The 144,179-nt window shown below is 34.2% G+C and overlaps 3 protein-coding genes across 3 annotated transcripts; 1 reads left to right on the top strand and 2 right to left on the bottom strand.

The window, feature by feature from the left end:
* Nucleotides 1–14,248: 14,248 nt before the first annotated feature.
* LOC118071449 (glutamate receptor U1-like) lies at nt 14,249–121,079 on the top strand. The gene is made up of 7 exons (XM_035090615.1): nt 14,249–14,933; nt 15,012–15,182; nt 85,908–86,161; nt 86,555–86,763; nt 86,830–87,098; nt 120,691–120,885; nt 120,942–121,079. The coding sequence occupies exons 1-7, from the start codon at nt 14,818–14,820 to the stop codon at nt 121,036–121,038; spliced, it is 1,311 nt and encodes a 436-aa protein (XP_034946506.1). The 5' UTR covers nt 14,249–14,817; the 3' UTR covers nt 121,039–121,079.
* Nucleotides 121,080–127,121: 6,042 nt separating this feature from the next.
* LOC118071447 (uncharacterized) lies at nt 127,122–129,161 on the bottom strand. The gene has a single exon (XM_035090613.1). It carries the CDS (start codon nt 129,159–129,161, stop codon nt 127,122–127,124), a length of 2,040 nt encoding a protein of 679 aa, XP_034946504.1.
* A 117-nt stretch (nt 129,162–129,278) lies between these two features.
* On the bottom strand, nt 129,279–131,650 carry LOC118071448 (uncharacterized). The gene is made up of 2 exons (XM_035090614.1): nt 131,575–131,650; nt 129,279–131,386 (listed from the first exon to the last, which is right to left on the bottom strand). The coding sequence occupies exons 1-2, from the start codon at nt 131,648–131,650 to the stop codon at nt 129,279–129,281; spliced, it is 2,184 nt and encodes a 727-aa protein (XP_034946505.1).
* Nucleotides 131,651–144,179: the final 12,529 nt, after the last annotated feature.

Genomic DNA, 144,179 nt, shown 5'->3' on the forward strand with positions numbered 1-144,179 from the left:
TTGATATTCATATTCTTCATAAGATCTCGAAATTCCGTCTAAAAAATAGTATAATTTATAAATTGCAGAATTTAGGTAGTTCACTATTTTTTCAGTTTTTTGATTCTGCATAAAAAATGGCTGGACCGATTGTGCTGAAAATCTAATCAGTTCTAAGTTACGTAATTACGCGTCGAATGCAATTGGTCTCACGTCGATATCATCTTTTGTTCTCGAGATAATCAAGGCGAAAAATAATTCCGAACGCACGTACGAACATACGAACATACACACACACAGACGTCCACGTAAAAACTATCGCATTCAACTCTGGGGACCTTAAAACGTGGAGATATGTCAAAATTCGCGATTCGCAAAATCGGACCCATTACTATAACTTCCCACTGGGAAGTTAAATATTAACAAAGACAACTATTCGGTAATTCTTTAAATAATAATTCGAGTAGTCTTGGTGTACTTTTATATACACGTTCAGCAATCAGAATTTTATTACCTTGAAAACGGACTTTAGAATCTCCTACTTACAGTACATTTCCTCGGAGATTTCTTACATCACACTTTGTATCAATATTTCTGTTATTATCTCTAAGCATCTTTAGATGTTGTAATGCATCCGTAATTTTGAGAGGGGTGCTCGATGTAATTGCTGTAGATTTTTCTCTGCCCAAGGCTCTCCCTTTTTCTTCTCTCCTAACTGCTCATTCTTTTTCTCCTCCTACCGCTTTTCCTTTTCCCTTTTCATGTACTTGTGTATTTTTTTTTATTCCATGTATTTTATTATTTTCAGGAATCAAGAGCTTGTTCATAGCTCTTAATATTACTTTAATCTCTGTCGATTGATTGTATCGTTCACGTTTCTTCTCTTTAAATTATCATAATAAGGACAAAAAACATCTACTTCATTACGAAATAATTTTCTTTTCAATGGAATAGCATTTCGTTTCTTTTTCATTGTTACATTTGTAGTAGTCTCTTCTTTGACGTCATAAAAAACCTGATGCTATATCACCATTACTTCCAATATTTGCTGGTTCAAATGCTACAGGTGCTCTAGCAGGAAGTGCTGCTAGAATTGGTATGGCTGTGAATAGTGCTAAAAAGAAACTAAACAATTCAATAAACTCAAACGTCACAATAAAACAATGAAGGCTATAGCTATGGGTGAAGGTGCATATTTAAATCGATATAAATCGAGAAAAGGACTGAAAGAAAAAAAAATTTGATAAAATTACCAAATCGAGCATCATCGAATTTTGATTTGTGGAAATATACAGAAAAATTTAAAATACCATATTTTGGAAATGTCCTCATGAGAAATGATTTACCATCATCAGGACCTTGGAAAAATGAATGATCAATAGTGAATTTAGATGGATCTGGAACTCATTGGGTAGCATATAAAAAAAGGGGTGAAGGAGTTGTATACTTTGATAGTTTTGTTGATTTGAAACCACCTAGAAAACTTGTAAATTATTTTAATGTTAGTCATATATTATATAATTATAAAAAATATCACAATTATAAGACAAGTAACTGTGGACATTTATGTTCAAAATTTTTAAATGATCAACTATCAATATGATGTAGAGAAAAATTATAGTTCATTTACATTTCAAGTGTTATACAGTAAACATCATGGGTGATTATTTGATATTTACACTTACTGGAAATTCATTCTTATTGGAGGTCATAAGTACCAGTATTCCAACTGGTACTTATGACCTTAAAGATATTCATATACTTCTAACTGTGACAGATCTTAACTTGAATCTTTCATTAGGAGTAGAAAAAAGTACACTTGTTACGGAACTAAATAGTGAAAAATCAGCTATTGACTTCACATCTGAAGATTGTATTGAAGAATTTTTAGGTTTTGAACGAAAAAATTTATAAAGCAAGAAAAATACTTTAATCAGAAAAACTAACATCAATATTGAGTGTTAATGCTATATGTGTAGAGTATAATATCACAAGTAAAGCCTACAAAAATAATAAATTTGCTTATACAATTCATGCATTTTTCCCATCAGTCCCACCAGGATATAAGATTATTGAGTCACCAACACAAGTCGTTTACCTTCCAGTCACGGTGAGGGCAATACATAATTTACAAATATAAGTTGCAGATCAAGACGGAAAATTAATGAATAATCGATCTAAAGTAACCACTATAAGGTTGCATTCGAGAAGTCTGTAATGGTCATTGTATATTATACAGATTTTGAAGAGAAAAGCTATAATATTCCATAACCATGTGCAAATCTACACAGTTTGAAGAAAACAGTCGAACAAGCAACACTTCAATAGAGGAGAGCAGTGATACAACTAACTCATCAGAACGCTCAGTTTCTAAAAAAGCTTGGTTTCGTGCTAAATTAAGAATTGATAAATTTAAATTCAGTTTTCCGTGTATGATACCATGGAGGCGTTGACGTTAAAAATCGACAGGAAAATTATGGAAGATAAATCCATTTCTTATTATGAGATTCATGCACACCATACCTATGGTTCATCATAATATAGAAATAACGATGAGATACGTATCGCTGTACAACATCAAAATCTATGTGTTTCACCAAGTGAAAGTTCAATACATATTACGGGTAAATTTACAAAAGAAGATGAAAGTACTACATCAAACAGATTTTTGCTTTCAACAATATTTGCATGTTTCTTATTTGAAGAAATAAGATGTGAATTAAATAGAGTTAAAATTGATCGTAATAAAAATTTTAGTATTACAGTACTTATGAAAGGATTTCCATAATTTACATCAGAACAAGAATATTCTTCGAAAACAGTGGAATGATGTGTCTATAGAAAATTATGTGACTCAAATGGGAATTTCGATGTAATCATTCCATTAATATTATTATTAGGATTCGCTGAAGATTATAAACAAGTTATTGTTAATTGTAAACATAAATTAAAACTTGTAAGAAGTAATACTGATTTAAATGCTATGTTTCAAATTAAATGCGATGTTAAATAAAAAAATTTCAATCATGCATATCAAAAATAAATAAAAAAAAGAATTATATGAGTTTTTTTTAAATTTATTTATTATTATCCCATTATTCAATTATGCTTTTTACATGGTTTTAAATTTTCAACTGAATTCATTAATACAAATTTGTTAGAAACTTTAATTACATTTTATTTAATATTATGATATTGATGATGATGTTGCTGATGATGAACAATTGCTCAATATTCTGTAACATATGGCGATCAATGATTCCGGTGTTCCATAATTTATCATCCGTTGAGAGTTTTTTTCTTGTCGTTCTTCAGTTTAAAAATTATAATCCTTGCCTCTATTGATATCAGAATAATATCCGCTAAATAGTAATATTTTTTTTTACATACTGTATTATTAAACATCAAATCGATAAATTTAAAATATGATTTGATAAAATTTTGATTCTTCCTGAACAACTCATCGAATGTTTCTTCTGAAACTTCTACATAGATAACTTGTGAAAGAATTTTCTCATGATTATACACATGCATATATGCTCTCATATTAAGAATTTTTTTAATATCACAAGTTTGATGATTTGATGAATTTTGTCGTAGTCATCATAATTTATAACACATTCAGGATGAATAATCCAGTAATCAATATCTGTATATCTATTAGTATACCCCAATAAGTATGATTCAAATCCACCAGCAATGATTGCTGGTTTTATTGTTTTCAATTCTGCATATATTTGTAGTGCAGTTTGTTTTCTCTAGTAAAGTTTGATTTAATGTCAGTCTGTTTTCAATGTTTAACTTATAATATTGATCATATCTTAACAATTTTTCAATATTTATAAAAGATATTTAATATTTAAGAATCATATTCAACTGATAGATTCTCAAATTTAATTTCTATATGTTTGAAATTATACTAATGCTCTTCGGAAACAAATCTCACAATGAATACTCCTGGACAAATGGTACTTTTTTCTATTTTTCTTTCTTTTTTTCCTTTTACTTTTTCAAATTTCATGTATCGTCAACTGAAAACACATTATCAGTTCGCGGTATATTATATTTCACAAAATTTTCTAAAATTACCTAATTATATAGATAACCTGAGTAGATTATTACAGGTAACAAACCAGAGGATATCCTATGGCCTCGAGGGTTTCTTTAGAATTGCCATCTATAGTGACAATTAAATCGTCCGCATACGCCACATAACGTTTTCCATGTTCGGATTGATCAAGTGTTTCAACAGATTATCGAACATAATGTTTCAGCACAGTAGGCCAAGCACAGATCCCTAAGGGCATCTACACGTGGCCACTTCTGTGACTAAGCTAGTTCCCCAAGATAGGCTAACTGTACGATCTGTAAAGTATTTTTTGTATCACTTTGTAGATAACTTTAGTTGCCTCTAAGCCATATTATCAAACGCACCTGAAATATCAAAGAGCAATGCAACCACGTTACGTTCTGTGGATTCTTGCACTGCTCTTCGCACTATTAGTATAGCATCTATCGTTGATCGCCCTTCTGTGAATCCATATAGGTGATTTGAAATGTTTCCTTGTTTAAAGACGCTAGTTGAAAGACGAATTTTCATATGGAAATATACACAAATGGACAATGGAAATTTGAAACATGTATCCATATCTATTTTTTATGCCAACGATATTCTCAGTAATCGTCCGAAAATGTCTCGTTCTATTCGAATTGTGGTACGTATAGTCCACTTTATTAGATTTATTTGAAGATTTGCTTGCGAAGTTTAATATTTAATTTCTTTTTAATGGTTTTTTCAAATCTGATTCGATCAACTGTACATTCTTCGATAAATAGTCATTTCTGTTCCATACTTTATTTTCACGCTCAATAAAAATTCGCTGATTTCGTCAGATACTGCTTTACCAGTAGCTATATTAAATGAATAATCTGAATCTATTGTCGATTTAAAAGGATTGATAGATTTTTCGATGGCATCAGATAAATCAGTAAATGTGTTCTGACTTCGAGTCGGCCGGACGAGCAAACTGAAAACTAGTGGACTGTAATGACTAAGAGCAAAATAAAGAAAAAAGGTTGGATGCTAGAAGGTTGCTTAAAAAGAGTTTATTCACACCAAAACTGTATGGTTTTTTCACTTTTATTAACAATTAACAATTACTAGTACAATAGAGAGCACTAATCACTAAGGTTCATTGAGTTGTCCGTAATTCAACTATTTTTTCACTTGTAAATTGTTTGCTGGTTAATGTTTCACCAAAAAACGTCTCAAAACAGTGAATAGCAACAGGCACACTATACACCTGAGTTGTTCGAGTGTGTGATGTATGTGTGACTGTCCGTGAGGCACTATGGCGTCGACGCCAGTTCAGCTCCGCGCCCAAAGACACTACAACTGACTTTACTAGAACACTGGCACTGATAAGATTAATTCTGATGATTCACTTAGGTTCGTGAGAGTTGTCTGAGTCTATTTGACCATATTTGCAACTGCAAAGGGTGAGCTGACTGCAAAAAACCGCGATTTGACTGCGACAAGTTATACAGAGATGACCGCGTGATTTGCCTGAAGCTAACTGACGCCACAAGTGCTCGACCGCGTGCTTGTTGGCGTCACTAGGGCCGTAGAGTTGCCTTCTGGGCCATGAGGGAAATACTTCCCGATGATTGGTCCAGTGAGTTGACTGACGCGCCGGTGAACAAGTCCGGCATTAACAATTTTTTGAATATTTCCCGACTCACTGACTTGGGCCCCTCCAAGTCAGAACAAAATGCCTTACGATCTTTTAATATTCTATTCTGTTCCAATTCACGATTTATATCATCTGATTCTGTCAAATGTGTAGATTCTAATAATTTTGTAATTATTTGGGTTCGTAAACTATGACTGAAGGCCCATCGTTGTCTAGCCGAATTAATGAAATGCGAAATACCAATTATAGTGTTAGCTGCGTCTGCACTAATCGTTTGTTCCAATGTAAGATCAACAAGAACTCTAGCTAAATTTTTATTTGTCCACTTGATTCCAACGGCACCTCGCAGAAAATAATAAAATAGCGGACTATTATTGTCTCTCATGTCTATTAAATTTTTATGGTATTCTAACTAAAAATTTTTGGCATTTATAAAACTATTCACTGAACCAGGAGCGAAAATTTCACATTCTTCGAGTAAACTTTCGATACCACAAGAGTCAATGTATTTACCAAGGGCCTTGAAAAATGCCATTTGTATATGAAAAGCTCCGATGTTGATGAAAATATTGTCGTATGACGGACTTTCAGTAATTTGAATTTTCATAGCCATTTTTGCTATTGCTAGATTATAAGAAACTATAATGTGCCCCCGTTCACACTATCTAGCAACTTTTTGTGCATTTTTTAGAGTTTCTAATACTACACTATAAGACGTTGGAGAATGATTTATTTGTCGTAAATAATCAACTATTATCTATTAAAATCTGGCTATTAAAACCAATCCATATTAGAGTTTGTGGCACAAAAGTGACTGAAATCGCCCAAATAATATCTTGGAGAATTGCATCTTGCTTAAAATTATAATTTTCTGCTGAAATATTTTCCAAATATTCATACAGATGAAGACACATTCAGCTCACACTTTAGATTCAGCATCTTCTTCATTTTTTTCTGCTATGAATCGTGTATATTTCATGTTAAATGCATATTTGCATGCACTGTGATAAAAAATACGCGATGATTCATCTATTCTTTGTTGAATATCTACTTCTTTTAACTCATCCAGCATGTCTTCAATTTTTTCTATGTAATTATGAGTGTCATCAATAGGGTATTCTCAGTATTTTTGCATTTTTTCCCCAGAATCCGCGAAAAGCGCATTTTTGATTTATGTTATTATTCTCTACATCCCCATAGTTTTCATCTGTTTTTTCTGAGATTTCCATCGGTTCTTCTGGAAGATGACCACTTAAAGTACTTGGTTGATTTTGTGTATAATCAAGTTCTATATTTTTACATTGAATAATAATTTTTTATGGTTTAGATATTATTTAAGTTGAGGAAATTAATTATTCGAATTACTTCACAGGCGTCAGTATGCCTGAAATAACAATAAAACTTTTTCTAAATTCGTCACGAACCGTTTCATGTTCTCTACCAGAAGAGGTACTGTCATCATCAGTTGCAATATTTTTTATGCCAGCGAGGCATTGAGGACATTCATTTCTCGGGTGGAATAAGAGCAAGACCCTTGAACCATCATCACTAGGAAAGTAAGTGTTATACACTACTATCCTGATAATCCCTAAGACTCGTGTAGAACACGGTCACCCCGAGAACGTAAGACGTTCTCCTCCGCCGCGAAGTTCGTCGTATTGCAAGTCGGATACTTGCTCGCGATCCGCTCCGCAATAAATAGCTCTTCAGGCTACCGGATAATCATCTTTATCTTTCTCATTTACACAGAGTACTAGCCGTTTGCTTCAAATAATCATTTATATAAAAATCATTTACTTCTTATTTTTTAATTATCACAATTAATATATAAAGAAAGGTAGCTACGATTACCGTAGGATTGAGTGCGAGTAACGCTGAGCCTATGTTGGATTCTTATAAATTTTCTTGTCTTTACTCCGGAAACGTTGGTTATCCAGCCCTGTTTTAGTGACTAGTATCGAGGATCTGTATGTCCTGTAGATTACAAACTGAATTAACTGTCATCGAATTGATTGTAGCTTAATAAACTTTTTTACAGAAAGAAAAACAATATTAGTTTATAAATTCAGAAAACAGAAAAACATCACACGTCTTTTGAAAGGTAAAACTAAAAAAATTTCATTCGATTATTAATGAATTCCGTTTATGAAATGAATATTTCTATAAAATTGCACAGTTCTCTGTATAAAATGATGGAATATTCGACACTAAATGAAACAGTAGACTGAAAGGACAAGTTAGCTCCAATGTTCAAAACGCCCTAGGACAATCTTACCTTTTTCGGAAAAGAGAAATGCATATATATTTCTTTCTTGTCTTAACGTATTATAGGTGCCCGACAGCAAATTCAGGTAAATTCCAAGTGCAGAGGTAATGGAAAAAGAGAAATCTATATAAATCCTATCTGAACAAAACATCTTTCTCGCTTCCACTTTTTTAAGAACTACGGAAACTATAGAAACTATCGTAGTTCTTCGAGGTTACCTCTACAGCAACTGCATTATGTATATGCAAAATAATATACAAGATTAATTGTATAGAAAAAAAAAATATTGATAAAATATATAAAATTGTAATCATTATAGAACAACAGTATTTTTACAGAAAACATTTAGTCTAAAGTATATTTATTGGTTATAATTCTATTTATCGAGATGAGTCCGGAGTAAATGGATTTTAGGCTTGTTTGTCGGATATTTTCTGCCATTTCTAAGCCCGCAAACCAAGATATACATGAGTTCTCCCATTTAGTCTTTTCTTTTGCACGTATATTCGTCTTAGCCGAGGCTGAGAACTCAATGTAATATACGTGCTTGCTGGTATGGTCGAAGAGAATAATATCCGGCTTATTGTGTTCAATGCGTTGAACATTTTTCAGGAAAAATCACCGAGGGCAACGGTTACTTGATGTTTTAACCTTTTTTTAAAAAACATATATTCTCTGCATCATATTGTTTATAACAAAATAAATGCTTAAAGAATCATTCAAATAAGAATTTATGAATTTTTTAATAGTATTCAAAAAGAGCACTTAAATTTGTAAAAAGTGATTGAATATAAATTCATAAAATTCCTGAATAACGTTTTTGCTATAAACAATTAAAAAAACAAGGTCGCGATAGAGTTGAAAAAAAGTTCAAAGATAGAATTAATTAAAGAGATTAATAAGATATATATATTAAATTGTTTGTATGTCTATCTATGAATAGATTAACATACGACAGAATTTATCGTTAGCAACGCGTAACTGGTTTGTTTATTTTAGTTTTTGACTGAGACTAGCTTCCATTAGACGTGATATCTAGGATTCTATATTTGAATTTGTCATTTTAAGAAACGTTTCTCATCAGTATTTTTTGTCCTGTGCTTATATTTTACATTTGATGTCAAAAGCGATTAGTCTCACGTTACAAATATGCGTATCCGGGAATTTTGTGTCTTCATGAGTCGTTAAATCCTCCAAGCAATAGTATATGTGAGGTAGAACCAGGGTATTGACAAGAATTTTGTGCAGTGCATGGTCTGTATATCTTGAAAGAGAGTAAAGATTTTAAAAGACAGCGTTGACTTTACTAGCCGCATGCTTCACATGTCTATAAAAAAATCTAATGACGTCTTATGATCGTCCAATGAGAATAAATAAAAATTCATTATCATAGAAAAATAATATTTTTTAATTCTGGTATTAAATTTATAAGATGCAATGAGAACCAACAGTATAATATTCTATGAGAACTTCTTGATTAACACTTTTTAACGCCTTGACGACTGTTTTTGTGAGAATCCATCGGAATTTTTGTAGTGAAATCGTATAAAAGTCTTCTAATAAATAAATGAAGAAAGAATACTGTATGTATAAGTACCGTGGTATTTCATCCTTGTTTTGCTATTATTATCTTAATACGTATCCAATCGTTTGTAATTGTTATTATAGTTCTTTTTAATGTTTAATATGTGATATGCATTATTGTATGAATCTAATAAAAATGTTGTAACACTCAAATTTGTTCTATTATGTTCTATACAGAAGTCCATTATTCGCCCGATTGTATTGTCTCTAAAATATACAACATTTTTGTCTGTTTGCTTTACTTCCGTTTCCATATTGCATTTAAATTATTTACCCCTACATATACATCGAGTATATGACAAGTTGCTTTTATCGTGTGATCTTAATCTTGTATTATTGATCAATACTGCTTCATTATTGCTTCGCATAAAGTTATATGAAACTTCTCTTTCTTCATTAATTATTTTTTCACAAAAGTTCCATGCATTTGTTGTCTGGTAATATCGATGTATCATCTAGTAGCATATTTCGTCGTAACATCCCCGCTTAAATTATCCTATTGAAATATACAGAATCCTACAGACTTTTGAGAAGATGTCAATAGTCGACGAAAAATTCAAATAGGTTCACTCGCTAAAAAAATATCAGAAAAATTTTACTTTTTTTTAACTTTTCACTGGGAAGTTATAGTAATGGGTCCAATTTTGTGAATCCCGAATTTTAATTTTGTGTGTATGTACGTATGTGCGCATGAGCGTACGTTCGTTCGGAATTTTCCTGGTCGATTATTTCGAGAACAAAAAATGATATCGATGTGGGACCAATTGTATTCGACGCGTAATTACGTAACTTAGAACTGATTAGATCTTTAGCAAAATCGGTGTAGCCATTTTTTTGCAGAACCAAAAAACTAACAAAAATAGAAAATGACCTGAATTTCTCAATTCATAAATTATACCATTTTTTAGACAAAATTTCAAGATCATTGCAGAAATATGAATATTGAATGATTGGAATACTTGTATGGATATATGATGACAATATTTCATCGAAAAAAAAAATTTAAAAAACAAAATCAGCAATGAAAGAATTTTAAACTCGTGTCAGGATTGAGAAAACAGTATTAAAGACGCTATAATAATCAATAATAATTGTCAATAATATGGAATTGTGTTTATAACATTTGAACATTGTTACTAACAAGTGAATATTGATCATAGTAATATTTAGATAATAAGTTTTAAATTGTTATAAACAATAAAGATAGGGACCCTTTCTACATATATGAGTACTTTTAACGCATAATTTTTTCTTTTACTAAAAAAATGTTACCAACCGTATGACATAAATGAAAACATACTTTTTTCGTGTATAACAATGAAATTCGTTGTAAATAATGAAAAAAAGGATCTATAAGGTACATTCGAATTCTTCTAACGCACAATTTTTTCTTTTACTGAAATAAAGTAACTAACCATATCAAATGAATAAAAACACACTCATGTCGTTTATAACGATTCCATCGTTAATAAATATATTTTCAACATGAATATCAAGACAAAAAGTTCTGTGTCGTCTCTAAATGTAAATATGATGAATATGGAATCAACAGAAAAATCCGTAGGTTATAGATAACTTTTTTTGAGATAAATTATATTCTCATTCCGTAGATATTGTAAGGATGTAATAGGTTGTATTGTCCTTCTATCAATTTCAATATTTTTGAATGTGTTCTGACTTCGAGTCGGCCGAATGAGCAAACTGAAAACTAGTGGACTGTAATAATTAAGAGCAGAATAAGAACAAAGGTTGGATGCTAGAAGGTTCCAAAAAATAGTTTATTAACACTGAACTGCTTGGGTTTTATAGATTTTATTCAACAATAACACTTAACATACTCAATAGAATTTAATAATCACTACATATAGTTGAGTTGACTGTACCATAATTGTTTGTACACTTATGAGTTGTCTAATGGTTATTTTTTCACCAAATAACATAGTCTCAAAAAACAGTGAATAGCAACATTCACAGTATACACCAGAGTTGTTCGGGGGAGCGATGTATAGGTGAATGTCCGTGAGGCACTATGGCGTCGACGCCAGTTCAGCTTCGCGCCCAAAGACACTACAACTGAATATACTGGACCACTGGCACTGATGAGAGTAATTTGATGATTCACGTATCTTCGTGAGAGTTGTCTGAGTCTATTTGACCGTACTTGTAACTACAAAAGGTGAGCTGACTGAAAAATCTGCGATTCGACTGCGAAAAGTTATACAGAGATGACCGCGTGATTTGCCTGGAGCTAACTGACTTTGTAATTTTCTACAGAGTTGACCGCTTGATTTGCCTGGAGCTAACTGACGCCACAAGTGCTCGACCGCGTGCTTGTTGGCGTCACTAGGGCCGTAGAGTTGCCTTCTGGGCCATGAGGGAAATACTTCCCGATGATTGGTCCAGTGAGTTGACTGACGCGCCGGTGGACAAGTCCGGCATTAACAATTTTTGAATATTTCTGACTAACTGACTTGGGCCCCTCCAAGTCAGAACAGAATGAAATAAATAAGAATGTATGAATTTAATCTCTAATCATCAGATTATATACATGTATTCGTGTATATATAGATATATAGATATGTCATCTCATTCACTAGTCTAATGAGTCAAATTTACTGGTTCGATTGGTACCAATTGACTTATTCAACTAATAAAGTTTTATTCTACTGGCTCAACCGGTGAAATTCAAATTCTTTTTATTGTCTTTGCTCCGAATGACCAAGAATAGATAATCAAAATTTCGTTGTTTTCTTGTCTAAATAATTATGTCACCGCACGAGATCTTTAGTAAGACAGCAGTCAGTGTCTTGTTTGATGACTTTAATCGAACAGTAGCTTCAACCCAACTCGTATCACTAACCCGTTTGTGTAAACAACAGCCAACGTAATAAACCACCAAAGACGCAGAATTTGATCGATTTCTGACGTCCTGTTGTAACACGACGTATCTTTTGAGGATCATCCGTCTCATATCCTCTTACTATTCTGTTAGTTGAATGAGGAAATAGTCAGCTAAGAGACGATTTATAGCACTAGGGGGCGTAATTAAGTTCTTCGCCCTACTTCTAATCAAGAAGCAATGGATGAACGATTGATTACCAGAAGCTTCACTTGGCGGTTGCCTGTCTAGTTGAAAAGTCGTCACTGGGCATTGCTTGTTGTGTCGAGAGGATATCACTGTGTTTTGTGAGTCTTACAATTAATTGCAAAAAAGTGAACGTTCGTGAAGTTTAAGAGAGGATCTATTATATCATCGAGTTCATTCTTACTTTTGGAGAAGCCTTTGGTTGCCAGGAGGAAATGGTTGAAGAAAGTACTTAGTTAACCTGGATAACCAGGGGTTGGTGGTAGAGCAGATGAACGACAGCTACAAAGGGATTGATCATACTATGGTGAAACACTTCTGGAAAAAGGGGTAAAGCCAAACCCCAGAACGAAAAAAAAAAAAAAATTTTTTTGGGAAAATATGGAAAAATTGTAGAAATGGGGGATGATTACTTTTCTTTTCTGAGGTTTCGGAAGATTTATTTAACCAGGTTACAATTCTGTTACAATCTTTATTCAATCTCGAACTAAATATTATAACAACAATTAATCGTGGGAGTTATTCACCCACTTTGATACTGCAGCGCCGTTAGATGTTAACTTAAGCATCATGTGGAGTGAAAATCGGCTGTTATCCAGGATCGTTCCGGTACCATCATTGGTTCTGTAGACGACTGTTGATGTTGCGGGACTCTGACTCTAGAACAGTCAGGAATTCGCTCCCAAACATATAGATGTTAGCAACATTTTTTAACCTTGGTACTGGAGACGTCGCCCTTCTGTGAAGGGACACATTTCACTCTTCATGTGACAATAGATTATTTCTTTGATTGTTCACAATATACATATATGTGTATCATACATAATTGTTTTCACTTATTCTGGATCCAGTACATTAATTCGTATCCTTATCCTCTCCTTCCTCCATTAAACCGATAAGAGTATTCACGTATCTTGAGACCGTAGGAATCTTCTTATCCGCGCTCCTCTACCTGACAAAGAAAGCTACTACAGGTAATAAATCGTCTTCGATATCATTTATCGAAGCACGATATACCCTGTACAAGTCGAACCAGTTGTCTCAATAACACTTCTAAGTAAGTAAATGTAACGCAGTCGGTTACCATTCATCCTTACGCATTACCTAAGAAAGAAAAGGGAACGCCTCAGCTCATTATTTATGCTTGCTCATCATAATCTATTATTTCTTACTTTCAAATAGAGCGTACAGTCACGACAGAGCTTACCTGGTTTGACCATAAAACAGTTTAAATACTAAACAAGCAAGAATAAATTCATATACCTTCGATCTATTTAATAAAATTATAATTATATGAAAACTAGGATCGAATATCACAGTTGAGGAGAAATGCTATGAATACTAAATATATTAAAATCTGACGTGATTTAATAGGGAAATGATATTTTATGGATTATGCTTTAATTATGTCTTCGTCCAATGGGGTGATGTCTCATTGTATAAGCGGAAAAGAAAATAGTTTCTATAGGATTCAAATGACTCCAATGGAAAAATAATACTCAGAAATTATTTTCTTTGCTTCAACATTTCTATTAGAAAAGGTTAAATCCTGTAGGCTTTTTCTGAATTTGAATAAAAAATCATATTTAAATAGGAAAAGTTAAGAAAATTTTGCTACTTGAATAATGTCTAATACAATTATACAAATCTGAACAATTATAACAATAAGCTTGCGATTGTCTCCATTGGTTCTGATGTCATTAAATGGTTAAAGTAAGGCAGTTTGAGTGCTAATTCCTGGTCAGAAACCGCATAGCAGTGGATCGAGCAAGTTGTGTCAATTTAACTAAAACGAGATCTGCTCAAAGGCTAGTCACTCCAACATCTTAGTAAAGAAGGGAATAGCGTGATGAGTTTAAAGTCCGTAGGCGACTTCAGAGTACTGATTTGATTGATTAGGACCACCAGAGCACACTTCCAGGAATCAGGAAACGTATTTTGGTCAAAAGACTGATTAATTACAGTCACAAGTACGCTGACAATTGTTGAAAGCGCCGTAGTCACTATTTTTCCAGAAGTGCCATCGCACCCAGTTACATAGAATTTTATAGAACACACTGCTAGCTAAACCGAGTCTTTATTCACATCCCAAAAAGTCGTCTACACGGTAGATTACCTTATTGTCTCAGAAGTAGACAACAGTGCAATATAGAATTAAATATTAATTGTGAATAAATATACAACAAATAAATGGTGACTTTTTATTACAGATGATAAATCCAGATACATTGAATCACTTAAGTGACTTTGCAGACAAGAAAATCGACGGTGTAACGAAAGCGAACTATTTTTGGATTCAGCATCTCGTTCAAAGGATGAATGCTACGTACGTACCACACATAAAATTGATCACATTATGATTACTCCGCTGATGATACATAACTTTTTCATCGTAATATTTTAGAATGACTCTTACCTGGGAAAATACGTGGGGATATCAAGATCAAAATGGTACGTGGAATGGTATGATCGGCTTACTAGATCGAGGTCAAATTGATTTTGGAGGCACAGCAACATTTTTAATTCCTCAAAGACTTGGAGTGATCGATTACATTCAGCTGTATACACCAGTGTGGTAATACTTTATTAAATTCTTATTGATTTTACTGCATAAATCTTGAGTCAATGAAATTGAACTAAAAAAAATAGTACCTAAACAAAGAAAAAATTAGAACTTGCAGTTCATAAAACATTTACAATTCAAACCACAGCGGATTTCGACTAAATGCATTCATGATGAACGTTACCTGTAAAAAATGAAGAGCAAGTTGAAAACCTGGTATAATAAATTCTTTGATCATTTTCAGGCGTACTTTAGAAACAGCAATATCTGTGTTTGAAAAACTTCTCTCTTTACTTTTTCTACTTTTGAAAGAGTTGAGTAGAAAATTTTTACCTGTAGCTGCAAAAAATTTTTTTTACCATACAATGTAATGTAGATGGATCCTACTTAAACTGCGATTATCGAATGTCAATGAGACGTCACACCATGTGTACGTCTCAAATGAGTCTGTAAATAAACAAATTCTCCTTTTTTTATAATTATTTGGAAGAATTGAAAAACAGCAAAAATAATTAAGATTAAATGGAATTTAATGTCATCTGTCAAATTAAGTAATTTTTTTTTATTAATTTCGACGGATTTTTCATCCTATATATCATATTATTACTAGAATAAGCCGGAATTGGCGCAACTCTATGATTTAAAACATTTTTTGCATGTAGAACAATTTGAAAATGTCGGACTTTCCAACAGCAATGACGTGGCGCCGTTTCTTTTACAGATATGAGACGATAGCTGATTTTCTCTACACGTACTTATATTCATCGTGGTCCGTTAAGAACTCCGCTGTCTCTCTTACGGCATTTTAATTGAGCAAATTTGAATATTCACTGAATTAGCAACCGGGGCTAGGGGATATATTTTAGATGTTTACCCTTTTTTTTATTAAGTTTTCATGTCAGATTGAATAGTAATGAAATCGCGAAATTGACATGGTGACTTTATTGTATACGAAAAATCAATAAATATCAAAAAATGTTTTTTCTTCAAATTTATTTCCATCCGTTAGTATCCTTAATTAAATCAAAGCTCGCGTTTACGGTAAAACGACTCAAATTTTCCGTGATTTTCTCGAGGTCGATTATTTATTTTAATTTCTATTAGTATTGAATAGAGTCGTTTATTCAAATTTATTTCTCGTTTTCAGCAATGATTACATCAAGGCAAGTTGATTCAAAAAGAGTTGATCGAAGTCGAAGTGATACCAATCTTTCCACCGGGGCAAAGAAATTAAGTCTGACAAAAAGTATAGCCGTAGTCCACATCAACGTAAGATTCACGGATGTTGCCCTAAGTTTGTCGTTCACGAACACTCGGCATCGTTAAGGCTGGGCTGAAGTCAGAAATTTTCCCGAAGTTGACTTTACGCCCTCGCGTTGTGCGGTAGAAGGCCGACGCTCGATTTCAATTAAAATTGGGTAGGTAACAGAGAAATCGTTCAAAAAATGATAATTTTCAGGGATGCATTAAAAAAGAGAAGCCTTAGGACAGCACAAAATTCACAAATTTTTGAATCATCTGTTCCGAGCAAGACAGAGAACAAAATGTATACATCCATCTCCGTCTCATTTTTCAGAGAAAAGACTGCGAGTTCGGGCAGTTGACAAGCACGCTCAGCCCCCACCCTCTGTTACCAAGCCTGAAGCTTATGATATCTAAACGTAAACAAAGCAAATGGAAATATACTAAATTCGTAGTCAGAGCGTTCAACATTTATTTTACCGAACGGTGTTCAATTTCAATTACGGAAAAATTTTCTTTTTCATTTAAATTGCACGTAATTGAAATTTTATCATGCAAAAAATGAGTTTTAAATTTTAATTTTTATGTAAAATTATTTTTTCATCAATCGATGACAAATGAAAAAATATTTGAACAGGGCCATAATCCTTTTTTTTACAGATACAGAATTTTTTTTTTTTTTTTCGTTTAAGTGACTTTATGTGCTCATAAATTAATTCGTATATTTCATTAAATTATTCTTCAATTAATTTCGAAAAAAAAAAAAATTACTCTTTTGAAAATAAGCTGAGGGTGAGAAACGAGTTACTATGGATTCTCTTTTTTAGAAAATGTTGTCTTCAAAAAACAATAGGAATTGATTGTGAACTTATATAAACAACCAATTCATATGTTTTTCGACTCGGCGTTGATCAATTACATAAATAATTGGGGAAAAAAAATCAAATCATTAGTAAGAATTCATTTTGGCATGTTAATGTTATAATTACATGCAAATCTAACAAATAGAAAAGAAACAAAAACTTTACCATGACTGGAATCGAACCATGCCCATCAAAATAAAAGACTGATGCTCTAACCACCGAGCTATCATACTTACAATCCGCTGATTTATGCTTGTAAATTAGAAGCTGCAGGCTTGGGCACAGACAGTGAGGGTAAAGCTTGCCGGCGAAGTGCCGGAACTCACCACGTATTGTTTAAAGTACTTTTCAATGTTTATAATAATATGTTAATAACATAACATTGTGAATACATGTAAAGATGTATAAGTCGTAAACACAGGCTATTTTCAATGTATTTATACAAAAAAAAGGTTTATGGCTCTGTTCAAATATTTTTCGACTTAGCGTCAATAAATTCAATGAGTATAGAGATAAAAAAATCAAATTGTTACAAAGAATGAATTATGGCATGTCAATATTACAATTACATACTAATCTAACAAATAAAGTAGAAAAAAAAGTGGTTATTACTGGGATCGAACCCTGCCTGGTAAAGTAGAACTATGACGCTCTAAGCACATGGCCAGCATAATCTCAATATTGAGTTGATGTGTATTTGTTTTTACACTACATGCTTGGATACGCTGACTTGGAATTGAGCTTCCTTATTAACATTTGTATCTAATAAAAATGATAATAATGGATGAATGTATGTATTAACTTCCCAGTGGGACGTTATAGTAATGGGTCCGATTTTGCGAATCGCTAATTTTGACATATCTCCACGTTTTAAGGTCCCCAGAGTTGAATACGACAGTTTTTACGTGGACGTCTGTGTGTGTGTGTATTGTTACGCCGTGACTACCTCACACCATACGTGTATTTAATTTTTGCTGACTGTAATATTATTACGCCTGTGTCTCGAGACTCATGGCAACTCTCTTACTTATTTTTCTCAAGCGCAGTAACACATTAGTAGCACTACTTTTGTATTTTGATATTTTTTCATTTTTGTTATTCAGTCAGTCGACAGGAAACTATCATTGAAGTAGAAACAGAAATAAATAAAGTTTTCTCAATTCATGTGAAGAATAAGAATCAGAATATTGTTAATAAGTTTAGAATATTCAGTAATAAATAGAAGTGATTAATTAACTGTACTGTTGTTAACTATAATTTTAGTGCTAAACATTTAAGTGTAATTAATATTAAAAGTGACAATAAATTTGTGATCACTTAAAATAAATTTTTGTGTATTTAAATTGACTGAAATCCTGGAATTTATCCACGGCATAACAAAATTGGTGGCAGCGGTAGTATCTCAAATCAGTTCGAAATTTGAATGCTTGGATTGATAAAGGATAAAATGATAATAACAACACTTCTGTAAGTACAATTACTTATATATGGAAACACATATGACGGATAACGCATTTTCGGAATACAGAGAAAATAATAACGATTATTTCAATAGGGACGATTCTAACGAGTCTACGGAAGATTTAAACGAATATCGAAAAATTCAAGTAACAGAAAACACGATGGAAGCTCGAATTACAGATCTCGTAAATTCAGTACAAGCATTACAGAATTAATTAACTACATTACATTCAATAATAGAAAATATAAATGCACCGGCTAACAATCACACGTCAAATCACGATACAGTCGATCACGCATCTACAACGCAAGACAGCGTCGCGACGGCAACTGATATAAAAAATCTTAAACAACAACTCGAATTAATTACGGAATTCGAAGGCAATAACATAGCAGTTGAAACATTTATTTTCGAAATAGAATCTATTATTGATGATTTGCCGGAGGAGCAAAGAAATACATTTGTTCGATTGATCATTTCAAAAAAGATTATTAAGGGCGCACGGAAAGCTATCGACGGGCACGATATTCGATCGTCAGATGATCTATATCAAGTTTTACGTAACAATTTTGGCGAGTGTAAATCTTACGATATCGCTATTCTTGAGAGAAGCCAATGTCAACAAGGATCAGAAAAAGTAACCCTTTACAATAAACGATTCACTGAATGTCATCTTAATATTAAGAGAGCAATAAATAGTAATGTTGATTATGATAAAAGAGATCGCGCCGTTATATCAGCAAATGATGAAAAACAAGGACTGATACAGTACATTCGTGGTTTAAAGCCGAGTGTCAGATTATTTGTCAAAGCTGGAAAACCTACAACTATTCGAGAAGCTCAAAATTTAGCATTAGAAACAGAGAAAGAAGAAGAAATATCGCGCGTGGTTTATAAAAATTCGAATCACGAAAACAAAAAACCTATTAACAAAAATTTGAATAGAAACCCGAACAGCATCGATAATGAAACGCAGAAAAATCTGGCGCAAACAAAAAAGCGATTTCCATGTCATGGATGTGGCAGTTTAGACCATTTTATTCGAGACTGCCCACAAAAACCTACTAATGCAAATTTTCCGTCGCGCCGACAACCAACCGTGCCCGATCCCATCAAATACACAGAATGTCAAGGAACTCAAGAAACCCAGGAGCAACCTTTATGCTCAGAATCAACAGCCAATTCGGACAGCGATACTATTCGTTCTTGGCAGACACAGGAGCAGCCGTCAACGTCATCAAATTAAAGTGTACTGTCGGACTACCAGTCAGGAAAACCTGGGCGCAGCTAACGGGTATCAATGCTACGCCTGTGAATTGTACTCAGGAATGTAAAATTGAAATAGATAACGTTGAACACATTTTTCTCGTAGTTCCTAACGAGTTCCCCCTGGAAGAAGACGGTATTGCTGGTCGTCCATTTCTTGAGAAAGAAGATGTTATAATATTAGCGAAACGAAGAACAATAATTTTTAATAGAAAAATACCAGAATTAAAAATGTTGAAAATTGAGAATAGAGAATCAAACAATTACACAATAGAGAGAAGTAAACTTTTAGAGGAAAATACACGTCTAAATCATATTTTGGACGAGAAAGCTAAAGAAAATATATGGGAAATAATAGATTCATATCAAGATGTGTACTGTTTGCCAGCAGATCCGTTACCAGGCACAGATTCAGGAGATCATCCACTTGAAACAACAGACGAAATACCGGTTTTTGTTAAACAATATCGATATCCACCTGGACAACTTGAAGAAATTTTGAGACAAGTGAAAGAAATGAAAGAAAAAGGACTAATTACAGACTCGGACTCTCCATATAACTCACCTTTGTGGATTGCCCCCAAGAAAAGTGACGCTTCAGGGAAACAGAAATGGCGAGTTGTAGTAGACTATCGAAAATTGAACGAAAAAACTCGCGCAGATGCTTATCCTATACCAAACATAGAAGAAATTTTAGACCAGCTTGGTAACGCTCGCTATTTTTCAGCTTTTGATTTAGCAAGCGGGTTTCACCAAATCCCGATGAGAAAAGAACATCGACATAAGACGGCTTTTAGTACTCCTCAAGGCCACTACGAATTTGTCAGAATGCCATTCGGGTTGAAAAACAGTCCTTCAACCTTCCAAAGAATAATGGATAAAGCTTTTAGAGGGTTAATTGGAAAAGTATGCTTTGTTTACTTGGATGATGTCATCATATATGGATCAACCTTGGAAGAACACAATAATAAATTACGTATCTTCCTACAGAGAATGAGAGATGTTAACCTCAAACAGCAGCCTGACAAGTGTGAATATTTAAAACCTGAACTACAGTTTTTGGGTCACGTCATTACGAAGGATGGTGTAAAACCTAATCCTGAGAAGTGTAAAAGTGTTCGAGAATTTCCTCGTCCAAAAAACATGAAAAACATCAAACAATTTTTGGGACTTTCAGGCTACTATAGAAAATTTATCAAAGATTACAGCAAAAAGGCTAAACCATTGACACAATTGCTAAAGAAGAATGCACCTTGGGTATGGGAAGTAGAACAAGAAAAAGCATTTACAATTCTTAAAGAAGAATTATGTAATAGCCCAATCCTTGCATACCCAGATTTTTCAAAGGAATTCACCTTAGCTACTGACGCATCTGGAGTTGCAATAGGTGGAATATTATCGCAAGAAAAAAATGGAAAGGAACACCCAGTGTCTTATACAAGTCGGGTACTCAATGCAGCCGAACAACGCTATTCAACTATTGAAAAAGAATTATTAGCAGTGGTATGGTGTGTAAAACACTTTCGCCCATATTTGTATGGTCGCAAGTTCAAAATAATAACCGACCATAGGCCTTTGGTTTGGTTAATGAATCTAAAAGATCCTCATTCACGATTAGCCAGATGGAGAATCATGCTAGAAGATTATGATTATGAAATTGTCTATAAGAAAGGTGTTTTGAATACAAATGCAGATGCATTATCAAGAAACCCGGTACTGGCGTACCGAAAGAAGAAGAATGTAAATTCAACTAGTAAAAAACGAAAAGAGATAGAACGAGAAGAATCAGAGAACCAAGTTAGGAAACGGAAGAAGTTGAGTGAAACTCAAACAAAAAAGAAAGAAGAAAATGAGGAATCAGTAACTCATGATAAGAAACGAAAAAGAATAGAAGTAAACATAGAACAAAATAAGGAAAGAAAAGTAGAGGAAGAAAAGGAAGATAATACAGAAGATTTAGAAAGACCAGAATTAGCCTCACGAGCGAAGCTAGGAAAACAAATAATATTGACGAATGATCCAATACCTGAGGGTAGTGTGGATGTATTGTTCATTGAAGGAGAAAATTCACAACCCATAGAAGTCTACTCTGAAGAGGACAACCAAGAATATCACATTATTGTGAGAATTAATTTAGAAGGAGAAATTGAAAGAAAAAATTCAAGAAATAAAACAAATAGCAGTTAATGAAGAACTTGAAGAACTCCACGTTAATCACGATGGATGTATCCAGTTAAGTGGCTTTTTGAGTAAAGCTTTGGAAAAAATTTGGATAAAAGAATTTTGAAATAAGAAAATCACAATTTATCTTCATGATAAACGTAGAATGATTCCAACAGAAGAAGAGATACCGAAAAAATTAAAAGAAAACCATGACAGCCTTACTGGAGGACATGGAGGAATTAAGAAAACCTACTATAGAATTGCAGAGAACTATTTTTGGGAATCGTTAAGGAAAGATGTTGATAATTATGTAAGAAATTGTATAACATGTCAACGAAATAAAATCAATCGACATCCAACAAAAATGCCAATGGTGATCACCGACACACCAACCAGATTTAATACGAAAATTGCCATGGATATTTGTGGACCTCTACCTTCGACAACAGGGGAAAATAGATACCTTTTGACCTTGCAAGATCAGCTCACAAAATATCTCGTCGCCGTACCGTTAAAAAATTTCACAGCCGCTACAGTTATTAATGAATTTTTGAAACATTGGGTCAGCTATTTTGGAGTACCACAAAACATTTTAACAGACAAAGAAACAAACTTTACAAGTGAATTAATGAAGAATTTCGAAAAATTGTTGGGAATAAAACAAATAACGACAACAAGTTTCCACCCTCAAAGCAACGGAAGCCTCGAACGTAGTCATCAGGTATTAAAAGACTTTCTGCGACACTTCTGTGATGAAAATGCTCAAAACTGAGACGAAGTAATCCATTTTGCAACACTATATTACAATACATCGAAACATGAAGGAACTAAATTTACACCCTGTGAACTAGTATTCGGTCAGAACGCAAAAGATGTATCATCAGTCAAGAAACGTCATAATATACCATATACTGAGTATCTCAATGAATTAAAACGCAAGTTATCAAAGAATCTAGATGAATGCAAGAAAATGATATCCGAGAGTAAACAACGATCCAAGGACAGATATGATAGAATGAGTAATCCTCAAGAATTCAAACCGGGCGATTTGATTTGGTTACGGAAAGAAAGTGCAGCTAACAATAAAACACATGCACTCAACCTACCATGGGAAGGGCCATATCAAATATCTGACAAGACGTCTGACGTCAATTATGAGATAATAAAGAATAATAAAAAAATTATCGTTCATGCAAATAGATTAAAATACGCTAATATAAATTTGTTTCAGAATTTCCCTGATTGAATTTTCTGATGGTAACAAAGAAATTTACAGAGAAACAGGTTTTCCTGTATTACCAAATATCTACATGGAGTATTTGGGGGACGTAAGATTCTTCCACGAGACCTACAACGTAGTATCATATATCAACTTGGATGAATTAACATTCCAGGAATCCGAAATCATGAAAGGACTCAACATGGTCAACACGTTTTGTAACGAAAATTGTACTGAAGCGAATCTGATAAAGAAAATACGTAGACAAGATAAGTATAAACTGTTTTCTGCTATAGGAGTTCCAAATCTAGTTAGAGAAAAGAGAGGTCTATTCAATTTTGTCGGTCAACTTTCCAAAATTTTATTCGGAACTATGAGTTCAGATGACGCAACTTATTACAATAATGAAATTGATGCTATTCATAGGGATAATAAAAGAATAAGTGAATTATTTCGAAATCAAACATACATATTGCAATTAACTATTCATAAAACTGAAAGCCTCTTTAGAGAATATAGTGAAAAGTTTAATAAAATAAATTCTAATTTTCAAAGTATTGATAAAAACATTCAAAAAATCTTAGAGACTGAAAATATCATTCAAAAAGATACTGTAATCACAGATATTTGCTTAGAAATTGAGTTAGCCCTAATTGAGTTTAGTAGAAATGTGAATATGATAGTTCAATCTATTAGTTTTGCAAAAATTGGTCAAATAAATTCCCAATTATTAACACCAGATTTACTTATGAGTTCAATAAAATTGATAAGAGACGAAAAGGGAGCAAACGAAATGCCAATTGCTCTTCATCAAGGCAACTATTTTGAATATTTAGAAATAAGTGACGTATCAATAAGTGTAATAGGATATAGATTTGTTTATGTAATCAAAATACCGATTTTAGAAATAGGAAATTATAAAGCATACAGAGCAATTCCTGCTCCTAAATTAATAAGAAGTAATCTATTGGCTTATATATCAAATCCAAACGATTATATAATTACTAATAATGAAAGACTATTATATACCCCTAGCGATAAATATTTTTTAGAAACTTGTAAAACCCACAAATCACTCTATTTCTGTAAAACGATATACCCAAAATACTTTATTCAAAAACAAGACACATGTATGAGCAAAATTGTAAACGAACCTGTAAATTTAAGCGAAAATGATTGTGATATTAAACTGATTAGTGTAAAAACTTCTATTTGGATGCAATTTAAAAGTAATGACAAATGGTTATATTCGGCCCCTAAACCTGAGACTATTAAAATTATTTGCAATAATAAGGTAACAGATAAAATTATAAACGGAACAAAAATATTGTGGATGGCACCTGGATGTAGTGTTGTCTCTAATAGTGTCATACTAAATTCTTACAAAAGTACAAATTACGACAATAATCAAACTTTTATACCATTGATTAATTATAACTTTAACCGAAATTTCCAAATGATCAATAATTCAATTATGAACCCCAGTTTATCCAAAATTTATTCAATAGAGACACCTGATGTAAAAATTGAGGATTTAACTAAATACGGAACTAAATTAAATGAAATTAAAAGAGACGCAATTGCAATAGGTAACCATGAACGAACAAAAACCACTTATGAAAAAATAATGTTTTGGCTAACTTATGCTATGTACGCTTTAGGTGTGTTAGTTATACTATATTTAGCTTACAAATTAAGAATCTTTCAATTGATTAAATTCATAGTGAATAAGTTCTTTTCACTATACAATAAGTTAATCAACCTCCTAAAACTCAACTCAATAACAACGAAAATTATTCCAACGAAATTCCAATGAGGACAATATGTTACGCAAATTCTATTTCTTCAGATTTAAATAGCATTTCAGAAAATAGTCAACAAAACCATCATTCAAATCAGAGAAGAAAACTAACTAAATCAAAATTACGCATATCAGAATTTGAAGACTCAACTTAACACTTTTTTGTTTTGAAAATCTTTTTCTTTTTGGAAGATTTTCCAATTTAAGGGTGGGGGTGTTACGCCGTGACTACCTCACACCATACGTGTATTTAATTTTTGCTGACTGTAATATTATTACGCCTGTGTCTCGAGACTCATGGCAACTTTCTTACTTATTTTTCTCAAGCGCAGTAACACATTAGTAGCACTACTTTTGTATTTTGATATTTTCTCATTTTTGTTATTCAGTCAGTCGACAGGAAACTATCATTGAAGTAGAAACAGAAATAAATAAAGTTTTCTCAATTCATGTGAAGAATAAGAATCAGAATATTGTTAATAAGTTTAGAATATTCAGTAATAAATAGAAGTGATTAATTAACTGTACTGTTGTTAACTATAATTTTAGTGCTAAACATTTAAGTGTAATTAATATTAAAAGTGACAATAAATTTGTGATCACTTAAAATAAATTTTTTGTATTCAAATGGACTGAAATCCTGGAATTTATCCACGGCATAACAGTATATACGGATGTGCGTATGTTCGTACGTGCGTTCGGAATTATTTTTCGCCTCGATTATCTCGAGAACAAAAAATGATATCGACGTGAGACCAATTGCATTCGACGCGTAATTACGTAACTTAGAACTGAAAAAGTTTTCAGGAAAATCGGTCAAGCCATTTTTTTGGCAGAATCAAAAAACTGGAAAAAAATAAAATTACTTGAATTTTGCAATTTATAAATTATACCATTTTTTAGACAAAATTTCAAGATCATTGCAGAAATATGAATATTGAATGATTGGAATACTTGTATGGATATATGATGACAATATTTCATCGAAAAAAAAAAATTTAAAAAACAAAATCAGCAATGAAAGAATTTTAAACTCGTGTCAGGATTGAGAAAACAGTATTAAAGACGCTATAATAATCAATAATAATTGTCAATAATATGGAATTGTGTTTATAACAATTGAACATTGTTACTAACAAGTGAATATTGATCATAGTAATATTTAGATAATAAGTTTTAAATTGTTATAAACAATAGAGATAGGGACCCTTTCTACATATATGAGTACTTTTAACGCATAATTTTTTCTTTTACTAAAAAAATGTTACCAACCGTATGACATAAATGAAAACATACTTTTTTCGTGTATAACAATGAAATTCGTTGTAAATAATGAAAAAAAGGATCTATAAGGTACATTCGAATTCTTCTAACGCACAATTTTTTCTTTTACTGAAATAAAGTAACTAACCATATCAAATGAATAAAAACAGACTCATTTCGTTTATAACAATTCCATTTGTTATAAAGAATAGAAACGAGTTCTATTCGACGTTTTTCCGTTTTTTCCACTGGGAAGTTGGCCGTCTGGGGCTTTCGGATTACACCCAGACCACTGCAGAGCACTGATATTTTTAAGTTATTTTCAGGTATTATATTAATTAATGTGGAATGAGTATCATCATTTTCATTTATTTTAACTGCAATAGTCATTAAAGTGTAGGGCATTGTAAAGTGACACACTCTATTCACATCACATACATGATTACCTGACACACACACACAGACACACATACACAAATTACTCACCAAAATGCTCGGTACCATCAGTTATGGATACGGATTAAGCATTTTTTCAATATGGATGACTAGGGTCAACTGTGATCATGGTGCTACTATCTGTCGGACTTATTTAAACTAATTTCTAATCATAATCATCCCAAATCGTGGGATTCTAATTTCTCCATAATTATCCAATTTCATCATCTGAAATAATTCTCTTTATGCTCAGGAATGTTGCAAGAAGTACGCTAGACAACATTTAGGAGCTAGATTAGATAGAAAATAAATAATTCACCGTTTCTTTTCACATCCTTGTAGCAGCCATCTTGGAACTGAAGCGCGGCAAATCAATTCATTATTACTCAATTTTCTTTTTTATTTTTTAATTAAAAAATCAGTCGGATGATTGAAATAATAATCGCTATCTAGCGCACTTCATCATAAAACAAGTTGTAATTTGAGACCAAAATTTTCAAGTGAAAACCTAAATTCGCGGAGAAATTAGAAATCTACGATCTAATGTGTTTAGATAGGAGGGAATCAGTCGCCTCCGTGACTTCAGCCCAGCCTTAATGCCTGGTTTGTGCCCGAAGTAAATACCGACCGCGGGTAGGATTTTTTTTTACATTAAGTTTCCAATCCATAATTTTTTAAACTCGGGATGAACTGATAAAACTATATAATTTGAGATAACACTAAAAATGTGACGTTTTAGTACATAATATAATTTTTTTTTCATTTTAATAAGGTACGATGTTCTATCGTAATTATCAACAATTAGAAAACATTCCATAAAGAAAGAGTAATCAGTTATTTATTTTGCATGTCTCGGAATTAGAACACTCGTGGGAACATGACAATAGAAATTTATGATTTAACTATTCCTCAAGAAATTTTCGTTGATTATTATTATTAACGACAGACCTTTCGACAGTTCTAATAAAGGAAACGATATTTTTTCGTTTTTTATAAAACAATCTATGCTACGATACTAGCTTATTTTCACGACTAGACGATGTGACATAATTACATAACATAAGAATCGATTGATTGAGTGAGGTTTTAAATGACAATTTCGTCGTTTGAATGTTCCAATTCCAAATACGTAATACTTTGTGAAAAAAATATCAGTGCTCTGCAGTGGTCTGGGTGTAATCCGAAAGCCCCAGACGGCCAACTTCCCAGTGGAAAAAACGGAAAAACGTCGAATAGAACTCGTTTCTATTCTTTATAACAAATGGAATTGTTATAAACGAAATGAGTCTGTTTTTATTCATTTGATATGGTTAGTTACTTTATTTCAGTAAAAGAAAAAATTGTGCGTTAGAAGAATTCGAATGTACCTTATAGATCCTTTTTTTCATTATTTACAACGAATTTCATTGTTATACACGAAAAAAGTATGTTTTCATTTATGTCATACGGTTGGTAACATTTTTTTAGTAAAAGAAAAAATTATGCGTTAAAAGTACTCATATATGTAGAAAGAGTCCCTATCTCTATTGTTTATAACAATTTAAAACTTATTATCTAAATATTACTATGATCAATATTCACTTGTTAGTAACAATGTTCAATTGTTATAAACACAATTCCATATTATTGACAATTATTATTGATTATTATAGCGTCTTTAATACTGTTTTCTCAATCCTGACACGAGTTTAAAATTCTTTCATTGCTGATTTTGTTTTTTAAATTTTTTTTTTTCGATGAAATATTGTCATCATATATCCATACAAGTATTCCAATCATTCAATATTCATATTTCTGCAATGATCTTGAAATTTTGTCTAAAAAATGGTATAATTTATAAATTGCAAAATTCAAGTAATTTTATTTTTTTCCAGTTTTTTGATTCTGCCAAAAAAATGGCTTGACCGATTTTCCTGAAAACTTTTTCAGTTCTAAGTTACGTAATTACGCGTCGAATGCAATTGGTCTCACGTCGATATCATTTTTTGTTCTCGAGATAATCGAGGCGAAAAATAATTCCGAACGCACACACGATATCAGCAAAGATAAAGAAAACGATTGTGGACGTTACGGGAAGGATTCGATTGCTCAATTAATATATGAATTTAATAATAAGAAGTGAAAAACATTCGTGCCGATATTTATTATTGAATTGTAAAAGTGAACGATTTAATACGACGTAATCATGAAATTATTAAACTCGAACGAAAAATAACTCAACGATCTGTGAACGAAATGTTTAAACCCGTCATAGCTCCTCCACAACAATTAGAGGACAGGACACCAATGGAAACAGAAAAATTTAATGTGAAGAAAGAATAGCTTATCAAGAAAGATCCAGTAGAAGGAGCCACAAGCTTCCAAGCAACACATGATGATACAGTTAATTATCATGTAGATAATAGTGCATTATCTGATGATTAATCGTTCACAACTACTCCTCATCAAATTACACCAATGAAAGCGTTACCTGCAGTATCATATTTGAAAAAATTTGATTCGAAATATCAAGAGGAGAACATTTAAAAATAAACTGATGATTGGTAACTCTGAAGCAAGATATGATAATAAATTTGCTTACATAGGTAATTAAAAAGATTAAAGTACTTCTGGTCTCTCGGAGTTGCTAGTTACGGAATTGCATAATTCCAAAATGACAACAAAAAGTTCTGACTTCGAGTCGACCGGACGAGAAAACTAAACTCTAGTGGACTGTAACGATACGAACAGAACAAAGAAAAAGATTGGATGCTAGAAGGTTCCTTAAAAATTGTTCATTAACACCAAATTGTATGGGTTTTATAGATTTTATTAACCAATAACAATTAACTAAAACAGTAGAAACTAATAATCACTAAGTTTATGTGAGTTGACTGTGAATTAATTGTTCATACACTCATGAATTGTCTGATGGTTATTGTTCCACCAAAAAAAGTAAAAAGAAAACTTATGAACAAATTTTAAAAAACACTTACGCTTATCATAAACATTATCATTCTGATAAAAGTCTCAGAGAGAATAAATATTCAGAATAGTATCAAAGTATGTTCAGTTAATATTCATCGGAAAGTAATAGAGGTTTGCCGCAATATATAATAAACCATGATTGACCTCTGAACAATGTTCATTTGGATAATTACAAAAAACTTGTTGATTGATTACGTCTACTTGTTTCATTACGTGCTACTGGTAATTATAGCCATAACAATAAAAAAATGTCAATTATCAAAGAACTACGGGAAGCTGGTATGTATTAATTAGGTGCTTGATATCATTACTCATTGATCAATCATCTCTTGAACAGAAACGATGAGTGCATACATTTTCTAAAAGTAAAATAGAGCAACTTTGATGGACCCCACTCACAAAGTAGGGATAAATTTGCACCCGCTGGAGGATATTCACGAGTGGATAGTGGCCTTGTAGCACAGGATGAGATTAAAAATTGCATGGTGGGGGTTGTATCAACTAAGTTTTAGTTATTTTTTTTACTATATTTCTACAATTATTATAATTGCTTAAGGCTATTACAAAAGGCTCTCGACGCGCTATCGAAGATGACGAAGTTTACTGAAAAAAAGCTGCGAAGCATGTGATTCAAGACGTTCGAAAGCGAATAATAAGGCGCAGAGTTTTGGAGTTGACGGGGCTCAAAGCTATGCAACTGCAGTTTCTTGCACTCAGACACCTTGAGACAGGCCCCACCGACGGGTGAACTGCTACTTGAAGATACATTTTTTTGAATGTGTATATAGTTGCTCGTGTACTTCCAAGTGAAGCACAAATGCGTTTGAATAATTATACTTATACGTGTATTACAAAGAACCCCTTAAGATACGGGAGTGGAAGAGATCAACCCCATGAACGAGACTGATATGTACACGTGTTCATGTGAAATGATAAAAATAGCCTTTTTACTGATCACATTTTTTTTCATTAACGTGTTGTTTAATACATATTTTCAATATCGCAAGAAATATTCTCAAAATAATAAATTATTAACGGGAACTCAGCTACAAAAAATTATAAGGTACAGTTTATAGTAATCTTAATCGCAATTCATTATTTCCTCGACAGCAAAAGAATTGAGAAATTATCAACAATACGTCGTTTTTTATTTCGTGTTGTGGTTGTTTCAGTTTCACGGCGTGTGACGACTTGGTCAATAGCATCAAATAAAATACTATTAGGTCAGGGCGTTTACCGGTAATTAAAAAACGTATTGTGTAATAGTTAATGTAATTCCTATTAGTAGAATTTGACGTATCACCTTGTACTTTACATAGGGTCAGATTTTTGTACAAGATATAAGTTTTTGTACAAGTTCGGACTACCCGAAATAAAAGATTATATATAACTATCAGTATCATAGCCTTCTAGCGGAATCAGTGTCACAATACAACGCTCTGTCATCTAATGTTTGCAGATAATAGAATGATTCTAATTGATCCTGGGCAGTGGTGTAAGCGGTATCGGGTGCTTCTACTTTTTTACATGTAATAAGTACAAAACAGATGGTTGTGGATCAATGCTGTTATTGACATGAGTGTTATCATTAGCTGGTTTCAGTAAATTAACGATTCTGGTTGATTTGGATGGTCCTAGATTTTCGATCTTGACTATGTTGCTAATAATGTTTTCTCCATCTGCAATTTAAATAATAACTTGAAAAGTCAAACATACTATGGTTTTACCGAAAATTCAAATGATCGTAACGTACATACTATCATAATTCAAGAACGGCAAGACACAGGCTGCATTTCTTTTATCACTGTTGACTAATGAGTTTGTCACTTAACGGATTCTAATAAAATAAGCCATAAATATTCCACGGGTATGTGCTCGCTCCCGATAAATTTATCCAATTATATATACATTTAGAATGTTATATAGAATTCTATATAATCCTTGAAAAAAAAATTATTTTATGTAGTCATAAATCTAATCAGAGTGCCATTTGGGGACATTTCTTAAATACAAGGTATTATTTGAGCACATTTGTATAGTTTGGGGACAGTCCCCAAAAAAAATCACGTATCCAACGTATTATTTGAGCCACTGGTCTATATACAAGGTATTATTTGAGGACACGACGCTGCCACGTTGTAGTAGATTTTTTTTTTGTTTTTTAAAAAAGGTGAAAATGAGGGCAAAGGTACACTGTAATTGCATACGCTGTCCTTGCAGGGTTATTATCTTTTCTGTAACCGTGCGGCCTTCAACCGCACGGGAATTTTGAAAATCGAGAGGGGGATACCAGTCCCCTGTCCCCAAATAATACATTAGATGGATTTATATATATATACATTTATGAAGTTATATATAATTATATACGATCTTACAGAAATATAAACTTCTATATCAATGTATATAAGTTTATAAAACTATATACCGTTATATACGTTTATATTCAACTATACTTATTCTAGGTTTTCTACATGTATGGCATTCCCGATGTCAAAATTTTATAATTTTCTTAAAATAATGAGAAATTAATTATTTTCAAATATTTTTTTAAAAATAGATCATATCATCATGAATATTGTGAGACATAGACCGCCAATTTTTGATACAATCGCAAAATGTATTTTATGGATTGCTCTACTAAACATACTCATGCACCTGTGAAATTTTTCACGAATTTCAAAAGTTTATTCTCAAGTATTTCTTTGACAATACATTTTGGCATACATACATTTTTTTTACAGTAATTTCTATTTTAATATCATAGATAGTACTTTCTTAATTTATCATACGTTTCTACTCGTTATTTAAATTAATTTTAGCTTTTTTCATTTGCACTGCAAATAGCGTAATATATATTCTATGAAAAGTAATGAATAATTTAATATTTTCCCATAATTGCTAACTACAGATTAAATTATTGCAATGAATTTCTAAAATATTTCTTACTCTTCATACAATCTAACTTTTAATACTCTTCTTTTTAATACCTCTTCTTCGTTTTACTAACTCGTCACTTTTAAGAAACTAACGATCAGTCAGTTATACCGAAAACAATGAACAGATGTGTATAGATTCTACTTAAGCAAATTTATATATATATTTTTAAAATTGTATATCCTACGTACCCAGGTATTTACACAGTAAAAACAGAAATTGAATAAATATTAAAATATATCAAAAATGATCGAAAACGTATTTACATTCGTAACAACTGAACAACATATTTACATTTGTAAAAAATTAACAAAACATATTTACAATTATAAAAAAAGTGAAAATAGAAAATTATAAAAAAATATCAAAAATGAAAAATTATAAAAAAAAAATACATTAATTAAAAACGCACTAAACGAGAATTTTATCGTTTGAATAAGCCAATTCTGATATGTGGTATAGACCCCCTGTTTTTTATTGTTCAGAACAAATTTGATTGTTAGAAACAATAAAAGTAGGCTCCTATACATTTTACAAGGTTAAAAGAGCTAAAATATATTGAATTGATCTCGAACATACGTCGTGACACGAAATTCATTTACGACCAAAACAGCTGATTACACAAAATTAAAAGAAATAACCGATGACATTATGCATGCAATAGTTTCAATTAATTTATTATTATTTTATTAATTTGATAAATTAGCATGAACATAGTAAAAATCCAAAACTAATAACATCTATTAGTACTGAAATATCAGTATTGTGTGTGGGTGTGTGTGTATGTGCGTGCATGTGACAACACGTGTCAAGATTATTCTATGATAGTCATTTATTTCTACATATAAATGATTCGATTTCACTATCAATAGATGTTATTACTTCTTATTCATCCTAATTGTAACGAAATACAGTACTTACGATTATAAAATGACGATCTAACGCCAGTTTTTTTGGCACTTGTTTGAGCACGTGTTTTACTTGTTGCTGTTTTGACAAAAAAGGATTATGGGAAAGGCAGTAGAAAGCAAGATGCTCAACGGAGAGCGCTGATTAGTGGAGCATCTCGTTACTATAGCAACGTACCCATGTGCACACTCACTTAACTATACCTTTCTTATAAAAATGTCTTCCATGTAATTAATTATTGTCAATACATAGGAAACTGTAGCGAATAAATAAAAAAGAATAAAACTCATTTTCGATCACTTGAAATACTGATATACTCAGCTCATTACAAACTGAAGTGTGTAACGTACATTACCTATTTTGTCGGTCTTTTTTATTTGCTCACTGTTTTATCCGCATAAATAGCTTTATTCTATGTATGAAAAAATTGTAACGACTATCTTGAATTAGCAAAAAGGTTATCTTTATGCAACTTCAATAAACTCGGCCATTTAATCGTTTCCACAGACAATAAACTATAGAAAAATATGATACCAAACAAGTTGAATAATATAGTAAAGCTGGGTTTTCTATTCATAATTAAAGAATTAGCATTGTATACACAACCTGATAAGGGCTTTACTTTCAATTGATCAATTATTTTTTAATAGACAATTTACACAGATATAGAGCACTAACGGATATTAGACGGAAATATTCCATTCTTAATACGAAAATTTATTAAATTAATTATATAAAATTTGTCCAATTGAATATGAAACGTTCTAAAAATTGTATTTTGGAGAAAACTTACGCGATAAATGATACAATTTCAGATAACCGTGTTTAAATTGTGCACTAGATAGTGTTTTATAAAAGAGGTATTGAATATACAAGGAATAAATTCATTCTTTTGCTTTTGACATTATTTATCTAATATTATAATCAATTGTTTATCTAAAATGAGAAACTTTACAAGTTAAGTAATCATAAAAAAAATTTTATTTATTTTTTACTATACTGTTTGCAATTCAGTATTTTTTATGTTTGATAGAAGAGTAATCATCTACATTTGAAAGCATATTAGTTAGTTAGTATATTTTGAACTACCATAGTATAAATTTGAAGACCAACATAGCGTATACTATGAACAAGATTAACTGTATTGCTAATCAAATCTTCGAATCGAAAGCATGATGTCACCCCCAACGGTTCGAAGTCTTACAACTTCTGATAAATGTTAAAGAGAGTGAAGATTGAATGACATGTGTTGAGGAGCATACAAATATTGAAATTTCGAAATGAATGACTCGAGAAAATATTGACTCTGTTGTGATTCAATCTCAGTGATACTACTTTGATTTGAAACATAAATTTCAAAAACTAATTGAGAATAATGATTAAAATAATCCGCTTTTAAGAAATCGTGTACTATGGGGATTGAATAATAGAAAAACCATGCTTTCAGTTCGCTCGCTTTTGAATGTTTTAAATAATAGTTCTCGATTAGAATATAAAGAAAATAGTTCATATGTGTATGAATTATCTAACCATAATTCCAGTACTCTTCTAGCAAAGTCCAAATAGACAAAATGCATTACATCAATAGAAGTTCTACGGATTATGTTTGGTAAAATATAGTTTATCATAGATGGACCTTCAATACTATATTAAGGGAAGTTTTCTTGAATTTCTAATTCCGCGTGTTGCTTGTGCTATTCATGCAATCGTAGTGTAATAGGTCGATGCCCACCTTCAAATAGATCAATATGAGTATTTCCACGATTATTCTCTTCTCGGTGAGTGTAACCTGATATTAAACATATAAGACAACCATAAAATCCATTAAACTGCATGTAATTCAAGAATTCAGCTTTCGCAGGACTATTACCAGTACCACTAATCAAATGTGCTGTAACCTGCTTCAATATGTTTGAGCTTGGAATTTTCAATTGAACTCTATCGTGAAGTATTTGTAACTGGTCATGTAATAGTCGCAAAAACAAATTTACATCTGGATTAGAAGGCCCAAACCAGATTCCAGAAATAATAATATTTACTTTCGTTATTTTTTTAGAGTACGGCAATTCATTTATAATTAAATAAAATAGCCATACGCTATATTTACGGGATTTAAAAACTGGAACACGATCTGTACGCCACATAAATGGGATGTCATAGGGACTTTTTCTAGATTATTTCTTTCAGTATGTTGTATGTATATTTGACCATCATATATGTTTTCAATTGCTTTGTCATTATGTTTTGTGCGGTTATTTGGATACAAAAGGTCATCAATGAAACCAAGTCGTAAAATGAGTTGTTGTAATTGTTCTTCAATAGGGATTCCAATGAAATAGAATTTTTCACTATTTTCAATACCACATTCGCAAGTTAAACTTTCCGTTTGTAATGATGCATTACACACTGAACAATAGAAATGTTTTTTCAATGGAATGTTAACATTTTTGAAATACCTATACTTATATGTAAAGAAATTAGAGACAATAGATTTGCTAAAGCCTGTCTAATTCAATTATTTTTCAATGCAAAAACAATGTACACATTAATTATCATATATAACGTATGTGTATTTATGATTTCATTATTTATATTTTCTTGTAAAAAAATATAATAAAATTAATTTTATGAAACGAAACATTACTACTTATATATTTTGAATGTATTCTTTTCGACTAATATCTTCAAACATGCAATTATTATATTACCTATATAATGAATATTGTGGCTTTCTTTCCATTAGAAAAATGTAACAGTACTAACAGATTTAAGAATAATTATATGTTTGCCAAGATTCAATCAACAAATTTAAATTATATTAAATTCAAATTATAAATTCAATATATTTTTTAGTCACTGCAATAACTCATATCGTCTACTTCGGCTGTAGTCATCGAGATTACTTGATTTATTCAACTTTGGCATTTTCCCGATAAAAATGTGTACTTTTGTTGTTTTATCATATACACCTTAAGTAATTACTTACTATTCAAAAGATAATGTAGATGGCACTTTTGAAATTTTTTAGTTTTAACTAAAACGGAACAAAAACAATTTTGAGTTGTTTTATGACACTTATACTTAGGTCATTCTGTTTCTCATGAGGAGCGGTTCATTGCTAGCAGGTACTCGTCCTGTCAAAGTGTTTAGTGCTATTCTGTGTTTGGTATAGATATTTCGTTGTAATTGATGAAGTGTAATGCGTTGATGTCTGAAAAATAAAGAGTTGTGGGCCATTATGGTTCATTTCTGTTTAATATTTTAACCTATCAAGAGTGCCTTCTAAAACTCACTCCCAGTGGGAAGTTATAGTAATGGGTCCGATTTTGCGAATCGCTAATTTTGACATATCTCCACGTTTTAAGGTCCCCAGAGTTGAATACGACAGTTTTTACGTGGACGTCTGTGTGTGTGTGTATGTACGTATGTGCATATGTGCGTATGTACGTTCGGAATTATTTTTCGCCTCGATTATCTCGAGAACAAAAAATGATATCGATGTGGGGCCCATTGCATTCGACGCGTAATTACGTAACTTAGAACTGAAAAAGTTTTCAGCAAAATCGGTCCAGCCATTTTTTTTGCAGAACCAAAAAACTAGCAAAAATGGAAAATAACCTGAATTTCTCAATTTATAAATTGTACCATTTTTTAGACAAAATTATGAAATCATAAAAAAAAAATGAATATTGAATAACTAGAATACTTGTATGAAAATATGGTGATTATATTTCATCGGAAAAAAAAATTTTAAAAAACATAATCAGCAATGAAAGAATTTTAAACTCGTGTCAAGATTGAGAAAACAGCATTAAAGACGCTATAATAGTCAATAATATGGAATTGTGTTTATAACAGTTGAACATTGTTACTAACATTGAAAATAGTAATATTTAAATAATAAGTTTTAAATTGTTATAAACAATAAAAATAGGGATCTATTCTATATATATGTGTACTTTTAACGCATGATTTTTTCTTTTACTGAAATAAAGTAACTAACTGTGTCAAATGAATAAAAACAGACTTATTTCGTTTATAACAATTCTATTTGTTATAAAAAATGAAAACAGGTTTTATTCGAATTGTTTTTTCATTTTTTTCACTGGGAAGTTGGTCGTGTGGACCTTTCGGGTCGCACCCAGACCACTGCAGAGCACTGATATTTCACTATAAAAATCAACAGGGGCAAAAGTTTCGAAATTATTTACAAAGTGATCACGCTTCCAGCTAAGTCTTTTCATCTGAAGATGAGTGATCACGGTGGTTGTCGACCGCCAAGGATCCAAAACTGATGTCTAATGAGTGCTAGAGTTAAATAAGTGCCACCGTGAAGAGTGCGTATATGAGCATCAGAGATTATGAGTTTAAAGAGTACGGAGATTAAAATTGCAGGATATTTTGGGTCATGAGCTAAGAATGAGTTCTCAAATCTACCGCTCACGCGGATGACTCCATGAGCATCAAGATAAGCAGTGAGTCGAGCAAAAGCATGACCTTCCGGCCAGATCATCAACGTCTTGTCAATGTCCACGGTGTTGATTGGCTGGTTGAGTGATGAGTTCTTCTGCTTTTTCATGAGTGCTACCGCTCTAAAGATGATGGCTGTAACTCCGAGTAGACGATTAAGTGATGAGTATTTTTGAATGAGCTCCCAACTCTCAACAAATTTTGTTGTTAAGATGGTGTTGACTATTTCTGGTCTTTCTTCTAGACTAATTTGCGGGTCAAGATCAAATTCATGATTAGGCCAGAACTTTGAGTACTTGAGCAACCATGGTAGTCCAGACCACTATAGAGGATGAGTTTCGAGTGCTAGCAGCGTTAAGCCCCTTGATGCGCAGTCGGTTGAGTTTTCTTCACCAGGAAATAATCTTTAACTGCCGTTCGGAACGAGTTCATCTATCAATGCAACTCGGTTCCTGTGAAAGTCCTTCTAACGTGACAGTGATGAGTGTAGCCACGTGAGCGTCACAGATGAATCAGTCTATAAGTATGTTGGTACATGAGTTAGATTAAGTGGCTCCTGACAATATTTAATGAACTTTGCTAACAGCTAACCTAGAGCTACCTTAGTTTTGGAACAGACTAGAGTAGAGTGAGTGCCTGAGTGCAGTTTGTGAACCTTAATATACACAACTGCCGCAATTGCCTATTGTCATGAGTCCGAGAATCCATGGATTCATATCAGTGAGTCCGTAGTAAGTCGAATCTATCTTGGTATTTTGATTTTGAGAATTTCCATGAGTTCTTGTTCGAATGCTATTCACTTATTACTTAAGATATAAGGCGAGTGGTCATCCCAGCCTAATTTTCTTTATCTGTAGTTAACTCTTTGACTGATGATACAGGAACTTTCTCTTGTGTCCAGAATTTTGTGAGCAGCTCCTGGAGCTGATGAGTGTCTGTTTCAACCGTTGCTTGATGAACATGAGTAAGAAAGGAGTGTGATGAGTGTATGGGATCAATGAGAATCCAACCAAAAATAGTGGACTGGGTTATGACCATACCTGCGGCCTAAGATCTAACTGCAGGTTTGATTATCTGGCCACATCTGAGAAGCATTAGTAGGAGTGAGAAGGACGGCTATGCGAGTAGAAAGGTGAACTTGTGAGTGTTGATAGTTGAGTGAGAAAGCATTTGATAAGTTCGAAAATAGAGTACTAGGTTTTGTGAGTGCAAGTGAGTTAGGATGAGTATTAGTGAGCACAGGAGCCTGTAAAGCAGCCTTAGAAATTTTTTCAGCATAAGTTCGCTTCCTTGAGTGAGTGCCATGAAAAGTTGATTGAGTACGTGAGTGCACTCTGTCGTGACTTCTGGTGAACTTCAGGCAGTTGTCTCAGAGCTTCTTATAACGTGCATGATTTAATCAAAGTGGTCTGGTCAACCTGAAGATGTAATGCCAGGTGACATTGTAATGGTCAGGGTCTCCACTTATGTCAGATGGGTACTGTAGTTCTTTACCAGTACCTTACTTCTGAGTGCATCTAGAGGGTTGTTAAGCTTTAGCTGAGTGGTGTTGAGTATCGGTTGAACCACTTGATGAGTGTAGTTGAATGCTTGAATGTGGTTGAGTACTGGATGAATGTGATGTAGTTATCTGAAGTTGAGTGCATACTGTATGAACTCGAACTGACTTGTGAGTCTTGTGTGAAGATGATTTGGAGGATAAGGTTGTTGATTTTGCTGAAGGAGCACTCTCCAGATGGTCCTGAATTCAGGCTCTGCCCGTGATGATTTCAATGAGTACCTGGAGCTCTGGCATCTCCGTCGAGGCACCATGTCTTTTCTCTTAAACCTCTTTGGTGCTAGAGTCAAGCTTGGTCACCAGGGGAACTAGAAGGTGATCCCAGTGTTGTACTGGTGAGCCTAGGGCATTAAGTGCAGTGAGTGAGTCTGTGAGTGTATTAATAAGCTCATTGAGTACGTCAGCTGACTTGCTGGTGAGACTAGGCAATTTGAGAAGTCTGTCGACTTGTGAGCTGATAAGGAGTTTTTGATAAAGTGGTCCTTGACCATGGTTACGAATAAATCAAGGAAGAGCGCCAATCACCATTTTAACCACTGAACTTTGGGATTGTGATTCTTGAATGATTGTACTATGCTCTACAATTTATCAAAACGAGCGTAAGACGTGGCACGCTTACTCACGTGTGTTAGAAAGGTATCTTCGTCCTATCAACAATGAAACTTAATCCACGACGGGTCAAAATTTAATTCAGAGCGATAATGGAAAAGTTCTACATGATAAAACAGGGCTATCTATGAACAACTTTTCTATTTTAGATAACCATAATATTGATTAGTTTGTCACTGATAGTGTACTACAAGAATTCCGAACGAAGGCAAAACGTCCTCACAAACGTTTGAAAAACATGCTTCACGATATTATCTCTTGAAACAACTCAGGCGTGGTTAGTATTGGTGGTAGTAATATACTAGGCTCAAATATTACATATTTTTCATACGATACCATGAGGTCTACAATTTATGAATACGCAATACGTAGAGCTCAGTTTGCCCGAGTTACTCATAGAGGATATGTGCTACGCGAGTTCGTCGGAAATAAAGCGTTGTTCGGCACTGAAACGATAGAAACATCTTCGTCGACGGGTGTGCGGCAAACACGGCGTCCAATAATGCCCGACGTGATAGCTGAAAGTACGTCGTCGATGAAATCACAGAGTAATTCTGAAGTAGATGAGGCTTGCATTTTAAGTGCTACTTATGGTACATCACAAAGGAGTACTGCACATTTACAGAAAAGATTTTAAAAAACACCGCTGAGTGAAATTTTTACTCAGGTAATGACGTCACTAAACAACATATACTATAACTCTTAACATCCTGCAGGTTTCGAGGGTGCAACACAATTATCAAATTATGCAAAAAACATCCCCCGTAATAATGTAAAAACCTGGTTAATGAATCGAAAAGCCCATTCGTTACATCATATGACACGCTAGCATTTCCCAAGAAGTACATATAATGTTTTACATTTTGACAATGTATGGGAAGCTGATTTCATTGATTTACGTAATATTTCTTCAAAATTTTATCAGCCGCATGTTTATATCTTTCAAGATCTTGATCATTAGGATATTGATGGTGTTTTTATGCAGAAAAACTGTCAAAAGTTGGTTGAAACTTGAAACCAATAAAATAAAAACAGCTCTAAAAAGCCGAGTTTCATATAATACTACCTAGTCATAGAAGTATGTTTCTTTTTTTTGACAATACTACCACACACTTCATCTCACAGTGGCCACAAGCTCTCCGATTACCTGGTGAGTGGAGCGTGACTTTAGGAGAAATAGAAGAAGACTTAAAAAATTCCGATGAATTTTTCAAATTTACCTGTGAAACACCGGTATTTCGCTCACATGACGCCGATATTCAAGATTTTGACGAAGACAATATCGTTTTACAAAATTTTAAAAACGTTAAAAATTATGACGCATCAGTGCCTGCAGACGTGTATCGAACGCTTCAGCAAACAACTGTATGTATTAAACGCCTTGATTATCATGACGAACCATATAAAATAGTTTGTAAATCATGGCGGTTATGTTGAAACCACACTGCATTCCGATAATAAATGTAATGGTGCTCGTCTAGTTCAACTATCGCGGCATCTTCAGCAGATTCGTAGATTTTTCTGTTTAAGTATATTATGTAGCTTGGTGAAGAGCTCCGTATCAAGTTGAGTGTTGTTCGAACAGACTGTTTGAAATGATAATTCATCAACCAGTGATTAACCGTCGGAAAGTCAGATTCTGAGATCTTTTGATAATCGTAGAGCATGTTATGAATACCCTGTGTTCTGACTTGGTCTAAGGTACTCTATCGACGGCCTAACATTTTTCTCCCTACCGAATAATTTGATGACTCGAGGTCTGTCCTGCCAACTCATTTTCGCCAATTAGACAACTCTAATTAATTCCTAGACGTATATATCCCTTCTCGAAGGGCCTAGAAGCTTCGAGAACGCAGAGTTTTCGAGAAACACGGACCGTAGTCTTCTGTATTCGCCGGTTACGGCGAGTATTCGTACGTAGCTCGTACCCTAACGACTCCTGGGCATCATCGGACGATGCCAACCCACAGACAACTCGTAACAGTCAACTCGGTACGTGTGTACCAGCAGAGAGCTCACGCAGTCGAACTCTCTAGTGAAAACCCAGACAACTCCTCTGACATGGACTAACTCACCAGTTAATCATCTATAGTGATTAATCTGAACTCATCAGGTAGTCTACCTCTTAGAAGACATCCTCAGGAAGCTTATGTTGGTCCTTATCAGCACCTTCTTACAAAAGGCGCGAATGATGTCGGCTTCGACGCCTCACGGCCTCTTGGACAGACACACACACAAGATCCATACACGAACAACTCGCTTGTGTCTGTGTGGCTGACGCTAACACAATGAAACTCAGACTACTCAAAAAAATCAGGCTACTCCTGGTGCAGAGACCAGTACAGGAAAACTTACAACTTTCCTGTGATGCTCTACTTATCAGTCAACTCATCAGTGAACTCTGTGTGAAATTTCCGTGAACTCAAGACTGTACAGACAATTCAAAGACTCTTTTATTATTATTTTTCTGTTACTGTGATTTTAGTGTTAATAAGTCGTTCACTGTTACTGTTAAATAGTGTCATTTACACCGTTCAAAAGTCCCGACTGTTCTAGCATCCAAACATCCTAAAACATACAGTCCACAAAGTCCCGACTTCTCACTCAGCCGACTCAAAGTCAGAACACACTGCATATCTTAAAAGTCCTACGGTCTATCCCAGATCATACTATAGATGTATCTCCAGCCGACAAGATCCCGAAGATAACGAAACTAATGGCTTTTGTTGATAATACAGATGGACACAAACAATTAAGGCAACACTGGGTTGCTCTGTACGTTAATAGAGATGAAGTCAGCTGCAACTTCGACAGCTATAAACTGCCACCAATTATTCCAGAACATCTTAGACGACTTAGAAATAATAGCGAATGCTTCCGACACACCGTCAAGCGTTTACAACAAGATTTTCAAGTTTGCGGCTATATATTCTGAGTGGTTAGGATCTAATGGTGAGCACAATTGTTGGATAGCTGCAAATAATATTTTTTTTGAAAAATTGTAACAATAAAAAAAGAATTGGAAATGTAATTTAGGATTATAATAATTAAATTATGTCAATACAAATTTATCACCCTATGGCAAAGTATCAATTGTTCGCTTTGATAGTTCTCTTCTAGGATCTTATTAATTTAAGGACATTTTTGTCCCAGAAACAACACATATTCTATTTTCCTTACTCACAATACAACATCCATTTTTTTTTTTTTTTGAATTTCTCTCAGAATTTCTTTTTTGGTAAACCTAGACTGCTAACTAGATCGTTTACTTCTTTCTGTGAATACAATCGTATACTTCGTATATCAAAGTATTCGATTATTAAGTATACAGGGTGATTCAAGATTATGTAAAAAAAATTTACAGACTGAAACTAGATTGAATTTGAGATGATATGTATTTTTTCGTTTCGCAAAATATACAATAATAAATTAGTTATTAATTCATTAAAACGACCACTCAGAGAAAATAGATTATAAGTAAAGTTTAGGTAAAGAGAGAAACTTCCCTTTGTTTGAAATTAGTCACCGTGTATTATTGTTAAGTAGCTGTGACCACTTCTCAGCAAATTAGGTGCTACAAATATTCACCTATAAAATAACAGAATATTCGAATGCCATAAACCCCTATCAACAACATTAGGAATATGATAATGAATTAAAAAAAAGTGAGATAAAAGATAAAATAATAAGGTGAAAAAAAGGTAAATAAGGAAACATTCTAGGAGGTACTGGCTGTAGATTATTTTGTTCAGGTCGAGTCATTTTTCTCAGTCATCGATTTTAATCTTCACAAAATTATCGTAGATTTGTTCCTCCAGTTCTTCGTAATATCAAATAATATTTCCTCGTTAATCATGACTCCAGACCCTGATATTAATTCTCTTGTATTGTCAACAGCTACATCATTATATACTGATTTGTAAATAAAAGCACATGAACTGATGGTGATAGAGAGTCAAGAAATATTAACTTAAAGTACATTAACACCAAAAAATAAAAACGAAATAGAAATTACCATGAGACTGTGAACTCTGAATAAAAGTTGGGTTAGATATTTAAGGTGTTAAACACACCGTTGATGAACGTACTGCACATAATAAATCAGTGTTGCTTGACTCTTCAGATCTAGTCATGATTTCATCTCTATTTACTATTAAATTATCCAACCATGTTCGACTACCTATGAAAAAGGAAAAAAGCAATATTTTTGACAAGCAATAGTATAATGGATAGTAATATATTGGAGATAAAAGATTCATTCATACAATTTTCAGCAACTACATGAGCAGAAAATGACAATCCTCCGCATAGAGATGATTTAGTTGCTATTCAACCATCTAAGAACTTCCATTTTTATTTATGATAGAAATACTATGATTAGATTCCGATACAATGAGATATAATATGTTTTGGATGTAAAGTGAAACTGAAATAAGTCTGTACTAATTTCAGTTAGATGAATTCAAGACAGAACGATGCACAATACGGATTATACAAATAAAAATTATTAGTAAACAGCATTCAATTTGTTGTGAACAACTTCATAATAAAAAATGGTGCACAGAGCAGATATCATATAAAGATGCCCTGAAAAAATGTGTTTGACGATTCCCGAACTACAATGTTAGTCTAGAAGGCTCCCTATTACATAAATTTATGATCAAAGCAAGTAACTAGCTTGTTCTGACGTCTAGAAACGCTTTAACAAGTTAACCTGAATGTTTCATGGCATCTATTCTACTTCACAAAAACTTCTACTATAATCTTTTAGTATTATAACACGCAACCAGCTTGTACCAATCCCTAATGATGATCTGGAAAATATGTCTGACTATTTTTAGACTCTGATTCTAGACCGTAAAGTCTTTAATCATGTTTTTTTAAATATGAATACGATTAACCAACTACATCTCACTTTAATTTTTGTATACTGGGAGTTAAAAGAATTTTTTACTTACTTTTCAATATAGCAACCTCTTTTAATACCTAAAGAGACTCTGCAAAAATAAATTAATCTATTTGTTGAGAAAATCTCAACTTGTAAATTTAACCTAACCGTTTAAGAATAGGGATGATTGTGCCGGAACGGAGCAAACGGAAGTCAGGTTTTGAAAAAAATAAATTATCTTTATTTTAAGCACTAACAGGTACACTAAATACACAGACAACTTTGTGTGGTGAACTAGGAAGACTGAATGTCGCTCAAAATCACTGAATGTCTATTTTTAATTATTGAATCTGAATTGAATGTCCAAAAAATACTCAACTTAGTGTGTTCGGTATTGTTGACCTCCCACACGAGCTCAGCACGCTTCTCAAGTTGAGCAAGAATGTGATTGTGCACGTGGCGTTAGCCTATCAATGCAATGCAAAATGAATCTTGATAAAATGTCTTGAATTACACTGAAAAGTCTTGAAATATTACTTGATTCTAGTTTTAGAATGAAGCTTGAATGGCTCTGATAATTTTCAATAGCACTAGTATTGATGATTGGCTCAAACTTGTAAGATTTGTTAAGAATGAATAAGAATGGCGTGTACACGTGAACGAGAACAGTGAAAGAATGGCGACAGGAACTTCATTAGTCAAACGGGACACTGAAAATCAGTCAAATGATTGACTAAATTAAGAATTGTTGATTGTTTGGTCGATTGGTTACCGACCCAGTTCCAAGATGGCCGCCGAAGTTCCTGTCAGCTGGCTAATTCAAACTGGGAATTTATTAATTCTCAACACTATTCTTTGACCACAATTTGAATATACCAAAGCTCATATGATATTCTTTTAGTATTGTGTCAAGTTCCTAGGTACTTTTAATTATTCCAAAAGTTTTGAAAAATGTATTCCTTTTCTTTTCTTTTTCTACTACATTTAGTTTGTTTATTGATTAACATTATTTAAGTCAGTCTGTATGCATTGATATTTATAGTGACGATAAATGTTTCTATTTTTGTCTATTTTAAGTAATTTCGACTTAAATTAATTTAAATAATTCAGTCTTAAATCACGCAGATTCAAGCCAAGAATATATCGATATGGTTTTGTCATACGGTTTTGTGAATCGCAATGCTTTTAAAACGATGTGACTTTACGTCGACCGTTTTCCACATCGTCAACATCCTGGTGTACATGTGATTCTTGGAGCCCTAAATCGTCTTTAAAATAGTGGTTGTGTTATACCTAACTATCATAATGCTGGTGGACCACATCATGTTCGTAATTCTCGAAACGAAGAACGCATTATTTGTTCAATCGTAAATGACCCGGAGACAAGCATCTGTATCGTTGCTTACTAGATAACTTTTGGCTACGGTACAGCGTAGCGAATATTGCGTTAAGAAAGGTTACCTGCTTATCATTATACACTGATCAAAGCCTCCAACCTTGAGATTATCAAGAAAAAATGGCTTTTTGTATATGGTTAATTAAGTGTCATAACGGTGATAAAAAATTTTAAACACCCTCCATACCAATGAATGCTCTTTTGGACGATCAAGATCTTGAAATTACCACAATAATGACGTTTATGGTTCTAAAAACCCCAGGCATGAATTACTGGCAATCGATTGGTAACGTCTTACTGATTAATTTTATCAGTAAAAATCTGTGCTCAACGTAACCGGGCGCTGGCTTATGTCCGCAATATAAACCAAAACTGGCTGAATGCCAACCTCCCAAACCGCTACCTCGGTCGTAGAGAAGTCAGGAACCTCCACGATCTCTAGATCTAGATCCATGTGATTTTTTCTGTGGAAATTCATGAAATCCTACAAAAATCGTTGTGAAATTCATAAGATCAACGAATTACAGGCAAGATTAGAAATAGCACGAATGCCCATAACTCCAGAGATGTTAGCTAACTGTGCAGTGAGTATTCTAAAACAAGCATAATGCTGCATCCAAGTACAACGAGGCTACTTTGAAAATGTACTGTAGTTTATCGACATAAAATTTTTATGTACATTTTAGTCATAAGCTATAATCGAATAAATGGTCATAACCATGAATAGGAGATTATATTCATAGTATAAGCAACCACTAGTAAATAATAAAAAATATTGCAGATAGTTTGAAAATTGTTGCTAGCAACACCCTTTCTAGATCTGCGTTTGTAAATCAAAAAATTCATTACAGCATGCCTCGTTTATAGGTTTTTCCGCCCATTTTCTAATACATCCTCTCATTCGTTCTCTTATGACTTCTTTTAAACACTCTCTCATCAATTCGCTGATCAACTCTTTTACATCTCTTCTCATTAACTCCCTGACTTATCATCTATTCTCTCTTCACCCTCTCTTAAATACCCTTTTATTCAGTCTCTCAGATACTTTTACATTTTATCTTATATTTCCTTATATGAACTCTCTCACAACCCCTCGAGCATCTATCTAGCATCTTCTCTCATACACTCTCTTAATTATTCTCACATTAACTTTCTCACTAATTATTTATTTTCTCATTCATTTTGTTAATATTAGGGTCAACTTGAATATCCTAACTGATTAAGGTTAGATAAGATTGTGTTGGATCAGAGCAATTAGGGAGTCAGGCTTTATAAAAAATATGTAATCTTTATTTTTAATACTAGCAATGAACAATATACGCTGAAAAGATATAATTGTGCACGTAGCGTTAGCCTATCAATGCAATGCAAAATAAATTTAAATTAATTACTTGAATTTACTGTGAATTGTACTTGAACAATTATTTATTTACTTATAGAATAAATTAGTGAATGTTTCTGTTGATTTAGAATTGTACTAGCACTAATGATTGACTCAGGAAGGATAGATTTGTTAGAATGAAATTAGAATTGCGTGTACACGTGAATGAGAACAGAAGATGAATGCCCACAGGAACTCCATTAATCAAAATGGACACTGAAAATTAGTCAAATGAGTGACTAGAATTAGAATTATCGATGGGTTAGTTGATTGGTGATCAACCAAGTGCCAAGATGGCCGCCGAAGTTCTTGTCAGCTGGCACTTCAAAACTGAAAATTGATGAATTTTTACATTTTTTCATTGATCCTCTTATCCATTCTCTCATACATCCACTGATGTTTTTTATCATGAACTCTTCTACTCCTCTCTGTTATTCGTCTTTTTTGTTAGAGCCTGATAATTCAGAGCTCCATATTCTCTTGAGTCGCCACTTGTATTGACTATGGAGAGTATCTTTGATGACAGACACGTCCTGTGAAGGAGATTGTGCCTGTCCAAGATATCAGTATGACTCTCCAGCATCCAGATGTTTTATGATGCTCCCGTCTGTAAGCTCGACATTATCACTCCAGTTCGGCGATCTCCCTTTTACTAAGCGGGCAACTACGCACTTGTCTAACCCAAACTCCATGCCGATTGCACTGGTATACTCGGACACAACCTCTAGGGCTGTTCGGAGTCTCTCAGGACTTGCCGCGTACACTTTCAAGTCATCCATATAGAATAGATGTTTGAGTTTGTGTACGCAGTTGGAAACTCGTCCGGCTTTATATCCAGGCGTTCGGCGTAGAGTGACAGATAATGGCAGCAGTGAGATGCAAAATAGAAGAGGACTCAGGGTATCTCCCTGGTATACGCCTCTCCTAGATGGCACTGCTCTGGTAGACACTTTCGTTTCACCGGATGTTACGGTGAAACGTGTCCTCCAGAGCGGCATCAGATGTTCGATGCATCTCACTATTTGTGGGGGTAATGAAAGGCATTCGAGTAGAGGAGAAGCTTGTGTGATGTTGTATCAAATGCCTTTCTGTAATCCACCCAGGCCATTGACAAGTTGCACTTGTAGTAGTATGCGTCCATTGTGACGCATCGGTCCACTAGCAAGTTCTTCTTGCAACCTGTCAAGCCACGCTTGCTGCCAGGTTGTTCGTTTATCTGTCTCCATACAGGTTCTATTGCAGTCAAAACCCTCTCGTTCAAAATCTTCGTAAACAATTTGTAGAGAGTATTTAGACATGCAATAGGCCTGTAGTTTTTAGGGTTAGACAGATCACCACTTTCAAGGATCAGCACAGTACGCCCTTCAACGAGCTATCCAGGAATAGGTGTATCTCCTCCTAGATATTCTGAAAAGATACGAGCCAGATGCTGGCGAGATGATGTCAATTTCTTTCACCAGGTGGGGATTGCATCTGGCCCAGGGGCAGCCCAGTTCTTTGTGCCTCTTAGAGCATTCTACGTCAACTTCTAACGCACTAGGGCGACCATATATTTCGCTCCAGTAGGATTCGACTCTTTCTGCACTTGTAGGCTCATAAGTGACAGGGGCTTGCGGCTTAAGAAAGCGCGAAGGGTCAGATTGGAACAATCTGTTATCCCTTCGCCGCTTGTATCGCTTTGCTAATAATCCGTGCAGTCAACTCAAATCTCAGTCAAAAACTGGAGATAAACAAACTCTCCCCTCGTTGCTATGAACAAACTAATCGTCAAGTAAACGCGTTAACTAACAAACTGTCGTTAGTCTAATAGTCATCAGATGGTGACATACAAATATTTTACAATACATTAAAGAGCTTCTCGTTGTAGGATGCAGCAATCTAGAATATGTTAGAGTTATTTATACTTGACCTGCACTATTTCACATAACGTCAATAAGCCAGATATTTCAATATCAAAAAGTCCTATATCACACTAAGTGAAATCAGTACAAGATTCTTGTGTATCTACTAAAAATGATGTCAGGTATTTTTAAATAAAAGGACATATAATTAGAAATACAATATAAAAACATACATATTGATTCAAAGACTGAACTAAATCCACTATTCAACTGATAGGTGAAATCTTCTCCATTTTCAACGACAGAATCTTTCGTATTCCTGCCTTGTTTTTTAAAAGTCTCTTACGTTTAATTTCTTTGGTTTTCTGCATTTTCGATTTGCGTTGATGAATTATTCCTTTATTAGCAGGATATTTTTTTGTATAGCTACCAGGTAAAAGTGAAAGTTTTTCGTTTACTTTAACTTTGTACTGAAAACCAAGATTCTTTTAACAAACAGCACTAATTACTCAAAAATCTAATGACTCTGATGCTGCATAGTGTCGGTTCTTCGGATGATTATTAGCAACAATGTTATTGAACGCCTTGAAATGAGCCACAAGGTGCCAATTTATCTACATTATTTGCAAATTGTCCAAAAATCTACATTAATGAAGCTCGTTGTTCCACATCAGTGGTTTTTTATTTGGAAGACTACTGTAGGGCAATTTGTCCTCAGTGTCAGGATGTTCACACCAGTCCCCAAATCCAGCATGCTCATCATAAGCATGTCAAACAATATTTAATGAAGCTTTCCTTGAATTTTCTTCATTATCACGATTCTATTCTAACGCAAAAGTATAATATTTGGACAAATAACTAATTACTTCAGGTTTTAGATCAATAGAGTACATTGCACTTGAAAGTGATTTTTTCGCGTGATACACGTCAGACTACTTATGTACAGGAATCGTAGGTTCTCTGCGTACAGCAGAAATAGTGCTGCTGTTATCGTCATCAATCAATACAGAGATTATGATATTTTGATCCTGCAGGAGTTGATTGTGATTAACCAGTTCAACTGCCATATTGCACTCCATTACTTCAGCAGATCGACTGTAATTTTTCCTGCAATCATGATCGTCAGACTTATAACCTCGCTTACATTTTGCACATCGTTTGCTTCACGTTGTGTAAGATAGAACTCTACTAGTATAATAACCTATGAGAAAACTATGACCTGTTCTTCCACAAAAAAGAGGATGAATTTTAGGGATGATAAAAAAAAAATAATAAAAAGTGAAAAAAAATAAATAAATAAAATAATCAATTAGAAAAAAGTCATTGAGCAAACCAGATCATTAGTTATAAGCGCGACCAGTTCCTCTTCGTTTTCACCCAGCATCACATGATGCTCGTAATTTTACTAGAGAATCAGCTTTCACAATGTTACTCTTACATTCATTACCATTCACATCATTCTGTCTACTATCCCTTGTGCATTTCTTATCACTTGAAAATAAAAATAATATCTCTTATTGAAATCAATAGGTCCTTTATTTATAGATACATTTTTTTTAATCTGAAAATATGCTATATCATGTGCTCGAACAGCAGCATCTTATGGATTGATTCCTTAATCACCTCGAGCCAATCGTTGTTGTAATTTTGAACCAGGTTCACAAAATTACACGTATATTGTATATTGTAACTCTTTATACTCTTTCAATAAAAATTAATTCCATCAAAAAATAATTTTTGGTTTTTGAGCTATAGATTTTTTCAGGAAAAATAGCATTTTTGGCATCTCCAGAGAATCCTGTGGGTAGACGAGCACTCCAATAAAATCCCATATCAACTCACAACAGTCACGTATGGTACCAGATCAGCTCCATTTCTGGCTGTTCGCACAATGATCCAGCTAGTAAAAGATGAGGGTCAAAAATTCCCTCTAGCTGTTGATCCATTATTAAAAGAGTGATATGTGGACGATATTTTTAAAGGTGCTGACGCAGTGCGTCAACTTATAGACATCTCAACTCAAGTCAGACAACTCTGCATGGCAGGTGGCTTCCCGTTGGCGAAATGGCACAGCAATTTAATACAGTTTCTTCAATTAATAAGAGACAACTCATCGAAAGAACAAATCCATTCATTTGAGAGCTGTAAAACAAAATTACTTGGGCTCTCGTGGATTCCAGCGAACGACTCATTTAAGTTTAACTCAAAACCTCCCCGTGAGAAGTCCAAGCTCACGAAGAGAATAATTTTATCAAAAACAGCACAACTCTACGATCCACTTGGATTTCTAGCACCGTTCATTGTCAGAGCAAAGATGTAGCTACAAGAAATCTGGCTAGACAAACTGTCATGGGATGACCAAACCCCAGATCACATTATCACCAAGTGGACCAGCTTCAGATCGGAACTCTCACACGTTTCAGACCTCTCAATTCTACGATGGTTAAAGATTACTCAGAAATCTACCGTGGAACTTCATGGCTTTTCAGACGCCTCACAACTAGCTATGGCAGCAGTTGTTTATATACGGGCTACTCATCCAGATCATGGAACTTGTTCAACTATAGTCTGCTCAAAGTCTAAGGTTGCTCCATTGAAGAAGATGTCTATTCCTAGACTAGAACTCACCGCAGCATTGCTGCTTGCCAGACTAATCACTTATGTAAGGAACAACTTAGACATTCAGCCAACTCAACTAGTATGTTGGACAGACTCCTCAGTGACTTTGACCTGGATTCAGTCTCACATATCCTGTTGGAAGGAGTTTGTAAGAAATAGAGTGTCAGCAATTAAAGATCTCACTCCAATCAGCGTTTGGAGGTTTGTACCTGGCAAACAAAATCCAGCGGATTGTGCTTCTCGAGGTATCAGCATATCCCAGCTTCGGAAGCACCCCCCTGTGGTGGACAGGTCCACAGTGGTTAACAGCAGACGAATCATCATGGCCAACTCAATCATCAGTGTACGATTTAAAAGCTCAGCAAGAAGAGCGACCAGTGATTACGCTAAATACTCAGACAATTCACCATGATTATCATTGGGATATGATATACAGACATTCTCGTCTAATCAAATTGCTCAGAGTGACTGCAATTTGCTTCAGGGTCAGCCAACTCCTTAGACGAGTACCTCAGTCATCTCTTACCTTTCCTCTCACGCCACGAGATTTAGAGAGAGCAAGGATTTTTTGATAAAGGCAACTCAAGAATCGTACTTCTCACAGGAAATCAAGCAGATCAACTCAAACTCACCGCTCGTCTTACACCCCCTTACACAATTAACAGCATTTATTGACACTCAAGGAGTTATACCTGTTAGGGGTAGGTTAGCAAATGCTTGCTTGGACCAAGGGGCCAAGCATTCTGCAATCGTACCACAGAAAACTCATCTCTCTAGACTAATCATTGCAGATGCACATAAAAGAACATTACACGGTGGGACGCAGGCAACTCTGAACCTCATACGATCATCATACTGGATCATCGGTGGACGACTCCCAGTACGATCCTATATTTATCATTGTATGAAATGTGCTCGTTTACGTGGCGAACGAGCGAAGCAGTTAATGGGTCAATTGCCGTTGTCAAGAATCACTCCAGCCCGACCATTTGCCGTCTGTGGTGTGGATTACGCTGGTCCCATCACGCTAAAGACTTGGAAAGGCAGAGGCGCCAAAACATCTAAGGGTTGGATGTGCATTTTTGTGTGCTTCGTTACATCTGCACTGCATTTAGAGATTGTAACAGATTATTCAGCAGACTCATTCATTGCAGCGTTCAGACGGTTCACTGGACGTCGAGGTGTCTGCAGAACTCCCTACAGTGCTCATGGTACTCCATTTCAAGACGCAGACACTCTCATCAGACAACTCTCCAAGCAGGGGACTCAACAGGCCAGTCAACTCGCAGCTGTATTTTCAAAGGATGGAACTGAGTGGAGGTTTAATCCACCAGCTGCACCACATATGGGAGGAAAATGGGAAACTGCAGTCAAATCTGTAAAGTTTCATCTTAACAGAATTATAGGCGACTCACTCTTTACATATGAAGAGCTTTCCACACTGCTTGTCCAGATAGAAGCAGTCCTCAACTCCAGACTACTCGAACCTCTCTCAGCCGACTCTACAGACATCTCAGCGTTAACTCCAGCACACTTCTTAGATGGTGAACCGCTCGTGACATTACCAGAGCCTTCACTGGGAGATGTGCCAATGCCACGCTTGTCTAGGTAGCAATTTATTCAGCAGCGACTCCAATCGTTTTGGTCAACTTGCTCAAACCAATTCCCTTAGCAGCAACTCGCCATCTCCAATTGGAAAAACGCATCACATTAAATCACAGTCGGCTTACTTGTACTTCTCACTGACAAGAGGTTTCCACCAAGAAGACTCATCAGAACAGTCAAACTCAGGACAGCAGCAGCAGAACTCGTCAGAACACTCACAAAACTAGTCATCTTACCATACACTCCACCAGCAGAAGATCAGCAAAGGCGTTGCTGATGGTGGGACAATGTTTTGACTTGGAGGGCCCCAAGTCAGCAAGTCTCAGAATATTTGAAAATTGTTAATGCCGGACTTGTCCACCGGCGCGTCAGTCAACTCACTGGACCAATCATCGGGAAGTATTTCCCTTATGGCCCAGCAGACAACTCTACGGCCCTAGTGACGCCGACAAGCACGCGGTCGAGCACTTGTGGCTCCAGGCAAATCATGCGGTCATCGCTGTATAGTAGTACCAAATACAGTCAAGTAGACTCCGACAACTCTCACGAACATAAGTGAATCATCATAATCAATCTCATCAGTGCCAGTGGTCCAGTAAAGTCAGTTGTAGTGTCTTTGGGCGCGAAGCTGAACTGGCGTCGATGCCATAGTGCCTCACGGACATTCACATATACATCACACACCCGAACAACTCTGGTGTATAACGTGAATGTTGCTGTTCACTGTTTTAAGACTTCTTTTGGTGAAACATTGACCAGCAGACAATTCACCAGTGTAGAAATAGTTAAATTCCGGCCAACTCACTGAATCTTAGTGATTAGTGTTTTCTATTGTACTGGTTTAATTGTTATTTGTTAATAAAAGTGATAAAAACCATACAATTTTGGTGTTAATAAACTATTTTTAAGGAACCTTCTAGCATCCAACCTGTTTCTTCATTCTGCTCTTATTCATTACAGTCCACTAAGTTTTAGTTTTCTCGTCCGGCCGACTCGAAGTCAGAACACATAGTAATAAGTTTTTGTCATGAACCCAAGTTCTTCAAATAAACTATATATCATTCATATTAATCCAACTATTGTGTTTATTGCTAAATCCTAACCACTTTACGTATGCTTGATTTCCACGTTTTTTTAAAAACTTTTTCAACTAGATAAACATCAGGATATCGGACTCCAGTTAATTCTTTCTCACGGAAACCACCCTCTATTGGTTGATTTTGATCATTGTTCGATGTATAAGATACTGGATGAGTATTTTCGACTTTGCTGACAATAAAAATTTCAGTAGTTTAATTGGGAGTGTATCTTTTCTCAGAAACATGTTTATATGTCCTTATTCTAACTTTGTCGCCGATATTAAACTTATTTTTCTCCTTAATTTTTACATTCTTGAGCTTTCTATAAACAGTATCAAATAATTGCATTTCAATGGCTGAAGTTACATCCATAGGTTTTATCTTGATTGTACAATGTTCAGTATTATTGTAAGATGTTAATGATTTTGGTGAAATGTCTATCGACTTGTAATTTCCATACAAAATAAAATTTTTCGACATTTTATTTTTAAACGTTCGGTTGAATTGCTCTCAAATTGATGCTTTTAGATTGCTAAATGTCGAATACATGTTGATTGTATTTTTTTTCATAAGTCCTCAAAATCTTTATTATAGCACTCTTTTTCTCTGTCCACATGTAAATACTTAGGTATTCTTTGTTTTAATATTGTCATCATTGCAGCAGCGACATCTTTACCTTTTTTAGTCTTAATTGGTATAGCCCACGCAAATTTGAAAAAAATATCAATAACTTTCAACAAATATTGATGTCCTTTATTGTAGGATTTATATGCAGTCATATCTGACTTACATATCATTACTTAAAGGTTGGTAAAATTAAAACCGGTGAAAATATTGAACACTCTTGGCGTACGATAAAATTCAATTTTTTTTGAATTTTATTTTTAATGGAATTTTTTTTTTAAATCAAATTAAATTAGATATTAAAAATTATTTCATTCTTTAATTTTTCAATAAACACAATTTTCTATGTTGATATTGGTTTTCTTCATTCGTAAAGTAATAAGATGGGAAAAAAAATTTATTTCAAATAAAGTTCAATTTATTATTAAAAATTATTACATACTTAATTCTTTAATTAAATAAATTTGACGCTCGAATAGTTTTTTTATATACTATTTAAATAGCTGTTTGTAATTATAATAACAATAGATACATAATATTCTATTAATTTTATTATAATAATTAATTTATTTATGTATTTATTATTGTTTGGCTTGAAATATTTTAATTTTTAGTCAATTGGAATAAAACTCAATACATTTAAAACTTAAGAATGTGTTGAAAAAGAAAACACTGACCTTGTGCGTCAGACATTTCCTGAGAAGCCCAAAATCAGTCAATAAGGCTCTCTTTTTCTTACTTATTGACTTTATGTATCTTCTCTTCTTGTTTTCTCAGAGGGCGGAGTTCAACGTGTACTTAGGCCCTAAAACATGCAATGAAAGTGACAAGCGCTAACGTATCCCTCTATCTCTCTCACAGCAGTATCGTACGCCAAGGGTGTTCAATATTTTCACCGGTTTTAATTTTACCAACCTTTAGAGGTCGATAACTTTTTACTTATTACAGGTAAGGGTGCAAAGATGCAGACTTTTCTCATGTAAAAACATAGCCACTTCAACATCTATTTAAAACATTTTTTTATATTTATTATAGTTCTAGTAAAAAAAATAAGAACAAACGTGAAAAAATGCATAAAAAAGCTTTTAAAGGCTGATTTCAACGCTTTCCCGGTGACGGAGCTCACTTTTTTTTAGGAGAAACTAATTCTACATCCCCTACAAACATTCTATTAAAATTTCATCCATTTCAAGATTTCCCGATTTAAAATCTTATATGACTGGACTACAGGCACACAATTACAGCGGAGTTGTTTGGGTGTGTACTGTAAGTGTAGACTGTTTGTTTTAGTTTATGTTTACTTTTAATATTTGTAGCAAGACGACTGATCTGAATTCTCACTAAAAAAACGAGAGTCTATTGCACAAATATGCGATTTCACTGTGAGAAATTTCGCAGAGTCAACCGCATGATTAGCCTGGAGCCACAAGTGCTCGACCGCGTGCTTGTCGGCGTCACTAGGGCCGTAGAGTTGTCTGCTGGGCCATAAGGGAAATACTTCCCGATGATTGGTCCAGTGAGTTGACTGACGCGCCGGTGGACAAGTCCGGCATTAACAATTTTCAAATATTCTGAGACTTGCTGACTTGGGGCCCTCCAAGTCAAAACATTGTCCCACCATCAGCAACGCCTTTGCTGATCTTCTGCTGGTGGAGTGTATGGTAAGATGACTAGTTTTGTGAGTGTTCTGACGAGTTCTGCTGCTGCTGTCCTGAGTTTGACTGTTCTGATGAGTCTTCTTGGTGGAAACCTCTTGTCAGTGAGAAGTACAAGTAAGCCGACTGTGATTTAATGTGATGCGTTTTTCCAATTGGAGATGGCGAGTTGCTGCTAAGGGAATTGGTTTGAGCAAGTTGACCAAAACGATTGGAGTCGCTGCTGAATAAATTGCTACCTAGACAAGCGTGGCATTGGCACATCTCCCAGTGAAGGCTCTGGTAATGTCACGAGCGGTTCACCATCTAAGAAGTGTGCTGGAGTTAACGCTGAGATGTCTGTAGAGTCGGCTGAGAGAGGTTCGAGTAGTCTGGAGTTGAGGACTGCTTCTATCTGGACAAGCAGTGTGGAAAGCTCTTCATATGTAAAGAGTGAGTCGCCTATAATTCTGTTAAGATGAAACTTTACAGATTTGACTGCAGTTTCCCATTTTCCTCCCATATGTGGTGCAGCTGGTGGATTAAACCTCCACTCAGTTCCATCCTTTGAAAATACAGCTGCGAGTTGACTGGCCTGTTGAGTCCCCTGCTTGGAGAGTTGTCTGATGAGAGTGTCTGCGTCTTGAAATGGAGTACCATGAGCACTGTAGGGAGTTCTGCAGACACCTCGACGTCCAGTGAACCGTCTGAACGCTGCAATGAATGAGTCTGCTGAATAATCTGTTACAATCTCTAAATGCAGTGCAGATGTAACGAAGCACACAAAAATGCACATCCAACCCTTAGATGTTTTGGCGCCTCTGCCTTTCCAAGTCTTTAGCGTGATGGGACCAGCGTAATCCACACCACAGACGGCAAATGGTCGGGCTGGAGTGATTCTTGACAACGGCAATTGACCCATTAACTGCTTCGCTCGTTCGCCACGTAAACGAGCACATTTCATACAATGATAAATATAGGATCGTACTGGGAGTCGTCCACCGATGATCCAGTATGATGATCGTATGAGGTTCAGAGTTGCCTGCGTCCCACCGTGTAATGTTCTTTTATGTGCATCTGCAATGATTAGTCTAGAGAGATGAGTTTTCTGTGGTACGATTGCAGAATGCTTGGCCCCTTGGTCCAAGCAAGCATTTGCTAACCTACCCCTAACAGGTATAACTCCTTGAGTGTCAATAAATGCTGTTAATTGTGTAAGGGGGTGTAAGACGAGCGGTGAGTTTGAGTTGATCTGCTTGATTTCCTGTGAGAAGTACGATTCTTGAGTTGCCTTTATCAAAAAATCCTTGCTCTCTCTCTAAATCTCGTGGCGTGAGAGGAAAGGTAAGAGATGACTGAGGTACTCGTCTAAGGAGTTGGCTGACCCTGAAGCAAATTGCAGTCACTCTGAGCAATTTGATTAGACGAGAATGTCTGTATATCATATCCCAATGATAATCATGGTGAATTGTCTGAGTATTTAGCGTAATCACTGGTCGCTCTTCTTGCTGAGCTTTTAAATCGTACACTGATGATTGAGTTGGCCATGATGATTCGTCTGCTGTTAACCACTGTGGACCTGTCCACCACAGGGGGGTGCTTCCGAAGCTGGGATATGCTGATACCTCGAGAAGCACAATCCGCTGGATTTTGTTTGCCAGGTACAAACCTCCAAACGCTGATTGGAGTGAGATCTTTAATTGCTGACACTCTATTTCTTACAAACTCCTTCCAACAGGATATGTGAGACTGAATCCAGGTCAAAGTCACTGAGGAGTCTGTCCAACATACTAGTTGAGTTGGCTGAATGTCTAAGTTGTTCCTTACATAAGTGATTAGTCTGGCAAGCAGCAATGCTGCGGTGAGTTCTAGTCTAGGAATAGACATCTTCTTCAATGGAGCAACCTTAGACTTTGAGCAGACTATAGTTGAACAAGTTCCATGATCTGGATGAGTAGCCCGTATATAAACAACTGCTGCCATAGCTAGTTGTGAGGCGTCTGAAAAGCCATGAAGTTCCACGGTAGATTTCTGAGTAATCTTTAACCATCGTAGAATTGAGAGGTCTGAAACGTGTGAGAGTTCCGATCTGAAGCTGGTCCACTTGGTGATAATGTGATCTGGGGTTTGGTCATCCCATGACAGTTTGTCTAGCCAGATTTCTTGTAGCTACATCTTTGCTCTGACAATGAACGGTGCTAGAAATCCAAGTGGATCGTAGAGTTGTGCTGTTTTTGATAAAATTATTCTCTTCGTGAGCTTGGACTTCTCACGGGGAGGTTTTGAGTTAAACTTAAATGAGTCGTTCGCTGGAATCCACGAGAGCCCAAGTAATTTTGTTTTACAGCTCTCAAATGAATGGATTTGTTCTTTCGATGAGTTGTCTCTTATTAATTGAAGAAACTGTATTAAATTGCTGTGCCATTTCGCCAACGGGAAGCCACCTGCCATGCAGAGTTGTCTGACTTGAGTTGAGATGTCTATAAGTTGACGCACTGCGTCAGCACCTTTAAAAATATCGTCCACATATCACTCTTTTAATAATGGATCAACAGCTAGAGGGAATTTTTGACCCTCATCTTTTACTAGCTGGATCATTGTGCGAACAGCCAGAAATGGAGCTGATCTGGTACCATACGTGACTGTTGTGAGTTGATATGGGATTTTATTGGAGTGCTCGTCTACCCACAGGATTCTCTGGAGATGCCAAAAATGCTATTTTTCCTGAAAAAATCTATAGCTCAAAAACCAAAAATTATTTTTTGATGGAATTAATTTTTATTGAAAGAGTATAAAGAGTTACAATATACGTGACTTTACAATCTTTGGAATAACATTAACGACAGTAAATAGAATCGCAATTTAAAAATTGCTAATCGTTACTGAACGAAACGTTATGCTAGCATTTTGAAGGAATGTGACATATTTAGATTTTTTAAAAAATTGTAACATTTTTTTTCGCATCCATCTTTAACACTATAGTGAATGGATATTTTTGCATGTTGCATTCATTTTAATTTTGATTAATAGTCACTATTTTATATGTGTATGAAATCGTGTGCTTGAAATGAAAATATTATTATCTTTTATTCTAAAAATTGTGTTACACTCAATAGTTGAGAATGAAAGTTAACCCCCTTAATGATATTCGGTTACTTTTATCAACATTTCAAACTATGAACATTATGGAGACACCTGTAAATGATGCTAAAATAGAATTGAAGAATCACTCTTAACAGATATTATTGAATGCAATGAATAGGTATACTGATATCGAAATGATGGAGGAGAATTTATTACATTCTGAAGAACTCGATAACGATCGGAAACCAGAAATCATAGAAGACGAAGAATATGCAAGTGCAATCTATGAACTAAAAGTATCTAAGTATCTGAAAAAGAATATAAGTAAAGATAGTGTTAAGCAAAAATTTAACAAAGTATAGTCTACGTGACAATTAAGATGCTCGGCACATCAATTGAACCGAGGTGAAACATACGAAGGAAAAATAGCTCAAATTTGCAAACATACTTTGGAAAATTTTAAAACTACGATCGATGCTAGGATGATGGTCTATGATTTCGATTGTAGAAAATAGGCATTATTAGCTAGAAAAAATTGACAATTCGACGATCTCCGTTTTCAAACATCTTCAACGTTGATATTATCATTCTAAAAAGCTCATGGTATTGTTTCTCATGAAATTAACAAATTTAGAGAGAACTTTAGCTCCAAAAGAGAAAAAAAATAGAGTGCACAGTTCAATCGGTATTTTCGACAACTTACAGTTATAATATACAACCAACGATATCAGCTGATAGAAAACTTCTCACTCCCCATTTTCTTGTGTTAGAAGAACCAACTAGAGAACTTGGTCCACGCGTAGAAGCATCGCTTTTTAGACCAGATAATGTACACGTAGAAATATTGAAATCTAAAGAACTTACTTCGTATAAAAAATTTAATTCAAATGTTGTATTATATGATATTGTGAAATATTTGTATGTCGCCATCTAATGACTATTAGACTAACGACAGTTTGTTAATTAACGACGATTGCTCAACGATTAGATTGTTTATAGCAACGAGGAGAGAGTTTGTTTAGCTCCAGTTTTTGACTGAGACTTGAGTTGACCGCACGGTTTCTTTCGTTCTAATTAATTGCAGTCAATCTTTAATGAATTTTTTCTTTATTAATTCATTTCCTGAAGTTGTCATTTGGTCTTAATTTACAATATATTGTGAAAGTTCATATACTAATTTTTTTTAGAACACTTCGAAATCTAGTTGAAGGATGTACTTTTTCCGAATGTATTACTTTTTTTTTATGTTATTACAAAGTATTATGTATCTAGAATCAGGACGTTCAAACGTCGAAATTCTTTTTTAAAACTTCCCTCTATCAATCGATTCATATGTAACGCAATCATGCCACATCGATTATTCACAGTGAATAAGCGATTCTATTAATTGGCTGAAAATGAATGGTTTCTTATTTCCGTCTATCAGTTTTCTTAATTTATTGCTGTTTATACCAGTCGAACAGTATTTACGCCGACAAATTTGCGAGAATAAGCTGGTATCGTAACATAAATAGAAAAAAAACAATACATTCTATATCTTTTGTCAGATTTAATCTCTCAACCCTGGTATACTGCAAATTCCTAGATTCCAAAAACGTGTCAAAATAACACACATAAAAGGTATTCAATGTAAAATGTCCATAAATAAACTATACATTATTTATAAACACTTTTGACATATTTCATTGTGTGTGAAAAATCTATAGTTTGTTTCCGGCATTTAACATTATAAAGGCTTTGCGTGTTGAAAGTGCCTACAAGAGTAACAAACTTGGATTTTCAGTGTGGAAAGATTGGTTTCACTTCGACTTCGTTCAACTTATCTCCAATTAACTTACCTTGCTCAAATCATTGCTAAGAATGGAAAATCAATTTGAACAAACGTCTATATTTAAAACTGATACAATTCTTTATAAGTAATCGAACTCGAGATCATCACGAAAAATTTAAGTTGTTTAACCGTAAAAACGAGCTTCAATTAAGTTACCGACGAAAAAGAATAAATTTAAAAAAAACATTCATCGTCATCTATTCATCTTTTGTGTAAAGTTAAGTTACTACGGCAATTCCGCGATATCGTAAGTTTTAAATTTTTTTTAAAATCAATATTATCTAATCAAATATGAAAACTAATTAAAAAGAGTAAGTGAAATCCGTCAAAAACAGATATCGTTCGATACCTGAGAAAAACGGCGTCATGTCACTGTTGTTTAAGAATCCGATGTCTTCAAATTGTTCTACATGCAAAAAAATGTTTGAGATCATAAAATTGCCCCAAGTTTGACATGCCATAATCGCAAAACCATAAGATTATTTTTATCAATTGTTTAATAAACAAAACCACATAAGTGTGCGTAAGAAATTTTAGATTCAATGTTTGATCAAAATATCAATAAACATTTGATTGCATCAATCTTATTCAGAATTTACCTGTAAGTGTTTGCAGTATCCTACTAAAACTGCCATAATCGGATGCGCCATGTACACGTTTCGAATGACCCTGTAAAAAACCAAATTCTCATGTTTAAATGATTATTTTAAAAAATTTTGAAGCACCGAAAAAGTTTGAATTCAAATGGAATGCTACGTCATCTATAAAATTAAGTCTTCTTTTCTTTACTTTCGATGAAATGTGTAAAAAATACTTCAAATTTTTTTGCGATTCTTCTTTTTACAGATCAAGCAAAATGAGTACATTGCTATGGGCATTAGATGATGCGTTAACACTAATAGTTATCTATCATACTTATAAATCACTCCATACAACATTTACTACTATAAAAGCCTTCATTTCTGCAGATTCGTTTCAATCGAAGGTGTCTCGGTTTGTTCTGCGAATTGTATAGTACTGATTTGCATCCTATTCTGTTTATGACGTTCTCTTGCTAGATCTATTTGACGATGTGCTGCACGCCGCATTGCCATGTCGATCATCATGTTCTTCTTTCCCTTAATTACCTCGCTTATGGAACATATGACATTAAACCGCCTTGGGCTATACTTTCAGAAAAATTTAGGCGCCGATTCTTCTGCTCAGACCATCATTCGCACTATGACTGCAATTTCACAATTTGAATTCTCACATATAGAGTACACTTGTACCACTAGCATCGTCCTGATTAGTTCATATTCTTCCATTTGCATCGACGTGAATTGCTTTCTTAATCCCACATTTTAAAATGCTGTTCAACAAATGTTCTGATAACTTTAGCAGACTCTACTACGGTTAATTCGTCATTATTAACTGCTTTCATTTTGTACTCGATTTTTCTTTTTCCACTGTCCATATGTTGCTTACATTTAAGTGTAAATCTAAACGAATCTCGCATCATTAATTTAATTTTCTGAGGGTCCAGCATCTTTATTTCTTATGAGTTCAACATTTTCTTTGCTGCTCTCTTGGTTGCAAAATGTTTTCGTAAATTTATGGCTTGAACGGTCAAATTTTCCAACTGTACGTCATGCAAGTTAGATTTTCTCGTGCTACGTCAATGGATTCTGTGCAATATACTTTAGATCATGTTTTGTTAGACTCATACATAAAAATACATTTCCTGATTTTATGTTGCTCTTAAAGTTTATTTCATCACATACTTTACAATGTAGTAATTCTTTTAATGATAAAATATTAAGCATACTTTCGTTGTCCATGTCATCATTATTCAATACCATGATGTTGGAGACGTCTTCAATACGTAGGTCATCATCATTGACTGCTTTAGTCGTTGATTACTATCTTCAATTACTGAAGTTCTTTTTGCTTCATAATTTGACATTCCAAACTTTACATAGCAATTTTATGATATTTATTCGTGTAATGAAAATGCATACGTTATTTACACTGAACGGAATGTACTCTTCGTTCAGTATAAATTACATGAAAGAAAAATTTCTATCAGGGATACTGCAATGATACGTTTGGTATATTAGTTTAACTTAAAAATAATATTGAAGTATTTTATTAAAGTCGAATGTTTGTGAAGTAATCAAGTAAATACTGTAGAAAATAATTGTACATATTATTAATATTTGTTTCTATACCGAGAATAATTATGTAAACAATAAGACATTATTATTAACAGTAGAGCTAATTTTTTTTTAAAATTATCTGTATTATGTTCTCCAAAAATATTTTTCACATGTACGAAATACCTATCACAATAAATCATTACATACATCAATAATTGTTTTCTGAAAACTGAGTACTTTTGAGTGGAAGAGTTCAGTAAAAATTGTAAGTATCTTACTGTTTCCTCTTCTTGCTGCTATAAACCTTAGAATCCTCGTTTCTTTCTAAAGTCTCTAGGTTTAATCACACTAATATCTGAAGAATTAAATGAATAGTCCAGTCAAATAAGAGAAATGGGATAATTTTGGTTTGCTGCGGCCAAAGTGATGATTTATAGGTTACTAGATCGGAAATTTCGCAAGGAACACGATGGTGTAGGTCAAAAATGTTTGGCACGCGTAGGGGGGAGTAAATCGCGAAAAACCGCCCCCCATCGCGAATTTCTCGATTTTTATCATAGATATAAAAAAATGTTCAAAATAAAAGTTGTTCAGAATGGAACTTTAAAAAAAAAAGTACTGAACACTTTTTTTCATATCTATGATAGATAAAAAGTTATTCGCGACTGAAGCGCAAATAACTTTTGACATATTTAAGAACATGTATGCCAATTTTTGCTCGTTTGTGATGACCGGAAGTCATCCATTTGAATTTTTAAGAAATAAAAACAGGGAAAAAAATTGATTATTTAGGAAAGAAAAATTTCATATCTCTCACATAATTACCTCGATCGATCTGAAAATGTACATACATGTTCTATATCTCCTAAAAACATTTGTGCGAATTATTGCACCTTTGAGAGGACCGGAAGTCATCTATTTAAATTTTTCCCCATTTTTTTTTTTAATTCAAATGGATGACTTCCGGTCATCACGAACATGCGAAAATTGGCACACATGTTCTTAGTGATGTATAGAACATGAATGTACAGTTTTAGCTTGATTGAGGTAATTATGCGGGAGATGTCAATTTCGAGCTCGGGAAGACTTTTCAACTACCCAGCATGAGCCTAAAACATCCCCCTTCACTCGCCGTACCGTGTCTTTGTCACACTTACGGTTGGAGTGTGCATTTCACTCGCACTCATGCTTTACAATCCTCGGCGCGTGCGTAGAAGTTTTGTGTGAGTGCGAGTGAAACAGAGAGATATTTATTGCTCTCTGACGCACCCAACGGCACCGAAAGAGGGAAAGTGCGCTCGGGCCCCTCAATATTAAAACCTGTCTAACTTTTGACAGGTAAAAGAGAGAACAGAATTTTGCATAGATAAATTGTTCAATTTCTGATTCTGCACATTTTGAGTCCAAAATCAGGCTGATCAGTCATTTTTGCAACAATTAGAACGATTTAAATAATTCATTATTGATAAAAAGAATGAAAAATTAATAATAAAAATTTTTTTTCCTCTGAGGATATAGTTTGATATCTCATGTTATCAAAAAAATTGCCACAAAGTAATATTTGTAGCGTTAATTATTTTTATAAATTTTCTTAGACGCGACTGAAGCTTTTGTCAATAGTGAAGCTTCAGTCGCGAAGACGGATTATTCAAGAACGCGACATATAGATATGGTACAGTTCGCTAAGAGCGCTCTCCCTTCAAAAACGTATCCCATACTCTTGACTATTTTATAATACATAAACATCGATAAATGATTGATTTTTCTAGTTACAATAGTAATAGATTTAGAATCGGTCATTACATGTTTTCTAACAAAATTATTTAATTGTAAATTTTAGTAGAAATTATGGAATGTTATTTCAAGAATTTACATATAAAAAGAATATTATAAATAAAAACTTTTGTAATAAAAAATAAATTAAAAAACAAAATCACGTTTTTAAGAGACGCGAACTTATTTCTTTTAATGTATATTCATATAATTTTTTGAAAACGTGGATTGTTAGAAAAATGATTTTAAAAAAATGATATCATTCAAAAAATTTAGTTAGTATTAATAAACAGACTATATACGATTTTATTTTATAAATAGTATCTTTGTTTTGTCTACCACGATGTATCGTCCCTTAATATCTTTTTATCTTTTTTATTTCTTTCAGATGTCGTGTTTGTTATTCTTACAATTGTCAATAAGTCCTTTGGAACTATTTCAGTTTCATCTTACGAGTACAATATTACATGTAGATGAAAATAAACCACTCTGATACTCTCTCACGCTTTGACGAATGAAAATTAATCCCTCCTTCCAAGATAGAGTAAATTTTTAAAGTTTTACCGTCAAATCATTCTCAGTCAGTTCTCTAGGCGCGCTTCATTAATTGATTTCCAACTATTTTTCGAATTAAAATTTTTTAAAGGAACTTAAAATACTTTCGGATACACGATAGTGCATTATTAAAGATCAGATAATGTGCAATTTATGTGTTTCTGTGTGATTATCAGTGTTTTGGTTATTAAAACATTATTTTCAAATATTTTGTGAGTAATGTTTGCCTTAGTGAAATCGTTTCGATGGTGAGTTCGCTGGGACGTATACACCAAGAGTCCCGACTTTGTGGATAATAAATTCTAGTAAAGATGAATTTTACGAAAGTCCACCAGATAAAATATATGTCGTTAAATGGTAAGAAGGGAAAAAATCGAAAAAGGGCTGGAATTTTTATGATATAAACGATATGGAAATATCAGGTAAATTGCATTTTGTTCGTATCAATATCTGATTGTTTTATTGAAATATGTATTACATTGAAAAGATGCATTTCCATTACAATTATGATTTCATTGTCATCTAGTAGAATGTTTGTATGTGTATTATTTAAGAAAATGAAACTTGGTGAAGATAAAAAAGATTAAAAAAAAGTTTCAGAATTGCTGATCCTCATAAGCTACAAGCAATAATGGGCAAGTTTAATGTGGTATTAAATTAAAATAATAAATGCGTTTAGTCAATTTTTTTTTTAACCTACAATGAATTTCTTTACAGACTCTGTTAAAAGAAGTTTCCTGAAACATTTAACAAAGGAATATTGCGAATTGCAATGAGCAATAAATTAGCTCCAATGAGAAACAAGAAGGGCCAAGGGGAAATAAACCTAAGCAATGCTATAAAATCTGCAGAGCAAAGTAATAAAGAAAGCACGAAGAAAAAAGACGAAGATTAGTGAATGACATAGTTTTTAAATTTCAGTTGATATTAATTCTTTTATGATATTCAGATTAAAATATTTTCATAGCATTTAAAATTATCTGTACATCATTTTTTGGTTGAATTTTGCATTCCATCTAATATTCAAACGTGCCTTCACACCATTATATGCAATGTTTACATCATAATAAATTTGAAAATGTATAATTTTGTGTATATTTGTCATTAATTTTGTACATGAAAAATTATACAGGGTGAATGCGTGCTAGTATTTTTAGTAATAAACCATTTTAGGAAAAGAATACTTAAATTATCTGACGATATATAAAAAAAATATATTTTGACGAATACGCATTATTGCTTTTTATAACAAAAAACTTATGCGTCATGTATACGATAATGTATGCGCAAAAAGATGTTTTTTATACATTCATTCAATATTCAAGTATAAGTTTCGAATAAAAAAATTCATGTAGGATGACACATTGCGTACGCTAAATATATAAAAAAAAATTTAAGTATTCTTAGAAATATATCATTTGAAAGATATAATTTACTAATACGAAAAGCGGCAATGTCTAGGTACGTCGCGTATACATAAAAATAAATTTATGAATATATTTAACTTCCCAGTGGGAAGTTATAGTAATGGGTCCGATTTTGGGAATCCCGAATTTTGACATATCTCCACGTTTTAAGGTTCCTAGAGACGAATACGATCGTTTTCCAGTGGACGTCTGTGTGTGTGTATGTACGATTATCTCGAGTACAAAAAATGATATCGACGTGAGACCAATTGCATTCGACGCATAATTATGTAACTTAGAATTGATTAGATTTTCAGCAAAATCGGTCTAGCCATTTTTTTTTGCAGAACCAAAAAAGTAGCAAAAATAGAAAATGACCTGAATTTCTCAATTTATAAATTAGACCATTTTTTTGACAAGATTTCGAAATCTTTAAACAAATATTAATATTAAATAATTAGAATACTTGTATAAAAATATGGTGACAATGTTTCATCAGAAGAAAAATTTTGAAAAACAAAATCAACAATGAAAGAATTTTAAACTCGTGTCAGGATTGAGAGCACAGCATTAAAGACGCTATAATAGTCAATAATAATTGTCAATAATATGGAATTGTGTTTATAACAATTGAACATTGTTACTAACAAGTGAATATTGATCATAGTAATATTTAAATAATAAGTTTTAAATTGTTATAAACAATGAAAATAGGGACCCTTTCTATATATATGAGTACTTTTAACGCATAATTTTTTCTTTTACTGAAAAAATGTTACTAACCGTATGACATAAATGAAAACATACTTTTTTCGTGTATGACAATGAAATTTGTTGTAAATAATGAATAAAAGGATCTATGAGGTATATTTAAATTCTTCTAACGCACAATTTTTTCTATCACTAAAATGAAGTAACTAACCATATCAAATGAATAAAAACAGACTCATTTCGTTTATAACAATTTCATTTGTTACAAAGAATGGAAACGGGTTCTATTCGAATTGTTTTCTCATTTTTTACTGGGAAGTTGGTCGTGTGGACCTTTCGGGTCGCATCCAGACCACTGCAGAGCACTGATATTTTTTTTTACATTTTAGCTCATATTTTTACTTACACTTCAACATATGATTTTTTTCGTGCAGGACATTCTCTGAAACACGAAAGATATTGTGATTGGATCTCGGCTGCGCTAAAAACTTCTATCTTACTTGCAATTACCGGTATGGGCTTGGATCGTTTACCTTTTTTCCTTACTTCTTTCCCTTTCTCGTTGCCCTTCTTATCATCACTTATTGCTTTAGATTCGTTCGTAGGTTTTTCCCTTAATGAATCAATAAATGAGTAACTGAATCCCGTACAACTACAACCAAGTATACTGATCATTCATAAAATGTGTGCAGTGAATATCTATGAACAAATGTATCTACCAATGATTTAATTGTTCTTATTATTATCATGAATTCCAATTTTCCTGCACTTGCTGTCCCATACGTTATTCCACATGCTGTCTACTATTTTCTTCAATGAATTGTCTTCTAGCATTTCTGCTAAACTCAATCCTTTGATCTGTGATAGGTGATGACGCCTAGTTTATTTATCAAATCCCTTAGCGTATCTTTTATCCAACTTATTGATCCACCTCATGTTGCTAACTCTATCGTTACATGGACTTTCTTACCTACTATTTTGATTACAATGTCTCTTAGTCCACAATTCCTAGAATTTGGGAACAACTGTCTTTTTTTTAGTCTTTTAGAACCGTTACCACATGATTCACAATTTTTATCGATAAGATATAAATAATTTGCTTTACACATCTGAATTTATCTCTCGCATTTCGCAAATTTAATCATCACTCGCATTTTCCCAGAGCGTACACTTTTAAAGTCAAACACTTCTTTACCTTCCGCTTTTTCTTTTTTGTCCCCTCTTTCCTCAAAAACTTATTCAACATCTGTATCTTCTGCATTTGATACAGCCTTATTAATATCAGAATCATTACTTGATTCAAATTCCTTTTTAGCAACCATTTTCTCTTCAGGACAATCACTTTAACTAGAATCTCCACTAGATTCGAGTTGTTCTTTCGAAACAATTTCCTTCCGCTTAGGAAAAATGAACATACATAATTCAGATGGCATTCTCAAAATTTATAATGTAAAATGTGAATGAGCAGATACATTAAACAATCTTTTGGCCTAGTTTTGAACTGATTGTTGACGTGAATATAATATATAATTCAAAATCTCAAAAACTAAATGTCAACTGTTATAATTTTGATTCTTAATAGAACTTAATCATTTTCCTGTTCTTCCTTTTTTTCGCATCTTTCCAGAAGGAATAAATCAACTCTCTCAATCACTAATCAAACTTGCATAAGGAATTAAAAAAAATTCAATAGCTTCTGCTTACTCTCCAAATCAAAAGAATAATTTAACAGTCTTCGCATACAATCCGAATTTAATATGGATACTATAGACACCGAATTGAGTACCTCCAGTAACTTCCTAGTAGCTATCAGTAGGAAAGGGTTATCTTTCACATGAAATTTCTCAACATCTCCTCCATCGTCGAAGCAATAAGATCTTCTCCAGACTCTATACCCTACTTTCGGTAATTATCAAATTTAATTTTTCCTAATTTTTTTTGTCTTCTTTTCATTACTAGTCTTTAATTAACTTACATTACACAGAAAACAATTTTTACAGTAACAGATTTTTCTTGTAACACGACGTGTTCTGTAAGGATCGTCCGTCTCATATCCCCTCACTATTCTATTAGTTGACTGAGGAAATAGTTAGCTAAGAGACGAAACCTGGCACTACCGTAAGGTTATCATGGAAGGTCGGGTCAATAATTACCGACCGACCAATTCTCAATCAATAAAAGGATCAATACTTGATCTAAAATTTAGAAGTATAGATGAGGGCGTAATTAAGCTCTTTGTCCTACTCCTAATCAAGAAGCAATAGATAAACGATTGATTACCAGAAGCTTCACTCAGCGGTTGTCTGTCTAGTTAAAAAGACGTCACTTAGCATTGCTTGTTGCGCTGAAAAGATATTACTGTTTTGTGAGTCTTACAATTAATTATACAAAAGCGAACGTTCGTAATGTTTGAGAAAAGACCTATTGTATCATCGGGTTTATTCTTACTTTTGGAGAAGCCGTTGGTGGCCAGGAGGAAATCGTTGGAGAAAGTACACAGTAAACCTGGATATTCAGCCGCTGGTGGTGGAGCAGATCAACGACAGCTACAAAGGGAGCCATTTGCTGACCCTGGGTGCAACGGAGGACGTCACTCGTAAGCTGTATCTTCATTCTGTCAACAGATCTACTATTATTGGATAGCGAGTGTGTGTCGCGCAATTTTTATTGTATGATTTATTACGTGATTAAGGAACTCCGTAGTCAGGAATTTTTGCGGCAACGAGTCTTTGTCGTGCCGTACGTCCAGATCTCTCTTGAGACTGAAAATTATTATTTCACTAGAACCATGAGTAGTTATTTGATCGCTGTTGGATTGATCTAATTATTTGATTGATATTTTAATATTTCTCATCCAAGCGACCATTGTAAATCTCGTTGATACTTGATTAATTGTTGTAATGTAATTTGAGCGACTTTGGCAGTATTATGGTAATTCACAGAGAAAATAGTCACGTGCTCTGTAACATTAATGATTTACATGTTAATTTATCGATGAATTTATTTGTTTAATCCGTCAACCTGCGTGCAAGAGTCTGCGAGGAATCGTTGGCGATTCAATCGTGTTTAGGCATTCTGTTATTTCGCGGCTGATGCGAATTGAACGTATTGATAATTATCATTATAAATACGGTGACCCATTGGAGCCGTAACATTGCAAAGTACTTGATAACTGTTGAATCCCGATATATCTCAGGATCACGGGAATAGTTAGCCAGCACACGGCGTTCGAGAATGCTGTATGAGTGAATTGGACTTATCTCCAGTCCTTGGACGCGCTGCATTGGAAGTCAATTACCATTTCAGTAAATTGAATATGCTGAATGTATGAAACTAATTATTCGAGCGGAGTTCGAGTGATCACCAGTGGTGACACACTCCACGAAGTGTCACGCTTTATCTTTTATTTAATTGTAAAAGCTAGCCTGTTCAATATTTAACAAATTGTTCAAGGTTATTTATTTTGACTGTAACTTTATTTTTTTGGTAGGTAGAACTTAATTGTCCTCCTACCTCCCACCCAGATTTGTTATGAATTTTATCAACATCAACTCGGATTTGTTACCGTTATATAAAATGTAGCAATCCAATTGATAATTAATTTTCCATTAACGATAGATACTGCGTCAAGGCACAACAGTCGACGCAGATTAAAAACCACTCTTCGTCTATCGTTACATCCTTCTGTAGAATTCACACATTTGTAAATACAACAAATAAAATCTGTAACTGCAACAAAATGAAATCTGTTGCAGCTACATTGAAACTTCTCAAAAATACAAAGTATTTTTTTTTCAAAATATGAACGAAATTTATTTAAATGATAGGAAGAAAGATTTCTTCACAACTTATAATAACTTGTTTTTTTTCTACAATTACCGATCATTTACCTATCCTCATCATTCTGTTTTATCGATATTATGAAATAATTAAAAATTAGGGTAATGTAGAGGTCATGGAGCGGCACCTAGGTGATGGTGCTTTAATAACAAATAAAATAAAATAGTGTATTGCGCAACTCGAAACCATTCTGTTCATTGTTTTGAATATGGCATCACATTTTTTGATGATTATAAATGAATAAACGTTGTTAAAAAAATTTTAGAAGTGTGAAATTTGATAAATTAACAAGAAATTTTCAAAGGTAATTATGTTTCATTATAGACAAACATTAAAATTTTGATTAATCATGTGTAAACATATTTTATTTAGCAAGTTACATCTTAATCCTATTTCCTAACCTTAATCATTTTTTCCATTTTGCATGAAGAAAACAATATTGCTAAGTTAAAAATTTTGATCCCAAATGAAAACGTTTCTTTGTTCATGCATATAAAATACTTTATAATGAATGTTGTAAACAGTTAGAAGGAGGATCTAGCTAGTAAATGATAAATATTGTTGATAAATTAAATTAATACATTAGAATACTACATCAATAACAAAATATCGTAAATGATTATACATGTTTTTGAAAAATTTCATATGATTTATGATAAAAAAAATATGTATTAAACTACGGGAAAAACGTATTTTTTATTAAACCATGAACTTACCAAATAAAATAGATCAATATAGGGGGAATCTTTTTATAAATGGTCGTGTAAGTTTATAGATGATTATATCTAGTTTATAGTAATTGACATTCGTTATAAACACAGAATAATGGTTCTTTACGACAAAAAAGACTAACAAGGAAATCCCGCGAGGTGGTCACCCTTGATTTAACTAAGGCTTCTATATAATAATCTGCGTCAAAAATGATGAAACACGTATTTTCTTTTTCAACGGAAAAACGTTTTGAAGTGGTAAAAATCACCCCCAAAGTTAACACCTTATGATGAAAAATACCTTTATTTACATATTTATAAAACTTGCGGATACGTATTTTTTTTTATTTAAAAGAACAAAAAAATCTATAACTTAAAAACAATTAATTATGTCTTAATGGGACCAATTTCAATCGAAAGAGCATGAAAAATTACGAGATACGTGTCTTTGCAAGTTTTAAAATAACATCGAAATCGATACCGGGAAATCTATTCTTTTTTTATGGAAAAATCCATACCAAAACATCTATAACTTGAAAACTAAAAATTATTTTCCGATGGGACCAATTCCAAACATAGATATAATTTTTATCACAGTCACTGATAAACTATTTTCAAGAAAAATTTTTTCTGTAATTCTAATATACGGATTTGTTGAGAATTAATTAATTCTCAGTTTGAATTGCCAGCTGACAGGAACTTCGGCGGCAATCTTGGGACTGGGTCGATAACCAATCGACCAAATAATCAATAATTCTTAGTTTAGTCAATCATTTGACTAATTTTCAGTGTCCCGTTTGATTAATGAAGTTCCTGTCGCCATTCTTTCATTGTTCTCGTTCACGTGTACACGCTATTCACATTCATTCTTAACAAATCTGAAAGTTTTGAGTCAATCATCAGTACTAGTGCTATTGTAAATTATCAGAGCCATTTAAGCTTCATTCTAAAACTAGAATCAAGTAATATTCCAAGACTTTTCATTGTAATTCAAGACATTTCATCAAGATTCATTTTGCATTGCATTGATAGGCTAATGCCACGTGCACAATCACATTCTTGCTCAACTTGAGAAGCGTGCTGAGCTCGTGTGGGACGTCAATAATACCGAACACACCAAGTTGAGTATTTTTTGGAAATTCAATTCAGATTCAATAATTAAAAATAGACATTCAGTGATTTTGAGCGACATTCAGTCTTCCTAGTTGTTCTGACTTGGAGGGCCCCAAGTCAGCAAGTCTCAGAATATTTAAAAATGGTTAATGCCGGACTTGTCCACCGGCGCGTCAGTTAACTCAATGGACCAATCATCGGGAAGTAATTCCCTCATGGCCCAGAAGGCAACTCTACGGCCCTAGTGACGCCAACAAGCACGCGGTCGAGCACTTGTGGCGTCAGTTAGCTCCAGGCAAATTACGCGGTCATCTCTGTACAATAGTTCGCAGTCAAATCGCAGATTTTTTCAGTCAGCTCACTCTTTGTACAAAAAAGTACGTTCAAATAGACTCAGACAACTCTCACGAAGATACGTGAATCATCAAATTACTCTCATCAGTGCCAGTGGTCCAGTATATTCAGTTGTAGTGTCTTTGGGCGCGAACTGGCGTCGACGCCATAGTGCCTCACGGACATTCACCTATACATCGCTCCCCCGAACAACTCTGGTGTATACTGTGAATGTTGCTATTCACTGTTTTTTGAGACTATGTTTTTTGGTGAAAAAATAACCATTTAGTTACTTGTTAGTGCTTAAAATAAAGATACTTTATTTTTTCTAAAACCCGACTTCCGTTTGCTCTGTTCCGGCACAATCATCCCTATTCTTGAACGGTTAGCTTTAATTCACAAGTTAAGATTTTCTGAACAGGATTATTCAATGCTAGCATTTTGGACGAATGTGACATATTTTGATCATTTAAAAAATTGTAACATTATTTTTTGCATTAATCTTTGATACTGTAGTAAATGAATATTTTTGCATCTTGTATCCATTTCAATTTTGGTTAATAGTCATTATTTTATATGTGTATAAAATCGTGTGCTCGAAATAGAAATATTATCATCTTCCATTCTGAAAAATGTGTAACACTCAATAGTTGAAAATAAAAAATAACCCCCTTAATTTTATTCGGTTACTTTTGACAACATTAAAACTATGAAAATTATGGAGACACCTGTAAATAATGCTGAAATACAATTGATGAGTCACTGTGTTGAAGTAATTATTTTTCTTTATGTAAATGAAACTTAAGGAGATGCGCATTGCTCTCGCGCATGCCACTCCGTTTTCAACTAATTATTATCATAGTCCGAGTCAAGTCTGAGTCTGTAGTTTCATGAGAAATTATTTTTTCCTTTGATCTTATGAAAGTTATTGTAAAGGCAGTTAAATGTAACAGCAACTATTAAAACTAGGAAAAAGGCGCCTTCTGTATTACTTTTCTATTAAGTTACATTTGTATTATTACTATTTGTAATTAATAAATCAAGATCAGACAACTTATTTCATTAAACAAAAATACCCTCACTTATGCAAAAAGAGAAAACAAATTTAAATAAACAATCATCAGGTTATGGGCCCAGGCACGTAGCCGTGCATGAATTGAGGTCAAGTCTGTAAAGTCTGGTCAGTCAGTACAAGTCAGTAGAGTTGGGACAAATCAGTAGAAGTCTGGAATTAGTCAAGTACAAAAAAACTTCAGGATGGAAACTGTACGGTCTCAATTAGAATGTCTAGCGGAAGATGCCCAAGGAAATGTGAACTATGAGTTATGGAGGTTCAAGTTGAATCTATCCCTAAAAAGTAAGAAGATTTTCGATGTTGCCACTGGAATTACAGTAAAGCCTGAAGGAGGAGAGAACACTCAAAAATGTATCAGTATGAAAAAAGTCCGATGTGTCTATTGAAGGCTTACAAAGACAATTCTTTGGGTATAAGTACAACGAAAATAAGTCAGTCGTAGAAAATTGTATGCAAGTTCAGCAACTGGCTGATAGCTGGTCTGCTGAAGGTGAAGAAATGAAAGAGACTTGGGTCATGCAAAAAATCCTGAGTATATTGCCACCAAGACTTTATCATTTTCGAAGAGACAATGTCAGCGGGGCAGATAAAAATCTTAACAACCTATTCAATCGTTTGAGGTCAGAAGAGGACATGTTGAATGAAAGCCAGTCAACAAATATACCGACACCACAGAATGCATTTATGTCAAAATAAGGAAATAAGTCAGCAAAGTCAGCTGGAAGTCAGAAGAATAACATAGTAGAACGCTTTAAATGTGAGAAAACTTGTCACATCAAATCACCATGTCATGGAAAACCGTCTGCAAAATATTTAGAGTATTGTAAGAATACATATGGCTGTCACAAGTGTAAGGCTAAGGGACATTTTGCTAGAGATTGTCCAAACTTAGATGCTAGTCAGCGGGAAGATAAGTCGAGCAAAAATAGCAATAAAAACAGTAGTAATAGACGTGCCTTTATTAAAGTAAGTCTGTCGTCAATAAATGCTCTGAATAATACTCCTAAAGACTGTTGGTATCAAGATTGTGCTGCAACTCAACACATGAGTTCACGTAAAGAGTGGTTCAAGAACTATGTCACTCTCGATGAACCATCGCTAGTTATTATTGGTGATGCAACCGAACTGGAAGGTATTGGCATAGGTGATGTTGAGCTTGAAGCTTATAATGGTCAAACCTGGGGAAAGATAGTCTTAACGGAAGTACTATACACTTCAAAAATGTCATTTAATCTTTTTCAGTAAGTTCTGCATTGGACAGAGAATATACACAGTCAGCCGGTGCAGATAAGTCAGTCTTCAAACACAGCAATGGTAATGTCGGTGCAATAGCATTCAGAGAGGAAAACCTCTAAAAAATGCAATTTTGCAGAGAGTCAGAACAATGTCTTGTGGATATTTCCTTAAGAAAATGGCATGAAAAGCTCGCACATCAAAACGTTGCACACGTGCGAGATGTATTAAGACACAATGGAATTAAGTTTCAAGATGATTGGAATGAATATGTATGTCCAGGATGCACCTACGGAAAGCAGCATAGAGTATCGCACCCTTTAAACCCAAAAACATCAACAAGGCCACTTGATCTAGTACATGTGGATCTATGTGGAATGAATATTCACTCATTAGGAGAAGCAAAGTATTTTTTACTGTTCAAAGACGCCTACTCACATTTCAGGACTGTGTACTTCCTGAAACATAAGAATGAGAAGGCTGCAAAACTAGAAGTATTTTTGAGGTTAGTTGAAAATCAATTTGACAGGAAAGTTAAAGTATTACGGCGGGACGATGGCACTGAAATAAAGAATAGTAATGTACAGAAAATTCTAGACAGTCTTGGGGTTTTTCATAGCAAATCCAGTGCCTACACGCCACAACAAAATGGACGTATTGAAAGGAAAATGAGGACTGTAGTCGAAGCTGCTAGAACCGTCATACATGCTAGAGGTCTGTAAGAAAATCTGTGGGGCGAAGCACTAAATTATGTCATATTTACAATTAATCACACTGGTACGAGCACAGTAAAAGGTAAAAGCCCAGCTGATCTGTGGTTTGGAAGGAAAATAGACATCAGTAAATTAAAATCTTTTGGTTGTGGCTGTTACGTATTGATAGAAGAGAAGAAAAGAAGAAAGACGGAAAAAAAGTCCACCAAAGGTCAATTTGTTGGCTATGATATAGATTCACCTGGTTTCAGAGTTTTCATCAGAGAAATGAATGATGTCGTAAGCTCAAGCAATGCACTGTTTGATGACAAGAATGACACTGAAAGTCTTACTGATCTAGAAATGTTGCCGATTGAAGTAAATACTAAAACATTTGACAATGAAAACTCAGACATAAACTCGGAATATGAAAGCCTTAGCGCTGAAGATCTTGAAGATGAAGATTGGTCTCCAAGTCGAGAAAATGAAAGCAAGTCTGACAGCTTAGACAGTCCAGTTGCAGTCCTTGGAAGAAGAAATTTACAAAATCGTCGTGCAATAAAAGCACCAGCTAGACTCAATTATTTAAGTGATACAGCACTAATAACACAAGGTTTTGAGACTGATTGAACTGATAATGTGAATGATATTTCAGTCGCTGAAACACTTAAAGACGAAAATTGGAAAAAGGCGATGTCAGAAGAGTTCGAGTCCCTGTCAAAAATGAAAACATGAGCTTTGACCGAGAAACCTAAAGACATTACACCTATGTGTGTCGTTGGGTGCTACGCAAGAAGGATGATGGAAAATATAAGGCAAGACTCGTTGCCAGAGGTTTCGAACAGAGAGAAGGTAAAGATTATTTTGAAGTTTTTAGTCCTGTTGCTCGTATGATGTCAATTAGGTTAATATTGAGCATAGCTGCATCTGAGAGCATGAAGATAATGACACTCGATGAAAAAACTGCTTTTCTACACGGTAAACTAAATGAAAGAATATTCATGTATTAACTAGAAGGTTTCGATGACAAGTCAGGTCTCGTATGTGAGTTAAAGAAAAGTCTTTACGGCTTGAAGCAAGCACTGAAGATTTGGAATGCAACGTTCTCAGAATTTTTTAAGACTCTAAATTTTAGATCCATAGATGACGATCCATGTGTTTACTATAACAAGAACAGGAAGATAATAATTGTACATGTGGATGATGGTCTCATGGTCGGGCAACAGAAAAGTGAAATGCTGAAAGTTTTAAAGAAGCTTGATCGAAAGTTCAAGATTACTTACAATACTGGGAAAAACAACAGCTTTTCATACCTCGGAATGCAAATTCAAGTATCTGAAAACAGAATATATGTAAGTCAGTCTAAATATGCAGAAAGAGTTATACAACGTCTCGAGTTTGGGGATCTCAACCCCGCACACACACCTATTGAAAGAGGAATGGTCACAGATCCTGAAAACTTTATAAATGATAGTCCCTTGGACAAGTCAAAGCCGTATAGAGAAGTCATTGGTAGTCTGCTATACCTTGCCACCATATCACGTCCAGATATAAGCTTCTCAGTTAATTACCTAATTAACAAACCTATGAAAAGTCACTGGAAAATGATTAGACGTATCTTTCAATATGTCAAAGGGACAACAAAGTTCGGAATATGCATCAATGGAGATAAAAATCTGTCTGTGTACAGTGACTCTGATTATGGTGGAGATTCAGAAACTGGACATTCCACTAGTGGAGTTCTTCTACTGCGTGGGGGCCATATAGTTTGGCTCACTCAACAACGAAGCACTGTATCAAACTCAACCGCTGAAGCTGAGTATCGAGCAGCAGTATTAGCCATAGATGAAGTCTGCTGGATACGAAGCCTAGCTAAAGAGTTAAATCAATTAGATACAAGCCAGCCTACATCACACTACATTGACAATCAGCCTGCTAGTCACATGCTGAAGAAGAATACTCACGAAGGAAAAATCACAAAGGGAAAGAAACACTTTGAGATATCTAGAAAGTTCATTGGAACTACAGTAGCACCAGTTCATGTCAGAAGCAAGGATCAACTTGCAGATAGTTAAACCAATAACAATTGACTAACTTAAAGACTATATTTTCGCGCCTCCGTTTTGAAGCATTTGCAACGTAGATACTGTCATTCAAAAAAGCTCATCGTGTTGTTTCTCGTAAAATTAACACATTTATATCATCAAAAACGATTGAAGATTATAAAATATTAAAACAAATGTCAGAAGTGTTCGTTGACGATGTAAAATCGAGAATTCAATCGTATGGTTTAGACAACATATATAATTCTGATCACAGTGGCTTCCAATTAGAACTACATTCAGAGAGGACTCTACCCCTAAAAGGAGAAAGACAAATAGATTGTACAGTTCAATCGGTTTCTTCGACAACTAACAGCCATACTATACAACCAACGGTATCAGCTGATGGGAAACTTCTCACTACCCTCTTTCTTGTGTTAAAAGAACCAACTGGAAAACTTGGTCCATGCGTAGAAGCATCGCTTTTCAGACCGGATAATGTACACGTAAAAATATCGAAACTTGGAGAACTTACTTCAGATAAAAAATTCAATTTAAATATTATATTACATTATATATTCTGAAAGTTCATATACTAATTTTTTTTTGAACACTTCGAAATCCAGTTGAAGGATGTACTTTTTCCGAATGTAGGGAAAAATAGTTTACTTTTAATAAATTCATGGACAGGACATTGTTATGAAGCTGTCGCGTCTGCCAGACCACCGGATAAAAAAATTAAGATGATGATTATTCCCAAAGCAGCTACCAGTCAAATTCAACCATCGGATGTTTTTGGGTTTAGAATATAAAAACTTTGTCAAACATTCTTCAAAGAGTGTTCTATTTCAAGGGTATGATTTGAATTGACTCTTGAGAGATAATATTATTGAATTACAATAACTGACTCAAATCGATTTTGCATTTAGAGATAACTGTAAGTCTCATTGTATAATTCCAGGATGTAAAAATATTGCGATTATCCGTTGTGCATGGTGTAAAAAATCATTGTGTCTTGAACATTCTTACAATGATCATTATATATATAATACGTACAATAAATGAATAATGTATCATTTTCATTAGGATACGACTCTGGGAAAAAGAGGATTATTTTTTTGGCATCGATTTCGATGTTATTTTAAAACTTGCAAAGACACGTATCTCGTAATTTTTCATGCTCTTTCGATTGAAATTGGTCCCATTAAGACATAATTAATTGTTTTTAAGTTATAGATTTTTTTGTTCTTTTAAATAAAAAAAAATACGTATCCGCAAGTTTTATAAATATGTAAATAAAGGTATTTTTCATCATAAGGTGTTAACTTTGGGGGTGATTTTTACCACTTCAAAACGTTTTTCCGTTGAAAAAGAAAATACGTGTTTCATCATTTTTGACGCAGATTATTATATAGAAGCCTTAGTTAAATCAAGGGTGACCACCTCGCGGGATTTCCTTGTTAGTCTTTTTTGTCGTAAAGAACCATTATTCTGTGTTTATAACGAATGTCAATTACTATAAACTAGATATAATCATCTATAAACTTACACGACCATTTATAAAAAGATTCCCCCTATATTGATCTATTTTATTTGGTAAGTTCATGGTTTAATAAAAAATACGTTTTTCCCGTAGTTTAATACATATTTTTTTTATCATAAATCATATGAAATTTTTCAAAAACATGTATAATCATTTACGATATTTTGTTATTGATGTAGTATTCTAATGTATTAATTTAATTTATCAACAATATTTATCATTTACTAGCTAGATCCTCCTTCTAACTGTTTACAACATTCATTATAAAGTATTTTATATGCATGAACAAAGAAACGTTTTCATTTGGGATCAAAATTTTTAACTTAGCAATATTGTTTTCTTCATGCAAAATGGAAAAAATGATTGAGGTTAGGAAATAGGATTAAGATGTAACTTGCTAAATAAAATATGTTTACACATGATTAATCAAAATTTTAATGTTTGTCTATAATGAAACATAATTACCTTTGAAAATTTCTTGTTAATTTATCAAATTTCACACTTCTAAAATTTTTTTAACAACGTTTATTCATTTATAATCATCAAAAAATGTGATGCCATATTCAAAACAATGAACAGAATGGTTTCGAGTTGCGCAATACACTATTTTATTTTATTTGTTATTAAAGCACCATCACCTAGGTGCCGCTCCATGACCTCTACATTACCCTAATTTTTAATTATTTCATAATATCGATAAAACAGAATGATGAGGATAGGTAAATGATCGGTAATTGTAGAAAAAAAACAAGTTATTATAAGTTGTGAAGAAATCTTTCTTCCTATCATTTAAATAAATTTCGTTCATATTTTGAAAAAAAAATACTTTGTATTTTTGAGAAGTTTCAATGTAGCTGCAACAGATTTCATTTTGTTGCAGTTACAGATTTTATTTGTTGTATTTACAAATGTGTGAATTCTACAGAAGGATGTAACGATAGACGAAGAGTGGTTTTTAATCTGCGTCGACTGTTGTGCCTTGATTTGACTCATTATATTTCCTATTATCCAATTCTTTTATTATTCTTTACTATTTCAGTATGTAGATGTTTCGAATTTCAAACATATTCTAATAGCCTCTACGCCACATCGATGAAGTTTACAAGCAAATAGTCTTACAAAATGCGGTTTCCTTCCAAAGGATGAAATCAGCATATACACTAAGAACGCATTAAATGCTATAAAGGGTTTGGAAAAAGATTATCGAGTTATAGTGATTAAAATGAAATCCAATCACTTATAAATTTATGAGTCTTGAGGTAAACATCAGTGCTCTGCAGTGGTCTGAGTGCCACCCAAAAGGTCTACATGACCAACTTCCCAGTGGAAATTTAGAATTTATCATAAGATTGAATTTCAGTTTATTTACAACAGTTTAATTGTTATAGAAAGAAAATCGTTGATAATCATGATACATAGTTAGTACCTTTGCTTTAGTAATAAAAGAAAATGGCTGTAAGATAAACTCCAATACCTTGCATCCAACCCGTTTCCCAATATTTATAATAAATTTTATTGTTATGAATAGAAAAAACATGTTTATATTTATGCCATACGGACATACTGGGAAGTTAATGGAGGTTTAAGGCAGGGCTGAAGTCAGAAAGTTTCCCGGAGTTGACTTTACGCCCTCGTGTTGTGCGGCAAAAGGCCGAAGCTTGACATCAACTGAAATTGAGTAGGTAACAGGGAAATCGTTCGAAAAATGATAATTTTCAGGGATGCACTACAAAAAGGGAGCCTTAGGGCACCAAGAAATTTACAAATTTTTGAATAATCTGTTTCGAGCAAGACAGAGCACAGAATATATCTATCTATCTCCGTCTTATTTTTCAGAGAAGACTGCGAGTTCGAACAGTTGACGAGCAAGCACATACCCCACCCTCTGTTACCAAGCCTGAAGCTTATGATCTCTAAACGTAAACAAAGCAAATGAAAATATGCTGGCTCTGTAGTCAGAAAGTTCGACAGTTATTTTACCGAACGTTGTTCGATTCCAATTGCGGCAAAATTTTTTTTTTATTCAAATTGCATGTAATTGCAATTTTATTATGCCAAAAATGAGTTTTAAATTTCAATTTTTATGTAAAATATTTTTTTCAATTAATCAATGACAAATGAGAAAATATTTGAACAGAGCCATAAACTCTTTTTTTGTACAAATACATTGATAATAGCCTTTTTTAACAACTTATTAACAATAAAAAGTAGTTTAAACAATCTGTGGCGAGTTCCGGCACTTCCCCGGCAAGCTCTACCCACACTCTTTGTGCCCAAGCCTGCAGCTTATAATTTTGAAGCATCGTTAATATTGTTGAAATCGTAATAGCTCAGTGGTTAGAGCACTAACCTTTCTTTTTGCTGGGCAGGGTTCGATCCCAGTCATAGGCAATTTTTTTTTCTTTTTTTTGCTTAAGTGACTTTATATACTTATAAATAATTTCATATATTTTACTAAATTATTCTTCCAATTGATTACGGAAAACAACTTGTTTTTCTGAAAATAAGCTGAGGATGAAGAACGAGTTACTATGAATTCTTTTTTTTCGAAAATGTTGTCTTTAAAAGACAATAGGAATTGATTTTGAACTTATATAAGCAACCAATTATTGTATTTATATAAAATTTGATTGAAAAAAAAAGGAAAAAAAAATTGGCTATGACTGGGATCGAACCCTAATCGGTCAAATGAAAGCTTGGTGTTCTACTTACAGAGCTAACACATCATATCTGACATTACGTTTATGTTTATAAATTGTGTAATGCAGGCTTGAGTACGAAGGGTAGGGATAGAGTTTGCCGGCGAAGTGCCGGAAATCCCCGTGGATTATTTCAACTACTTCTAAATATTTCTAAATTGCTTAAAAAAAAACTATGTTCATATAGCTATAGTAAAAAATGGGTTTATAACCCTGTTCATATGTTTTCCAACTCGACGTCGATAAATTACATAAATAATTGAGAAAAAAAAATCAAATCGTTGGTAAGAATTCATTTTAGCATGTTAATATTATAATTACATGCAAATCTAACAAATGAAAAAGAAAAAAAAAACCTTACCATGACTGGAATCGAACCCTGCCCATCAAAATGAAAGACCGATGCGCTAACCACCGAGCTATTATGATTACAAAACATTTATATATGCTCAAAAATTATAAGCTGCAGGCTTGGGCATAGAGAGTAGGGGTAGAGCTTGCCAGCGAAGTGCCGGAACTCGCCACGGATTGTTTAAACTACTTTTCAACGTTGATAATAATATGATTAACTTGTTAATAACATAAAATTGTTAATACATGTAAAGATGTATAAGTTGTTAAACACAGGCTATTATCAATGTATTTATACAAAAAGAAAGTTTATGGCTCTGTTCAAATATTTTTCGACTTAGCGTCAATAAATTCAATGAATAAAGAGAAAAAAAAATCAAATTGTTATAAAGGAATAATTATGGTATGTCAATATTGTAATTACATGCTAATCTAACGAATAAAGTAGAAAAAAAGTGATTATGACTGGGATCGAACCCTGCCCGGCAAAATAGAACTCTGACGCTCTAACCACATAGTCAGCATAATCTCAATATTGAGTTTATGTGTATTTGTTTTTACACTACATGCTTGGATACGCCGACTTGGAATTGAGCTTCCTTATTAACATTTATACCTAATAAAAATGATAATAATGGATGAATATATGTATTTGAAGTTATTTGCAGGTATTATATTAATTAATGTTAAATGAGTATCATCATTTTTATTTATTCTAACTGCAATAGTCATCAAAGTATAAGGCATTGTAAAGCGATGCACTATGTTTACATCACATACATATATTACCCGTACACAAATACAGAATTTACTCGCCAAAATGCAGGGCACCATCAGTTCTGGATACGGATTGAGCATTTTTTCAATATGGATGACTGAGGTCATCTGCGAGCATAATGCTGTCACCTATCAGAATTTTTTCAAACTAATTTTCCGGAGAATATCATCTGGAATACAAGATTTCTAATTATTTCTAAATTATTCAATTTTATACTATGAATTGATTTTTTTAACATTCAGACAGGTGGCAAGGACTGACGCAAACACGAATTTTGGGCGAAAAACGTATAAAAATGAAATAATTAGTGATTTTTCATCTGAATGATGTGGCCGCCATCTTGAAATTTAAGCGTGGCAAGTCAATTCATAATTTTTTCATTATTCTTTCTAATTTATTTAATAAAAATATTCACTATATACAAAAAATTGTTGTTTACGTCAGTCCGGCATTAATTCCTCTGTAATTTGGTACCTAATTTTATAGAAATAATAGTAAATTGGCGAAGAAATTAGAAATATCCCGATCCCATGTATTTGGATAGGGGGAATCAGTCACCTCTCTGACTTCAGCCCAGCCTTAAAATGTTATATCTTTTTAAGTTCCAGATTTATCTTCAAAAAACCACCTCTTTCATATGTAAAAAATCTCTTTACATTACCGTTCAATCGACTTGTTTGGTATGCTATTTCATTATCAATATGTGCAATATGTGGATTTCTATACCTGGTCTTGAAATGGGAATGGAAACACACAAGAAACAAGCAATCGGTATTCCAGTACAGCGGTCAGTTAAACAATGACCCTAACTTGAGTGACAATTTATTGATTTTGATAGGTGCTTTATTTCAACAAGGTAAACAATACATACATATCGAATAATTTTTAACCAAGAAATATGAAATTTTTTTAAGTTCATAAATAACGTAATTGTATAGATAGTTCTTTAATTTTCATGAATCTAGTCTCTAAAACGTAGCACAACAGATTTCAAAATGATTAAAGATTAATAGGAGTAATAAGTATTATATTTCATTCATGAAGCAATCAGTTTTCTCTGCTTTCTTGGTGTTTTTATCACCATTATTTTCAGTACTTCAGATTATTCAGAAACTTTTGATTATTGATTTTCTTTCGTAACACCTAATTTTTTATGAATCTAAAAAAGTCTAATGTAATTATTCAAATGCTGTCGTACGTGATATGAATTATATTCACTTGATGTTTTAAAGACACAAATTCATTACAGGATCATCTTACGAGCCTCGAAATATCTCTGCAAAAATAGTGATATTAATGTTATTGATTCTATCATTGAGCCTTTATGCTTCATATACAGCTAAAATTGTTGCACTCCTTCAATCCACAACATCATCAATAAATACAGTTCAAGATCTTATAAAGAGTGGATTGAAAATAGGAATATATGATGTTGTGTACAACCGATATTATTTTCAGGTACGTATCGTAATTGTCTTACTAATAAAAAGATCGAATCAACAATAATGGCGTTAATTATCATAGGCTGTGCAAGATCCAATGAGAAAAAATTTCTATAAAAATTATGTTGAAAATAAAACTTCCATATGGATGTCGTTGGATGAAGGCATAGAAAAAGTTAGAAAAGGACTATTCGCTTTCCATGCAGATGCAACTGCATCATATTCACTAATACAAGAAACGTACGAAGAAGAAGAGAAGTGTGGCCTTCATGAATTTGATTACCTAAATTTACTGTATCCAATGCTTGTTTTACCACTCGACTCACCTTACAGAGAAATATTTAGAGTTGGGTAAGTTATGGTCTGATAATAATTAACAACGTGATTAAGCTAATAAGCACAAAAATTATGAGAAAAATGTCATCTTGAAAACGAAAAATACGAGAACCCATAATGTTTTTCTTATTTAAGAAAAAAAAGTATTGCATAAAGTGTGCCAGTCATCTTGTGTGGTTTAGATTGTTTCCTGGTGCTTCATTTTAAATTGTGCTCATTTCTGTAGCTCAGCTGGAATCTATGCTTTGCACAGATTTTTAGTCTGAGCTCATAAATGCTCTGACCTGATAGTCTCTATAATAAAAATAAAACTCCTTTTGGTGGTGGAGCTCTATTACAAGCTTACGTTCCACTATAGATGGTCAGAATTGTCCATGGCGCAACTGCTTAACAAATTGAGTGAGGAACTTCAAGGTAGATGAGCAAATTTTTTGCTAACGATATACTCCAGATCCTAGCTGTCAATCTCGGACATGAACTAACCCTGTATTTTTTCGTAATTTGTTATTCGTGGTCTACAAAACTAATCTGATATTAAGCACTTTTCATGCTTCATGTTCCGTAAAAAATTATAAACCTCAGTAGAATGCTGCCACTTTGATGGACCCGTCAGCTGGAGCAGTTTCACAAGGAGTGGGGGTAGCCGCGTAGTGTTGCGTAAGGCAGCGGAATCATGGGTGGGGGGGGTAAGAATTTATAGTATAATAATTAAATTATTTTATGCTAATTGAACTTCATACCATCTAATTATTCAATGATTTTTATGTAATTCATTACAAAACTGAAAATTTTTCAATATTTACTATTAGCGCATGCGTACAGCGTCGCGCTTCGAGTGGTTTGGCTAAACGGCATTGACACGACATCTAAAACTATTTCAAACGTTCAGTCTTGCCCAGCCAGGGCCTACGCTCGGGAGCACTGTTGTTGCAGCTCGCCGCATGGGAAAATGAGACTACAGGAAGCTGCGCACGAACGCGTTTCTATATTTATGGTCGCTGCGTGCAGACTATGCATGCTCCAACTCTTATTCAGTTGCAGCTGTGGCGCTTAAGCAGTAAATTGTGCGAGTGAGAGGACAACGACACAGCAAAACATAAAGGCATAGGAAACAGATAGATGTATTTGATGCTACGAGCCACGTGTATCACGCATCAATGTTTGACGCCATTGCTTAGCGACGTGTAACAACTTGAGTGAAGGATGTTCGTCTAATTGCATCAAACGAAATTATTATAGGCGTCGTACGTTTGTATCATTCATTGATACGTTTTTATTGCGATGTAAACATAAAATTTTGAACCACACGAAATGATAGATTTTGTGTCACTGACTGTACCATAGCTCTCTAACTCATCAGTTAAGTTATCCAGATAGTTACCTGTTTCAAGATCTGTACTATTTATATTAGAAATATAAATAACTGAGTTAGTATCACAATACAAAGCGCGAGCGCCTAATTTTTCTAGATAAGAATAGAACTTTAAACGGGTTTGGACTGTTGTGTGAGCTTCTATGACAACATTTGTAGTAGGGTGTCTTCTTCCTTCTGTACGTATGACACATACAAAATATCAGTATTAACGTAGTGTAAACCAGTGATGTCGATCTCAGGATTTGTCAGTAATTTCATGATCTTAAAACGGTTATTTACTATTTCAGTTTAGGTAAGATTTTCAAGCTGCCCGAATTTACCGTAACAATCACCCTGATTAATTATTCCAGCACATGTTTCGCATCATACAAAAAAGAGTTTACCATCAAATCTTGCCGGTAAAACAGGATATATAAGGTCTCGAGGTGGTAAGATAATACATTTTACAAGCCCTTTCATCCGATCAAAATTATTTATATTTTTAAGACTTTCATCATATCCAGTGCCATTCCTACCCCACAATAAGAGTATAGCTTGTTGAGTGTATTTTATAAAAAGTAACCAGCGCTAATTCCAAACGCTGATCAAGTGTTTCAACGGTGTGAAGTTGTTGATCTCTGTTCACGCGATAACACATTGCACAAGTATGCCGATAACAACTGAGAAATCGAAATACAATTTTTTAAAAAAATTTAAACTACCTAAAAATGTTACATTATTTATTGTCAATAATCTTACTACCATTTCAAATAAGCTTCAGAATACGTGTTTTCTTGTTTTCTATCAAATAACGAAGATTAATCTGAGCATCAAAACTATGTGCATTATGAGCAATACATATTGTAAAATATTTGTATGTCGCCATCTAATGACTATTAGACTGACGACAGTTTGTTAGTTAACGACGATTGCTTGACGATTAGATTGTTTATAGCAACGAGGGGAGAGTTTGTTTATCTCTAGTTTTTGATCGAGACTTATCCGCACGTATTCTTTCGTTTTAATTAATTGCTGTTGATCTGTAATAAACTTTTTCTTTCTTAATTAATTTTCTGAAGTTGTTATTTGGTTTTATTTTACAATATTATTGTAGAAAAAGATTCATATGTTTGAAACACAAGATCTACGAGATTATATTGTATATTTTTAGATGAAAACATTTTTTACAAATTTGCATTAGATTACAAATAGTTGAATCTTTATTTTGCTATTAAGTGGAGCGGACCCTTTCACAGATGTTTATTGTAGCAGCTGTTACTTACAAAATATCTATTACATTCATCACACATTCGCTGTTTTACAGGTTTACAAACAGGTGCACTACCACACCAGACATCCAGAAACACAACGATGTAAGGCGGGCACTGCAGCATGACTTTTATTGCAACCTGGACAAAAAAAACGCAAACTTATTGTCGTACTAAGATTCAGTATAAGTTCGTAATGGTGTGTTTGCTAATAATATAAAATGAATAGGGTTTGGCTGATAGAACCATAATGCTCTTTAACGACCCACCGACGATCGAATAAGAGTGGACATCCTTTTCTTAAGGTGTCAAACTCGAACACAACAATAGCCGTACCCTTGCAGACAAAATATCGTTGGAAAGCATTGATTTTATTAAGGTCACAGCCTTGATGATGTATTTTAATGCCAGCTTGGCCTACTAGTTCTAAGGCTGCGTCACGTTGCAAATTACACCGTCGGTCACATATTATCTTCCAACGTTTTTGTAGATTACCTGTACGAATTTCGCTGTATTGAGCATAAAGTTCAGCGATAACGAGTGAGCGTAGAAAGCATAAATTATCATTATTTATGTCCTTCTACTCCTCGAATTTTGCAAAATAGCTCCCACAAATCGTTACTTGTATATTGTTAGGGTAGCCTAAAACGAGACCATTTTGGTCCACTTGTCAGCTTTTTATTATGAATAGTAAAGGCTATTCTATTACGCAATGTACAACCCTATGTAATGTATGTAGAAATAGCAGATTAAGTGCCTTCAAACCATTCTAAATGATTTCGACCTCAGGGTGTTAGGGATATTTTTATTAGACGTTCTTTACCTGTAATTTGGAACTTATTGAAATTTTTCACCCGTTCTCTGTCGATTATGAAACGATGTCCCAGTAAATAGATGGTCGCAACGGTGTTTGATAAGGTACTTCGTAAATCGTTGACTTTGACGTTTGAATCAAGAATTTTTTTCTGCTATAAATCTAGTTGCAGCACGGTCTCTCTGCATATCTATAATTAATTTGATAGTTGTAAACAGCCTTATTATTCACGAGATCCCTAATTATTATATTCAAACCTACATAACTTTAATAATTGTAATAGTCGTAAATTTAACATAAAGAAATTCAAAAACATTTACTTTCTGAGGATGATGATGATGACCTTGGCTGACAAGGGTGATCAGCATTAGTAACTCTTTTTCAATCCAGTCCTTCATCATTGCTTTCCTCAAAAGCATCGACTAATGACACGCTTGATGATGACTCGTGAGTTGGGTGTAAGCCGTCCGAAGGTATATCGTCATCAGTTTCTTCTTCAGTATTAAGTCTATAAGGAATACTGATATCACAGCCACACTTCAAATATGGACAGATGTTGTAGATGGTGTAATGTCACCATCGACGTTCCAAGGACCATGAAACTTCAGGTTTTATCACTGATGGTGGCAAGCTGCGTACTCGAATCCAAATGTCTAACACAGTTTTATAAGAAACATGAGCAGCAGTGGAAGTTGATGGTTGAGGCTGATCAACGTTAATGATGTTAGTAGAAGTAAATAGGTGAGGATTCTCAATTTCAGCTGCATCTTTGTTCTCTTGAATTTCAATCTTTTTAACTTTAGAGATACTGTCAGCTTCTTCTTCAGTTCCAAAATCAGAAGCTATGAGGACATATTTGTAGCATCGCTCTGTAGTACAAAGATTTTTAGAAATGTCGATTATTTAACTGGCACATGAACATAAAAAACATCGTACCATAATAACTGAGAAAAGGGAAAACACACGTGGCATTTACTAGAATACTGCTTATTGAAGCCTCAGCGGCTTCATGCATAGTCGTAAAATTCGATGTTAACAAACTGCGCGTATGTGCACGGACTGATAAACGACAAGATACACGTAATATAATGCATCTAAATAATCTCAATAAACACGTGCATGACCAATTATTCCATCGTTCAAGTCTAGGCTCAGGATAAAACCAGGCATTTGAAAATGCAGCAGTGAATGTTCCCATATTGTGCATATTTGTTGCTCTCAGGGAAAGAAATATTCTATTCTCTCCTAAAAATTCTTACAAATGCTAAATGATATAATTCTTTAGAACATATTTTTATACTACCCAAATCGAGATTAAAAATGATTTTCAAAAATCCTCACGTTTGCACCGATCATATTGAAGGTTATTCTTCGTAATCTTTTTCTTAAAATAGAAAGTCTTTAAAGCTGTTAGCGTTGCAGAAATGAGCGTTTTTCAGAAGTTCGAGTTACATTATTAAATGTCATTAAAATGCAATCTTCACAGGTGTGCGTTTGAATCACGTCAGCAATAATGTTTAAGCTCGTGTTTCAATTATTGACGCTAAATGCTCAGGAGCAGTTTTCAATGTTGACAATTGGCAAGAGTTTATGGAGAATCTCCCACAGTTAATTAAAAGTTTTGACAACTTTGATTCTAATTACTGAAAATTAATCAATGAAGAAAACAGCTGTGCTGGTTATTCATATACTTTTATGGTGCGGGGCAGAACGAAATATGGGAGCAGAATGCTGAAAATACAAGATAGTACTAACAGCTTTTCGCAAAAAGCAGCTCGGCAATTCTTCATACAAAGAAGTACTCTTGAATACGTCGTACATATAAAGAATTCGATTCAAAAATGCCTAGAACAACTCGACGCAAGCATACCTGTAATCACTAAATGCATGGAGTTGATGGTCCCAGCTGTAAAAAATGAAATACCGGCAATCCAACATGCTATCCATCCGATACAATTACCTGTCAACTTGATATATACATTCAGAGGTTATTATCTTTAACAAGAGGAAATAACAACAAAAATTTTCGAACAACTGGCTCCTACCTACGAAAAATTACCAGTTGTATCAGTTATGGGCGTTAAAATCATAACTCAAGAATTGTCACCTTTTCAATGAATACGTTGTGTTCAATGTAACAATGCTTTAAGGATTACTAAGAAATATTTTTATTATTATTATAACATGTTGTAAAATTATTACAAATAATTTTTATGCAAACATTTATGTGTAAAACTACGATGGTAATAACATGTCAATAAAAATATTCTTCACTTAACCTACACATTTTTAGATTCTGATTCCTGCATTGATTTCGGGTTGTTTTTCTCTTGATATATTATACAGAAATAAATTTCCATAACCCTACTTTTTAATTTTCGTATAGTATCAGCGTGATAATTGTTTTCTTTTCGAGCATGCCGCTTATTAAAGCATGCGTACAGTATCGTACTTCTACAGCATCTAGTGATTGACCGTGGTCACTATGTTACGTTCGAGAGTAAGAGTGGCGGGGCTAGCACGTGGTGGGGCTGAGGCCAATTTACGCTGGCTGAACGCTGTTGCTGCAGCTTGCTGCGTAGGGAAATGAGACTAAAAGAAGCTGCACACGAACGCGTCATCGTATTACAGATGTATTTGAGCTACGAGCCACGTGTATCACACAACAATGTTTGACACCGTTACTTAGCAACGAGGCATGATGGCCGTCGCGTATACACGTGCTCATAGCAAATTGTTTTGACAAGCATCTTGGTTACACGCTTGGCATGTGCATTGCTATTATTTATGTTAACATTTTTAAATTATAATTCCAACAATTATCTATTCTTTCATTTACGAAAAAATATTACTATAGTATCTACATCACATTACTTTTATATTTTCCTGTTTTAACCAAGAAATCAGCTTATTGGAAAAGATAAGCAGTATGACGTCTTCTATCTAACAAATCAACATTAAGATATAGGTTTAGAAAACGTTATTCAATATTATAAGGCATACGATTTTTGTTATGTTTCAATTTCATTCAATGATATTGTAAAAAAATATTTCAATTATGAATGATAAGAGGTATTCCGAGGATTAACAACGAAAATAGCTGAATAATGTTTATTAAATTATGTCTATTAATGTATATATAAGCAAAACTTCTTTACAGACGCTTAAAAATCATGCCCGAAAATGTTATCCCGTGGGATAACACAGGTCTTGTTAATATTAAGGCGCAAATTATACCAGGATTAAATATTCCTTATTGATTTTTTGAATGACGCTATGAGAGCTGGCAAAAATGAATAAGCTGTAGGAAGAGACAAGTTCATACGTGTTTTTAATAATGACTACGTGCCGGGAGTATATAGGAAATAAAGAGTTATTTGATCCTGAAAAAGTAGAAACGCATACGCCGATAGGTGTATCACTAAGACGACAGCTCATCATACTGGATATAATAGGCGAAAATTCTTCATCAATGGAATCACAAAGCGAGTCAGAGCCCCTTGATATTCGAACTCTCCAGTGAAAACCCAGACACTCCTCAGAAATAGAATAACTTACCAGTTAATCATCTATAGTGATGAAGAAGAACTCATCAGGCAGTCCAACTCTCAGCAGATTTATCCAGTAAGCTCATGTTGGTCCGCATCAGCACCTACCTACAAAAGGCGCGAACGATGTCGGCTTCAACGCCTCACGGCCTCATGATCATCATCATCATCATCATAATATTAAATAAAATGTAATTAAAGTTTCTTACAAGTTTGTGTAAATAAGTTTAGTTGAAAATTGAAAACCATGTAAAAAGCATAATTTAATAATAGGATGATAATAAATAAATAGAAACTCATGTAATTTGTAGAATTTTGTGATATATTTTTACAGTGTAGGCGTGAACAGTGATTGTAAGAGACAACTTTTATATTAGAAGTATAATTATCTATTAGACTTAGAAGAATACAGTTTAATACGTGTTTATGTGATAAGTACTTCACTAAGAATGAATTAAAAAATAAATAAAATCGGTTTGGGTAAACACCAACAAAAAACAAGTGTGAAAATAGATTAAAAATATCAGTGCTCTGCAGTGGTCTGGGTGCGACCCGAAAGGTCCACATGACCAACTTCCCAGTGGAAAAAATAAAAAAAACAATTCGAATTGAACCCGTTTTCATTCTTTATAACAAATGGAATTGTTATAAACGAAATGAGTCTGTTTTTATTCATTTGATATGGTTAGTTACTTTATTTTAGTAATAGAAAAAATTATGCGTTAAAAGTACTCATATATATATAGGAAGGGTCCCCAGTTTTATTGTTTATAACAATTTAAAACTTATTATTTGAATATTACTATAATCAATGATCACTTGTTAGTAACAATGTTCAATTGTTATGAACACAATTCCATATTATTGACAATTATTATTGACTATTATAGCGTCTTTAATGCTGTTTTCTCAATCGTGATACGAATTTAAAATTCTTTCATTGCTGATTTTGTTTTTTAAAATTTTTTTTTTCGATGAAATATTGTCATCATATTTTCATACAAGTATTCTAATCATTTAGTGTCTATATTTTTTTAAAGATTTCAAAATTTTGTCTAAAAAATGGTATAATTTATAAATTGAGAAATTCAGGTCATTTTCCATTTTTGCTAGTTTTTTAGTTTTGCAAAAAAAATGGCTAGACCGATTTCGCTGAAAATCTAATCAATCCTAAGTTACATAATTACGCGTCGAATGCAATTGGTCCCATATCGATATTATTTTTTGTTCTCGAGATAATCGAGGCGAAAAATAATTCCGAACGCTCATACGTACATACGCACACACGCACATACTTACATACACACACAGACGTCCACTGAAAAGGGATCGTATTCGACTCTGGGGACCTCAAAACGTGGAGATAGGTCAAAATTCGGGATTCGCAAAATCGGACTCATTACTATAACTTCCCACTGGGAAGTTAATTAAACAGGATCAAAAGCAAAGTGTTCGTATGAGTTCGAATTATCAGTTCCACCATAATTCTTTTATGTTTTTATCAATTTTCGATATACATCATTGAAATGTTTTTGTTTCACATAAATATAAACAATATAAATTCAATGATTTTACATAAATTTTCGAATTTGTCTACTTGAAGGTTTATATTCAACTATTTAATCATGTTAAATCAAACAATATGCAGTAGTGTTTGTTGGAATAATTTTATTCACTTCAAATTCTAGTCGAGCATCTACAGGTCCAGCTTTGATAGATACATTCTGTCTTGAACAATCTCTTAAAAAGAAGAGTCCTTTTCTTAAGAAATTTTCTCTGTTTAAATATGATCTACTAATTTCTTCACTATAATAAGATGAATAGAAACTTGGGAAAATTTAATATAAGAGTGCATAATTATTGTTTTTAAAATCGATCAGTAAATAGACTATGAGAGTTCTACCACACTTTTTTTTTCAAAGAGTGTTGTGGTAGAACTCTCATAGCCGTAGACGTGAAAAGTGGGAGGTTCTCAGGTTTTGTTGAGGCGCAGGGTCGAGGGAGGATTAAGGTGGGGGGTTAAGGGAGGATTCCTGAGGTAAGATCTCGAACATAGATGGGGAAATCTTACTAAATCACCTTGGTCCTTTAAGCTTGAGAACTGAAGCTAATGCAATGCATTGACCTACAGCTGTATAATCTTAAACTGCTATGAAATTGAGAAAAATGTCCTGTAGGGGAAAACGCGAGTAGGGAGGAAAAAAGTGAGGAGTAAAGCCACCCTGTATTTATTGGGAGATTTGTTTTCAAAAAGCATCAGTCCTGCTTCAGACATAAGTCTTGTAAAATTGTATTATAGATATGGAAAGGTTGTTGATGAGTGATCAGTTTTACGAGTTATACATTCAAAACAGACTCACGTTAAAACAAACTTTACGTGTAGAAATTAAACAAACTGTATGAGAAGTATATATAGAATTAAAAAAAATACAACCAGGAATCATTGCTGGTGGATTCGCTCTATATTTATTAGGATATACTAAGACATATGCAGATATTGATTATTGGATTCTTCATCATGAATGTTTTATACATAATGATGATATAAAACAACAAAATGACTACTAAAAAATTAATCAAAACATTCACAACTGTAACACTCATCATATTTCTGATATTAATGCATTCATGAATGTGTTAAATCATCGAAGAACACCTTTACAAGTCATCTATATACAAGTTACAAAAGAAACATTTAATATGTTGTTTAAGAATAATCAAATTTTTATCGAACCATATTCTAAATTGATTGATTTGATGTTTGATAATACTATATATAAAAAAGGAATATTACTATTTCGTTGATATTATTTTAATATAAATAAAAGCAAAAATTATAATTATCAAACTAAAAAACGTTAAGAAAAATACTCTCAACGTATTATAAATTATGGAACACCTGAATCATTGGTCGCCATGAGTTGCAGAATATCAAGCAATATGAATTGAAGAAGCAATTCGTCATCATTACCATAATCATGATATTAAATAAAAAAATTTAATTAAAGTTTCATTTTTTGAATGTAATTGAAGCTAAAAATTTTAATAATGAAAAATTATCCAAAAATAACGCACATCATTGGTATGGACGGCTTCAGAATAAATAAAAAATTCTACTGCAAAGAAATGGCGTGTATTCGAGTTGAGAGTAGTAAGACATATTCAAGCTATTATAATATTGAAAAAACATAGACTGGCACGAGAAGATTATATATCAGCACGCTTCAATACCATGTTTGTTTATGGATTGAAAATGAATAATGACTGCAATCATCAGGATTAAGGAGCAATTGATGATTTTTTGCGCGACATCGATAAAGAAGCAAGTGCTGTGGGAGGAATCATAGGGTACAAAGGTGGATCAATTGAACGAGACAAACTTGCATTCCTGGGAAGTCTAAGTTATGATATTGAAAAGCTTGGATGTCCAAAATTCGAAATATTATATAGTCAAATGCAGGAACGACGTCCGGATTTATTTAAAATGATGGAAACATTAAATTGTCTTCAGCATGATGAATTGAAAGTTCGTAGGAGTGCATCAACACCAAGAATTTCTCATTGTCCTAAGAAGGAGGTGTATACTTATAAACAATTCCTGTTAGGAAACATTTAATAATTATGATTTTGAAAAAATGACTATGTTTGAAAAAATCAAATGTTGTATATCATTTTTTTTTTCTAGTTCAAATAAACTCTAAGACTGATGATATGTATGCTTATGAATTATTTTTATAATAAGAAAACCTCTAATCCAAAAATATTCATAAGATTTTTTTTTTTTAAAATACAATTTTGTTTCTATTTTCATTTTTTTATTGGTATGTAAATATATAAATGATTGCAATTAAAATTAAATACAAACACATAATTATACATTTTCTAAATTAGTTTACGAATTTGTCCACTTAATGGTTAATATTCAACTATTCTATCATGTAAAATTAAACAGAATGCAGTTGTGCCCAAGGGAAACACTTCATTAGCTTCAAATTCAAGTCGAACATTGACTGGCCCCGCTCTTGTAGATTCATTCTGTCCTGAACAATCTATTACAATAAATGGTCCTCTTTCCATAAAATTTCTTTGTTTAAGTATGGTCTTTTAATTTTTTTACTATAATAGAATGAATAGAAATTCGTATATATTTCATACAAAAGTGCATATTTACTATTTAAAATATCAATATTCATGTTAGCATATGGATATCGCTGTTAATTTAAATAAACAGCGAAATCTTTAATTTCACAATGACCAAATATATCAGCGCGTTTTAATAATTTATTTTTACGTTTACAGTTTGTAATGAAAATGATATATCTTGACTCCCTAGTTGATTTGTTGTATTCACAGACCAGATGTGTTTTGTTGTTATAGGTAAAGATGGATATTCATATAGCTCCCATGATCTGAAGGCTATCGATATCGATAGATCTTTACTGATGTAACTTAACATATCAACTTTCTTTGGATCAGACATTGTAACAAATAGCACCAACCATTCAATTTTACCGAGAGCAATTTTTGCTGTTTTTGCTGCATTAGCTGCTTCAGTTTGATGTATTGCATTCAAGTCAGTGTTGGCTCTTATGAGTATTAGCTCATGTTTACAGTTAACAATGACTTGTTTATAATCCTCAGCAAATCCAAATGATAATTTTAATAGTATAGAGACGTCAAAATTACCATTGGAATCACATAGTTTTTTATTATCAAGTACCATTCTACTGTTTTATAAAGAATATTCTTGCTCTGGTGTAACTAATGGGAATCTCTTCATGAGTGTTATAATGCCCACATTTTTACTACGATTGATTTCAACTCCATTTAATTCATGTCTCATTTCTTTAAATAAGAAACAAGCAAACATTGTTGCAAGTAAAGATCTGTTTGATGTAGCACTCCCATTGTCTTTTGTGAATTTACCAGTGATATGAATTGAACTTTCACATGGTTAAATGGATAAATCTTGATGTTGTACAGCTATACGTATCTCATCATTGTTTTTATATAATGATGAACCATATGGTTGATAAGCATGAATCTCATAATGAGATATAGATTCATCTTGAACAATTTTTTTATTAATTTCTAATGCCGTCGCCTCCATGGTAGTAAGCACGACAAGCTGAATTTAAATTTAACAATTTTTTAATTAAGTCTAAACCAAGACTTTCTAGGAATTGAGTGTTCTGAGAAGTCTTCTTCTGTTGAGATGTTGCTTGTTTGATTGTCTTCTTCGAACTGTGTAAATTTGCGCATGGTTGACGGTATTTATAACTTTGTTCTTCCAAATGACCACCATAAACTATTACTATTATATACTCTTTAAATGTAACCTTACGGTAACTGATTCAGATCGATTATTGAATAATTTCCCGTCTTGATGCACAACTCGTATCTGTAAATTATGTATTTCCCTCACCGTGACTGGAAGATAAATGACATTTGTAGGTTATAGAATAATTTTATATCCTGGTGGGACTGGTAGAAAAAATGCATGAATTGAACGAGCAAATTGATCATTTATGTATACACCACTTGTAATATTACGCTCTACACATATAGCATTAACACTCAATATTGATGTTGGTTTTTCTGATTTATATACTTCTCCTGCTTTATGAATCTTTCGTTCGAAACCTAAAAATTCACCGATAGAATTTACAGATGTGAAGTCAATAGTTGATTTTCCGCTATACAATTCGGGGACAACTGTACTTTTTTCAACTCTCAATGAATGATATAATTGAGAATATGTAAATATCCTTAAGATCATATGTACTAGTTGGAATTGTAATTGTACGCCATTCGTCTTTTATTTGATATCGAAATTCATTGTTACCTTCATATATGTTTGCCAATATGAGTGTGTTGAGAAAATCTCAACTTGTGAATTTAACCTAACCGTTTAAGGATAGGGATGATTGTGCCGGAACAGAGCAAACAGAAGTCAGGTTTTATAAGAAATAAAGTATCTTTATTTTAAGCACTAACAGGTACACTAAATACACTGACAACTTTGTGTTATTAACTAGGAAGACTGAATGTCGCTCAAAATCACTGAATGTCTAATTTTAATTCTTGAATCTGAATTGAATGTCCAAAAAACTACCCAACTTGGTGTGTTCGGTATTATTGACCTCCCACACGAGCTCAGCACGCTTCTCAAGTTGAGCAAGAATGTGATTGTGCACGTGGCGTGAGCCTATCAATGCAATGCAAAATGAATCTTGATGAAATGTCTTGAATTACAATGAAAAGTCTTGGAATATTACTTGATTCTAGTTTTAAAATGAAGCTTGAATGGCTCTGATAATTTACAATAGCACTAGTACTGATGATTGACTCAAAACTTTCAGATTTGTTAAGAATGAATGTGAATGGCGTGTACACGTGAACGAGAACAGTGAAAGAATGGCGACAGGAACTTCATTAGTCAAACGGGACATTGAAAATTAGTCAAATGATTGACTAAATTAAGAATTATTGATTATTTGGTCGATTGGTTATCGACCCAGTCCCAAGATGGCCGCCAAAGTTCCTGTTAGCTGGCAATTCAAACTGAGAATTAATAAATTTTTAACAGAGTGAATTGAGTAGACAACTGGAGAAGGCAGTCAATGTCTTGGAAAAATTGACAAAATTCAGTGATGTTATACGTTGAAAACATTAAATGATTAAGCATGGGAAAAATAATAGTATATATCGATTAAATGAATTCGTTAAGTCAGTAGTTACACCATTACATCAACTTATAAATAAAAAAAAACATCTCCCCTAAAATACCATTATTGAACAATGATTATGTAAATATATCAATTAATGAAAGACAATATGCCGCCTCGAGAAAGAAAAAATTTAATCGTCAGAAGATAGATATTTTCTCTATACATAACGATAACAAAAAAAAAAGAAACGTGAAGAGATCATTTAAACCAAAGAAGTTAAAGCAATATCAAAAGTTATGAAAAGACCAATCCCAATAAATAATTTGAAGCATAAAATGATAGAAAATACAAAAGTACAAAATAAAAAAGAAGAAGAAAGAGCAGCAGGAGGAAAACACAGAGAAGCTCTAAGTGGCGAAGAAGAAGCGGTTCGGAGAGGAAAAAAGGGAGCAGCAGAAAGAATGCAAGTTGTAGAAGAAGATCGACGACAAAAGTTTACAGCAAACATGATATCAAGCACCAGAATCACCGAAATAATAAATACATACATAAAAATGTTTGGATATAATAATCAAAATATGGATACAAACTGTGGCGTAAGAAATCATCAAGGAAATGTAATTTATATCGAAGATTCAGAAATTGTTTTTCAGAGTGATAAAGTTCTCATTACTGATCGAGTTTATAGGAGAACACCGGGGCTACTTGAATTATTATTTAAAAAACTACCCAGTAAACGTGCTGTTGATAAAAGAGATGAAAGAATTTATAGTGAAATTGTTAAATATACAAACTTAGCTCGAAAAAATTATAATCCAAATCAAGAACTAAGAACTGATCATAGTAAAAAATACAATATGTATGTTGCAAAGTATATTGGTCGCGGATTATCAATCAAAATCGTCTTGGAGAGCGTTGGGAATCTACTCCTGGTCTAGTGAGGGGGCCTCCAGAAATCGGTTTCCAATTAAATAGTGACGATCAGTTTGATATCGATGGTAAAAGATGGTGCAATATAGCTGATCCCGTAGATTTAAATGACGCAGCATCATTAAAAAAAATTAGTAATATCGGCGTCATGAATTTTAAAACTTACATGAATTATTGTTAACAGATTTGAATAAAGCAATAAATTCTCCGCATGATGAAACATCATTATTGAGAGAAACTATATCTTCTTTGAGAGAACAGATAAACGACATAGAAGATTCAGTATCTGGTGAAATATCATTATCATTATTAAATGAAACTTTATCTACTTTAGAAAAGAAGTTAGATAATTTTGAACAAAAATTAATCGCAGAGAGAATTTATACTGATTTAAAATTTTTCAAATTTGATACCATCACTAATTTAATGAAATCACAATTTGATGTATGTCGACAAGTTATGATAGATCTTTCCGAAAAATCAAGGGGACAAGAAGCACTCTGTAAATCATCACAATCATTGAATTTCTTGCTTAGTGGTCGAACCTGGAATAATGAATCAGTTGGAAAAAAATGAAAAAGTAATTGCCGATAAGCTGCATAGACCTGCAAGAAAAAATTTCAAACATTGAGACGTTCATATACGACATTTTGATGACACGTGGCAAGCGGACTTGGTTGATTTAACTGCTTACTTATCCACCAACAAAAGATACAAATACATTTTAACAATTATCGATATTTTCTCGAAATATGCCTGGGCTGTACCGGTAGAAACAAAAAATGGAAAAGATGTCACCGATGGTATGAAATCAGTGTTAATACAGAAACGTGTACCTTAGAAAATTACATGTAGATTGAGGTAAAGAATTTCATAATAAAGGATTTTAAACACTCATGAAGCAGTACAACATAGAAATGGATGCAACATTTACAAATCTAAAGGCGTCTATATGTGAACGATTCAATTGTACATTAAAAAATAAAATGTGGAAACAATTTACTATACGTGGAAATAATAAATGGATGGATATTTTGACTTCTCTAATAAAATCATATAATAATACAATACATAGTACTATTAAGATGAAACTGAAAGATGTAACAATTGATAATAAAAAACAATTGCTTCAAAATATTTATAAGGAACATTGACATTCAGTAAATGAACATGCAAAATTGTAGATAAAATCGGTATAAGTAAATATAATATGTATTTGAAAAAGCATATGCACCCAATTGGGCAACTGAAATTTTCACCATTAAAACCATTAAAAATACAAGACCTGTGACATGAATTGATTGATTATCAAGATCAGCCGATTAAGGGACGACTCTACACCGAGGAATTAACGAAAGTCCAGTATCCAGATGTCTTTCTTGTTGAAAAAGCAGAAAAATAAAGTCTACGTTGAATGGTTACGATTTGATAGATTACATAACAGTTTGATAGATATAAAAGATTTGTAATTTTATTAATTCACATGAAAAACATATAATTTGTATTAATGAATGCTCCAAATAAATGAAAACATATTTCTTATTCATTATTTATTTCTTTTTCCTTTTTTCCCATGTTTTCAATGTGATTGCTATATCGTCATTCTTACATCCCCATAGAAATGTATTAGTTTTCCCTTCTTGCACCATTCGCTTATCATCTTCTGCGCTTACAGCTATTTTCATTCGAGAAATTGTTCTCACTTTATGTTTTTGAGTACCTATATGATGCTTAATTTGAGATATTTCCTTATCATTAAATAAACATTCTTCATAATGACCGAATGTAATTGTTTCTAACACAGGTGGCTTTACTCCTTTGGCTTGTACTTTATCTCTTACTACTTCTAATTTTTTAGCTTTTATTTCATCTTAATCATTCGTTACTTTGAATGCATAAATTTTAGGTCTTAAGCCAATAAAATGTTTCTTATACGCTGAAGTATCAAATTAATCTATATACTTTTTAATATGTTTACAAATATCATATTCCTGAAATAATAGATTAAACTATCAGTATCAGTATACATTACTTTCGCTTGTTCAAACGGATATTGTTGAAGTATCAAGACTGATTTGCTCGTCACTCGCGCTAAATCCACGTCCCACTTTCTGTTTCTCACTCTTTTTCACATTATCTCTCTCTCTTTCGCACTCTCTCATGACAGCGCGCAACAGCAGACACTCTATACAAGAAATTTTACCCTCCCCCTTTCCTCTCAATACTTGTTTTTCTATTAACTTTCAAAGTACAGCACATACGCATAATTCGTCAATAGATTTACCATACAAATCATCTATGAGTTTTATTTGCAGCATTAATCATTATTTTTGATCTATTTATTGAAAAGATATTCATCCGTAAAGATTGAAAGTCTGAACTTTTCTGAAAAACATTCGACAAAAGTCAAGATTCTCAGATTTCTTGAGTTGGCAACTCTACATAAATAGACTACATATGAGAAAAATATTTTATCCGCCATATTGTATTTTGTCTACAGCCAGAAATTTACATTTTCAAATTTTTCAAGTTAGTAATCATACATAGGTCTCCAATAGCGGTAGATACTCGGCGCCGAGTGCACATTCACTTTCTTTCTCTTTCTCACTGTTTCTCCCATGAGCGCCGAGGCAACCGACTACTCTATGCACGAAAAATTTTGGGTGACGTAATCAACGCATCTTTATATGCAAATATCTTTATAATTACTACATATAATGCTTTCATATTTAATAGGTAGTTATCTTATATTATAAGCTTCCGATCAAACGTTAAACGAGCATTTTTCGTTAATTATTGACGGAGTTATAAATAAGCCACGCCCCTAATAGCGATATTTGTGCTATTCAAGATTTTTTCGCTTACTGTTTCACTCTACTTCATCGAGCGTTCTATCATGTGTTATCTCTTACTGAATGTGTCTTTTATCACTCACTTCCACGTTGGAGTTCCTACAGTGCCCTTTTTCTTGCCTTATGTATTTTTATCACTCTCTCTTTCACCTTAACTTTGTGATGTTTTTTTCTTTCTTGCCTAACAAAGAGACATCTATGTTCCAAAAAATAAAGAATGTTTCCCGCGTGTTGCATATCGATTTAAATAAATTTTTTTAGGAATTATTGATAAAAAAATATTTTCAACAATTGAATGAAGAAATAATTGTTGGTTAAATGATTATAACAAAATAATACTCGTATAATTGACTTTTTTATGTTGAACTTTTTTCTGTCGCAAAGAAATGAAAAAAAGGCCTCGCACGATAATAGAAAAGCAAAAAATACACCTATGTAGCATAGAGTATAGTTGAAATAGCTATAAAATATGTTTTTATAAAAACATGTTTCTTGCAGAAAAATTCTATGAATGCATAGAAAATTCCAATTTATCCATAGAATAATTTGTACATTCCTATCTTTTATCAATGTCACGTGTCTTTTTCAAAAATGTATTCGTAGGGTAACCACTGTTTCTTCGAATGATAGTCATTTCAGTAACAGCTTTCTAAGCTTGTAATGATTGTGTAACTTCTTTTATTAACGTGTCTAAGTTAAAAATTTCGATTTTCAGAAATTTTAAATAAAAAAATATTTAAATAAAATTGAATTGTTATCGTCGTAGAAATCTCACAGTGAGTTTAAAGAAGAAATTTCAGGCAATCATAGGGACTGGTGGTAGAAGTGAAACCCAAAACTATCATGTAACAATAGTTTGATTTAATTTTTGAATAAATTGTAGTATGAAGAATTAAAAATTTATAATTTGTGAATTGAACTTATTGGTATTAGTCCACGTTCTGATATCTATCATAGCTATAGACATACTATTAACGTTACCATATCGGTAATGCTAATGGTTTGGTGATGTGAACTTACAAGTTTGTCTCCTACTAAAAATTGCTTCGATGCGCTTAAAGACGTTTTTACTTCAAAAAGGAGTAAAATCCGAACAGAACAGGCATCTACAATTGCCTGTAAAAATTGGCGCCAAGTCCACATTCAAGTAAAATCCGTATGAATAAAGAAAAGTTACGATGAAAAAAAAAATGTAAAATCAAGTAAAACGCCAAGTTAGCCGCGTCTTTTTTTCATAATCTTTTCGGACTAGTAACGTACTATTGACTTATAAAATTTAAGTTTATTTTAAATTACGAAAAAAAATTATCTCCAAAATCGAAAAACTATGGAACTTGGCCCAATTTCGCTTCAAAGTCTGCCCAATCCAGTTTAAAATGTCCTTATGTACAAAGAACTATAATATATAGAACTGTTCAGAGAATCTTAAAAAATAAGCCCAATCTTCTAGAGATTCCGGGAATAAAATATGAAATATGATTACCGTACAGTTTTTCACTGAAATATTTGTAAATTTTATTAAATCATAAATGCTTATAAAGTATTTTAAAAATAGAACATCATCATAATTGGGCCAAGTCATCAATTTTTTCCACAAATAAATATTTTTTTCGGCTTATTTAAATCACTCCAAAAATCGCTGTTAATCCTTAAAATTTTATTCGAAGAATGTTTTTGTAAATAAGATGAAAAAAGTCTATTCCATTTAATAAATGACTTGGCATTCCATGTGATTTCAATTATTTTTGGTATCCAAACATTCTAACAGTCTATCACATATGAATCTTGTTATATCAGAGTCACTTAGGACGTGGACTTGGTGCAAATTTTACCAACATTTGGTGAAGTCGGTTTTGGTAGGATATAATTATAATGAAAATCATAAATATGGATTTCCGAAATATCAAGAATACAGAGTCCAATACATATAGGCTTATTGAAAATAACATTTATTCTTTTATACTAGAATAATAATTGGGTTTAGATATGTAACAATTTGCTCCATAGCGTTTTTCCCTTTCTGTAACAAGTTTGACATCTCTATGTTTTCTAACATTTTCCATAGTTTTTCTGAAAACAGCATTATTCATTACCTTAAAAAAATTTTTTTCAAAATAATTTCTCCCCTCTTTTCTTTCATCTGTATTCAAATCTGTATGTGGCATGAGCCATTGAGATTGTTAAAATTTTGAAACTCTATATATTCTTGTTATTTTTAATCCTAATCCGGTACATTGATCTAAATTTTTATAGAGAATAATATAAGTTTTTTTATCATGTAAAGTTGTCATCAATTCGAAATGCTTTGAATTAGGTGCTTAAATGTTCGGGGTGAAGTAGCAGATCTTTATGCCTTTCATATAAACTTTGAGGATATTCCAAGTCAACTTCTAGTATATAACTAGTCAGATCATTACCGCTCATTCTCATAATATCGATTTGTGTCGTAGACCATTTGAAATAACTATATGGTAAAGAAGAGCTTATAGCTGCTCCACACAAATTATTTACATCAGAAAACATTAAATATGATACTTCTTTATGCGACCGATAATCGTCACCCATCCATTCATTATTCGCCTCAGAATATCTACAACAACATTGTGATACTCTACTTCTAATTCCTTTCTCTATAAATAATACCATTTCAGCATCACATAAAATATATAATTCAATACCTGTGCATTTAAGCATAGCATCAAATGCTAATCCAGGTGCTGCGTAGTAATGCAAAGGATCTAAATTATAAGTTCTCTCACAATTTATTCTGAAATTTTTAAATATATTAGTTTAAAGACAAACATCCATAGTCGAATATAAATCATAATAACCACCTAATGTTTGAGTATGGAAGTCAGACCATACTTTAAATGCATGCTCATAATCTTTATCGGTTACATTTAAATCATGTTAGAGAAGAAAAAAAAATTTTCTATCAGTGTTGAGAATTCATTAATTCTCAGTTTGAATTGCCAGCTAACAGGAACTTTGGCGGCCATCTTGGGACTGGGTCGATAACCAATCGACCAAATAATCAATAATTCTTAATTTAGTCAATCATTTGACTAATTTTCAATGTCCCGTTTGACTAATGAAGTTCCTGTCGCCATTGTTTCACTGTTCTCGTTCACGTGTACACGCCATTCACATTCATTCTTAACAAATCTGAAAGTTTTGAGTCAATCATCAGTACTAGTGCTATTGTAAATTATCAGAGCCATTCAAGCTTCATTTTAAAACTAGAATCAAGTAATATTCCAAGACTTTTCATTGTAATTCAAGACATTTCATCAAGATTCATTTTGCATTGCATTGATAGGCTCACGCCACGTGCACAATCACATTCTTGCTCAACTTGAGAAGCGTGCTGAGCTCGTGTGGGAGGTCAATAATACCGAACACACCAAGTTGGGTAGTTTTTTGGACATTCAATTCAGATTCAAGAATTAAAATTAGACATTCAGTGATTTTGAGCGACATTCAGTCTTCCTAGTTAATAACACAAAGTTGTCAGTGTATTTAGTGTACCTGTTAGTGCTTAAAATAAAGATACTTTATTTCTTATAAAACCTGACTTCCGTTTGCTCTGTTCCGGCACAATCATCCCTATCCTTAAACGGTTAGGTTAAATTCACAAGTTGAGATTTTCTCAACAATTTCTTCTAAGTTTGTTTCCAATTACAAAAACATCATTAATGCTGGTGATTTAAATTGCAATCTGCGTGGAAATGGTTACATGCCCGACTATCTTAGTACCTTTTTTCCAGAATCTGCTTTGTTTTGTGTGCTGTTTAGTTCCACTTACCACCTTGCAAGTAAACATTTCTGGTTAGACCTTATGTTCATTAACAGTAAGTCTAAATTAGGGTGGTTTTTCAAATCAAATTAATTACTTATTGCTGGACACGACTTTTTATTCTGTGAATATATTGTAAAATAAGACCAAATAATAACATCAGGCCATAAATTAATAAAAAAAAAGTTTATTAAATATCGACAGCAATTAATTAAAACGATAGAATCTGTGCGGTCAACTCAAGTCTCAGTTCTAAACTAGAGATAAACAAATTCTTCCCTCGTTGCTATAAACAATCTAATCGTCATTCAATCGTCATTAACTAAGAAACTGTAATTAGTCTAATAGTCATTAGATGGCGACATACAAATATTCTACAATATTTTAGATACTCCTAAAAAGCCCAACAAAACTTTCCAGTTCAGGAAATTTAAGGATTGTGATAATGCTAAGTTGACTGGGGATCTAGATAGATCTCTAAATTTTGATAATGAGTATTTCTGTACTCACGAACCAAATGAGCTTCTCATCGTTTTTTGTCTTAGTGTTATTGCCGCTCTCGATGTTCATACTCCTATGTGTACCCACACAGTAAATAGTCCCAGAAAGCCTTGATTGACCAGAGAGCTTGTGTTAAAATCTCGTGCTCGTGATTGGTTGTATAAACAGGCTCGTAGATCTGATGATCCCACTTCAAGGGCTACTTTTAAGGAGATGAGAAAGCTCGTCATCTCCTCTTGATTTCTTCGATCCTATTGATTTGAATGTACATATTGTTAACATAGTTAGGAACACATCCTCCTTGTAATAAGGAGTTATATACGGAGGCTATATCATAAACAACTAGAAGGGTACATTTTGCCCTCCACTCTCTACAGCGCACCTTGGACGGTGCAATAAGATTTATCTTTAGTTTAAAACGTGCTTAGCATGTGACTCCCTATAGACTTCAGTTCAAATGGTTGTCTGTGAGTGCAAGAAGAAATTTCTTTTAGGCTTGTTGTTCCTACAAACAGTTGTTAAATAGGAAGCCTATGTATTTAAGACAGCTGTTTCAACCCAAAACTGAGGTAAGGCGTTCCCAAAGACTCTTAGCTAGAAGGAATGATGTTCATTTGGAAATTCCACATTTTAATATCGTCCATTATGAGTGTTCTTTTGTTGTCGAAGCTATTCTCCTTCGAAAGAGTCTCCCAAGTAATGTAGTGAGTGGAAATACTTATAAGGTTTTTAAGAATAGGCTTTTTAATCATTTATTTGAGACTGACAGCTAGTCAGTTAGCTTTGTAAGTTATAGTAAATGCAAATGGAAGTGTTTAGCTGTAAATTCTATAACAATATTTTTATACTGTGAGAGTGTGATCATGATTGTTTTTCAATTAATTTAAATAGCAGTTTACTCTAATATGCGCTAGATTTTTAAACTGCGCTGCTTAGTCCTTAGCTTGTTAGGCGAATTTTTGTAATTTATAAAATTTACTAAATATTGTAAATATGAATTTGTTTAATTTAGTCACTTGAAATTGTCAAACTAAAACTGCTATAAACTTCTTTAATATATATAGTTGAGAAATTATGATTTCTTAACTTTTAAGTTTATTTAATTATTTTATTCTATATTTTTTTTTGCTTCTGTGTACAATTTTTACTTTTACTCGTTTTCCGTTTCCTCCTCAAAAGTTAATGTCATCGGACGCTTTTGAAGTGTCTCTGACCTTGCGCCTATTTGGCGAAACACACTCGAGTGTTCCTGTTCATTGTATTTTTTCAGCTTTAAGACGAAAAAAACTAAAAATATCATGACCAGATTTTGTAAAAAATTTACCGGAGTTATTTTGACTACTTTGATTTGAATTATTAATTGATCGAAACGTTTTAGCAATATGGCAATTTTTTCCACAGATTTGACATTTGACATTTGATGAAACTCTATTTGGATATTTCAAACAATTTTTAGCAGTACGTTCAGTTTTACTACAAAGCTGACAATTTTCTTTTGAATTATCATCTTTTCGAAAAATTTTTCATCATATGACTAGGCTCATTACATGAATGACAAAGAGTTTTTGACTTTACTTGAGTATTATGATTTAATTTTTTTTTGTATCACTATTTTGTTTATTCATTAAAAATTTAACGGATTTATGTTTATCTTTATTTTTTTTTTAATTTTTGTACTATTTGGGTCTTTTTTCGCGTAACAAAACATTGAGCTACGACTTCATCAATATTATCTTTCTAAATTTGAATTCTATTCGCATTAACAGTCGGATTTTTGTATTTAGAACATTTTAATACTTCTTTTGGTTTTTTCCGTTATCTATTAACAAAATCTACTATTAGCTTATCATCTTTCTGAAACATTCTTCCTAGTTTACCTTTCAACTGACAGAGTGTTTCAAAAAGAACGTAATCTTTTTTAAGCTCTCTTATACGTTTATGTACAGTGTTGTATGTTATTTTATTTGATGCATGTTTAACTAAGGACATAATTTACTACCAAAAATTAATTTACTAAGATTTGATTCTCCTTGATCTGGCAACATACATTTTGCTTCTTCACAACAATTTACAAAAATAATTAATGTTTCTGATTCTCCCGTAAATGTAGGAATGCATATTAACGCATCTTACAGAGATATGTTTTGATCGTCAGTCATTTTCCTTTGTTCTACCAACAGACGATTGCTTTTTTCAGCTTAAGATGTACTATGATTAATTCGTCCTTAGTTGATGCTCCAGTCAGCGTAGTATACACTTTCATTCACGAATTTTTAACTTCCCAGTGGGAAGTTATAGTAATGGGTCCGATTTTGCGAATCGCTAATTTTGACATATCTCCACGTTTTAAGGTCCCCAGAGTTGAATACGATAGTTTTTACGTGGACGTCTATGTATGTGTATGTACGTATGTGCATATGTGCGTAGGTGCGTATGTGCGTATGTTCGTATGTGCGTATGTGCGTATGTTCGTACGTGCGTTCGGAATTATTTTCCACCTCGATTATGTCGAGAACAAAAAATGATATCGACGTGGAACCAACTGCTGCGACGCGTAATTACGTAACTTAGAACTGATTAGATTTTCAGCGAAATCGGTCGAGCCATTTTTTAGGCAGAATCAAAAAACTGAAAAAATAGTGAACTACCTAAATTCTGCAATTTATAAATTATACCATTTTTTAGACGGAATTTCGAGATCTTTTGAAAAATATGAATATCAAATGTTTAGAATAATTGTACAGAAATATGATGACAGTATTTCATAGAAAAAAAATTTTTAAAAAACGAAATCAGCACTAAAGAAATTTTAAACTTGTGTTGGGATGAAGAAAATAGCGTTGAGGATAATAAAATAGTCAATGATTATTGTTAATAATAAAAAATTGTGTTCATAACGATTGAACATTGTTAATAACAAATGATTATCTATCATAATAATATTTTAATAGAAAATTTTTTAATTGTTATAAACAATAAAAATAGAGATCTATGCAATATATTAGAATTCTTCCAACGCGTAATTTTTTCTCTTGCTAAAAAAAAGTTACCAACCGTACGACATGAATGGAAACTCATCTTTTCCTGTTTATAACAATTAAATCGGTTATAAACAATAAAAATAGAGATCTATGCAATATATTTGAATTCTCCTAACGCGTAATTTTTTCTTTTGCTAAAAAAAAGTTACCAACCGTACGACATGAATGGAAACTCATCTTTTCCTGTTTATAACAATTAAATCGGTTATAAACAATAAAAATAGAGATCTATGCAACATATTTGAATTGTTTTAACGCGTAATTTTTTCTCTTGCTAAAAAAAAGTTAATTATAAATGAATCCGAAAGCCTATTTCAGAATGTATCGACAGTTTTTACGTGGACGTCTGTGTGTGTGTATGTGCGTATGTGCGTATGTTCGTATGTTCGTACGTGCGTTCGGAATTATTTTTCGCCTCGATTATCTCGAGAACGAAAAATGATATCGATGTGGGACCAATTGCATTCGACGCGTAATTACGTAACTTAGAACTGAAAATGTTTATAGGAAAATCGGTAAAGCCATTTTTTTGGCAGAATCAAGAAACTCGAAAAAAAGGAAATTACTTGAATTTTAAACTCGTGTCAGGATTGAGAAAACAGCATTAAAGACGCTATAATAGTCAATAATAATTGTCTATATATATGAGTACTTTTAACGCATAATTTTTTCGTTTACTAAAAAAATGTTACCAACCGTATGACATAAATTAAAACATACATCTTTCGTGTATAACAATGAAATTCGTTGTAAATAATGAAAAAAAGGATCTATGAGGTACATTCGAATTCTTCTAACGCACAATTTTTTCTTTTACTGAAATAAAGTAACTAACCATATCGAATGAATATAAACAGACTCATTTCGTTTATAACAATTCCATTTGTTATAAAAAATGGAAACGGGTTCTATTCAAATTGTTTTTTATTTTTTCCACTGGGAAGTTGGTCGTGTGGACCTTTCGGGTCGCACCCAGACCACTGCAGAGCACTGATATTTTAAAGTGTTATTGCTTTTTTGCCACGCGGGTTTCCAAAAGCAACAGACTGTCTGAATGACGATTTCCTCAATTATTTTTCGAAATCATTTTTAGTTTAACGAAATCTTAGGAAAACTCAAAGTAAAATAACTTAAGTAATAATCGTTAACTTTAATCCTTAAGTTTTATTGCTATTCATTTTTAACCTCCTTGAAATATATATTCAATAATTATGTAAAATAATTGAAATACGCCTAGACATTATAGAATGATACTGTTATTGATCAGTCTCTCAGAATTTTAATCAATTTGGTTTTTGTTCCAAGTAAAAACTTTAACAATTCTGACTACTTGTTTTACTTTAGCTACAGCTTAGTTTCAGCATATTATATTTGACTTTGTTATAAATAAATGAATAAAAAAGGGATCTATGCAATGAATTCTTCCTACCAGATATTATTTTCTTCTCTAAAAGAAAGTTACGTGCCATGTAACATAGATTAAAACCGACTTCGTTTGCTTACAACAACTAAATTTTTTCTGCATAATTAAAAACGAGATCTATAAAATCAATTCGAATTTTTCCTACGGAATATTATTTCTTTTTGCTGAAAAAAATTCATTAACAATATAAATTAGACGGAAATATTTTTTTTTGTTTGTAACAATTGACTTTTTAGCGAACATTGAAAAACACGATCTATGCGATCAATTCCGATTCGTTTAACGGGACATTTTTTTTTTTATTCAAAAAACATTATTTATCATGCAGAATAAATGTAATCAAACATGTTTTTCATAATGATTGCATTTGTTGTCTGGATGAGCATAAATTGAATCTCACATGAGAATTCGAATTTTTACTGTTTTTTATTAATATATAAGATTCGTTACTTGTTTTCTTATTTCGTCACAAAGTATTATATATCTGAAGTTAACACATTCAAACGACGAAATGTTTATTTAATGCTTCACTCGATCAATTGATTCTTTTGTAAACGTAATTATCTCACATCTATTATTTACAATGAATGAGAGACTTCTAATTGGCTGAAAAAATAAACGTTTTCTAATTTCCGTTGATTAATCCTTTTAGATCATTACTGTTCATACTCGTCAAACCGCATCTACGCGGACGAAGTCGTGAGAAGAAGCTAGTCTCGTAACATAGATTGTAAGTAAAAAACAATACACCCTCTCTAGTAGCCAGTCCTGACGTATTGGTAAAACTTTTTAAAGTAACATTAATTGTTTTATAATTATTAATATTATTATTAATATTATTATTATTATTATTATTATTATTATTATTATTATTATTATTATTATTATTATTATTATTATTATTATTATTATTATTATTATTATTATTATTATTATTATTATTATTATTATTATTATTATTATCATCTTGCGATTCGTCAGAGGTGTCTGGCCAGGGATCCCAGGGCTCCGACCCACCTGGGGCCTGACCAGACGGAATTATCCTGCAGGCACCTGACTCCCTCAGGTTTGAGGGTGAGCCGGGGCTGCAGCCGTTCAGTCATTTGTTACAGTCGTCTCAGGATTCGGAGAGAACCAAGGATGACCGCTTTCTGCATACGAGCCGCGAGAATCTCAGCCTGACTACGGCAGACTGGTATTGTTCGAAGCTCTGTCAGAAAGCGGTCCCTCATCCCTCCGAGGGCGCCAATCACCAGGACTATCACGTGCGCTGTGTATTCGTGATAGACATTTCTCATGACCTCCATGAGCTCTCTGTAGCGTTCCTGTTTACTCTCTTCTTTTGCACATATATTTGTCTCAGCCGGGGCTGAGAACTCAATGTAATATACGTGCTTGGTGGTATGGTCGAAAAGAGTAATATCCGGCTTATTGTGTTCAATACGTTGGGGCGTAGAGAGCGGGTAATTCCAAAGAATTTTTGCTCTCCCGTTCTCAACGACTGACTCAATTTCACCGGGCACATAGGGCAGCACTGGTGTCTCGTCTATTCCATAAGAGTGCCGAAGGTGGTAATACAGCACTCTTAGGGCGGCGTTATGCCGGTGAATGTAGGCTGAGCGCGCTAATATCGGACAAGCCGATAAAACATGAAATAGCGTCTCATCTACATCACCGTGGCAAACTCGGCATCTTGTGTCCTCGAGTTGCTCGTGCATAACATCACGCCGATAGGCGAGGGTGGAAAATACACCATCTTGGCAGGCCATAATGAATCCTTCGGTCTCAGAGAACAAGCCAGCTGACTTAAGGTATTGGAAAGTCAGCTGGTGTGACAAGTCCTGTGTTTCGAGATGACGATAAAACACACCATGTAAGGACTTTGCCACATGTTCGTCGAGCAGTTTTAACTGCTCGGTTGTTTTTATATCGACCTTTCGCTGCCCTCTGGTCAATTGCAAAAGCCTTAGACCGTCTGAGCTGCTAGGGTCGAAAACTGAGCCGAGGTTCTGCGCTGCCTGATATGCTGCTCTATATAGGAACGCATCCCTTCCCAATAGTTCGAAGCTGTTCACGAACTTGAGAAGAGGATCAGAGCTCTCATAGATGTCATAAGCCAGGCCTATCACTAACCTGTCATGTAGACACTCCAAACTTAGTAGTCCACGCCCTCCCAGATCACGGGGAAAGTATAGGCGTTGGACAGAAGATCGCGGGTGATGACTTCGATATAGTGTCATCACTTTCCTCGTGATAATGTCCAGATCTTTAAGCTCTTTTCGGAGCCATTTAAGAACTCCGAATGAGTATAGCAAGACTGGGACAGCGAGCATATTCGTGGCTTTGACTTTGTTAGGGCCTGATAATTCAGAGCCCCATATTCTCTTAAGTCGCCACTTGTACTCACTGCGGAGAGTATCTTTGATGACAGACACGTCCTGCAAAGGAGATTGTGCCTGTCCAAGATATCGGTATGACTCTCCAGCATCCAGATGTTTTATGATGCTCCCGTCTATAAGCTCGACATTATCACTCCAGTTCGGCGATCTTCCTTTTACTAAGTGGGCAACTGCGCACTTGTCCAACCCAAACTCCATGCCGATTGCACTGGTATACTCGGAAACAACCTCTAAGGCTGTTCGGAGTCTCTCAGGACTTGCCGCGTACACTTTCAAGTCATCCATATAAAATAGATGTGTGACTTTGTGTACGCGGTTGGAGACTCGTCCGGCTTTATATCCAGGCGTTCGGCGTAGAGTGACAGATAATGGCAGCAGTGAGATGCAAAATAGGAGAGGACTCAGGGTATCTCCCTGGTATACGCCTCTCCTAAATGGCACTGCTCTGGTAGACACTCTTGTTTCACCAGATGTTACGGTGAAACGTGTCCTCCAGAGCGGCATCAGATGTTCGATGCATCTCACTATTTGTGGGGGGTACTGAAAGGCATTCGAGCAAGTAGAGGAGAAGCTCGTGTGATGTTGTATCAAATGCCTTTCTGTAATCCACCCAGGCCATTGACAAGTTGCGCTTGTAGTAGTATGCGTCCATTGTGACGCATCGGTCTACTAGCAAGTTCTCCTTGCAACCTGTCAAGCCACGCTTGCTGCCACGTTGTTCGTTTATCTGTCTCCATACAGGTTCTATTGCAGTCAAAATCCTCTCGTTCAAAATCTTTGTAAACAATTTGTAGAGAGTATTTAGACATGCAATAGGCCTGTAGTTTTTGGGGTTGGACAGATCACCACTTTTGGGGATCAGCACAGTACGCCCTTCAACGAGCCATCCAGGAATGGGTGTATCTCCTCCAAGATATTCTGAGAAGATACGAGCCAGATGCTGGTGGGATGAGGTCAATTTCTTCCACCAGAAGGTGGGGATTGCATCTGGCCCAGGGGCAGCCCAGTTCTTTGTGCCCCTTAGAGCATTCCTGATTTCATCCATGCTGACTCGTTGAAACTCTTCAGGAATTCGTGATAGATGTTCGTCACAGAATTCTCTGAACAGTTGAAGGGCTGGAGTGTCTACATCTAGCGCACTAGCGCGACCATATATTTCGGTCCAGTAGGTTTCAACTCTTTCTGCACTCGGGGGCTCATAAGTGACAGGGGCTTGCGGCTTAAGAAAGCGCGAAGGGTCAGATTGGAACAATCTGTTGTCCCTTCGTCGCTTGTACCGCTTTGCTAATGACTTTTTAACGGCCATTAGCGATCTTATTTTGCCTGTGTACCTTTCCTTTAGGATCAGTAACACGGCCGTATTCAAAGTGTGATGTTCACGTCTGATACTCGCCACGATACGCCGAATTCTTGGCGTATAAGGCGTGTGAGTATTTACGTGATCCATCACACTCTGAATACGAGATGCACCCTGTCGAGCCTTCTTGATCTTAATTGCAATCTGTTCGATGCGTCTTTTCAGGCTTAACTCAGGATTGACAGGTGTTCGTCTGTCCTGAGTAAACCCTCGAGCCACATCATAGACTGCATTGTTGAGTGCAAAAAGATCTACACTATCTGGTACCCGATGGTCGAGATCTTGGTTAGCGCTGGCTAGGTGTTCTGCAGAGAGCGTAATTTTCCGGAGAAAATTACCCTCTCTGCTGGTGAAGTCCTGGTGATTGGTGCCCTCAGGGGGAGGAGATGGGGGTTCTGCAGTGAGAGAAGGGTGGAACGGGAGTATGCTCCACCTCGGTGCGGCTGTCTCGGGTGTTAGTGAGACTTCGCCCTCAGTCTCTGAAGCGTTTGATACTGAAGAGTCAGAGTCTGACTCCTCTTCTATCCGCCGTCGAGACTGAGTATACCGCACCTGCGATGCGAGCGCCGCCTGCGTTAGCTGTTGTAACTCTGGGTGCCTTTCGCACCACAGAGTATGCAGGCGCCTGGCATAGCCTAAGGTCTGTGGCTCGCATCTCTCCCAACACTGCATTAAATCCCGTCTCAGCTCCTCCGTCCACCTGAGGCGCTGTAGGGGTGGTCCGTGGTCGATAGCCATGTTGGAACGTATCGTAAGGCCCCTCCCAACTGTTCCATGGCCCTCATCCGAAGAGGGCCGGTTGTGGGGGGCCGGTGCAGGTCTATCGTTAGTAACCTGTTAAAAACCTTTGCAGGGGTGGTTAGCCCACTGCAAAGGTGGTGATGTTTAACGAAACCGAGATGGATAGTTTCGTTCCTCACGCCCAGAAGGCCATCACCAGTGAGGAGGGAAAAAAACTGGCTGTACGGACTTATTCCATTACCGTAGCGAGAGGAGCACCCCTCGGCCAGACACCATCCTCGGCCAGACACCATTATTATTATTATTATTATTATTATTATTATTATTATAATATGTGTGTGACGTTATGCACGAGCAACTCGAGGACACAAGATGCCGAGTTTGCCACGGTGATGTAGATGAGACGCTATTTCATGTTTTATCGGCTTGTCCGATATTAGCGCGCTCAGCCTACATTCACCGGCATAACGCCGCCCTAAGAGTGCTGTATTACCACCTTCGGCACTCTTATGGAATAGACGAGACACCAGTGCTGCCCTATGTGCCCGGTGAAATTGAGTCAGTCGTTGAGAACGGGAGAGCAAAAATTCTTTGGAATTACCCGCTCTCTACGCCCCAACGTATTGAACACAATAAGCCGGATATTACTCTTTTCGACCATACCACCAAGCACGTATATTACATTGAGTTCTCAGCTCCGGCTGAGACAAATATACGTGCAAAAGAAGAGAGTAAACAGGAACGCTACAGAGAGCTCATGGAGGTCATGAGAAATGTCTATCACGAATACACAGCGCACGTGATAGTCCTGGCGATTGGCGCCCTCGGAGGGATGAGGGACCGCTTTCTGACAGAGCTTCGAACAATACCAGTCTGCCGTAGTCAGGCTGAGATTCTCGCGGCTCGTATGCAGAAAGCGGTCATCCTTGGTTCTCTCCGAATCCTGAGACGACTGTAACAAATGACTGAACGGCTGCAGCCCCGGCTCACCCTCAAACCTGAGGGAGCCAGGTGCCTGCAGGATAATTCCGTCTGGTCAGGCCCCAGGTGGGTCGGAGCCCTGGGATCCCTGGCCAGACACCTCTGACGAATCGCAAGATGAAAAGAAAATAATAATAATAATAATAATAATAATAATAATAATAATAATAATAATAATAATAATAATAATAATAATAATAATATAAAATTAATCTGGAAATTCATAATTTAGAAATTAATTCTAATAATTTGGTTGAATCGGTCTCAACTTCTTCAGTTAATAATAGTTCTTCAGCTTTTGCAAAACCAGAAAAATTCGATGATTCTCAGACGTGGGAATCTTATTTCCGTCAATTTGAGACTATCACTTGTCTGCATAAATGGACAAATGAAGTTAAAGCATCGATTTTAGTGTCCTGTTTGAAGGACAAAGCTCAAGTTATTTCAAAAAATTTGAGTTTAGAAGATATAGGAAATTTTGAAAAATTGAAGAAAGTTTTAGAAGATCGTTTTGATGAAGCTTAATTTTCTTGAGCTTATTCTAGTCGTTTTTAGGCTAGAAATCAGTTTGAAAATGAAAATTAAACAGACTTTTCAAATGATTTAGATAGGCTTGTCAAATTTGCGTATCCTTCGGTCTCTTTTGAAGATAGAGATAGAATTGTTGGTTTGCAATCCATTTCTGAATTAAAAAAATTGAAGTTACAATTCTTTCTTTGTTCGGAGAGAATTGAGTCTCTTCAATTAGCGACTCAGAGAGCTCTAGAGCTCGAGTCGATTGACGATTCGACCTTTGGAGTTCAGACAAAGAATAATTTTAAGAATAAGAATAATAGTAATTTTAGTAAAAATAATAAAATTTTTGATAAAGATTATAATTTTAGACATCATTTCAAAAAAGATAATAAAAATAATTCGTTTGAAGGAAATTTTAGGTCGAATTTTCAAAATCAAAATTCTTCGCAAATTTTCCAATGTTGGATTTGTGGTGAAAAAGGACATTCCAAGAAAAATTGTCAAGTTCTTCAAGCTGTTTTCAAAATATGAGTATTCGCTTATAAAAGAAGTCATTGATTATATATAAGTAAATGAAGACTGATAATATTTTTATTTATTTATCATGTTATCGAATAAATTATTATTAATTCCCATTATTTCATTATCTCGATCAAAGCGTCATTTTTATTTATTATTTTTTTTGTTAACTTTGTTTTGTTAATTAATTGTTATTCATAAAGAGATACTATTATTTATCATTGCCAACACTATAACGTTTCGGTAATTAATTTGTTTTGCAGTTGACGCCTTAAAAATCGGTACATTCTGTTTATTAACTTAATTTTTTTACCATACTATAGCGACCTTACAGTGGTACTAACTTTATAAAAAAAATCGTATTTTAAGAAAAAGAAATCTGTATTTTCTTAAGTCTTGTATGTAGGATCGTGGCCAATTATTCATTATTCAAAATAATTAATTTCGGAAGACAATAGCATGCCTAATCTATTCTTAAAGTCAATTAATGAGTTTTTCCGAAGTTTTTATGGCATGTTCAAGTCATTAGAATAAAGAAATTACAATTTCAAAATGCACAACCTCAATAGACTGTGATGAATGAAATTACGTATATGTGAAAACTAAAAATTATGCATTTGCGTTCGCGTAAAGTAAAGAACCAGCAAGAAATAAGGTACAAGATAAAATTTTAAGCAGTTTGAAAATCACAATAAATCCTTGCTGAGCTTCCCCTGCACGTCTGTAGCAACACAGCCTTTTTTTTTGTATGAAAGGAATATCATACTGTGTGGGTCGTTGTGAAATCGGTAATTGTTGTAATAAAATGTGTACGATATTTCTGAGCTAACTATAATTTTATGGTTTGTGAGGTCACTTTACACATGAACATTGATATTCTTTCCAAATTTTTACAGAGCTCTGTGGATAAAGGAAACTGGTTTACAACAACGAACAAACAGAAGACTATTTACTCAGAAACCAACTTGCGCAGGACAAACAAGTTTTGTAAGTGTTGGAACAATCGATTGCTACGCAGCATTTTTAATAATATTTTATGGTGTCTTTATTGCACTTGGGTTTTTGCTGATGGAGCTCATACATTTCCAATGGTAAATTTGTCTTTTTATCTTGTAATTGGTATTTTTATTTCCATTGTTATTCTTAGTTCTAGATACATTAACAGCAATCAAGTAAAAAATGTGAAATCATCTGTTTTCGAAACAGGAACGAAAATGATCGGAGAAGTATACAACGATGAATAAAATTATCAATAACAGTATCTGGAATTCAAAAAGAAATCAATTTTCATACTCTATAGAAATCGTATATCAACTGTAATAAATAAATATTACACCTGGAAAAACTAGAGGATGTTGTCATTAATTAAAAACAATTTCGATTTTATTTTGATTCAGAAAAAAAAGTTTGAATTAACTACAAAATTTTTTTACTGACTGAAATTACTTTAAAGTAAACAAATACTGATAGACAACGCTATTAACAAAAGATTAAAAAATTAAATGCAACCTACTAGAATGTCTCAAAGAAGTCTGTAATAGATTTTTTTTCTCAGAAGACTCCGCGTAGAAAAGTCCAGCCCAAAATCCTCCTAAATTACCAAATAACTTAGAATATTTCGGCTAAATGTAGAAAACTATGTTACATATAGAAGAATGTAAATTTTAATCCCAAAATTGCCCTAAACTCAGGATTCTTATTTAGAATATTAATCCAAGCCTAATATTGAGCCATTAATTCTATAATGGGGAATTTCAGGATTGGATTGGGATTGGAGTGGAATGATTTAGGTCCAAAAAAAATCTCAATATACTAAAAATTTAGTTCAATTATTTTTATTTTTACTACACTTGAAATATTCGAAACATAATAATAATTAATTTTATGATAAAAATTGATATTAAAAAAAGTTACAAATCTGTAGCCATATTAGTGTTATTTTTTCCCGTATTAGCATAATAACTGTCTGCATTCTTATAATATTGTGTGAAAGGAATCATTCCAGTATCTGTATCAACCCATGAGGTTAAATTGTAATTTTGTTGATAATAGTTCTGATGTTCGTAATTATTTGAATTTAAAACAATTTTTGAGCAGTATCCTTCAACATCATTATTCGCTGTACTATAAAATATTTTATTCATATTTTGACCAGGACATTGTTCTAAATTATTAACATTTAGCACATTTGTGACTTGATTTGTAGGTATATTGAAATGTTCTTCGACAGATTGAACACAATCATCTGTCATCGTATCTAAAGCTGTAAAGCTTTTTGCATGTGAATTAACTTAACTTTCATGACTTCCAATTTTCGTTCGTCTAATGCGGTTTTATTTATATGTCCAACATGCTCTTCAAGTAATATGTTATCTTTGGATCGTCTATTTGCCCAAGCGGAAAAATCAATCATGATTAATCTAAGAAGATTAATACACTACATAGCAAATAACTTTTAGCTATAAACTTACCATAAAAAGCTAACCTATTGTAACGTGTTGGGCTCGACCAACAGGCAAAGCATCGACCATCGATATGTCTTGGGCTCTTCTCCACCTTACCAACGAGTACTTACACTCGATTACGAGTTTCAGCGTATCACCACCTGCCGAGCTGACTATTGGAATAGGTGGGAGAATCAAGCAGTGGAAGGGGGCATGGCCACCACGAGGCAAGCAGCCGGCGTTCCAGACGTCACTCAGCTCAAAGGCGCCAAAACGACAAGTGGGCAGTCTACTGGTAGCAGCAGAGATATTGCCAAATAAAGGCTCCCTCCGTAGTACATGATACTCGTATAATTAAGTGTCTACGTTTAGTCAAGTTATAGTCTTAATATAATCAGACAAATAGTCACAGTTAATAAAGTCGGTAATAGTCAATACTAAAAATAGTCGTAGAAGATAACTAATACTGGCAGAAGATAGAGCATCCCTATATTGGCAGGAAGCACTCATTTAGTCGTCCAGATCTTCAGTACGTTCCTGAGACAACGCACGAGATTATCCTGAACAGCAGCCTTCGCAGTCCTGCCCGGAAAAGTCATGTAAGTCCAGCAATATTCTGATACACGTGTAAGATTGACTGACTAGTGTGACTATCGAAAGAATTGCAATAGTCTCTCGTTGGGTAGGAGTCGATTATTACCTTAAATAGCATCATAAACTTATTAATTAGTCGAGTAGAGACAATAACAAAGTTTATAGTTCTTTTATTAATTTATCGCATAGTCGATTTGCTTTAAGGTGACCTAGAGTCATGTCATTGTTGGTATTACAGAATTCTTTCCAATCGATCTTAAAACTTTTTTTTGGGACGGCTGAATTGTCCAGGGTATCAGATTAGTGATTTTTTGTTTTTAAGTGGGCACTTCTTAACTTACAGTAGAAAAATATGAAAAACAACTGCTTGTACTTAAAATTGGAGTAGTATACTAAGAGCTCCAATAGATGTTGTTAAATATTGAATTCTATAGCAGGTTATTTACTTTAAATTATTTTTATTTTCAAAGTTTAAAAATATATTTACGTAACAAATGAAACAACTAGCAATTTTAATCTATTAACATGCATTTTTCAATTTGTTCTAACTTGGAGGACCCCAAGTCAGCGAGTCTAAAACTATTTAACAATTGTGTAATGCCGGACTTGTCCACCGGGGCGTCAGTCAACTCACTGAACCAATCGCCGGAAAGTAGTTCCCTCATGGCACAGCAGGGAACTCCATGCCTCTAGTGACGCCAAAAAGCACGCGGTCGAGCACTCGTGGCAGAGAATAGAGATGTGTATAGAAGAATCATCCAAATGGGGGCAGTTGGACAGGGATTTATATGTACCAGTGTCTTCAAGAGATGGCACTGCAGTGGGAAACCGGCTGTTAGACGTTCAGATGCAAACTGGAAGGGATTCGGAGGCGAAGTTATAGGAGCGCTCCCCTCTTCTGAACAAATGGCAATTCCCAAGCGCAGTTTAAATGTAAATTGTTGAAATATTTTTTTAGATGCGGCATGGCGTAGAGGTGACGTTCTAGATTCCGGACCTTTACTTTTGAGGTTCGAGTCCCGGGCCTTGTTGTTTTATAATTGTTTTTTTTTCCTGTTGTAATATAATTACAAATGATTTTAGTAATGGATTAGCGATTTCCAGGATACAAATTTCTTTTTTATAAGAAGAGCAAATTAACAAAAAAAAATTATTTTATAGATTATGTTAGAAATATTATATAAAAATTTTGTTTTTTGCTTTTACACAAATTAAAATATAGAAAAAAAAATTATTTAACAAAAAAAGAAGTTGTTGAGATAAGTAAGCCGGATAAATGGCAATCCTTAAGCGCAGCTTAAATATAAGATGTTGCAGTTTTTTGAAGATGCAGCATAGCTCAGAGGTAACGTTCCGGGCTCCGAACTTTTACTTTTGAGGTTCGAGTCTAGGATCTTGTTGTCTTTTTTTTTTAATATTTCTGATTTCAGCATAATTTATTATGATCTATATAACTTAGTTTTTTAAGAACGATTATCAATAAAAAAACAAATACAAATATTTTTTTTTTTCATCTATAATATTAATATTTTTTATAATATTAATATTTTTTTTTCATTTATAATATTATATATTTATGTATATACATACAGTTCAACGAATTACTTGATATTACGAATATTTTCTTGTTCCCCTCCGATTAGTTATATCGAGGTTGCACTGTATATAAATATCTATATATATGTGTGTGTAATGATTGATAGGGAATTCCACCTCTCATCGATTAAACTATTATTTTTATTAATTACTTCTAGAAATGTTGTGTACAGGTAACTTGCTGAGTTTAAGGTGGGTAATAATGAAATATATCAAAGTGCCCATAAGAATGCGTTTAAAAAACAATCAATTGAAAATTTAACATATTCAGAATTGACTTCTATATTTATATTGATAGTTTTAGAAAATGTTTAATCATTATAAACGATATGAAGCTCTGCCGATTTGAAAAGTCCTCCAAGATACTTCCACTAACACCGCTAAAAATGAGCGTGCATGCGAACACTGGCGTTAAAGCGTCAACTATGAATTTAAATGTTTCATTTTCCAAATATTGTTCGAAGTACAAGTAACGATTGCAAGTTTCTAACATTTTTATTTGTGAATGCATATCATTATTATTATTAATTAATAAGATAATCGTAGTCATAGATTTTTTATACATGACTAACTTTAGCATATCATACAACATAATTGTTAAGGACATAATTTTTAGTTTAAAACGTATTGTTAAATATTTGTATGTCGCCGTCTAATGACTATTAGACGAACGACAGTTTGTTAGTTAACAACGATTGCTTGACGATTAGATTGTTTATAGCAACGAGGGGAGAGTTTGTTTATCTCCAGTTTTTGTCTGAGACTTGAGTTGACCGCACGGATTCTTTCTTTTTATTGATTGCTGTCAATCATTAATAAACATTTTAATTAATTTACTAATTTTCCGAAGTTGTTATTGAGTCTTATTTTACAGTATTATTAATACTGACAGTGCTAAAATTAAAAACTACACATTTTCGTAAATAATCGGACTATAATCAAACGGCGTATTATATACACAAATTTGACATAAAGAATTGCCCCGCGAAACCTATTTTTTAGCAGAAATTAATAAGTTGATGTAATAAGAATGTATTACTTGAGTCAATGGATTATAACAGGATTTTTAAATGTCTGAGTAGACAGTGAGTCGCCGGGAAAATTTTTCTAGGTCAGTAAATTGGTCCTACAATAAAATCTATGACATGAAAAGAAAAGCAGTAAGAGCTATCAAGATTTGAGTAGTCGTTAATTCATAAACATCTAAGCATTTGAGCTAGAAAAAAATATGTGTTACTACATATCATTGAACTGCACGGTTTAACTCATGATGCACTGTACGAATTCCTGTAGGTATTAAACACAAAAAAAAATTGTAAATTATGTTAATTAGTTGTTTTTTTTTTAGCTGATATCAAGACAGAAAAATTTTATTCTCAAGTTTCCCTTCAAGTTATGGTCAAGCAACTTTATCATGACATATTTTGCGATCTATTCGGCGTAGAATTACTGTTCAAGTTTGGTAGAGATTATGAAATTTTTCTTCTAGCCATAAAACGATCCGCTGCTTTAGAATTACTCTACTTGCACTACTGCTGGCCTGACGCGTATAGGAAAAGAAGAAAAATTTCATAATCTCTACCAAACTTGAACGGTAATTCTACGCCGAGTGGATCGCAAAATATGTCATGATGAAGTTGCTTGACCATAACTTGAAGGGAAACTTGAGAATAAAATTTTTCTGTATTGATATCAGCTAAAAAACGACTAATAATAAATGATTACATTTTATTAGATGAAGTAATAATGTAACAGAACAATTAATCGATATCGAGAAATTTGAGTAGTCATTTTATCCCCGATAGATCATTAGATATATCATGATAAAGTTATGTGAATATAATTAAAGGACAGTGTTCTGACTTCGAGTCGGCCGAATGAGCAAACTGGAAACTAGTGGACTGTATGAATTAAGAGCAGAATAAGAACAAAAGGTTGGATGCTAGAAGGTTCTAAAATATAGTTTATTAACACTGGATTGCTTGGGTTTTATAGTTTTTATTCAACAATAACACTTAACATACTCAATAGAATTTAATAATCACTACATCTAGTTGAGTTGACTGTACCATAATTGTTTGTACACTTATGAGTTGTCCAATGGTTATTTCTTCACCAAATAACATAGTCTCAAAAAACAGTGAATAGCAACATTTACAGTATACACCAGAGTTATTCGGGGGAGCGATGTATAGGTGAATGTCCGTGAGGCACTATGGCGTCGACGCCAGTTCAGCTTCGCGCCCAAAGACACTACAAACTGAATATACTGGACCACTTGCACTGATGAGAGTGATTTGATGATTCACGTATCTTAGTGAGAGGTGTCTGAGTCTCCTTGACCGTACTGTATTGTACAACGAGTGAGCTGACTGCAAAAAACTGCGATTTGACGGCGAAAAATTATACAGAGATGACCGCGTGATTTGCCTGGAGCTAACTGACTTTGTAATTTTCTACAGAGTTGACCGCTTGATTTGCCTGGAGCTAACTGACGCCACAAGTTCTCGACCGCGTGCTTGTTGGCGTCACTAGGGCCGTAGAGTTGCCTTCTGGGCCATGAGGGAAATACTTCCCGATGATTGGTCCAGTGAGTTGACTGACGCGCCGGTGGACAAGTCCGGCATTACGAAATTTTGAATATTTCTGACTAACTGACTTGGGCCCCTCCAAGTCAGAACATTGTCCCACCATCAGCAATGCCTTTGCTGATCTTCTGCTGGTGGAGTGTATGGTAAGATGACTAGTTTGGTGAGTGTTCTGATGAGTTCTGCTGCTGCTGTCCTGAGTTTGACCGTTCTGATGAGTCCGTCTGATCCTGGGAACACCTCAATCACTCTGGCGAGAGGCCACTTCGTTGGTGGGAACCTCTCGTCAGTGAGTAGTATAAGTGAGCCGACTGTGATGTTGTGAAAGGGGTGTTTCCACTTGGAAATGGCGAGTTGCTGCTGAGGGTATTGTTTTGACCACGTTGACCAAAACGATTGGAGTCGCTGCTGAATAAATTGCCTCCTGGACAAGCGTGGCATTGGCACATCTTCAAGTGAAGGCTCTGGTAATGTTATAAGCGGTTCACCAATCAAGAAGTGTGCTGGAGTCAATGCTGAGATGTCTGTAGAGTCGGCTGAGAGAGGTTCGAGTGGTCTGGAGTTAAGGACTGCTTCTATCTGGACAAGCAGTGTGGAAAGCTCTTCATATGTAAAGAGTGAGTCGCCTATCGTTCTGTTAAGATGGAACTTTACTGATTTGACTGCAGCTTCCCATTTTCCTCCCATATGTGGTGCAGCTGGTGGATTAAACTTCCAATCAGTTCCATCCTTTGCAAATACAGCTGCGAGTTGACTGAACTGTTGAGTCCCCTGCATGAAGAGTTGTCTGATGAGCGTGTCTGCGCCTTGAACTGTGGTGCCACAATCACTGTGGAGAGTTCTGTAGACACCTCGACGTCCAGTGAACCTTCTGAACGCTGCAATGAATGAGTCTGCTGAATAATCTGTTACAATCCCTAAATGAAGTGCAGAAGTAACGAAGCACACAAAAATGCACATCCAACCCTTAGATGTTTTGGCGCCTCTGCCTTTCCAAGTCTTTAGCGTGATGGGACCAGCGTAATCCACACCACAGACGGCAAATGGTCGGGCTGGAGTGATTCTTGATAACGGCAATTGACCCATTAACTGCTTCGCTCGTTCGCCACGTAAACGAGCACATTTCATACAATGATAAATATAGGATCGTACTGGGAGTCGTCCGCCTATGATCCAGTACGATGATTGTATGAGGTTCAGAGTTGCCTGCGTCCCACCGTGCAATGTTCTTTCATGAGCATCTGCAATGATTAGTCTGGAAAGATGAGTTTTCTGTGGTAGGATTGCAGGATGCTTTGCTTCTTGGTCCAAGCTAGCATTTGCTAACCTCCCTCCAACACGTATGACGCCTTGAGTGTCAATAAATGCTGTCAATCGTGCGAGGGGGTGTGAGACGGGCAGTGAATTTGAGTTGATCTGCTTGATTTCTTGTGAGAAGTACGATTCTTGAGTTGCCTTTATCCAAAAAATCCTTGCTCTCTCTAATTCTTGTGGCGTGAGAGGGAAGGTGAGAGATGACTGCGGTACTCGTCTGAGGAGTTGGCTAAATCTGAAGCAAATTGCAGTCACTCTGAGCAATTTGATTAGCCGTGAATGTCTGTATATCATATCCCAATGATAATCATGTTGAATTGTCTGAGTAAGTAAAGTGAGCCCGGGCCGCTCTTCCTGCTGAGCTTTTGAATCGTACACTGATGATTGAGTTGGCCATAATGATTCGTCTGCTGTTAACCACTGTGGTCCTGTCCACCACAGGGGGTGCTTCCGAAGCTGGGATATGCTGATACCTCGAGAAGCACAATCCGCTGGATTTTGTTTGCCAGGTACAAACCTCCAAACGCTGATTGGAGTGAGATCTTGAATTGCTGACACTCTGTTTCTTACAAACTTCTTCCAACGGGATGAGTGAGACTGAATCCAGGTCAAAGTCACTGAGGAGTCTGTCCAACATACGAGTTGAGTTGGCTGAATGTCTAAGTTGTTCCTTACATAAGTGATTAGTCTGGCAAGCAGCAATGCTGCGGTGAGTTCGAGTCTGGGAATAGACATCTTCTTCAATGGAGCAACCTTAGACTTTGAGCAGACTATAGTTGAACAAGTTCCATGATCTGGATGAGTAGTCCGTATGTAAACAACAGCTGCCATAGCTGCTTGTGAGGCGTCTGAAAAGCCATGAAGTTCCACGATCGATTTCTGAGTAATCCGTAACCATCGTGGAATTGAGAGGTCTGAAACACATGAGAGTTCTGATCTGAAGCTGTTCTACTTGGTGATGATGTGATCTGGGGCTTGGTCATCCCATGAGAGTTTATCTAGCCAGATTTCTTGTAGCAACATCTTTGCTCTGACAATGAAAGGTGCTAGAAATCCAAGTGGATCGTAGAGTTGTGCTGTTTCTGATAAAATTATTCTCTTTGTGAGCTTGGACTTCTCACGAGGAGGTTTTGAGTTGAACTTAAATGAGTCGGTCGCTGGAATCCACGAGAGCCCAAGTAATTTCGTTTTGCTGCTCTCAAATGAGTGGATCTGCTCTTCTGATGAGTTGTCTGTGAGTGATTGAAGGAATTGAAGTGAGTTGCTGTGCCATTTCGCTAACGGGAAGCCACCTGCCATGTGTCTGACTTGGGTTGAGATGTCTATCAGTTGACTCACGGTGTCAGCACCTCCAAAAATATCGTCCACATATCTTCCTTTTAGTAGTGGATCAACAGCTAGAGGGAACTTATGACCTTCATCCTTTACTAGCTGGATCATTGTGCGAACAGCCAGAAACGGAGCTGATCTGGTACCATACGTGACTGTTGTGAGTTGATATGGGATTATCTTGGAGTGCTCGTCCACCCACAGGATTCTCTGGAGATCCCAATCATCTTGGTGGACTTTGATTTGTCTGTACATCGTGGTGATGTCTGATGTGAACACAAATTTATGCTGCCTGATCCAAATGAGTACGTCTGCAATGTCTTTCTGGACTTTGGCACCAGTATGCTGAATATCGTTCACTGATAGCCCACTAGAAGATGGACTAGAGCCATTAAATACTACACGAAGTTTTGTAGTCAGACTGTCTTCTCTTAAGACACCATGATGAGGCAAATAATACACTGGAGAGTTGACTGGACTTGCCTTGGCTCGTGTCATGTGGTTCAGTGACTCGTATTCTTGCATAAAGTTGTGATAGAGTTGTGCATATGAGTCATTCTTTGTGAGTCGTCTGATCATGTGTAGTAAACCCTGATGAGCTCTCGCTGATGAGTTGCCTAGAAGAGATGGTGATGCTTTGAGTGGTATTCTCACAATATATCTCCCATCTTGATCTCTTGAATGAGTCGTAACATAATGATCTTCACAAGATTGATCATCTGGGCTGAGTTGGCTGGTTGAAGTCTCTGGAACTTCTTCTTGAACCCAGAATTTTGTCAAGAGATCAGACACTTGCTGGTATGAGTCGACCCGTGCTGCGTGATGAGTTCTCACAGTTGAGCATCTTGTCTGTTGTGGCATTCCAATGAGCATCCATCCAAAGAGTGAATCTTGGGCTATGAGAGATGACTGAGGAAATTGTTTGATGCCAGCCTTCACAATCAGACCATAACAATCTGCTCCTATTAAGATGTCAATGGGTCGTGGAGTTGAGTAGTCTGGATCAGCAAGTTGCAGAGAGTTGAGAGCTGACCAGTTGAGTTCCTTGAGTTGTCTGGTTGGTACAGTACCAGTGACACATTTGAGGATCTGAGCATTAATTGTAACTTGCTCCTGTGTGTGAGTTGATCTAAGTGTCACTGTTGTCACTCCTCTGGTTTGTACAGCTGGTTCGTTACCAATTCCCAGCACTGATATTACTGATGGACGACGTTGGAGATGACAAGTCTTTACCACACTTGATGAGATAAACGTCAGCTCAGACCCTGAGTCTATCAGGAGTCTTACTGGAAGCTGAGAGTAGTCTGAGAGTAATACTGCATTGGCTGTGGCGAGTAAGACTGCTGAGCTGTCTGATTGAACTGGAGACTCGTTAGTGCATGGATCTTCTGCTGCCCTGAGTGCTGAAGCGAGTCTTCCATGGATATCTGAGTTGTCTGTAGTGTTCTTGGTGATTGTTGAATCATGTGAGTCGTCTGAGATTTGACTAGTGTGAGTTTGACTCTTTTCTTCAGCTGTAGGAGATCGAACGAGACCTTCTGACTCTTCTTCCAGGACCCTCAACCCTCCTGAGGCCGAAACCTCATGTGCTAAGGTCATCCTTTCCGTCGAGTCATCAGAGAAGCATTCTTTACTCCTGTCAGCACATATAGATTGACATGATTCATAACCATTAATCGTTGAGTTGTCTGCATGTTGAGTGATCACACCACCACTTGGAGAATTGACTAAAACATAATTAGAGTTGACTGCAGAGAGTTGACTATGATGATGAGTTACCTGGTGAGAAGTCTGCTTAGATGAATGGGTGTGATCTGGAGTCGGCTGTGGAAATGGCACATCATCACCTCACTGCTGGGAGGTTGATGGCTGTTAACCTGGTTGAGTTGGCTGCGGTTCTTGGCCTGGGCCATACCCTCTATTGAGTCGTTGTCGTCAGCTACATCTATGTAGTCCGACTTGGCAGGAGAAATTACACGTTTATCTGCCATGATTTACTTAAATGAGTTGTCTAATGTCACTATAATTACTCTTATCACAAAAAAAAATGCACAAAAACTGATGCTAGAGTTGTCTGCTGTCACCTTGATACCAATAGTGGGCTTTCAAGAAAGTCTTAACACCAAAAGAATCACACAAATTAATTAACTGAGTCTACGAGCTCTTAATACTAATTTTAGGTGACTAAACTTACACTAAGGACACTACAATAATTACCGAACTATGTTTATATACACGTGAGTTGACTGCGTCAAGGTTATCTTGACTCTCACACAACCAAACTGCGCGCCAAGCGTCTCAAGAAATTGTTTAAGTTGTGAGATGAGCACCACTGTCTCACAATAATACAGATGAGTGTCACTGGGCACTGGAATGCACAACCACCTTTTGTCTGTAAGGTTGTTTACACACTGACACTGAAAGTTATTTGAGTCTAACTAAATTCCAAGCACTTTATACAGAGCATTTCACAAAATATTCACAAAATTATGAAGCCCTAGAACCTTCTAGAATTGTTCGATATGCATCCAAGCCGTTCTTATCCGGCTCGAAGGACCAAATGTTCTGACTTCGAGTCGGCCGAATGAGCAAACTGAAAACTAGTGGACTGTATGAATTAAGAGCAGAATAAGAACAAAAGGTTGGATGCTAGAAGGTTCTAAAATATAGTTTATTAACACTGGATTGCTTGGGTTTTATAGTTTTTATTCAACAATAACACTTAACATACTCAATAGAATTTAATAATCACTACATCTAGTTGAGTTGACTGTACCATAATTGTTTGTACACTTATGAGTTGTCCAATGGTTATTTCTTCACCAAATAACATAGTCTCAAAAAACAGTGAATAGCAACATTTACAGTATACACCAGAGTTATTCGGGGGAGCGATGTATAGGTGAATGTCCGTGAGGCACTATGGCGTCGACGCCAGTTCAGCTTCGCGCCCAAAGACACTACAAACTGAATATACTGGACCACTTGCACTGATGAGAGTGATTTGATGATTCACGTATCTTAGTGAGAGGTGTCTGAGTCTCCTTGACCGTACTGTATTGTACAACGAGTGAGCTGACTGCAAAAAACTGCGATTTGACGGCGAAAAATTATACAGAGATGACCGCGTGATTTGCCTGGAGCTAACTGACGCCACAAGTGCTCGACCGCGTGCTTATTGGCGTCACTAGGGCCGTAGAGTTGCCTTCTGGGCCATGAGGGAAATACTTCCCGATGATTGGTCCAGTGAGTTGACTGACGCGCCGGTGGACAAGTCCGGCATTACGAAATTTTGAATATTTCTGACTAACTGACTTGGGCCCCTCCAAGTCAGAACAGACAGCATAGTTTAGAATTATTTTTTTGTGTTGAATTCATCCAATGCCGGTTTTCATCATTGATAGGAATTCTTCATATTATAGCCAAATATTTTAGCTTGATTTTATTTATGTGTTCTGACTTGGGCTGAGGTACTCTACCGAAGGCCTAACATTTTTCTCCCCACCGAATAATTAGATGACTCAAGGTCTCTCCTGCCAACTTATTTTCGCCAATTAGACAACTCCAAGTAATTCATAGGCGTATATATTCTTTCTCTAAGGGCCTAGAAGCTTGGAGAACACAGAGGTTTCGAGAAAAATGGTCTGTGTTAGTCAGTATCCGCCGGTTACTGCGAGGATTTGTACGTAGCTCGTACTCGAACGACTCTTGGGCACCATCGGACGATGCCAACCCACAGACAACTCGTTGTAACAGTCAACTCGGTACGTGTGTACTAGCAGAGAGCTCACACAGTTGAACTCTCTAGTGAAAACCCAGACTACTCCTCAGACATGGACTAACTCACCAGTTAATCATCTATAGTGATGATTATGAACTCATCAGGCAGTCTAACTCTTAGAAGACATCCTCAGGAAGTTCATGTTGGTCCGCATCAGCACCTTCTTACAAAAGACGCGAATGATGTCGGCTTCGACGCCTCACGGCCTCATGGACAGACACACACACAAGATCCATACACGAACAACTCGCTTGTGTCTGTGTGGCTGACGCCAACACAATGAAACTCAGACTACTCAAAAAAATCAGGCTACTCCTGGTGCAGAGACCAGTACAGGAAAACTTACAACTTCTACTCATCAGTCAACTCATCAGTCAACTCTGTGTGAAATTTCCGTGAACTCAAGACTGTACAGACAATTCAAAGACTCTATAATTGTTATTTTTCTGTTACTGTGATTTTCGTGTTTAATAAATCGTTAACTGTTACTGTTAAATGGGGTCAGCCAACTCATTTACACCGTTCAAAAGTCCCGACTGTTCTAGGATCCAAACATCCTAAAAAGTACAGTCCACAAAGTCCCGACTTCTCACTCAGCCGACACAAAGTCAGAACATTGTGAAAATATATTGTAAAACATTGTAAAACGATTATATTGGATATGCTTGTAGAAATCGTTCTATTCGAATCTCTGTTTCGTAAAATTTTTGAATACTCTCCTCTAAGGATTTTAAGGAGGGAGGATAGAGAACACGATTTTTATGATTAACCTTCAAAAAATTGATCTACCACACGGAAATGGTGTATATTTATATCTGGAATATAAATAATATGTATACAGGATGTATCAAAAAATATATCCCGATATAAATATAGTCCATGGCCAAGCCATAAGAGTTGTGTGCAATTAGAAGCTCGATGGCATTGGATTCCTCATGCCAAAATCTATAAATCATGTCTCCATAATTTTCTCCATAATAGCTTAAATATTCAATTTCAATTGTTTAATTGAAAAAAATTTATTCAAAACAGTTACAGTTAATTATTTGAACGATTGAAGAATAATATTATTTTCACAAATAAAAATACAAGTTCATGAGTATGTGTGTGCGCGTCCGTGAGTTACACTTGTTGTGTGCGTGCTTGCTAGTGAGCTATGCGCGTGCCACTTCCGGTCAGATATATGGTGAATATTTTTTAACTTTCTACGTACAATAACTTTAAAAATAATTGTTTTAAGATGAAAATTATGGAGACAGGACTTATAGATTTTGGCATGAGGAATCTAATGCAATAATTCCTTCCTCTGTAATATCAATAAATTAGTCAATATTCGCGTTTAAATAATAAAAATATTTATAACTAAAAAAGTTACAACAATAAACGAAAATGAATTGCATATTCAGATTCCTCATGTAAAAATCGATAAACATATGTATATTTCCATAAAATTCTTTCAAAATGCAAAAAAGGGGATTTTCCCTGCACTATTTTTATTCAGAAAAGAATATATTAAAAAACAAAAAATTCTAAGAATATAAATTATTTTTTCATAAAATTTTATTTGTCAATATTCTCACCTTCTGCGAATTGCTCTTAGATCGATCTTAATATTCTTCTTTAGTATTGACACTATTTTTCAAAAGATGTATAAAAATAATTTAATAAATTGTACTCAAAAAAAATGAAAATACTAAAATAGCATAAAATTATCTATTTATTAACTATTTTTTTTCACTTATATTTTTCGGTTGTTCACAATGAATGGTTTTTACTTCTTGATTCCACTCTCAATTCACTCTCTAATCTCTTTAATTTTTTTTTAAGAGTGAAATCAAACAGTAAAAACATTTTCCGTGAACGACCTCAAATATAAATTAAAAAATAACAAATAGTTAATAAATAAATAATTTTATGCTATTTTATTGTTACTAGTTTTTTCTTTTTTTGAGTATAATTTATTAAATTTTTGTTATATATCTTCTGTTCTGACTTCGAGTCGGCCGGACGAGCAAACTAAAAAACTAGTGGACTGTAAGAATTAAGAGCAGAATAAGAACAAAGGTTGGATGCTAGAAGGTTCCAAAAAAATGATTCACAAACACCAATTTGTCTAGGTTTTGATGTTTTTTATTCAACAATAACACTTAACATAATGAATAGAACTTAATAACCACTACATATATTTGAGTTGACTGTACAGTAATTGTTTGTACACGTATGAATTGTATGATGGTTATTTTTTCACCAAAAAAAATAGTCTCAACACAGTGAATAGCAACATTCACAGTATACACCAGAGTTGTTCGTGGGTGCGATGTATATGTGAATGTCCGTGAGGCACTATGGCGTCGACGCCAGTTCAGCTTCGCGCCCAAAGACACTACAACTGAATATACTGGACCACTTGCACTGATGAGAGTGATTTGATGATTCACGTATCTTAGTGAGAGGTGTCTGAGTCTCCTTGACCGTACTGTATTGTACAACGAGTGAGCTGACTGCAAAAAACTGCGATTTGACGGCGAAAAATTATACAGAGATGACCGCGTGATTTGCCTGGAGCTAACTGACGCCACAAGTGCTCGACCGCGTGCTTGTTGGCGTCACTAGGGCCGTAGAGTTGCCTTCTGGGCCATGAGGGAAATACTTCCCGATGATTGGTCCAGTGAGTTGACTGACGCGCCGGTGGACAAGTCCGGCATTACGAAATTTTGAATATTTCTGACTAACTGACTTGGGCCCCTCCAAGTCAGAACATCTTCCGAAAAATAAAGTGTCAACACTTAAGAGGAATATCAAGATTAATATGAGAGCAATTTTCAGAAGGTAAGTAAGTTGACAAATAAATTTTCCTGAAAAAATAATTTATTTTTTTTTTTATTTTTTTTTTTTTTTTAATGTATTCTTTTCTGTAATAAAAATAATTGCATGCGAAATTAAAATTTTTCAAACATGACAATATTTGATATTTTTCTGATTTACAACAACGCGGACGAAGTCGCGGGTTTCTGCTACTTGTTTATATATCATTTACACTTCAGATATATTATAGATATATCCCATTTCTGCGTGGGCTCATAAATTTGTATTGTATTATAATTTATAATTTATTCCAGTGCTACTGATTGGATTGTTCGTTGCGGAAATGACGATTTGCTGGAGTTACCATTGAAAACGTTAAAAAGCAAACGTTTATGCTCGGAACATTTTGATACGGACGCATTTATTGGAGGTAAGCCAAATGGGCAAGGACGAAAATCGAAACAGGGTGCACTACCACACATGACTTCTCTTGAGACTGAATGTCCTTTAAATAATACGCTACCAACCGCGATGGAACTTCAAACTCCCGATATCGTAACCGAAACGATATTAACTACAGTAGAACCTCTAATAGATAGTAATCCGCAAGTACTCGAATTAAATTGTTTAAATACCATATCAGCTGTTAGTAATCAGTCGATACCTAACAATAATTCGACGCGATTTCCAAATGTAAATGTAACATCGCGTATCCATAATCAAATATACTTACAAAGTCGTATTCGGAGTCATCGCGAAAAAATTTTACTAAAAAGAATCACACGTCTTCAATTAAAATATAAAGCGAAACAAAATTAAATTAGAAATTTGAAGCAAAAAAAAAATTAAACATGACCCGACACCGTCTACCATTATTAATGATGCCTCGAAATATTTAGATTCGAAACAACTCATTTTATTTGAAATGCAATTAAAACGCGCAGTATCTAAAAATGCGGAATGGACGTCGGAAGAACAACGCTTTGTAGTTTCATTATATTACGTGTCCCCCAAAGCATATGTATTCCTTCACCAAACAGTAAAAATTGGTTTACCTAGTCTTGGCACGATCCGCAGGTGGGTAAATGAGTTAAACGTAATTACTGGTTTCGAAACCGAATTATTCAATCGGCTAAGTGCGAAAACCTAAACGATGTCAATCCCGAAACGCGATGCAGTATTGATGTGGGACGAAATTTCCATCATGAAAAATTTGGAATACGATTCGAAGCGGGATATTATTGCAGGACTCAAAGATCTCGGCCAGCTAGGACGATCGAATGAACGTGCGAAAAAATCTCTCTTTTATGATTCGCGGTCTAACATTCTCGTGGAAGCCACCAGTCGCGTATTTTACTTCTCATGCCGACGTAAAAGGCAAAAAATTAGTGATTCTTATTAATGCACGCGCGGCAACGAAATTAAGCGAGAGACACGTTTTTCCAAATAATTGGGACAAGATGCGCATATCATTAGCAACGCAAATATTTAGGGCTACCGTTTCCGCGGCGTTAAAAACAGGTTTTGGGCAATTATCATTACGTGATCCAAATTGTCTTGCAACAGCAGATTTTGTGGATAATATGAATGATTTATTTGACTGCCTAAATGCAAAATCTTTGAGAGAACGAAACCCATTGCGACGCGGAATTTCACTTCGTTTTCCTCAAGCGAAGGAATTTATAGAAGAATCGATAAAGTGGGTTAATACATGGGAATATGCGGACAATAAACGCGAATTACCACCATGCACCCTACCCTCCGATAGGTTTTATGAGATAATAAAAGAGGCTTACAACATATTTACAATAGAATTTCCACCAATACTGCATCTACCGAATGTTTCGAAATCGTTGAAACAAAAAAATTCACGATGAAATCGAAGAAATAGACAAAAATTGTTGGAGAGAACCATGCCAGAAGCATCGCGATTTCATTATTAATTTATTTTTTCGTACGTTCATATTCCAAAACTTAAAATGGATGAATCGGGAAGGAAAACGAGATAGTAAAAAACGAAAACGTGTAAAACCGATGACCGTTTAACCGGCTTAAAAGTCAGAAAAGTCATGAGTAAGTAGTGTGACCCACGGATGATTATATTCTGTATGTTCATGCAGACTACAGTCTCAGCATAAGCATGGGAATAAGTATTAGTTCATTAGTTTAGATTTAATAAGATTAATCATATTATTATTAAGTTTTTCTACTAACATGATACTAACTTCTTGCAGCTCATGTTGTATGTGATGAGGACCTCTCACTATTTAGATGGTATTATTTACAACACATGAGCGGTATTTATTGTTAATATATACATTTAGACCTTGATGTAGATATTAGAAAAATAAACTTTTTATCTGGTACGAGCTAAGCATAGACATGTAATTATACTACTATTAAATTATAAAACATGCTTATTGATGTAAAAAATGTATATTTTCCATAAATGTTATATGTCAATGATACTCTGATTCAATAAAATTATTTCTCAGATTTTTATGTACATCATTCATTTTTGTAATTTTTTTCATACGCATTCTTATGGGTACTTTGAGATATTTTACGGCTCCCGATCTTGAAGTCAGAAAGTAACCTGTTTAGTTATAATACAAAAGGAAAAATAAAGAAAAACAATTATAAAAGAACAAAAAAACAACAAGGCCTGGGGCTCGAACCTCAAAAGTGAAGGTCCGGAATCTAGAACGTCACCTCTACGCCATGCTGCATCTAAAAAAACATTTCAACAATTTACATTTAAACTGCGCTTGGGAATTGCCATTTGTTCAGAAGAGGGGAGCGCTCCTATAACTTCGCCTCCGAATCCCTTCCAGTTTGCATCTGAACGTCTAACAGCCGGTTTCCGACTGCAGTGCCATCTCTTGAAGACACTGGTACACATAAATCCCTGTCCAACTGCCCCCATTTGGATGATTCTTCTATACACATCTCTATTCTTCGCCTGTGGCGTCAGTTAACTCCAGACAAATCACGGGGTCGACTCAATGCTTTTACTCACAGTCAAATCCATTGTTGTGGAAAAAATACAGATCAATCGTCTTAGTGAGCATCTTACGGACTGAAGTGAACAAGAATTATCAGTCTCAATAGTGCAAGTAGTCCAGGAGAAGCAGCTTTATGTCTTTGGACGCGAAACTTTGCTGGCGTCGACGCCATAGTGCCTCACGGACAGTCACATGTACAGCACCTACCCGAACAACTCCGCCGTATTGTGTGCCTGTCGCTACACGCGGTCTGAGACAATCGTTGTGATTCTATTATGCAGACGACTCGTTTTTAGTGAATTAACTAAACATTTAATGGACAACTCATAAACAATTAGTAATTAAGTATATATATATATATAGTCATAGGTTAAGTGTTTTTTGTAAATAAAAACCATATAACTTTGTGTTTGAAAGTTTGTTAATGAACCTTCTTGCATCTAACCTCATAAATTAATATACAGTCCACGTGGTTTGCTTTTTCTCATTCCGGCCGACTCGAAGTCAGAACACAATCGATTACACTTTTTTGTACATCAATTAGTAATTGAATATTTTTAATTTATTTTACATTACACGTACATATATAATTACTTTATAATAATAGTGGTGATCTGAATTGTTTTTCTTTATTATAAATTTTGTTCTCATACGTTTCTTAATGATATCATAAGCATTTAAAATGAGTATAATTATTAAAAATAAAAACTAAGTAGAATTGTTCATGTAATTTCAATGTTTAATCAAATTTTTAGTATAAACGGAAGATGGCGTGAGAATATTACTTGTCATATTCATCAGGTAATGATTGTCGTGTACAAGCCATGAATACTCCCAAGTAATCATATATATTTATTTTACAGGAAGTACAAAGTAATTGAAAAAATTTGTATTGATGTTAAAAAAAATGAAATGAAAGTATACTACAGATGCAAAAAATCGTGCTTTACTCACAGTAGCTGATACACAGTGCTGGAGAAATAAAAATATATTTATCAGCACGGAAGGTAGTACACTTAAACGAAAGAAAAAGATAGTAAGTTTATCTCAAGACTATCCATTAAAAAGGTTCTCTTCCTTAAATTGTTCCTTGATTACTTCATTTTTTCAATCGATCAAAAAGACACCAGTAGATCACATAAATAATACAGTCGAAATGGAAGATGATAACGAAATATTTCCTTTGCTACATTCTTTTCAAGATGCTCAAAGCATATCTTCTCAACCTCCCCCAGTCGCAAGGTGCTGAATCGTTGTCTTTCTAAGCTCATCTTGCACAGAATATCATGCAACCATCTCAGTTTCAACCAAAAACAAATCCTCAGAGATCATATTCTCAGGGTCAGTCTTCAGTTCAACATCAACCAAATTTGGTAGAGCCGATATCTCCAGCTGAAAATCCAAGAATCTGTTGGAGATATGGTGATAACTGAACTAGGTAAGCACCGTTACAGCTGTCCTCGCAAACCATTGTAGCTTCTATGTAGCCGCCAGGGATCATCTCCAATTTTATATGCTCACTGATAATGATGAGCTTATTCAACTCAACGATTAGAAAATCGTGGCTTTGATACACACCCGAGGACAAGCGGGTTGCATAATTTTCAGCATTTTTTAAATTATAAACATCAGTAACTTTTACGTTGGAAAAATCTAAAAGATCGACATTATGTATGAGCGTGCATAAAACTGTAGCATATTTTACAGGTAAATTCAGAAAATTCATTGGAATACTCATTTCTTCTGGAGACACACCCCACTCGCCAGTTAATTTAAGAGGCTGGGATAACTGCGTATAATCGTTGCTAGTTGGTAAATTTTCTTTAAATTCAAGAGAAAGAAACTATAGATAAGTATTATAATCTTTTTGCAATTCAGCATAATAAAATATTTTTTTTCAGAAACGTGTATCACTCATGCGATGTATAGTACGAAGGAATCTTTTCACGAAAACAGTTTTACGACAACCTGTAGGGCCACAAACAATTGAAGTCCAAGGATGTTTCCAGCATGGATCCATAATTATAAACGTCCCCTAATAAAAAGTGACTACTATTTGTATGTTATACAAGTTTTAAGAGATATGCAACATTACATGGCCGTCAGCATCTTTTTGTTGACGGTCATCATAGGCCTTATCACCATGGTTATATGATCTCTTAGAACGGGCTCTGAACAGCCTGAATTTTTTTTTGATGATAAATTAATATAAAGGAAGAGCATTAGTAGAGACTACGCTTTCATAGAGGTCGAAGCAATAAAACTGCTATTTAAAAATGTTTCAATTGGTGATAAACAGCTTTCTTAAATTTATAAAGTACATCGTGCAGTGTATGTGGTGAATACTCAATATTTGCTGTGATGACCAAACTGTACTAAAATATCAGCAAAAATTTAATTATTTTCTGGCTGATTTAAAAGCAAAAAATTTACGGCAGTGTGAGGTGTCCATTTATCGGAACTTGAAGTGTGATAATCTAACAAAAAAAGGCCGTTTTTGTGATCATTATAAAAAAAAAACGTCGATTAATACATGATCACTATCATTTGGTGCGGAACTTTCCGTTTTTTACCTGGAATATTCAGGGTGATGAAGACGTAGCCGATGTTAAATGAACTGCCATCGAGTGCGAGCTGGCCATGAGAAAGATGTATGAACACAAAACGATCACGAGGAATAACCTTGAATATGATCGTTGCAAACGTAAGAATTTTTAAAAATTAGTTTTAATCTCAATTTTGTTAGTATAAAAATATGTACTGAAGATTTATATAATTTAGCATTCGTCAGAATTTTTGGGAAAGAATATAATATTTCTTTTCTTAAGAGAAACAAATATTTACAATGTAGAACCATCTACTGCTGTATTTCCAAACATAATTCTTCAATCGCCAGTGCCTGAAGAGCTTCAAAGTGCGTGCATTTTATAACTACTATTTAGCTGTGAAAATATCTTTCATTATTCGACATAGCTACGTCAAACGCGACTCCTTTCATGATTGCTTTGTTAGCGCTTGTGCGTTATCTTCGTGATCGATCATCTGCGATTGCTCGGTTTTATTCCGAGTCTAGACTTAAACGATGGAATATTTTATCATGTCCGTGTTTATTCAGACTATTTGGATGCATTATATTACTCGTGTCATGTCGTTTATTAGCGCGTGCACATACACTCGGTTTGTTAACAGCAAATTTTACGATTATGCATACAGCCGCTAAGGCTTTAATGTGCAGTATTAAAGGAACTGCCACGTGTGTTTTGCCTTTTCTGAGTTATTATAGTAAGATTTTCTTAATTTATTATGTACCAGTTAAATTATGTACATTTCCAAAAGGCTTTGTATTACAGAGCGGCAATACAAATATGTCATCTCAGCATCTGATTGAAAGAGTTTGAAAGTTTTAAAGAAACATTCGTAAAATTCACAATAGAGGCAAAAAAATATTTTAAAAATACCAGTTCAGATCGGAATGATACAGTTGAAAATACAAGTCATGATAATGGCTGTGTGAAGTTGGCGGCCAAAGTGGGGAAAAAAATTTTTTAAAAATAGCAAATTATAGCAAAAAATGCGTACATTATTGTACCCTAACTATTTTTTTTTGTACCTTTTTTGTTTGGAAGATATTTCGGAAAAACATGTTTTTTTGAAAAAAAAAGCATTTTCTCAAAATTTTTTTGGCATTAAAAGGGTGCAAACGATTGTACCCTTAGAAAAATTCTAGAATTATTGACCAAGCGGTACATGATTAACAGGGAACAAGTTAACTGCATCAAAACTACGTGTCTATTGGAGAATTCCGGATACATTGACCCGTTAATGACAGAAAGCGGGAAGAATATAGTTGTACCATATCTACTCACATAGACGAATACTGTACTGGGTCTAAACAGTTCATTAATTATAGATATTAAATGAATCAATCTAATTGTAGTTAAACCATAATAATCGTGGAATTATTGATAACGTATTTTTGCTGGGGAAGTAAAAGGTTTAAATCTAGTACTGCATCATCTCCTACGAAACAGTAAAATTATGCTGCTTCAGAAAACTTTGTACAAACACCACGTTTATCGAAAAAAGCCTTATCGCACATCGATAACAGAAAAAAAAGGACATCAAAAACTGATTTTCTGAACAAAAGTACAAGTTTCAAATCCAATTTGTTTTGTCTATTACTAGCAACAAACATCCTACTACTTGAGTATACTAGTACGAACGTACATACTCATCGACATAGCTCAGATGCAGTTAAATTGAAAAAATTAAGACGATTGATAATAAATTGTTTATTTAAAAAGTGACAGGTTTATGCGTCGCACTTTTTTGTCTGCTAACAAAACTAAACATTGTACCTCCTCTAAACAGCGAGTACAAACATAAATTCTCATTGAAACGGCCGTGTTACACTTCCATAATAGAACAAAATGCAATCGTTGATAGCACATTTTCTGAATGAATGTGCACTATTCAGACAAATCTGTTTTTTGTCTACTAACGATTACAAACATTGTACGATTTGGATGCAACTGGTACAAACGTTAATACTCGTTGACATAGCCTGAATGCAGTTCAACCGGGAGAAAGATGAAAACTGATAATAATTGATTGTTTTCTAAGAAAAATATTGATAACGCCTCTCGCTTAAACATCTACTAACAGAATTAAACATCGTACCTACGCTAAATAGCTGGTACAAAGATGAATTCTTTTTAAAACGGCCTTATTTCACTTACATAATGAAAAAATATGCAATTGTCGATTGCACATTTTCTAAATGTATGTGAACTATTCAGATAAAATTTTTTTTTGTCTACTAACGATTACAAATATCGTACGATTAAAAGGCATTCGGTACAAACATTAATACTCATTAAAACAGCCTTATTTCACTTACATAATGAAAAAATATGCAATTGTCGATAG

The sequence above is a fragment of the Chelonus insularis genome, unplaced genomic scaffold (assembly GCF_013357705.1).
Source record: "Chelonus insularis isolate UGA/USDA-ARS -01 unplaced genomic scaffold, ASM1335770v1 contig_84_pilon, whole genome shotgun sequence".
NCBI classification, from domain to species: domain Eukaryota; kingdom Metazoa; phylum Arthropoda; class Insecta; order Hymenoptera; family Braconidae; genus Chelonus; species Chelonus insularis.

What these genes read in the sequence shown, in the direction of transcription:
- LOC118071447 (XM_035090613.1), bottom strand. Translation starts at nt 129,161, where the DNA reads ATGGCAGCTGTTGTTTACATACGGACTACTCATCCAGATCATGGAACT.
- LOC118071448 (XM_035090614.1), bottom strand. Translation starts at nt 131,650, where the DNA reads ATGGCAGATAAACGTGTAATTTCTCCTGCCAAGTCGGACTACATAGAT. An exon ending in CGACAACGACTCAATAGAGG is followed by an intron (nt 131,387 to 131,574) that starts GTATGGCCCAGG and finishes ATTATGTTTTAG; the next exon opens with TCAATTCTCCAAGTGGTGGT.
- LOC118071449 (XM_035090615.1), top strand. Translation starts at nt 14,818, where the DNA reads ATGATAAATCCAGATACATTGAATCACTTAAGTGACTTTGCAGACAAG. An exon ending in GTTCAAAGGATGAATGCTAC is followed by an intron (nt 14,934 to 15,011) that starts GTACGTACCACA and finishes GTAATATTTTAG; the next exon opens with AATGACTCTTACCTGGGAAA. An exon ending in ACAACCGATATTATTTTCAG is followed by an intron (nt 86,764 to 86,829) that starts GTACGTATCGTA and finishes TAATTATCATAG; the next exon opens with GCTGTGCAAGATCCAATGAG.